We start from the raw sequence: 143,793 nt of genomic DNA on the forward strand, positions 1-143,793 counted from the left end.
CGCCAGTAAAGCCTGCTCCTGCAAAGCTACTTCAGAGCAATCCTGCAACTACCACAGGGCTAGAAAGGCTCAAAAGCATTTTTATCAATCAAGCTTCTTGTTTGTTAAGTAGCAAATGAAGTGGATCAGATTGCTTCAGTTCCAGCTCCAGAGGGTACAGATGCTATTTGAACTTGGCATGCTCCTCTCCAGCCACGCTGTGCGAAAGTGGTGACATTTTTATTTGTTTATTTGCAAAAGGCCTTGTGAACATATCCACTGCTCCATTTGGGGGTAATTTCATGGCGTTCAAATAACTCAGGTTTCAACCCTTCTCTCGCCGCGGTCTGTGAAGCTGCAGAAAGCTGTTTTCACTTGTGGCGTCTCAAGCAGGAGCAGCCCACATCTGGGTTTGGGTTCTGTTGATGAAATTCGAGGAATTCCTTTGCTCGTGGAGTTCTGCAGAAAAACGCATGGAGACAAAATCCCCATTACATAGTGCATCGATCTGGATGTCTCAAATGGGGGAAGCTAGGCAGAAATACTCTATTTTCTATCCGTGTCTCCTGCTACAGTGACTGCTATGGGCTTGCCTTACATGCCAGATTAATATCCCTTGAGCCCCACTGATTTTGGAACCAACAGGGGTGACACAAAACTCACAGTCCTAAAAACAACTTGAACCAATCTGGCCTCCAGCAGAAAATAAAGCAACCACAGGGAGACATAAATTGTACTGATCTACTCCAGCAATAGACCCTTACAAGAAAATCTCAAAGTTGCATTTAAAAGACTATTTATAAAGAGCATAATCTTTTCCAACGTGTGTAAGAACATCTCAATAATGTTCTGTGCATTAAATGGGATTAAAACAACTGATGGGCTACCCTACACAAACATGCTCTTGGATTTGTGGTTCATCCATTACAACACCAAAAAAATTATATGTGAAAATTCACTTTAAACATTTCATTAGCCTTCCTAACTCTGACCCAGCATGATGAAACATGCTGAGAAACTAACAATATACTTTACATAGCAAATGTATGTATCTGTCCCAGTTGGTTCTGAGCACAGAATAAATATACATGGATTTTCCAGCTGTACCAGACGAGGAAATTAAAGACCCTCCTCAGTAAAGCACTTATCATCTTGTTAATTTGAATAACTCCTAGGGAAAGCTTTAAGCAAAATAAATGACCCCTTCCCGTAACACGAAGTTAGGGGCAGCAAATAAGCAAATTTGCACATGGGAAATAGTATGCACCAACACTAAATGCTTCCTGTTCAAACAAGCAACAGAGAATCTAATTCTCTAGTGTTTTATTGAGGAGCTGGGAAGTTAATGGGAGAGGGAGGATTCTGCTCAGGTCCACCCCAGGAAAGAGGCTAAAGTCATCACTGATAATCCTCCTGAAGTACTCCCATGTCTTATATTAAATTGGGGACTGGAAAATCTGTCATACAAGGAGAGGCTGAGAGAGCTGGGCCTCTTTGGCTTGGAGAAGAGAAGACTGAGAGGAGGTCTTATCAATGTGTATAAATATCCGGAGGGGCAGTGTCAAGAGGATGGGGCCAGGCTCTTTTCACTGGTGTCCAGTGACAGGACAAGAGGTGATGGGCACAAAAAGAAACATAGCAGGCTCCAGATGGATATGAGGAAACACTTCTTTATGGTGTAACACTTCTTTAGGGTGATCAAGCATGGGCATAGGCTGCCCAGAGAGGCTGTGGAGTCTCCTTCTCTGGAGATCTTCAAAACCCACGTGGACATCATCCTGTGCAACCTGCTCTGGGTTCTGTGAAATGGGATCTTACAGGATTTTTTAAATCCACCTCTAAATAAGACAGATCTGAGGAGGGTAACTACAAAGGGAAATATTAATGTTGCCAAGATTTTCAAAACTCTCTATGATTTTGGTAATACCAATTTACTTTGTGACAACTGAGAAGGGCTCATTTTCATAGCAGAAGAGCACAGCTTTTCCCAGACCAGGCTTTCTGGTGTATTTTGAGGAGGTCACCTGGATTTTAAAGATGTTAGCACATTCAAATCATCAATATCTTTGGAAAATCTTAGTCACAAGGGAACCGGCTTCTTAATAATGTTCCAAGCTGTGCGAGATAACCAGATTGGCTTTACTTTTCTGGCTAGCTCATCTCACAGCCTCTTCTGAGAAAAGCAATGAAAACACAGTTTGCTTCAACTATCGCAAGTGTGGCTGAAGAGGGAAGCAGAAAAATCTTATATTCCCCTCACTGTGCAACAAAATCCAACCAATAATGTTCAGATCTCCTCTTTGAGTGACCTAAGAAAAGCTACCTCACCCTTTTGGCAGCCGTCCACATTGTGCATTTTCTGTCCAAAGCTGGGGGAAAAAAAGGCCATAGAGGCAAATGATTTTGCAGGAGGATTGACACAAAAAGCAGTTTGGAGTATTTTTAACAGAAGCAAATATTTCACATAGTTTAACTTTCAAAAGGCCTGGCTGTGGCTTTTGTTTAGTTTCTTTTGTACTTGGCGAGATCCCAGCGTACGGTTTGCGGAACACGAGCTGCCTTTCCTGTACCTACGGGGTTTTTGGTAGCTCAGGATTAACGTCAGTCAAAAGCTGCATCTTGGGGGCCTCAGCAAATGCAAGTGCATTTGCCAGCTTGGTATATTAACAAGATCAGTATCAGTGTGTGGGGTATAGGACCCTGGGAATAGCTCATCCTGGGCACCTCATTAGTCATTAGCATTAGTCAGTAGATAGGTTTCCAACAGTGACTGAAGGTGGATATTAAATGTAAGCAGCCCAAATTAAGTGATGTTAGGCTGGGGGCTTTTGTCTGAAGAGTTGTTTAAATGGCATAAGATTGGCCCATTACATATATGTAACTATTTCATATGGAGCACTGCACATATTAATAATACCGTAAGTAAACCTATAACAGTAAATTCTCTTTCAGCTACAAGGGTGCAGCAGTTTGTGTTGGCTGCCCTAGTCCCTAGCGGAGAGAGCTGGAGGAGGGAAGGACAAAGCTGAGAAAGGAGAGCAGAGATGAAGAAAATGTCTTCATGTCACCGCTGGCTTTTATTTGAGTATTGTCTTTACTGCCTGTTCTTCATCCCACAAAAACTTCACGTCACTGTGCCCTCACCAAGAGCTGCAATGAACCTAATATCGAACCTAAATCACACAGGGGCTGAGAACTCCCCAAAGTCTTGTGACGGTTCCTACTGGACGCAGAACACTAGACAAAATCTTTAGGTCACTCTTTGTTGCTTTGTCCAGTGCAAGAGTATGAGGCCATCAGGTGAAACTAACAGAGGCCAAGTGGGGTACAAGCAGGGAGACATGGTTCTTCTTGCCCCTTTTGTCTGTTTTAGGGATAGGGATTAGCCCGTCTCTGAAACAACTTGAAAGCCCTCCCTAAGAAATGAAAGAGGGAGAAGGAAAGAGAGGGGGGAGAAAAGGAGAAAAATCCTGGGGAGAGTGAATGGACAAAAGGCAAACAGAAGGCAATATAAGGTTAAAAATGTAAAAGTAAGGACCTGGAGCAGGGGAAAAAGCAAAAGACAGCACTCATAACTCTCCTAAGCTGCTGAAACAGGCCTGCTACTCTGTCCAGAAGGAGAATGGCAGAAAGAAGAACAGAAACAAACCCCATGGCCTTGGGGGTCTATCAAGTTTATTCCTCCAGTTAACCCAGCCAAGGCCAGAAGGAGGTAGATGAGGGGGGCCCACAATGTGGTGGGGTCTTAGTTGGGATGAGTGAAAATAAAAAGGTGAGGGGAAAAGTGCAGCCATAGGAAGAGATCCCGGAGGAGCTGAAAGAGGGAATGCAGCCTGGAAAACTTGACATACATTTGTGCTAGGCCTCATCTTGCAACAAAAAAAAAAAAAAAAAAAAAAAAAGGGATATGTCAAGAAACATGTAAAACTCTTCTATGAACATAGCTGTGTACACTGCTTGTGGCTTAATTTTCCACTTTGTGTCCACAGTGGTGACGGGAATTAGATCAGAATGTATGATCCTGAGGAGAAGAAGAAATCTCAGTCTGAGGAGTAACATCTTGGCTGATGATTCCCCTGGATACAGGAATTAAAGGCCCTGGGACACAAGAATGATGATGGATGCTCTTTATTTGACTTTTCAGCACAGCTTAGCACTGCTATCATTACAGTTTTGGTAGCGTGAGTAGTCAGAGATCATGACCATAGGACTGTCAGTGCTGTATAGACCAGCAGGCCTTAGCCCTTGTGTTCACAGTGAACACAGGAAAGAAAAAGAGACAATAAAAAAGACAGGGAGACTTTGAGAGAAAATGGTAGGCTAAGGAGGGAACACCTATCTGTCTTATCGGTGACATTTAGAAGACATCAATCACCTTGTTTTCTAAACTCTAAGCAAATTACAGAATGTCCTCGAGTTCAGAAGAACCACATATTTCTCTCTGCTCCTCTGGAATGACAGTGGTGGGTGAACCGAGTCTTAAACGGATGATGGATAGAGGCATCTTCCTCCTTTTCCGGAAACTGGAGTCATTACCGAGACAAAGCTGGCTGGAGAAAGGCTGGTTTGTGGCATAAATTTAAGTACAAGAACACATTTTTTTTTGCTAGGTACCAGCTGTTTTGGAGACTCGGTCAGATGATTTTAAGTATAGGAGTTTTTTATCTAGCATAGGATTCATAATTCTCTAGGGGCAGCCTATTCAGCTCCCCCGAGGAATGCCACGTCCTAGGGGTAAGAAGCAGATAGCTATCTATCACGGTGACATTCGCCTGCTAGGGTATATTCTTTCTATTAAGTTAGAGGCCCTGTTTTGGCCTCCTGTACTTAGATTACACATCTTGTTCACCGGGAGTCCGTCTTCACAAATGCATTCCAAATTCTGCTTGATTTAATCAGCATCATTTTCTCTTTCTTAATGGATTGGCTTTTCCCTCTGGGAGCCAGGAACACTCCAACTGCAGCAAGAGCCAGGAGGGCTCACTGGTGTCACAACAGAGCTTCCCCAGTCCTGCTCTTCAAGGTGTTTGCTCCCCACTCCTTGGCTGGGGCTCCTCATCTCAAGGTCCACTTCAACTCACTGAAGCTTGCAGGAGGCCACGTCACTTCTTACAGCCACTTCACTGCTTCTGTAAATACAGAATATTCTGCCTTATAAACCCGGTGTCATTTACTGCCTGCTTCCCATCCCCGCAGTGACCAGCTGCAACCTTCTTGTAGCAATGTTATTGTCTCAGACTGATGGAAAATTCATACCATCACGAATCCCTCTTGCCTCTTTTCATCCTCCCCAGGACCTCACAGAGACCTGCAAAGGCTGTAGCAGAGCTGTTTTCAACACTTTCCAGCTATGGTAGGGTTTATCCCAGACCTGCCCCCACATGCTGATGTTCCTTCCTCAATTTAATAAATCTGGCTCTTTTCCAAGCATGGAAACAAAGGAGAGAATACCACTTTCAGTCTCCGTGTCTTGGGTCCCCCACCAATAAAGGAGGGATGAACACACATTTGCACACCTCTGAGGGGTGCTGTGGGGGATTAATTAGTTAACAAAGCATTCTGTAATGGCTCTGAATGTTATAACGAAAAGTGTGAGCAGCACAGGGAAAAGGGATCACAGAGGCAAAGTGATGCTGAGCCTTATGGTAAGAGCCATTTTAAGAGAAGCAGCACTGTGTTTGGAGCTCAGTCTTATCACTGATAAAAACGTTACGTTGAGGAAAGCAGGGGAAAGCCATCAGCTGCGGGAAGTGCCATGCACGCTGGCCTAGAGCTTTTTCTTTGCTCAGGAGGGAAATAGCTGGCTGCGGAGATGCAAGCAGAGCCCAGCTGACATGACTTCTGAGAGGCAGGCAGGTAGCAGGAAACCTGCTGCGCTGCTATTACACAGCACAAACGCTGTGCCTGGGCTGCCACCGGCTGCGCATGAGTCTGTGGGACTATGCAAAGGACATTAAAAAAGGCACTATCAGCGGCCCAGATCTTAAAACATCATGACTCAGGTTTCATTACCATGAAATTTGCTTAGAAGTCTCTACATTTCCTACAGGCAGCAATTGCGGCGAGGGGTTCCCCCTGCCTTCTGACTTCCGAGGCCTGGCTTTGTAAGTCCTTTCTTTGCAAACCTGAATGCCTTCCAAAGAAATAAACAAAAGCTGGATTTCTCCCACAACCACCCAAGGGCAGAAGCTTTAATGTAAAGTGCGGAGAATTATAAATGCCAACAGCAGAGCTAGCAGCTCGGTGAGGTACCCTCTGCTCCTGGCAAAGGTTTCCTCCAGGTGGCAGGTTTGGGCTCGGGTCCGTCCCCTTCTGATGGAGGGAAGGACACCTGCCACAGCACGACCCCACACGCACGAAATCACCTCTATGCAGCAAGGACTGCTGCTCAGGTCTAAAGCCAGCAGAGATCCGTATCGATTTGCTGAGCTGGTGGCTTCAGAAATAGGTATGGCTTCTATCTGTCCGCACGTTTTTGAGTCAACGCTGTGGCTCGGTTGCTTTCCTGCTAGCTGAACAGCAATATCTACAGTGCCCAGAAATAGACTGAGGAGGAGAGGCACCCAATCAGCCTGAGAGCCAGAGAGCTTAGTCTGTTCCATAATTATGTTTTAAAATACTTGCAGTCACATCTGGGAAGCAAGGCAGGGCGTGTGTTTTCCTCTCCCCTCCTCCTCCTTCCCTTGTGAAAGGTATGGCTCTGCGATGCGCCGACCCAGGGCTAAGGTCATGTTTGCTTCGATCTGATAACAAATTGTATAATGAGAGCTGATCGGCATTCAAGAGAACAGTTGCTTGTTTTAACTTGCGGTTCATCATCCGAGGTGGAAACAAGGATTGCTTCTCTTCACGGACATGACAAATGAAGGACAATCTGAAGGAGCCAAACTCCAGAGAACTGGTCCACACTGCAGCAACAACAAACCCCAGCTTTGAACAAAGCTTCCAGCGGCCTCTTGTACAGGAGATTTTGAAGGTTGTGAGATGGAGGGGACTTGAAACCCAGCAAGTCCCAGGATCTGTTCTTGCTCCTGCTACAGGCTTGCTCTGCAACTCTTCATTAGTTTCTCGAGAGGAACTGCAGAGTTCAGTCTTACTTAAAACAAATTCCACGGCGTATCACCTTAGGTGAGCTTCTGTACAGCGATAATAGTGTTTACTCCTTAACTTTACAAGGGGATGTTATTACAGCTGCAGCACTTTGACCATGTAAACACTACATTGTCATCATTTTCTCTCCTTCGCTCCGCTATGCCCAACAGGGGACTTTGAGATTTACAGTTCTCAGAGCCATCCTTCTTTCCTGGGTGTCAATGACATCGGGAAATCAGGCTCACCTGTGCCAAAAGCTTGTGGGTCAATTTAAAAGACAGCTGAGGCTTTGACTCCCCTTTGGAGCATGTTACTACAACAGTAGAAGAAAGAGTAGCCTGGTGAGAAGACATAGCTCAAGGATGGATTGTCTCCATGGGTACCAAAGGTGCTCAAAGAACCATTTTGTTGGAAAAGCTGGCCCTCTGACATCACAGCTTCTTTATTTCAGGACCAATATTATCAACAAACCATTATTCCCTCCTTCAGGGACAGACTTCTACTGCAAATAAACATGCTTCAAGTTCTGTCATCTCCAGAACTGTAACTCACATTTTGCTGTTTGTCATAAAAATGCTGTTTTCAACTCTAACATCTTAGCTGCATTTACCCTGTGACTACAAACTCTCTGCTGCAAGTTCAGGACTCCTATGCAGCAGAAACTCTGATGTATAAAACATTCCCTCTGTTAAAAGGTTGCTTAAGAGTTCTGTGTTTTGTATTTTTTCATAATGTTCCAAATTTTTCTTGCTATTTGAAACCCTCAAGAGCTTCAAAAGAAAATTTCTGTCTTTCGTCCTTAGCAGAGGTCCCGTTGCCTTGCTTTGTCCATTTGAAGGGTTGAATTGTCACCATTTTAAAAAAAAAAAGGGGGGGGGGAGAGAAAAGCAGTGGGGCACTCTGCTTCCCATTTGTTAAATACATAAATGAGATGATTGGCCACAAGGGACTGGGAAGGGAGGAGGGTTGGAAGATAAATCACAGTGGAAATTCAGTAATAGTATTTCTCTTTTAAAATAGCCTCCCAATAGTTTCAAAAGGCATTATTTATAGAGCACCACATGTAATAAGAGTTTAACAAGCAAGGCAGACAGCAGGCTTCGGTCCCAAAGCATGGTTCAATATTCAGTGAGCAGACGGCTGAAGCCTTCTTGCATGGTTTTTGCATCCCTGAGCTCATCCTGCCTGCACCTTCCCACCCTCATCACCTTGCTCCATGCCAGCATGCTTTGGAGCCTCACAAATTGGATTAGAGAACTCTGATCCGACTGAAAAATGAACGCCGGGGGTATTTTTTGGCTAGATATGTTCCCAGGTCTGATTCAGAGGCACAAGATTTGTGCACACAAGGGCTGTGGTGGGAGGAAGGGGTGGCCATGGTGGAATGAGGAATGTCACAGTGTCTGCTTAACCCACCAGCAGCGCCGACAGGCCGATTATTCACCTCGTCCTCTGATGTCCTCACCCCAGTGATGTGAGGGCAAGCTTCCCTTTGGACATGGTGAGTCATTCCCTTCGCTAAATGGAACTATTCATGGCGAAGAAAGCCTAAGGTTGTCCCCCATCCTTGTGATGCTTGTGGGAATCATGTTACCCATGTGAGAACCTCAGCATCTGCTTGGAAAGGTCAACTTAGCTTGAAACCCTCCTGGTTGTAGAGGCAAGCATGAAAGTCAGAGACCAACAGCTCAAAAAGCTGAAAGCAAAGGGAATCTCACGCCCCTAGCAGCAAAAACGCAATGACTCCTTAGCCTCTTTGTTGAATTTTTTCCCAGATCTGGTTTCTCGCTGGAGGTTTGGGATGCACGGCATGCTACCACATACGTGACTAAGGACCCAGCCTCCTGGCTCTGCTCAAAATACAAAGAGCTCAGCATGAGCAGATTTCTGAGCACAGATATCACACCAGGGCTCTGACAGGGCTGCATGGGATGGAGACAGAAGGATGGGTAGGATTTGACAACTAGGTGACAGAAACGGGCTGTTCCATCCTTGCTATGCCAAATGTGTTGCTTTAATTTATTCTATCATTATTATTATTATTAGCTATAGCTGTTTGCAGTTTGTTAAGGGAAAAGCAGCTTTCAGTGGAAGTTACTTTAAGAAAGATGTCTCAAGAGGAGAGCAGCAGATTAGAGATCAGGATTAGGAGCACATGAAGACCAAGGAGCAAGAAATTTTGGTAGGAGGGTAAGCAGGGGAGAGGGGAGGAAGAGGAAGGCATGGGGAGGAAGAGAAAGGCTCAGGGAGTGAGGATGAGGTGGAAGAAATGTCAGGATGGAGACAGACGACCTAAGGGTGCATTTACACCAGACAGTTGCTGTAAACACCTCGAGTGCTCCAGCTCAGCAATGCATCCCATTACCCCACCTACCTGCTTAGCAGGCTGCTATGGTGTGCTCCGTAGGTGTAACCTGAATGGCATTGGCCTCGCAAAGGAAAACAAAGACCTACAACAAGGTGCAGGAGGAGAGGGGAGAGCAAAGAAAGCCACTTAAAGCTGGCGAGAAGAAAATAGCTGGCTGAGCAGATAAGAGAGAGGGATTTTATGGCTGGTTTACCTAGATTGTGGGGAAGAGGAGAGAGTTGGGGTGGCTCAGGAAAATTTGTTTTTACTAAATTTCTTCTGCATTGGCCACCCAGGGATTACAGCAAGAAACTCACACGTTCCACCCAATGGGACTTTTTAATTAAACAGAGGGTTGCTTCGGCATGATGCTGGGCAAGCTTCGGTTGCAGTCATCAAAGCTGCTTCTGTTCCTGTGCTACAGCAAATGCCCTTGCAGCCTCTTGGGGCCGGGAGAAGTGGCAGCGCGGTTCCAAGGCACAGCATGTGACTCCTGAGACTTGTGTCCTGCGTGAGATCAAAGTTGTGTCGAAAGCCCTGTGCTCATGGGAAATCCTTTTCATAATTAACATTTATATAACGACTCGTTTACTGGCCAAACACATGTTTACATTCCTCCACTGTGTTTTTTTTTTTAGGAGACGGGGCTGGCCAGAGGTTTTTGCGGCGTGCTGGAAATAGGTCTGTGTTTTCAGCTCTGCTCCTTATACCCACGAGATGTTTTGTAAGCCTCTAAGGGGACAAATGCTCCCACACATCCCTTTGCCTACCAAAGAACCTGGATGCATTTTGTTGAGCGTGTACATCAGGGAGGGGTGATCACCTTTGGGGTGATGAGCCATCCTACCACCTCTCACCAATGGGATATGGGATTGGGGTAGAAAAGCAGTCTGAGGACCTTCAATGAAGGGTACCTCACCAGTGTCTGTCAGCTAAGCAGCTCTGTAGACAGCGTTGCAAACTGAATCAATGGATCTGTCTTGAGGAAGGGTAGGATTTCTGCCTCACCCTCAGGCCTTCGGGGCCCCTCTTGTCTTTGTGCTTCCCATCTTGGTGTTCCTTGTCTGTAAAATAGGCTACAACAATCTTCACCCACTGAGACTATCAGATACATCTTCTAGTCTGTGTGACGTGTATAATCACCAAAGTCTTAAAAGGTGGAAGCTAATACATGAATTTGATGTGGTCCAGTTGGCTTCTGATTCCAGGTTCTCCCCAGTCTGGCTCACAGCCCCAGAGCTGCCTACATGAATTAATTTCAGCCACTATCACAACCCCACTCAGGACTGCTACAGCCTCATGGAGGATCAGAAAAGTGAATTTGGGAACTGTTGCCTAAGAGCGCTCATGTTCTACTGCAGTTTCTGAAGGCCAATTTTTAAGAAGCAAACCATCTGTACAGGGGAAAGTCAGTCCCGTGAAATGATGAGCTGTCCTTTCTAGGAAACGAAATACCGTGGATTAGAGAAGCACAGAAAAATATGTCTCCGTGATGCAATCTGTAAAAGTTCTTCAGGTAACTGTTTCTTCCAAAACTGTGAAATGTCACATCTGGGAATGAGGCAGTCTTCACCATTACATTCCTGAAAAAAAAATGGTAAGCATTTCTAAAGGCAGAAAAGTCCAGTAAATAGTACATTTCTTAGCTGGCTGTCTGCACATTGCCTTCTAGTATAGGGGCCAGAGTTGTTTCCATATTGAATTGGGCTCTCTGTGGAGAAGTGAATGATGAGAGTAGCTGCCACATGCACTAATTTATTGCGTATCCTTCATAACCTTCCTGGCAGGAATTTAAATTAAAAGTTTTAAAAAAGTAAACCTTCACAGAGGATAACAATGCCCCTTCTAAAGGGTAATTTCTTTGGATTCAGTCCTTACAGCTTCACGAAGAATTGGTTTTACCTTTCTGTAACAGGGCTTGTTTGAAGCCCACACCCAATTTCATCAAGGGTTTTCTTACTGAACTTTCAACATAAGAGCCCTTCATAGTTTTTCATGACTCTTGAGAGTATCTCCATTTAAGGACTTGGCTTTGAGAATGACAAAGTCGCAAAGGCTTTGCATCCCTTAGAAATCTGCCCTTAAATTTGCACAAGAAAGTAGCTGCTTAGTTAGACGCTGCAGTTCCATCATGCAAAGGCTGGGACTACATCTTAGGCCAGACATTGTAAACACTAATAAGTGTTTACTCCATTGATATTTGCTCCTGTTTAATAAACAACTTATCCCCTGTTAATATTATACAGCTAACCTCATGGAAACCTGTCTGAAGCAACTGGGCATGCAGAAATCAAAAGCAGTGGCTTTTAACATCCAAACATTTGAAATTGCTCATTCCAGTTGAAACACTCTGTGATTTCAATCTGCGATAAGAGACCCGATTCCCAAACCAACAGAACTGTTCCCAGTGGATGGTGTCCCTCTGTGTCAGTAAGAATGCCAGGATTTGGCAAAAGTCGCTTACTGATTTCAGTACATAAGTAGTTTTCCTCAAGTTTTTCATATCACTGCTAATCACTTTCTCTAGATTTTGTTTCTTTCAGTAGCCCACAAGCTTTGAAACTGTGCTCTTCTGTTCTGTGAAAATATGTGGCCTAATCTTTGGTAAACCAACATATTTGATTTAGTTGAATATGTTTTAAAAACATTTTGGGTTAGTGTAGTTAGTTCATCTGCCAAGTATTACATTTTTTTGTTCCCCACAAAATCAGGACAAACTGTACGGCTCCTGCTGTGTCCGAAGCCGATTTGGCCAACTTTCAGCTACGCTAATTAAAGAATACAGCTGTCCTATTTTTAACTAATTTTACAATACTACAGATACACTGCTGGCAACTTCACTTGTTTTGATGCAAAATTAGTTAATTGTGCAAAAAGTTCAGCAGTTTGTTTTCTGTCATTCACTTTAGCATCCCTGCACGGACCCACACATAAAGCTAGGAGGTGCCAAACAAGTACAAAGATCTATCAAATCCAGTTTCAGGATAAGACTTAAGGATATAGGTTTGCATAAATGTCAGTAAACAGAATGTGATGGAAGAGAGGAGAGAGTAAAATAAATAAATAAAAACAACACCAAGGTTTAAAAACCTTTTCTGGACAAAACTTACCATGGTATCCAAAAATTCTGTTTTGAAAAGAATGTTTCTGATGTTTACACTTTGTTTAACCATTTTTTAAATTACTCACTAAATAAAGTTTATTAGCATTCAGCACTCCAGTTGTCAGACTTTGAAATATTCCAGACCTTAAAATACGAGTGATATAATGTCCCGAGCGTGAAATGGTTTTCTTAATTTGAAAATAAAAGCATTAAGGTCAGGCAGGCACTAAATTTGCAGTACCCACTCCCTACTTCTCACCTACACGGTTTATTTTTACACCGCATTGGTATTGCTGACCATACTCTTAGCTTACAGGAACAAAACCTATTCTGTTTGAAGTCAGTGGGCATTTTGCCACAGATTCAATAGGAACAGAATCTGGCATCTGAAAGCATAACTGCATGTGATGAAATATGGACCTGCGAAGTATTTGATTTGTGGTTTTACCTGCCTACACTGCTCTGCTTTCCTTACAGCTGTTCTTAGTTAAATGTTCTTTTATGCATCTGATCTTTCAGATCAACAAAATGTTGCACAAAACAACTTATCTTCTCCCATTTCCTCCAAGTGGGTTACATAACCTGAATCGGTTTGATGCATCTGATACTCATTTTTGCCCTTTCTCTTTTGCTGTTTTTTGGGGGGTTGTGAGGGCTGAAAAACACAGGTACACGGAATGTTCAGCAGTATTGCTTTTGTAGTTCTTCCTAAATCTCGGTTGCTGCTGCAATGCATGAAATCTTTAGTAATGAACAGGCTCCTGGAGAATGTTAAAAGCGAACACTGATACATGGAGGGCTACTCTTGAACTTGAGAGTATCCCAGGGCAATTTGAGAGGCTATAATCCTTTCTTTTGGATCATTATTCCTTCTTTATTGCTACAGTAGCAAGCACTGCCAACATGTCTGGCTTTCCAAAGAAAAGGGACACTGTATGAAAAGACAAGGGAGGGCTTAATTGATAACCAAAAGCACAAAATGGTCCAAAGAGAGGAGCTGGATAGGTGGATGTGTTAATGAGATAGGGATCCTCCTTGCTCTTGTGTTCAGATAAAAATGATAAAAATGACCAGTAAAGATTCCTGTGATTTTGTGATCTGTGGGAACTGAATTTGCTGGCCTGCCACTGGCAGCCAGCCAGAGGTTCACATCACACAGCTTCCAACACAGTAGGCATCTTCTGATTTGAAGTCACAGAAGACTGCTGCCAGATTCACTCATGGCCTCAAACTGATACAGATTTACTGGTTGATTACCCAGGGAATTTTAGTTTTGCTGCTGCCCCGGTCCCACTTCTCGGTTGCAGTGTTGGCAACTCACTTGTTCCCAGCATAAGCCCTCATCTTCTCTCTGGTACCTCAAGCTGTGGGGAGCAGAAGGGAAGGCACAACTTGAGGCAGAACCAGGACTATGCATTCTTCTGAGTTTCTCCCTCCACCGCATCATTCTCCTGAGGCCTACAGAAAGGTGGCTGCCTGTCATGGGTTTGTGAAGGAATTGTGGGGTTTCCACCACTGGCCAAAGGCCAAGAAGGTCAATGCCATCCTGGCCTACATCAGAAGTGGTGTGGCCAGCAGCACAAGAAATGTGGTTGTCCCTTCACATGTGGCACCGGTGGGACTGCACCTTGAGCGCTGCTTTCAGTTTTGGGCCCCTCACCTCAAGAAGGACGTGAAGTTGATCAAGCGTGTGCAGGGAAGTTCAATGAAGTCGGTGAAGGGACTGAAAAATGAGAGTTATGAGGAGCTGCTGAAGGAACTGGGGCTGTTCAGTCTGGAGAAAAGGATGATCAGGTAACTGTTCTCTACAGTTACCTGAGAGGAGGCTGCAGCAAGGAGGCTGTTGGTCTCTTTTCTCAGGCGCCAAGGGATTGAATGCAATGAAGGTTATGCCAGGGGAGTTTTAGATTGGATATTAGGAAGAATTTCTTCATGGAGAACATAGTCAAGCATTGGAGCAGGCTGCCTAGGGAAGTGGTGGAGTCCCCATCCTTGGATGTCTTATAAGAGCACTAGGAACATTATAATGCTTATAATGGCACTAGGAACATGGTTTAGTGATGTGATGCAGTAGGCCAGGTTGATGGTTGATCTTGAAGGTCTTTTCCAACCAAAACGACATGATGGTTGTTCTGTGTTTCTATGATTCGTTCACATCTGGCCTGCATCTGTCCCTGGCCTCGGTGGAGGAAACAAGCAGAACATATAATCCGATTACTTCTGGACAGGGGTCATGGCTGAAGCACATTATCAAGACAAGCTTGCACTGCTGCTGCTCAGGAAGTATTACTTTTTGGGCTTTGAGAAATAAAACTAGGAAACGCAGGATGACAGAGAAGGCAAGAACAGTCACCCCTGTATTAACTTGTAATTCTTTGCTTCTCAGATCATAAAAAACAAAGCAACTTAAACATCCAGTTCATTTCTTCCTTTATGCATTTCCTTCATTCCACTGAAAGGAAAGCACTCCCATTTATGTGCTTGTGTGTACTGGAATGAATTAGGACAAACCCTCTATCGATTTTACGATTCTGAATAGCTTATACCCCATCAGGATGTCGGGAGGCATTTAGTTCGTGTCCTTTTCAGTACAGCACTTTGATTTAATCAGCGTGAAGCCTGCCCATGTGGAAATGCAGCCACTGACTCCAGAAGCATAGAGCCAAATGCTGATAGCCTGCCTCACCCCAGTAGGCAAGATGCAGATCTCACACAAAGACCAGGTGGTGGGACCTACCTAGACAAGACTCAAAACCAACTCGTTGGCATAAATGGGCTTATTCATTTGAGGAAGACAACCAGGATTTACTTTTGCTGTGCAGGCCTGGACCTGAGAATACTTTCACACATAGGTTTTCTTCTGGGTGAGAAGCCCCATTCAAGTCGGCATTGGCAGGGCTGGACCCAGCTATTTACTCTGCAGCGTTGGCATTGCCAGCATCAACATTTTTGTTTCAGCTCTGCATCAAAATTCATGTGGGTGTAAAGCTTTCCCAGACATAGAGCACGAGCACATGAGCCTCAAAATTAATGAGGGAATCTATTAAGCGCTGCTGCACGTATGTGTGTGCAAGAGTGTGACCATAAGTACTAATTATAGCTTGGCAGCAGGTTGAAGTGGCTGTTCCATTCATACCCTGCATTTTCATTTCCTTATAACTCTCCTTAAAACTATTCCTTTGGGGCTGAAGAGTCTTATGCTTGCTTTTGGCTCAGAGGTGACTGAAGAAAATGATAGGAGCCGCTTCCGAGTTACATGAGCCTGAAAGGAATGCGGCTCCTCCTGCACTCGCCCTGCTGGCTTGGGGCTTGTGAACTGGCAGGGGAGTGAAATGAATGACAGTGCCCTCTCAGAAGTGCCCAGGGAAGGATTCTTATCAAATGCTATCTCCTGCCAAGTCGCATGAACACTGCCAGCCTGGAATGATGATGAGAAGAGTATTTGGCAGCATGGCCTCAGCTTTTCAACACGAAATTACAGGGAAGGGATGGAGACAATGTCGCTAGCTGGGACCAGGCCACTTGTTTTTCCTGTATGAAAGAAGTCCCCATAAATTTAGGGAAGTTTATCAGTGCACCTATCACTCTGGTAAGGCTGTGTTGCAAGGCTTGTTTTCCCCTTGGAGCATCCAAGTAAGTTGCTGTGAGATGCCCACCGCCCAGAAGGGATGTGTGAAACAAAAAAAAGACTTCAGGAAGGAGCAGCAGGAGTGCATTAGGAATGCTTGCTGCTGGGCAGCGCATTGCAGACACAGAGGACAGCACACCTCTCAGTATTCAGAGGTGTCAGTGTTTGACACTTCCACTGGAGAGTGCGAACAAAATGTAGGACAGCTTGTTTCCTCTCTATCTCACACTCTGAAAGGCATTTGTTACATGCATTTGTCTTGCAGGTAGCCTTCCTGGTTTTGAAGGCATTTGCTTAGAGTGTTAATGACACGATTGGTTTTGCAATGTGTTAAGGCTGATGCCATGGCAAGGAGAGAAGGGTGTTGTAACACACAACAGAGTTCAGAAGCATCGTATTTGTTTTTCAGCTCTAGATTTGCACATTACATGGGAGCTCTGGCTCAGATATCCTGCTCCTAAGTGAACAAGGTAAAATTAGTTCTGATCATTCCCCTCCTGTGATCCAATACTGACTTGCTTTTCTCCCTTTCTACCTGTTTTTCCCATGTCAAAGTTATGTTAGCTCTTGGGCAGCTGCTTTCTTCCTTAACAAAATCTTCCTTTTGGGGAATAGAATAGCAAATGACATTGATGACTAGTTAGCTGGAGCTGCACAAGGAGGTGGCACCAGCTCCAGAGCTCCAAAAAGCATGTATGAGGAAGGATGTTGGCTCTTGGTCTTACACAGAGAGGCACAAAAGAGGAAATGTGAGAGCAATGAAAGAAATATCAAAGCTGGCACCATTTCCAGAAGGACGGAAGAGAAGCAAAAAAGAGTTGTCAGATTCAACACGGACTTGACGAAGTTGGCTTTGTCTGCAAGGACAAGAGGTTTGAACTAGATGTGAGGTGCTGTGAGAGGAATGCAGAGTAATGGGTAATTTCAGCAGGAACATTTTGGATAGGCTCAAGGGTGGTATTGAGATAGCAGAGAATGATGTATTTGAAGCAGGAATGAATGGAGCATGGAATAACAATCACTAGGACTGAAAGGAAGGAGCTGAGTACTTAAAATCTGAGGGATCAGAAACACAATTTCATATGAACTGGATATAAGAGAAACAAAAATAAAAGCTGGTGGGCCGTCACGTTACGTGTGGACAACAGAAATGTTGTGGGTGTAAACCGTCACATTTGGAGCAGTGGAAAGAGTATAAATTTCACACTATTCGAGCAGTCCTCAATGGCCATGCCTCCTCCTCTCCCTGAATGTAATCTGGCCACTTTGCATACCTCTGCTGGCTGCCTGATCATGTTGGCAGCACGAACGAGTAACGAGAACCACATGCCTGGGCTACTCCATTTCATTTTGCCATTAAGAAGTGTCACTTTGACCATAACCTTTCTACATCACAGTTTCTCAGAAATATGTTTATCTTCCTCTGAGAGGTGTTACAAATGTGAGTTAATTATTGTCCATAAAACTCTTCGATGAAGTTGCTATGGTGACACAAATTATATTGAATTTTTATTATAGTCAAGACGGAGTGTTACTCTAGATGTCTTTCACAGAAAAGCAACATTGGGAAATCTTTGCCAAACTCTTTGAAAATGGTTTCGAGATTATTATGCTGTAGTTAAATGAGCAGCACTCTGCTAGGTCAGGCAAAATCAGGCTGTTTGAAAGTGCATCAATAACCTTAGGCTGTATTAATAAACCACCTTCATTAGGGAAGGCCGTATAAAGTCAGTGAGTTGTCTGGTTCTAGATGATCAGCTGCTCTGGAGTTTCCCAGAGGTGCACTAGAAATGAACCATGATAGGCATATGTCACACCCAGCTACATTTGACAAGCCAAAGAGCTGGTATTTTCCATTTTCTACAGTCTGTTCTTTCCTACTATCTTCTACCTCTAACTCAAACATGCTAAATTACTGGGCTGGCATCTCCCTTTCCTTAAAAGTTGGGGAAAATAACAGCAGATGAATCTATTGTGACCCTTGAAATGGGTCATAGGAAATGTTTAGATTGTAGCATGTTTCCAAATAATTTATAAAACACTGAAACAGCATTTCCTGATCATATTTAGGTGGCTTCGCTGCCTCTGTTTTTCCTCCCCATTGCTTCCTCAACTCTTCACTGTCACTCTTAACCTTCCCCCTCAGCCGTTCCAACCCGGCTCCATTGAACCAGCCCCATTTCAGTTTTTTTTTTGCCTCTGCAAGTTTTATTCATCAGCCCCTTTCACTTCCCAGATTATGGTTGTTGATTTTTGTTGTTGCTGATGATGATATGCCCTCAAAGTCTTAGCACGAACCTGCTACAGTTTATAAGTACATGCACAGCTCTGTGCCTTACAAGGTTTGTGCCCATGAAGGGCTGATTTCTAAAAGATCTGAAATTCAGCCAAAACACCTCTTTTAAATCTGAAGCTACACCCAATTAATAATGCCCCTCAAACCACAGCTTTCCTAATAGCTTGCCGAGCATTTGCAAGAGTATGAAGTGTGGAGGAAAGCGTGGATGCCAGCAGCTCTGTGAGCATTAAAGCACGCAGTTGGACTGCAGACATTACAGCGTGGCAGGCACCACACAGAGCAGAAACGACACTGTTGCAAGAAAGTGATATACATAATAAATTACAGAGGTCACACTGAGGCAAGAGTTTCAGCACTGCACAGTACACACTGGGAGAAACAGCCCTGTCAGCTTGCCCGTCCTTTCAGGGTAGCTGGATGCCAGTGAATTACTGACACTTTGGGGAGCTTGTGAATGCAAGATGCAGCATTTTCGCAGGAGCTGGATGCAGACGCTGGAAGACCTCTTCACAAGAGAAAAGAATGTTGTTTAGGTTTGCCACTTCACTAAATATAGGACTCATATCTTTGGATTAGTTTCTCTTCAAATGTGTACTCCTTTCTTCTTTAATTCTCAAGCACACCCAGACACACAAACAAAAACAAATGAGTTATAAACTAATCAAACTTGTTTTCTTCAGGTTGGAAAGGAAAAGAGATTAGTATTTTGATTTCAATTTCCAAATCTTTGGGAGGTGCTCAGATATTATCTAACACAGTGCTTCAAGCTCCTCGCTATAATGGTATCAAGTGCCTCCCAAGCAAATAAAAAGCAACAAACAAATTAAAAAAAAAGTCCTCCCAACACTTCTGTGTCTTGTTTCTTCTTAAGAACAACAACAACAACAACAAAAAAGAGTAGAATTTTTAACTGAGTGGGGTTAAACTGTGAGATTTCAGTGCAAATGAAGAGCTGCTGTAAGTCAGGCTAAATTTATTTTTGGTTTTGGACCTTTAAGACCGAGGTCACTTTTTGTCCCCTTAGGAATGAGATATTTTGTCCAAATCTGGTCTCAGTAACTCCCACAGTCACAAGCATCCTCTGTTTGGATAGTTTCACTGTTCCTGGAGAAAGCAACGGGCATAATCAGACAAGAATTGATGGAGCCCAAATTTCTTAGGCCAATTCCGTGGAACTCTCCCAAGTAGCAAGCAGAGCTCTTGAAGGGGGGGTGTTGAAATCCTGGTCCTAGCTGAAGTTAGCATGAAAAATATAAACAGCGTCAACATTATTGTAATCTCTGATTTACGATATAATTTGAAAACAATACAAAAAGATGATGTGTTCACAGCGATATGTGCTGCTGTATCAATAGCCCATAGCACTCTTAGTATTTTCATTGTGTGAAGCTTTGTTACAGCAGTCTTATCTCAGAGTCTGCTGTCATATACACATCAGTGATTTTTTTTCCCCAGCATGGGTATTTGGGACGCCAGAAACAGTTCAGAAGGAGCCAAAAAGTGCAGACATGACAATATCTTCAAATGCAAACATGACAGTATCTTCAAAGAGCCTGGCACTACCAAGGAAGAAAGTCCTATGCATGCAAGCACGCTTTCCACATAGACAGCAATGGCATTATTTGGGTCCAGCTTTCACCAGATGTCCTTCATCTGACACTGATTTTCATTACGCATTATAAAGAGATAATCCTACTTATATGCCCTGTCAGGCAGACGGAGCTGAGCATCGTTTGTATACTGCTTCTGTTTAAGTTGCCTCATAAATACTTCAGTGGCTTCACGGAGCAGTGACAGTTCCAAGAAGGCTCATCGGGAGGCACTTGTAGGAGAGGAAGAACATTTGCCTGCCGGAATCCTGTGGTTTTGCTGTGTTATTCGCTGCAGGATGCTTGGGAAGGAGAGGAGCACCCTGTCGGGACACGTAATGAATGCTGCAGACACTTGGGTGGCTGTGATGGCAATTTGGCAACGCACAGGGTAACGACTGGAGTAGCTGCTGGACATGGTGCTTAGGGACATGGCTTAGTGGGTGGCGTTGGTAGTAGGGGCATGCTTGGACCAGATGACCTTGGAGGTCTTTTCCAACCCTAATGATTCTGTGATCGTCCACCCGTCTATAAGGGTCACATAGGTTCCAGGCCTACAGGAGGCACCTTAAGGGACAGGTAGCAAACTTTATGAAGGAAATCACCACACAGCTTTGCACAAAACCCCAACAAGCCACCGAGTAAATCCAAGAGCCCCGAGAAACATGAGCTGAGTAGTAAACCAGGAGGAGGTTGCTCACGAAAGATCTGAAAACCACATTATTTAATTATTAAAATGGTGTGCGTTTGAGAATTCTATTTATTTATTTATTTATTTATTAACATTTGCTGTGGTGTACATCTGAGAACTTTTTGGCAGGCTTTCAGGTAGCTCCGAGGAGAGAGGTGAAGGCAGCTCCCAACTCCTCGCAGCTGCTGAAAGGTTGTTTTTTTTTTTCTTTTCTTGAATTTTTCATTGCCCAAGGTGACACCGAAGGACTTTCTACCGAGCTGAGGGAGGCGAAAACTTTATTTTGGGCAACTCGCCTCACATTTTAAACTGCCCTAAAAGAGGTGGGGTGGGGGAGGTCTAATGGGGAAAGGGAGCCCAAAAGCGAGCCCACCCGTCTGATGGGAATGGGAAGGGGGGCACAGACGTCCCTATAGAGTTTTGGGGGGGGGATTGTGCCCCAGAAATGGGGGGTCTTTGGCCGTCCCTGTGGGCTGAGGGGGGGAATTGGGGAGGGGGGGGGCTGAGGGGGTCCCCTCAGAGGAGGGGGGGGAGTTGTACCACGTGACCCCGCCCCCTCCCCGTTACCGCGCTTGGAAGCGGGCGGGCGGGAGGTGAGGGGAGAGGAGGGGGACGCTGAGGGGAGGGGGGGGGGGCGTGTCACGTGGGCGGGGCGCCGCGTCACGTGCCGGGGGCGGCTCCCGTCTTGAGGCCCTGAGGAGGAGCCGCCGCCATTTTGCTGCGGCGCCCGGCCCGCATCCCCCCCTTGTCCTGGCCCCGGGCACGGCGGAAGGCGGCAGGGGGAGGGGGGCGGGAGGAGGAGGAGGAAGAGGAGGGAGGAGGAGGGCTCCGTGCTCGGGTGACAGGCCCGTCCCTGAGGGCGGAGCGGCGGGGTGAGGGCTCCCCGGCGCAGCTCCGTTCTCCCCCCCCCTCCCCCCCGGCCCGGCCCCTGTGAGGGGAGGCAGCGGAGCCGCCGCTCGGTCCCAGCGCCGCCAGCTCCCCCCCCCCACCCCGTTCCCTCCACCATGTCCGGCCAAAGCCTCACCGACCGCATCACGGCGGCTCAGCACAGCGTGACCGGCTCGGCCGTCTCGAAAACCGTCTGCAAGGCCACGACCCACGAGGTGATGGGGCCCAAGAAGAAGCACCTGGACTGTGAGTATCCGTTGGGGGGGGGGGGGGGGCTGAGGGGCTGCCCGGCCTCCTCGGGCACGGGGAGACCGCTGTGGGGCTGTCTCCCTCCTTCCCCCGGCCTCACGGGGACGGGCAGCCTCGCTGGGTGGAGGAGCCCGGTGTATTTCGCTATAGGACGTGCCCCGGGGGGGTTAGGAGCGAGGACGTGGCGATGGAGTGCCGGAGAGAGGCTGCTCAGGGTGTGTGTACTCTGATCGAGGGGCCCTGTTGGCTTTTTTTCGTACACAGGACCCCGGGCAGTGCGAGCTTTGCCCCGGACCCCTTGGAGAACCGACCGGGGAATGGGCTGTGGTTTCCCTGCTAATTGGTCTCATTCGTCTTCTGCTTCCCCTGTTCTGTGGAGGAGATGCGGGAGTTTCAAGAAGGAATAGCTGATCTTAATTCTTTCCAAAATAGTCTGCTAGTGGAAAAAAAAAAAAAAAAACTGCTTTTCTGCCGTTCTTACAACCATTCCCTGTATTCTTTGACGTGAAATGAGTGCTTGAGGGACTAATCTGTCTCTGTAAGGCAGTTCTTCTTAGTCTTATCCTTTCTAGCCCATCTCCTTCTCAGGGGAAGATGGGCCTAAGAGGACTTTAGACCTTCAGTACCTGAGCTGAACATCCCATACAGGGATAGGCTGTTTTACAGCTTCTAGTAAAATGCTTCCAGAGTGGGAAGGCTTAAAAGGTATCCTCTCAATTCTGTGCCATTCAGGTGATTGGGAAGAGAATGATGAGAACTGAAGTTCATATTAGTGAGTCTTCCACTGAGGTGGAAGTCATCTGTAGTCATAGGACTATGGTTTGAATATACTTCACTGCATTGCATCTATTTATTCTAGGCCCTTTAAGGACTCTCCCTCACCCCCCACCTATAAAGGAGGATACTGGAGAGGGTCCTGTGGATATACATGTCCTTTGTATGAATGCTCTGCCCTTCCTTACCACCCATGTGTATAAGGAAAAGGCTGAGTCTCCGTGTGTCTTGAATTTGTGCCTTCTGAGTCCCTGTTCTGTCCAAATGACAAGACCAGATGGGACACTGGGACACTGTAGTTAATTCTTTTTTTTCCACCAGAACATGACTGACTTGAAGGGTAAAGGAACTCTTGATGTGAGTACCTGAGAGGAACGTGATCCATTTTGTAGGATATCAGTGGAACAGCTACAGCACTTTATTGCTGGGATTCCCTCTTCTATTTCATCTCTTGCCTTGAGACTGATTGTTAACTGAGTGGCTTTTTTTTTTTTTTTTTGCCAGTTCAGGGGAGCAGAAGGCTGAGGAGATCCTTGGCCTCTGTGTAACAGTCTGAGATAGAGGAAGCACCTTGTCATATGGCTGATGTATGAAGTCACAGCGTTGCTAGATTCTGCACAGCAGAAGCGAGGCTTTCTGGAGAAACCTTTGTCAGCTTTAGCTTGGAATGGTACAAAAAGCACATATTCATGACAGGGCACTGAGCAGCTGAACGACTGCACCATGTAAACCTTTTAAAAAGGAGCATCAGCCTGACCAGTTGACTCCGTGGTGTTCAGAACATGGTTGCTGGGGGACATCCTAATCAAGACATTTAGGATGCTGTCGTGGAAGGGTGCTTGACATGCTTTGAGCTTCCTTGGAAAGCCATCTGGTAGCTGCTGGGTGAGATGCCCATTTCTGTATTTCCCCTGTCTGCTCTTGACTGGGAAAAGTCCCCGTTCAGCCTCTTTCTCAGATAACTCTTTTATCAGAGTAATGTGAACTTGTTTTTCATTAGTTTTGCTGCTGTCGCTTTTTTTCCAAACAATAAAAATAGCTCCTGGATAGGTCAGGTTTTGCATGCAGCCCTTAATAAGTTCGTCAGGAGTCTCTGGTCCTGGCTTCAGGAAATGACACAATTCCATATTTTGAAAATTTTCTTTGTTCATACTGTTTATGGTTATATGCTTAAAAAGGAATGCTTTTTTCAGAAGCTGTGACTCAAGCCCCACCTCTCTGTTATTTGCACATATTTTCCTTTTATAAACAGTTTAATTCCTTACCACTAAATAAACCCAAAATACTGACCTCTCATTGTGAGTAACAATTAATATACTAGCTTTCCATAGGCAGCATGCTGCTTAAGTCTTTTTTTCTAATTAATGCTTATTGCAGTAATGGCAGTTAAAGCTTAACTTCGTTAAAGGCTGTCTCCTAAACAAGTTGATGAGCTGAGTTTTTGAAGACTCCTGGAATTATGTCTTAGTTTTTTATGTCTTAGCATTTTCTGAGGTCACGGCATGTTTTTCTTCATGTGGTGTAATGCATTGCTTAAACAGATTATAAAGTCTCTGACTGGTCTGTTTCTGAAACTTCATTTATTAAGCTTTGAGCCATCGTGAGCACGTTTAAGAAGCTCAGCCTTGCACTACTAACTCATGTGACTGGGGGAAATACTAAATAAGTACCTGTACTCAGGACCATTCCTATTTTTATTTATATCGACTCCTGTGGAGTTCCAAAACTAAATGGCTCCCATTCTGTATTTGTTTATTGCCTCTGTGTTTCCCTCAGTGATCACTGCCACAATAATTGAACAGTTTAAAAAAAATAAAAATAAAAATCTTGGCCCATAATGATAAAAAAGACAAGCTATTCCAAAGAACATTCCTCCTGTCCAATTACAGATTTAGTTGCTTGTTTGATTTGAGGGAGGAAGAATCAAATCTGAATTTACAAGTGGATTTAGGCTATGGTATGGTACCACTGATCATCTTATGGCCATATATGCTGTGGATATCCTCCTGGTTTGGTCCAGTCTTCTAACTGGGGTAAGGATTCTCCGTTTTGTAATCTAGGTGCTGCTTTGGTAACCATGGACTACTTGTTTTATAGCAATCAGGTTTCATAGTCTTGAAACCTCTCAAAGCTTAGTCCCTGAAATTAGTTTAACAGCAAACCTAGTTTCACTAGCGCTTTGTCCCAGTTTTTGCACCTCTCTGAGCAATGATAGCTCAAAACTAGTTTGTGAGTTTAATGTGGAGATCTACACAGCCACTTCTTTCATACCTAGCTGTCTGTTGTCTTCAGTGCTGAACAGTGATGCCAAGAACAAGTGCTGTAAATTTTCTGTATGTAAATGGTGCTGGAAAAATTGTTCCCAGATTTCTTATGATCCTACTGTCAAGTTGGTGGGGCAGTTGTGTCCATACATGCAGTGTGTAATTATTAGGAAAGCCACAGGATAACACATTTGGTACAAACTAGGAGGTTTCACTGGGTCAATTTAGTAAAAACCTGTAGGGCTGTGATACCGCGGTAGCACAGAGGTGTTTGTGTAGTTGCAGCAGCTTTGATGTGAAACCTGGTTAGGGCTGGGTTTTTGAGCGAGCCCGGTGTTGTAGCCCTGTCTGCTTGTGGCTACTGGAGTAGCGCTCCTTAAAGGAGAATGTGGCTGGATGGCTTGGAAGGAAGTTGCAGTGCTGTAATTATCCATTCTTAACAGGAAATCTCTCTATAGTCATGCCAGAGTGCTGCTTCCTTGACTTCTTAGTGGGAAGCAAATCAGTATTTTTAAGGAAGGCAGTAAAGGAGTGCCCTGCTCTGTGTTGTGCAGGTGTTTGTGAGAAGCTTTGTGAGTGAAAGTAACTTAATTGAGCTTGTTTGGAACTTATTTCCCAAGGCCCTCATGTCAGCTGGTTGAATTTTTCTTAGAGGTTGCTACAAGAACAAAAAAATAACAAGTCCATCTAAAGTTTTGCATTATACCTGTGTTGGGGACAGCTTCTGCTCTTGAATGAGGGTAAGCAGAGGGGATCTTGTAGAGTGAAATCACTGCTTTTTCCTCTATCTCACAGATTTGTGGTAAAGCTGGGAAAATCACTGTTTTAAGTGCTCATCTGCCTTTGAATAGTGAAACTTAACTGGGCTATTTCAGTGGTGCCCTGACTTAACTCCTGGGGGTCTCCAAATACTGCTGCATTTTCTAGTGGAGATAGGTATCCATGTTCCCTTTATGGCATTGTATAAGTTTACCAAATCCATTTTATTTATTTATTTTTGCCAGGATTACCTGAAGTTTCTCATGGCTTTACCTCCCATTTTCTGACTTAAATTTCTGGAGGCAGTCCATGGTTATTTTTGCTTAGAACTGCTCTGTGTAACCGTAATTATGTCAAATGCAGATAATTACATTATTACAACTTTCTTTTGAAGTATTTGTTTTTCTCTAAGTTCCTCTATGATCCCTTTAGCATTACTTCCCTGGCCAACTTTTCCGAACTTTTTACTAGAATTCCTTTGCAATATTTATGCCTTTTAGTAGTGTACGAGAGCTATCATACTCCTCTAGACTGCCAGAGGGCCGATTTTCTACCACAGCTGCTCATTTGCAGAAAGAATAGCCATTTAGTTCTGCAGCTGTTGTTTTATTTTACTTAGCCCGAAGCGGTATTCTACTTCAGATGAAGTAAGAGGCAGGGACTAAGAAGGAGAAGCTGTAGGACACCTGCAATCAGCTTACAGGGAATCTTCATGCTGCCACTGCTCTGCGTTGGCAGCGGTTATTCAGGTGTCACCTAACTCTGGCTATAGCTCTGGCTACGATTTTTGATGGTGCGGTTGTCTCTTGCATCTTCTAAAAGCGATGTGCTCAAGAAAGACATTCTTCTGCCGTTCAGACTGTGATCTAATGATCTATTTCAGTCTTTCGTTTGTAATTTGAAGATCAGCTTTCAGTCTCTGGATGTGGAAGTCTGAAGCTGTTCTTGGTGACAAAAAGTTGACAAAGTAACACTCTTTTTGCATGATAATACAAAAGAGATGACTTATCCAACCCGGGACTTAAAGCTTTCTTTATTTAAATCTTTGTGTACACTGTTTTATGTGAAATATAGGAATACTAAACTACAGTAGCAGATGATGCTGATAGAATGCTGGGAAAATTCACTTTTAAAATGTTCCTGACATCTTGCCCTCCCTGACAAACTCACCTATTTTCTGAAGTAGAGAGATGGTTTGTATTTGAATGCTCAGTATTTTTTAACGGCCCTCTTAGGTTTAAGCTTCTCGGTATCTTTAAAGTCTTTTCACTCTTTAATACTCAAACATCAATTACTTTTTCAAACATAGCCCAGTTACTGCTGATCAGATATGCGCGCCCTTAAACCTCGGTAAACCTTGCAGTTCCTAAAGCATTTTAGAAGAAATCAAGTGAGTATTGTAAATGACTCCTTCATACAGGCTTGAAGCCCTGTAGTGGGATGTGATTAAAGATTTTCAAGTAGTTCATAATACAAGTTTAAAGCAATAATCTGAAGTAAGTGATTTTGCTTCTGAGTATCTTAGCAAACTCTTATGCTGCAGCAGTGGCAACTTTACAGAAGTTCTTTGATAAAACCTCGTTTTGTCAAAACCCTGCTCTTACATCCATCAGTATGTGAGCTTAACCTTTCAGGTTTCCTGCTGGGTGAAGTCTTAACCTTAAAAGTAAGTGTAATTTGGAGCTGAATGTTATCCTGTAAAGGTTTAGGTAAGAGAGAGATCGTGTTGCTGATTAGGTCTGTGCTGGAGTAGAAATGAACAAGAAACAACCAAGCAGAAAGGGAAGAAATTGATGTTGATTTAAAAAATGTTGCTTTAATATTTTTTTTGCCCTTCCAGAAGTTATGTCCATTATGAAATATGCTTCTGATCAGGCACAACAACATAGACTTTTAATAACTGATGTAGTCTTAAACTCAGTAAATTTAGCTTCACATAGAGCTTTAATAATTGGCTGGCAGTTTGTAAACCTCAAAATAATGCTAGTAAATTCAGTGTTAACTTGAGCTACTCTCGCAGCTATGAGTGGCAAATCCAAGTTATGAGTAATATGTGACAAATCGGGTATTGAGATTTGAGAAATCGGGGAACTAAGCTGTATTTAAGTGTCTGAAAAGAACTTCATTAAGTTAAGCGTTTCATAAGGACTTTACAAATGTGCTGGATTTTCAGGTTGACTAAACATCCCTATGCTATTTTTCTAAAGGAGCTTTATTAAAGTAATGCTTATCTGGATCATTTGCAATGTTATACATGAGTAAATTAGTGGTGTTTTTTTGTTTGTTTTTAGTTCTACCCCAAAACAGAAGGTGTAAAACAATGAGATCTACACCAAAAAATGAACGTGGAGCCTCAGCTCTTAGCATGAGGCACAAGTAAACATACTGGAGGGAATAGTAGTGGCACCAGGAGGGATCCTCTGGTTTTATTTTAATTCGTGTCATGCAATATGTTTGTATATGCTGTGTATAAATAGACAAAGGTGAGTTTTATTCTAATTCTGAGCCCTTCTCTGCGATTTCTTTGACATCTGTATTAGTTTCCTGAGGAAGAGCTCTCCACATCAAGCTCTTATTTTTTTCTTTCCACTCATGTTCCTGAAAACACACTTTTGAAATCCTCAGTTAATATTCTTTATTACTTCCCCCAAGCAAGCAGTCCTTCAGGTCCCAAGGCTGCATGCTGTAGCAGCGGTGTCATTCTAGAAGCAGCAATTCCTTTGCTTATGTAGGAAGTGATAAGTTTGTACTGGTTGAAACTGTGCTCTGCTATTGTGCATATTTACTCTAAATATGGTACTTGCAGTGGCACGTAGCTCAGCTGTTTTAGTTGCCAACTTGGTACTATGACATCAAAACCCATTCCTATTGTTTGCAACCTTTGAGTATAATAGCTAATACATTTAAACCATGAACTGTGAATTCCGTTAACGGTTTCCTAGTAAACATGTAACATATTTTTTTCCATGTTAATATCTTCCAAAACTGTATTTTACCCATTTGAAATGGGTGGTAATGACATTCATATCATTCCTCAATTAGTTTCGATCAAAAACCCAAACCAAAAGAATGCCGTGCACCAGAATACCAGCAAGTTAGATGTGTAACTTCCCACAGTTACAGTAGTTAACTGGTTTTCAGGACCCCATATGGACAAAATACCAAGTTTTAAGCTAAACTTGGGTTACCAGTGGAAGCAAACATGTTTTTAAAGATTTGTTAGAATCATAGACTGTCCCAAGCTGTAAGGGACCTACAGAGATCACTGAGTCCAACTCCTGGCTCTGCACAGGACCACCCAAAAATCAGACCCTGTGTCTGAGAGCATTGTCCAGAGGCTCCTTGAACTCCAGCAGCTCAGTGCTGTGACCACTGCCCTGGGCAGCCTGTCCCAGTGCCCGACCACCTCTGGGTGCAGAACCTTTCCCTAACCCCCAGCCTGACCCTCCCCATCCCAGCTCCATGCCGTTCCCTTGGGTCCTGTTGCTGTCCCCAGAGAGCAGAGCTCAGTGCCTGTCCCTCCGCTCCCCTCATGCAGGCCACTGGGGTGAGGCCATACAAATGCAAAGTGCTATAGATTGTCTGTACCTTTAATCTGGCAGCAAATCCTCTCATAGATATCCATAATTTAATGGTTTTGGTAGCAGCTGCCATATCAGGAGGTGGAGTAGCATTGTAGCCATACAGGAGGAAAAGGTGCTTTCATGCTATTTGGCTTTCTTAAGGGCTGCTTGTGACTTGCTTTGCTTTTGGCTGTATTTGGGTTCTTCTGGTATGGATAATGAACAGCTGGAAGGGGATATGAGAGTTTCTGTACCCATCTCTTGCTTTGCAGTTGCATATTTTGGGTTTAGTTTTATTTTATAGAGTGCTTCCCTTCCCATAATGCTTATGTTCAGAAATCTCCTCAGCATTTCACCTAAATTTGCCTGCAGTTGGACGTGGCTTATTTGGCTGGTATCTCCTCTCCTGATGACAAATGGGTTGATGTTTCATTGGAAATTGGGTCACACTTGAGTTGAATTCGATTTTTTTTTTTAAATCCCCATCCCCTCCTCCCCCTACTGTACTGCTGTAATAATTGCAGCCATCACTGCAACCTATTTCAAACTTTATGAATTTCTCTGATCCACAACTCTCTGTATTCCTGACCTGACCTCATTTTTGATGTAAAATGTTAAAAGTTGTTTAAACTATTGTGGTGGGTAAGCCACCATACTGAGAATAGATCTGTAGATCTCTAAGCAATTCTTTTCTTTACATAGAGAAATTCAACCTAATTCAGTCTAGCTTCCTCATGAAATGCCTTGCCCTTTTCTTCTGTCTTACAAGGAATATTTACATTTAATATTCACATAATAGTGATGATGTCAGTTTGCATGCTTTGGGCTATTTTACCTGCAGTTAATGTTTACTCATGAACTAGAAGTAGCACTGCTCAAATCATAATAGTTGCAGTCAGGAAAAAATGCCTTTCTGAACAGTATCTTTGTGTTCTCTTTTTCTCTTGACAAGGAAAGTTTATTTACTGTTTAGACATGTTCTGGAATCCATAGGTATGTTTTTAATTTTGAATTACTTCTTAGGGTAACACTCCGTGTTGCCTTGCTTTCATTGACACAGATATGTTCTACTTAGCTGTTTTTATTCAAATTACTGTATCTGAATTTATTAACCTTCAATAAAATTGTGTCTACTATATCACTAGTCTCTGTTAAACTCACTAGGAGCTATTTCTCCCCAGAGTGCTTGCATTTCAGCCAGGAGCGTCACTGTACAACATTGCAGAATGAAATCTAGAGCATCAAAAGTATGTGAGGAGGATTTTAATCATAGGAATGAAAGAAAAGTCGATGGAAACCAAATATGAGCACTTTTGCATGACTGGGCTGTAGTTGTTTCTAACGAGGCTATGAAACGCGTCGTAAGCTGCTGCTTTTGATTAGCTGTCTGATGGAAAAGCTCAAGATGCACAACTGCCAGCTGTAAGCTGTTGGAAGCACAGGACTAGCACACTGTGTTGGGCTTTGTGGAAAAATGATGGCTGAACACAGGCTTTTTTTTCAAGTTCTGGATGGTTAATAGGGAACTAGCTGAAACTTCCTTCCAGATCCGATCAGTCAAAATGCTTTGCCACAAACAGCACCGTCATTAAGCCTATCAAACGTAATTAAAGCTAACGCAGTTTCCTAGCAGATTACTTTGCATTAAAAATATGGAATATGTGCAGTTTGTTTCAGTGCTTAATTTGGCATGTAAGCAGATGGAAATCCAGAGAAGCCTTTGTGTTTGTGCTCAGATGCCAGGGAACAGCGTGGTTAATTGAACTTGGGATGCTGGGAATGGCATTGTTATGAACTTGAAGCTTACATTTCTTAGGGGTTGATTCTTCTGTTTTGTTGCTTTTTTTACTTTTTGTTTACACTCTGCTATTTTACAAGGAGACTTTCTTCAGATGTCATTATCTGTAAGTAAAAAGGAATGCGTTTGAGGAGGTGCTTTTGTCCTTTTTATAAAAAAAACAACTGTTAATGAGGAGCCTTTGTAGATAGGAATGTGTTCAGCCTCTTGGTATGTAGCAGGGCACACACAAGGCACTATAACACCTAGTTTCACTATGGCCCCATGTCCTTTTAGTCCTCTGAGGTTCTAACCAAAGTGTGACTCTTACTTTGAAGCAGATGAAATAACTAACCAGCTATTTCGTTATTAGAGCTTTTCTTCAGAAAACAGCTCTGTTTTAAAGATAGGACGTCTGAAGTCATCTTTCCTTTACTGAGGACCAAAAGGCAGATGGTATTTACTTCTACTCTTGGCTTTAGTTTATCTTAGAGGCTGTTTGTGACCCGGACTCGTCTCTGTGCATGGTAAATACAGAAATTCCCGTCTGGAAGCTGTGGGATCCAGAGGAATTCTTTCACTTTACAACTTCCGTTACTGCTCTGGTTTCAAGCTTAGAGGGTTTGGAGCTCCAGGTTTGCTCTGAAACTCTGTGAAACTCGATAACCACACGATCATTAATAAAGTGCTCGTGAAAGATCTCTGAAATTCGGGGATAAAGGCAGAACTGGTCTGGTTTTATGGAGCCCAAATATAACACTGCTATTGTAACAGGGCTCCCCTTTGTATGGACCCTTGCTTTATCTATTGAAATCAGTACAGCTTAGTGTACACTGCTAGAAAAACACAATTTCACTTTTATTCTGTGGTCTCAATTGAAACTATTTTTGCTCCACCCTGACCTATATCACAAAATATATTGTGATTTTACTCTGAAGAGCTTCGGCATGGGCTTTAAAGGATGGTTTTGATCTTTTAGCTGTTGCATCCTTGTAGAATGGTGCTATTTAAATGTGCATTGAAGCTGTGCTGGGATGAGCCAAAATGAGTTTTGTTTGCTCAGGGAGCTCCACATACCTCGTGGGAGATGTTAGTCTAAATTGAAGGAAGTAAAAGCTAAATTAGGCAGGCATTTCCAACATTTCTATTAAAAGACTGAAGGATTTTATCTGCTCCTTTGCTTGACTGCCTCTCTTCAGAGGAGAGATGGGCACTTAGAGTACATGAGTTTCATTTGAAACAGTTTTATGAAGATACATGTGCGTTGATGGGGAGAGAGGTGACTCTTTTCTTTTAAACTGCCGTACTCCATTCAGTTTAACAATTCATGTCAAAAACTGATCATGCACTGCCCAAGAATAAAGGTATGAAAGTGGCTGTCAATGGTAAATCTCATTTAATGAGTTCACCTCCTTTATGTGCAAAGTGTGAAACATGCTGTAGAATTGCTGGAGCTTGTGTTAAAATGGCTGCAAGAACTCCTCTGGATCTGAACGTCTTGAATATTAGCTGCTTAAAAAAGAAATGGGTAATTTGGATAGTAGAGACTTCTTTTAACCAATATTGCTAGAATGTAGCACAAGTCACCAAATACCTTGACGTGCAAGGAGCAGCTTCATGTTTTAAGTATTTTTATCCTATTCCTGATGGCAATACTGAAGATTAGTCCCTCTTAGGAGTGTAGACAGAAGGCATACATACAGGGCTGGTATGTAGATGGCCTTTCACATGAAGAAATCACTTGTGAGGCTGAGGGGAAAGAACAAGGAATAGAAGGAAGGTAAACTATTCCTTAATTTCATGTCTAGAAGTCATTTCAGGCTTCATGCTATCCTCTTGGTCCCCATGCTTTGTTACAAAGCCAACTAGTTTTCTTCACTATTTTTCTTCTCTGTCCACCTGGTCCAGCTCCTGCTCAAGTAGGGACACCCAGAGCAGGCTGCCCAGCACTGCATCCAGATGGGTTTTGGAGGTCCTGAGGATCCTCTCTTCAAGGAGGAGACCCCACAGCCTCTCTGTGCCACCTCACAGTCATGCTCCATCACCCACCTAGCACAGAAGTGCTTCCTGAGGTCCAGACAGAACCTCCCGTGGCCTTTTTGGCAGCAAGGGCCCATTGCTGGCTCACGTTCAGCCCAGTGCCCACCAGGGCCCTTTTCTGAGAGCTGCTGCCCAGCTGGGTGGCCCCCAGCATGTCCTGAGGGCCTGGGGCTGTTCCTCCCCAGGGGCAAGACCCTGCACTTCCTGATGAACCTCACAAGGTTCCTGCCAACCCGATGAGGTTCCTCTGGATCAGCGTGTGCCTCTGGTAGGTCAGCCACTCCCCCCAGCTTTGTCATCAGCAAATTGAAGCTCGGTGTTTGGTTTTCATTGAAGGACAAATATTTGAAGTTTGATTATTAGCAGCTTTGCATGTTCACATGAAATCAGCTGTCAGAACTTTTCCTTTAGGAAAAAAGATTGTGATTGGCAAATAATTTAAATTGCTTTCCTCCTCAGTCATCAACTGAGTTCTGTTAATCAAATATCCATTAGAAAAATAGAGTGCATTTGAGGAGATGCTTCTGTCCTTTTTTTTTTTTTTTTTTTTTTTTTTACAAACTATTAATGAGGAGCCACTGCGGGGTGCTTAACTTGGAGCAGTGTGTATTTCATCGAGACCCCTTAAGGTCTGTTTCAACAGCTAAGCCAGTGAGCTGGGCACCATGGAGGCATGCCGTAGGTACTTTGTGAGAGCGACAGAAAAGTAGGATATACAGACTTCGCACCTAAAATAGGAAAAGGAGCATATCTGGAGGGTGGCACGACGTGTGTGAAGTTTATTCATAGCGAGAGTCTGGGCTGAAGCCGAACATCTCAGCAGTTCTGCTCCAAGAGTCGTGCTATTTATAAGGAAAAACGTGTAGCACGGTCTTGTAATAAGCAGGACTAATAAGAATATTTCTAAATAGCTTTGACTTGTTTTTGTTTCTTACAGAAAATGCAACCACTTCGGTAAGTTTGTGGTGGCTCAGTAAGTTTTCAGCTGCTGGTGCTTCCAATGTTCAAATGAACCCAAATTACCAAAAACCATTTTGGCATTTCTACAGCAGAGAGCGTGTTCAACTGTGAGGTTGGTACATAAAGAGTATTGCTCTTCGTGTATAGAACGCTTCTGTGTGTTCTTCATAACGCTTGTCACGTTGAACAGCACTGCTGCAGTGTCTTTCCTCGGTAGGTTTTCAGAAGTGTGTGGTCTTCATTGATGCAATCCTTGATAAAGTTCCTTAAAGACATGGAAAAATTGCTCCTGAGCTCTGGAGCTTGATTTGGTAGCACATACAGACCACTGGTATGGATTATGTTCATTTGTCTCTTGTTGTTTCAGTAATAGTGGTTAAGAGCATCATTTAACTGATATTCTGCAGGGAAAAAAGGCCCTAAATACATGTAGATGGTGCTGCACCATCGGAGTCTCCTGGCAGTCCAGCTTATTTAGTGCAACAAACTAGTATGAACTCTTGACAGCAGCAGACGTGTTTGCACAAAATCGTGTCTGAGGTTTGCTTTGTTGCTTTTTCCCCCTAGTAATTAACTGGACAACCCTTTCTTTACTGTTGGGGACTCTGTAGAGGATGACAGCTGCCAAGAAAGACATCCTATCGTGCACTGAAATATTTGTACAATTACAATGCACAGCTTTAATTACACTGAATTTACTTGGCTGTGTAATTACCGCTTTGCTGAGGACATCAGTATGCTACTACTTGGTGTTCTGCAGGCATCACCCGGTCTGGGAGGATGTGCTGTGGATGAGTGCTTCCCAGAAACAGGGAAATTTTGATGTAGAGAAAGGTCACGGTGAGGCTGAACCTTTCTGCTATCGGGAGGTGGATCTGTGCATCTCAATCTGCAGCTTCAGCACTGATGGAGGCAGGCCAACGCAGGGCATGGCTCCTTTCACTCAGATGTGTGTTTCTTTTTGTCTCAAAGGCATGTAGGTGAAATGGGATATTCTGAATTAGATTCCGTTTAGAAGGAAATCCAATTTCCAAAGTCTGTTTTAAGAATGGGAGGAGAATGAGAGAGATCCCAAACGACTCTGCTGGAGCGAATCAGGCTTTCGAGGCCGTGAAATGAGACAAGTATTGAAGTAGGAAAACCTCAGATCAGATGGCTTTGATTATTTCTCATCTTTGGTTTTGTCTATTAAATTAATTAAAAGATGCAACACTGTTCAAAACGAAGAAAAACAAGTTAATTGCATGTGAATGATTGGTTCTGAAATAAAGGGAGAATTTTGTGGCTTGAAAATCTGTTCAATGAGATGTGGTAGGAAATCAGGCTGGCATTCGGTGGTGGTTTAAGTTACACTTTGCTAGAAAATGATGGTGTATCGTCACTACAGAACTGTTTCCTGGTGCATCCTTTAGAACAAAACGATGCAGAAGGTAGCCAGACACCTAAATTGCAGCAAAACCCACCAAAACTGCAATTGTGTGAATACTTTGTATATATAAAAAAACCCTTAAAGCTTAGAAACACTGCTGGAGGAGGTGTTTACTGACAAAATGTATCTGGGCTCAAAGTCAGGTGAGTTCTGTATGCTTTCCTCTAATGTAGGATTACGGGAGTCATAAATATCAGAGGAAACAATAGGTATATTTAAATCCTACCTTCTTGCTGCAGAAGCACTGCATGGTGAGGATTTTTTTTTTCCCCTGCTGTGTGTCTTCTGTGTACAAAATGGTTTCTCTGGCCCAGTAGGCTGGACTCCAGTGGTGTACCGCTCATAGCACGCTACCAGGAAAGGGCATGCTGTTAATGTAATGTCCTGCCCTCTCTGAGCACCTTACGGTAGACTACAGGATGAACTTGGGTGTATAAAGTCTGCTGGCTTGGAATAGCTCCCTGTTACCAGTAGGAGATGGAAGTAGTTAAAGCTATACAGTGCTCAAAGTAATTGGTCATCAGGAAGATAGGAATGTTCCAGCTCCAATCCACTTCCCACCAACCACCGTATAACTGTCCACACTGTAAATTTTGTACTGTACACTTAATATTTCAATATTGAGGTGGATGGCTGTTACTCAAAATCAAAGCCTGCCCATCCAAAAGAACTCCTCTGATGGCAGACCTAATGTATCCTCAAACAGTAGGACACTAGAAAGCAGGTGGCTACCTTATGGGAGCCTAAAGAAGTGGGCGCATCCTCAACTGCAGTTCAGCCCTCTGAAAATACCACCTCAGCATTGAACAAATAACTTCATAATTTTATTCTTCATTAAAACTGGGCATGTGATCACTGCGCAAGAATATATTTTTTTTTCTTCCTTGGTTTAAAGATGACCTTGGGTTAAATGCTGGGTTTGAACGTTCTGCTTATGCGGCAGTTGTCATGTGAGCTGGCAGATGCAGACAGTTTTCATCTTGTAATCAAGAATCACCTTTAAAATATGTTCTGCAAGCTCATTATTACACATTTTTGTAAAGATAGGATCAAGGCTCTAAGTTTAGGGATGCTTTCAGTGGGAATAATGTGTTGGTGTTTGGCAGGGGAAACCAATAGTTATTTAGGACTAATTTTGTGATAAAATGCTTTTAAGAGGTACTGTTGTAATTGAACATGGAACAAAAGTGTTCAGTTGTTTTAGCAGATCTGGGATGTTTATTTGGAGGGCTGGAGCACCTCTCCTCTGAAGGAAGGCTGAGAGCTGGGTCTGTGCAGGCTGGAGAAGAGAAGGCTCTGGGGTGAGCTCATTGCAGCTTTTCAGTACTTAAAGGGGGCTTATAGAAAGGATGGAGAGTGTCTTTGTACATGGGCAGACAGTGACAGGACAAGGAGGAATGGTTTTAAACTAAAAGAGGGGAGATTTAGATCAGATGTTAGGAGGCCCTGGCACAGGCTGCCCAGAGAAGTTACGGATGCCCCATCCCTGGAAGTACCCAAGACCATGTTGGACACCACCAAAAATCCCTCACAGAGATGTAGTTTATGCCATCAGAACAGTTTTTGTGGAAAAATGTCTTATCACTAATGGTTCTTCATCTGAAGTAACGTTTTGTCAGTACGCACATCCACTCCAGCGATCCCTACCCACAGCCATGTTAAGGAATACTTAAGCTAGTTGGATTCAAATTGGCAGGACCTGGTAAACATCCCCTGAAACAAACTTCTTGATTCCAGCTCAAGTAATCTCGGAAATCTTTGGCAGCTTTCTCTATGCAACTTTGAGTACCTGCAAACAGCAGACAAAAAGGGATTGTAGGGACAGGACCTGGAAAACTGATTACAGGAAGGTGACCGTTACCTTTTACATAATTTAGTGATTTTTCCTATAGACTTAGTTCTTTCCTGTTAGAAAAATTGTTCTCGATGGGTACATGTAATAAGAACAAGAGTGGTTTTTGATGTTGTTTTTTCTGCGTGTCTGAGGAACCACAGTGTAGTTTGCCATCAAGTTGGAAGACATTTAAAGAGGAGAATATGTCCTTACGTGTTTCTTTTGTGCTAGATGATACTTCTAAGTGGTATGTTGGCATACAGTATGCGGTGGCGTTGTTGCAGCCGCTCTTCAGGACAAGATTAGAAGGCAAAGTTATGCTGAGGAATCGTAGCAGTACTCCACAAATGCTTGCAAGTACAGAGTCCCAAATGGGTGAAGAAGAAGTCAAGGTTGAGTATAAAATAAGGGTTATCTGACAGTGCTGGAGAGAGGCTTTGGCTCTTTTCACTTTCATTGTAAAGCACCAGTGTTAGGCTGCAGTAAAAGCGAGTGACCCTAGAGGGGTGTAGTAGGGGGCAAGAAGCTTTCCTTTCTGTTTGGTGTTGTGAAGCTTCAGCTGGGGAGCTGTACACTGTTTGGGGCACTATATTTTGGAGGGGAAAAGTGAAATTGGAGAGGATTAAGAGTTCAGCTGGTTAGGTTGGATAGTTAGGAAGAAGATAACTGGAAAGTTAGGAAGCACTGGAAGGAAAATACTTGCTATTTTTTGTCGTCCATTTTCTTAACATTGCTTTGCCTGGCTTGCAGGTACAGACAGGAATGGGACCACTGTTCCAGGTCAGAGAGCTGTCCCATGAAATATCCTGTGGATAACTGTCCCTTGGGTGAATAGGGGAAATCGTGTGTTAACTGAGGTCCTTTCCAGCCCTTGTTGGTGTCATAGGCTAGGTTACAAGGGGCTTTGTAAATAAAGAAGCTAGTGTGTGAAGTGATGTAAAGGGTAGTGAGGTAAGGGAGTCAGAAGCAAAATGTACTTTAAATCTCACCCCTGCTTCCCTGTTGGTTTTTCTATTGTGTGTAACTTATCCTAACCTGTTGCTATGAAATTGTCTTGTGTTCCCCCACAAAAAAACCCTTTAACTTACATGAGGTGTTAATCTTGGATCGAGATCTAGGTAAATCAAGCTGTGGCTTGTGCTTCACTTGCAGGGTAGTGATGCAGGGGGAGCGGAGGAGTGAGTTGCCTTGCAGCAGCAGCCACCTCAGCTGGATCTATTAATTTGAAGACTGCTTAGGATGAGCTTGATTGCCTTTTCCTTGTGTAAAAAAAAAAAAAAAAAAAGAGGGGTGGAGTCATAAAACTGGTCAAAATGGACCTGCTTTTTTGGGGGGGAGGGGTTGGTGTGGATGACCTCTGGAGGTGCTGCCCAACTTGGGTTACTTTTCAACTCTCTGAGCCTAATGATGTGTAACTTGTTTCCTTTATTGTGCTCTAATGCTCTGGCGATTCAGGTAGTTCTCCTGGTTGAACTTGAAAGAATACCAGCAGCATCTCTCGTCCAAAAGTGTAATGTGATGATGCTTGCGGGATAAATGGAACAGCTTAAAATCGATGTTGTTTTTTCTAGGAGAAATGTATCCGGTTAGATGAGCAGGGAAGAATCATGGTGTTGGTATATTCAGTTTCTAAATTGCTCTAGCTTGTTTATGTGCCATCATGGTACAGTTAATCATGTGTAATTGTGCCTGTAACTGCTTCTCAATTAATGAGACAAAAACACCTGAAGCTAGACAATTGTATTTACATGTGTGGCTGAAGCAGTGTTATGGTGTGAGCCTTAATAATGTGATGGGATGTTCAGTAAGTCTAAAGGTAAGAATTGATAGAGGAAGCAGTATTCTGGTAGGTCTTCAGTTGGGCTTGCCATTTCCAGTGTTTGTAACTGTGGGGAACTTTGCAAAAACATAAATATCAGATCAAAATGATAATTTGCAACCTCCCTATACATGGGAATTAAATGGGAAAAGTTTCCCTGTTTTTTTTAGTGTGACTTACCTACTGTTTTTAAAGCTGTTTCCTTTATTTTATCTATTGATGCTTGTTTGCTGGTAGAAGCTCCTGATCTTGCTCAGAAATCCTGGTGGAAGCAGTTACCCAGCTGAACCTGCTCCTACTCTAGTCCACTTTCACACAAAGTATCTTGGACAGCTTTTACAGTGCTCAAACACAAGAAGTAAAGGTTAGTCAAGAAGCTGCCAGAGGAGTAAATCCGGACTGTTAAAGATACTGAGGCAGTAATGCTGAGTTCGCAGGCTTCCTGATAGAAACACAAACAGTTTCCAAGAATTGCAGATGAAAATTACAGTTTTAGCTAGAGAGGGAATAGTTTAGTTCTATTTGAACTGGAAAGAGGGGAAAAAAAAAAAAAAGGCAAGATACAACTTGATGAAATGAAAATAGAAATTGTTGGCTGTAGAACAAGTTATTCTACATTATATTAAACTTGCCTTCTGCCTTTTTTATTCTGCTTATCTAATATGAATAAGATTAATCACGCTCCTTGTAAGTGTGGAAAGCCCAGAAGAGTCATTCTTCTCAGATTTCTTTAACTTTTCCACAGATTGTTTCCTGAGTCAGCATATCTAGCTCTTAGAAACACATGATGTGCAAAAGAAGAGTCATCAGCTGGAATTTTTGTTAGGAGAAATGTATCATCTAGATTTCCTTGACCAGCTCTTGAGGGAACTTGGATGAAGGCACTGGGAGGTCTGCTGTAGAAAACACCATCTAGTAAAGAAGTTTGGTACAAGTATATTAATTCAGAATAGCGGGAAAAGAAAAACCACAACTAAGTTGAGGAAAAAATGCAGTTTATGGAATATTTTGTTTTCAACTGCAAATGCAGATATTTTCCGGTAATTGCGAAAATGAGGAATTCACTCAGTTATTAAAGACACCAGGTTATAGAATATCCTTCTGGCAGATAACAATCTCTCTCACTGGCTCATTCTTCCTCTCTTGACCACTTAAGTGAGTCATTTGGGGTTTCCTTGTTTTGGCACAGGCTTCATTTGCGTTTACCAAATGTATCTCGTTGAGGAAGAAATCAATTTCAAAGAATTGTCAGAATGGCATGCTTGAATTAATTCTCATTCAGAAGAGCTACTTTGATTATTGCTTTTAGACAGACTGGTTATCTGATGAGAATTATTTATTTACATCCAGCAACTTTCTAACCCTGTTTCCTGTAACTAAGTAAGGGCATCAGCTATGGAAGAGTTGGGAAATGAGTTAGAAATTTACCATATGTATACATTAAATTGTCTGGGTTTAAGACAGATTGGAATGTGCAGGGTTTGCTGTCAGCACAACTGTTAGCCTGTCAAAGGAGATCTTAATGATCAGCCGACCTCCATATTTTGTTCTTTCTTTAGTATTTCTAGTTTCCAGTGTTTTATAAGTGTCCAGAATCCTTTTATGGCACAGTTAAATCCTCTAGTGTTTAAATACTGAAGAATAGTATGTGCTAAATGCTCTGGTTTTGCAGGGTTCTGCTGGGATTCATGATCTGTTCAGGCAAACTGATATGTATTTGTGAAGCCTTTTCAAGTTTGTTTATTCATTTTATCTTAATTTTGGGGAAATAATTTTTTGTACCTGCATAAAATCGGAATGAACTTTAAGAACTATGGAAGTGCTTGCTTACCTTCATAATCAGCTTGTCAAGATGAGCTTAAAAAACACCTCAATGATCCAAAGCAGTTATTATCAGCAGCAGCCCCTGATGACAGTGACTCTTGTTGATACTTCGGACTGGACGTTTGAAATCGAGGGGCCATCTTGACTCACCTTCTGTTCAAAGTAGCATGATGATCTGTTGTGGAAACTTGAAGAAAACAAAGCAACTAGAAAAAATACAGGAGGTGAAGAAATTGAAGTCTTACGCTAAATGTTCCACAAAGTGTGAAAACTTTGATTAAAAGGAAAGTTTTAGATCAGGAAGTGACAAAATAAAAACTGACTTATGGAAAATATTGATGCTGTGTGGCTAAATTCGGTTTCTACTTCATTTGAAATTTGCTGCAAAATGCTACCTTAATGTACCTGCAGTCTGCATTTGTGTTTTTTTTCCCCTCAATTTTCTCTACTGCATAATGTCCTTCTGGAAAGGAAAGATCTGGCAGGCTTGTGCACCCTGCCAGAGCCTGTGATGGGGATATTTAAAATATGCTTTAGCTGTATTCTTAACACAAAGGAAATAATTTTTTTTTGTCTAGTGGCAAACCTAGTAACATCATAAATCCGATCATTCCCGATTAGAGACCATTTTAAGGCAAGCTTGCTGACTTCTGATTTCTTTCACCAAATTCCTAGAAAGCTGACACCGTTAGCTGCTGCGATGCTGTGCATGGTCAGAAGGGAGGGAGTCACATCTCTGCTGAGATTCTTGTCCAGCCCTCCTTAATTCCCTAGCTGTGAAACCATTTCATAGCTGCTCATATTCAGCATTTGCATCACATTTAAGATTGATGACCAACTGATGGAACGTTTCACATTTCTTACTCTTTTCCAGTGATCAAATATTTGCCTAGAGTGAAAAATATTAACATAAGAAAATGAGAGCTCAGCACAGCAGCAAGGGTTATAACCTGGGAGCTGTAAAAATGGAAATCTAGACAGCTAGAGAAGGGAATTGAACTGAAGTCCTATAAAACTATAGTTTGTGCTCTGCTGTTTCAACTGTTGGGCTAAGTACAGACACCAAAATTTTCCCCATTGTATATGATTTTAAAAACTAATAAAATGCGAATGGTTTAGCTTTGGATGTTTGGTTTCGGGAGAAACTGCTCCCATGGTGGTGATCTTTAATCAATAGCTGTTCAAACCTTTAGTTCAAGAGTTTAACTAAAATCCACTGGTACAGCTGGAGGTGAAAAGGAAGATTGATCTTAAGCAAACGAGTGCTCTTGGGTAGGATTATTTCAAGCAGAGACATTGTCCCAATCTCTGCCTTTAATGATTAGCCACGAGCATTACCTCATGCAAGTGGAATGTCAGTCACCCGTGCGTTATCTCTTCAGTTTGAAGTCTAATCCATATGCTAAATGGATCGTGTTCTGTTCAGTTCCTCAATGTTGACATAATTTCAAAGGAATAATCACTAAATCCATTCAAGGAATGTTTTTTATTTCCTTTTATATCTAAAAAATGAATATATGCCTTCACTATGTGTTTTGGCTGTAGCTGTAAGTTTGAGTTAGATAAACTTGATCTGATGCATAGTTGGCTTGTGCTTAAATTTCCTATATGGAGGTGGATCCAAATAGTATCTTTTGGCTCTCCTGCCCTTAAAGATGAAGTGCGAAGGCAAAGGAGAGAACTTCCTGACAACTTGATGGAGTTGGTTGGATAATTTCACTTTTTCTACCCCAGGGTGCTACAACTTTGTGGTGGTTTGTGCTTTAGAATAAGAGATCCTCGCTATTTTGGAAGAGCAGGGCGTTCAGAATTCTTAGTGAAAGTTTGAATGCGTGGGAGATGATAGGTGTATCCCTCCTGGCACTGTACTTTCCTTGTCTGGTCACTGAGTTACCTGAATGAAAGAAGCATGTGCTATCTGGAAAGCGTGCAATCTCTTCAAAACGACCTTTAAACTTTGGCAATGACTTGTGGTAGAGTACAGGTATGACACGTACATCTGTCTCAGAAGAATGATACCAAGAAGTGAGCTATTTGATCACCAGGGTGGTGCTTCAATAATTTCAAAACTACTTAAAATTATTGGACTTTTAATTAAGAATCAGAAAACTAATCATCTGTAGCACTTGTTATTGGGCACATCTGAATTAAGTGTGTGCTTGTGGAAGATCACAGAACAAATGGGAGGAGATTGGAACCTCCTATGGGACCCAAAGCTGTGTGTGTATCCTGGATGTGTAAGCTCAGGTGTTAGCAGGCCCTGTGCTTGACTGGTCCTCACTGGTGCTTTTTGTGTGCTGCTTTTCTGGTGGATAGGCAGAAATCAAATGGTTTAAAAAGTTTATGGTTTAATCAAATGGTTTTCAATGTTAAAATGTGCAGCAGGATGTTTTTTTCCCCCCTTTTATTGTTCAGACGGCCATTTCTGTACTAAATCTCATACATAGCTGCGATGCTGTGCTGGTGACACCAATTTCTGTGCCAGCGGGCAGCGTCAAACGCAAGCTTGACTCCCGTGAGAAGCTGTGCAGGGGGACACGGAGACTTCACGGTGCTACCACCTAGGGAGCAAGAGGAAATCCTCCAGCCAGGCGATGCCCCTCGCATACTGGATGGCTTCAGGAGGAAACTTGGATCCTTTAAACAGGAGCAACAGGCAACTGACCTGCTCATCTTCTGAAACCCACTTTTGGAGCTTTGTTTTCTCACGGGCTTTCAAAAAATAAAGAAGTTGGCCAATTCTTTCAGTGCAAACTACCTGAATTTCTAGCTGGGCTTGCAACTTGCTTTTTTTTTTTTCCCAGTAGCAGCTGGTTTGACTGTTGTGGGTGAGCAGCTCTCCAGGGCTGAGGCACCTAGTTCCTGGTTGTTTCCCAGTCAGCTTCATAAAACTGCAATATACACATATACATCAATGAAGAGCAAAGCATTCTTATTCAGAAAAAAAAATATGATCCTGTTTTAAGCCAAATTTAGCCAATCTTTTTTTTTTTTTTTTTAAAAAAAAAGCGTGTATTGCCATATTTTCACTTCTCTCATTAACACTGGGATAATGAGGTCCTTCATCACAACTGTTACTGGAAGTATTGCTCCATAAATCACTCGTTCTGATGTAGCTTCCCAAGTTATCTCCACATGATTTAAAAAAAATAAGTGTTAAAAATGGTATTTTGTAGGAGCTTGTTGTAAGCAAGCTCAGTTGATGAATTCTTTCACCAGAGTAGTCATGGGGCTTTCAGTCAATCATGATTTCAGATTCAATCAGCTATAGATGTAGAAACTGAGCAAGTAATTGTTGATCAAAATAATTCAGCATGTTCAAGCGTATTTGCATTTGGTGTTTAACTCTAGATAGCATCTTTCATTATACCAAAGATGAAAAAGCAGAAGATATCAAAATAAGCTTTTGTCACAGTTCCTTGAGCTATTTTGGAGTACCTGGAAGTGTAGGGCGTGCTTTTTGGCCTGGCAGGGCCGATTCTTGGAAATATTTTCATGTTAATACCTAGAAACATTAAAAATGAGAGGTGCAGTGAAACCTCTGGAAATACCTCAAGTACATGCAGTGGCTGATGATGTAATTTTGGCTTGCCTCGAGTCGTCTCGTTCAGGTTACTGCAGCTGATGGTCGGAGCTAGTGAAGTCTGTTTTCAAGCCAAATGTTGTTAATCTCACTGAGCTAATATGAGCTAAATTCTACGAAGATATTCATAAAAACTTGCCTAGGTAACCTGGGGCTGCTTTATGTGGGGAAGCAAAGTAGTTGTTCATGGCTCTGTCTTCTGAGGATGCTTCGTGCAAGATGAGGTCATAGGAATGTAGAATCATTAAGGTAGGAAAAGCCCTCCAAGATCATCTGGTTCAACCATCCCCCTGCCACCAATGTCACTCACTGAACCACGTCCCCAAGCACCACGTTCAGCCTCTCCTTGAACACCCCCAGGGACAGTGACTCCATCACCTCCCTGGGCAACCCGTCCCAGTGCCTGACTGCTCTTTCTGAGTGGAAATGTCTCCTCATTTCCAACCTGAACCTCCCCTGACACAACTTGAGGCCATTCCCTGTGGTCCTATCACTAGTTATCTGTGAGAAGAGGCTGCCCCAGCTCCCCACTATTTCCTTTCAGGTAGTTGCAGAGAGCAATAAGGTCTCCCCTGAGCCTCTTCTCCAGGCCAACCACCCCCAATTCCCTCAGCTGCTCTTCTAGCTCTAGTTGGGTCAGAGGCACATCTTGACAGCCCACGTGCTCTCTAGGATAATTTGTGGCACCGCCTTTGATGCTTAACTGTGTATCCTGGCTGCCCCGTTGGGTCCGTGCCATCTCTTGCCATGTGTTGGCTAATCCTCAGCTGCACGCCTGGTGTGCTGGAGACACTGCAGCAAAGCAGCCTTGTGCACAGACAGCTGCTTGCTCCTTGGGTGTGAGTCCTCAGTCTTGCTGTGCCTCTCACCTTTGTACTGCTGTGCACAAGCAGCTATCGGTGTGTAATGCTTTAGTAAAAACAATGAATCATTGGGTTCTGGCCTGTAAGGAAGGCCAAGCAGCTGTAAAGATTATGGATATCTGGGTTGGGAGAGCAAATACGTCCTTTTTCCCACCCAAGGTACTCTACAATACTATGCTGCACAGGCTGTGCCAGCTGACCTCAGCAGCTTTAAGTAATAGAATTGCTTTGGTGTGGGTGCAATTGCACATCCTCAGTGTCGCTAGAAAGTCTGCAGGCCAGAGCTTTGTCATGATTCCCTGGAAAGGTCTTGCTCTGCTGAAAAAGGAAAAACAAAAATGACATCGTCTTTGCTGCTAAATGACTTCATCTGATGTAATAAAAATGATTTGGTATTTTCTAGTTAAAAAAACCTCTTCTAAGAAAATTGTGTAATTTTGAAAGCTTTGCTGAAGTTTGGTGTGTGATTGAATGTAGGTAGGTGAAACAATTCTGCAAACCCTCTTATTACGTAGAGGTTTAAGGCTTTGAAACCTTTATTTGAAATACATGCACGTTGGACTACTCTTCCAGACTTCACCTCACTTTGTACATCACTCCTCTGTTTGTGTGTGCCCATTTTCTCATTCTCTTTACATTGACTGGGCAAAAAATCACAAAGTCTTCAGAAGGTCCACAAACCATCCCACTATTTGACCACAGTAAGCTTAAAAACATGGTTTCTTACAGGTTCTGGTACCCGACTGCTTCCACTGCATGGATTTTCTCCTTTTTGTGCTGTGGATTCCATTTGCTGCGACATCTGCTGCCTCCAGGGACCTGCTGTGAACCAAAGACAGCTTTCATGTTCTCTCCCTGTGCTCCCACCCCTTTAACCTTATGTCGTGCAGATGAACAAGCCACCTCCTTCAACCCTGGCCATCCCCATGGCCTGTCTGTCCCCAGCTACATCCGTGGCCGTGCATTAATTGTAGCCTGAGCCTCCTGTGTACGCCCGTCCCAGCCAGCGACAAGCTGAACTTGAAGTTCTTGTTGCTGAGCGCTGTTTTCCTTGCAGCGACGATCCCTGCTGGTTATTTCACATTTCCGTGCTGTCTGTCATGCACTGTGGAAGTTGGAGATGCTTTTGGAGCTGGAAAGGTGGGGGTAAGGAATCAGCCCTCCTTGTCCTCCCCTTGCACAACGAGATCACAGCCAAAACATCACCCTGAAAGTCACCTCTCTTTCACCAAGGGTTGTTTTGTATTTTTTTGGCCTTTGCTGAGGTGAAATCTCTTCCTTTCAGTGCCTTGCCCGTGGGGTTGGGTACTGGGGCCCGAGATCCGCTGCTCTGGGCACTTGGGTTTCCAAACACGCAGCTGGTGTTTTGATGGGTGGGGGTGAGACACCTTGTGTGAGGCGTAGGACAGTGAAACTAATTATACATTTGTTCCCTCCCTTAATGAGGGCTCTCTGTGGGGTAGGATAAATAACACCGCGTGTGACGCTCGTCCTGGTGAGCCAGCAGGATGCGGGGTGCCGTGTCCCTCCTGCTACCTCGCTGCTTGCTTCTCCTGCCCTGCCTAGCACACAAATCGCTAGTGTGTTTCTTTACCTGATGAGCATTCCTCATGCAAACACTTCCAAAGAAGCTTTTGGGTAGATTTAACTTTTCTAGAATATGTCTGACGTGGGCACTTTAGTGTAGAAGGACCTACCAGGCTATTAAGCATCTGTGCTGATGAAAATGTCTTCTCTTGAACACACTTGTGCATCTGTTCAACCTGCATTTTATATAGGAAGAAGCTTCTTATCTTGCTAAACTTATTTTGTGGTAACTTATTTCGCAGTCACTCTTCCCCGTTTGCATTTGCAAATGCATTTCCTTCCATTCAAGGCCAGACTTGCCTGTTTACTTCTCTTCTTGCCCGTTTTCTCCCAGTTGGCTGATGTTTCTCCTTCCCTAACGTGCCTGCCCTGTCTTCCCCCACCCCCAAGTTCATTCATATGCTTTTCACACAAACACTCATCAGTTCTGTGAGGGATGATCTGCTGCTGCTGTCACAGAGCCTGTTTTCTCTTACACACAGCAGCAGATCCCAAAGCCTGATCCCAAAGTCTTTTTTTAAGCACATCTTTCAGCAGAAGATCCCATCCAGAAGGGATGGGATTTCTCTGGTAACTTTAGGTAGTGGATTTTCAAGTGACACCTCTTTGGGATTATTGATTAGTTTGCAAATGTTGAATTTAATCATAGAAATTCTTACTTTCTCATCTGTTGCACCTCTTAGAGCAAAATGTGCCATCCCGCGATGCCTGCCTGCGTGTTTGATATGTGGTGCTGCCAGGTAGCCTCGCACAGAACAGCTCGGGTTGTTCCTTAGGTGGCAGGGCCTGGAGACAAGGCTGCAGGGCTTGGTTTTAATGATCCGGTTCAGAGCACTTCTCTTGCTGAGTAATATCCTCACATTGTCTTAACACCAAAAGTCATCACCCAGTAATAGATAACCGTGACTTCAAGATGAGGTCATGAGTGCCTGGAGTCATCCCGGTTTGACTTGTAGATAAAGGAAGGGCTAATCTCGCCATCTCAAAATGTTTTGGATGGGGAAGTCATTTCCTGCGTGCTTCCTTTACTAATTACACTTGTAAATGGCAGCTCTTCCAGTCCTGACAGCATCAGTTCCGAGTTTATGGTGGCTGTGCTGTCTGCTTCATGTGTCTGAAGAAAGCTTCCCATCTGTCTCCTGTCCTTTGCAATGACAGCTTGATTATGGCAGGACAGAGCTTTGCCTTCAAGGGTGAATGGAACCTTTCAGGTGAAAGTCTCCAGTTCAATTTCCAGTAGACCACACACAGGCACGGGGCTTGATTTCTGATCCTTATTGAGTGATGCTCACTGGTAAGGCTGTCTGAGTGCCAGTGACTGATTTTGGGGCTGATAATAATAGTAAAATGTCATTGATGACTGTGGAGAGCAAAGTTAAAGCTTCATATTCAGCACTAGCAAGCCGTGTTATGTCACCCTTGGATCTTAACAGTTGCTTCTGTGTGTGTTACTGTAACATCATGCTCTTAAATCACCTCTTCATTCATCAGCGTTTGAAACTAAGTGACTGGACTGCTACTTATTATTTCAGTGGTTTTTCAACCTCGTCTTCTCCTGGTGACAGTCCTGACCCTAGCAAAGCTAGAAGGAAGGTAGGCAGGGTAACATATTTAAACACTCGTTTGAAGATTCACTAGGTCTTGTCTATCCAGGCAGAATAAAAATTGGATAACCCTCTTTCAGCTAGCCAAACGTGGCCTCTGGTGTGCTCCTAACCGTGATTTGTTAAGAAGAACCAACCATGTTTTAACTAAGTTAACCTGTCAGCTTCTGGCATTATAGCTAGAGGTGTGTTCTTTCATTTGACACTTCCTCTGTTACACTTTTGAAGGTGTTGATTGCATTGTATCAAGACTTAAGCAATTTGAATTTCATATTGCTCACACTGTACCAATGGCTAGAAGAGTTTACCAGTCCATTTAGAAGCCAAAAATCTGAGGTTTCATACTTAAAATTAATTCTAGTCTTCCAGCAAAGCTTCAGTAAGTAGTAGCAAGTAAGAATTCTTTTGGTCATTAAAGTGTTGGATATTTGAAGCTGGGAGTTGTTAGAGGTAGTGTAAATTACTTTGGTGCTTCTGTTCCAGGACTTTCTAAGGCAACTGCAAAAAAAAAAAAAACCAAAAAAAAAAAAACAAAGGAGGACCAGGAATCTTGGCAGTGAGGAAAGTGGAGCTTGTATTATGAGGTTCTGGTGGACCAAAGACACCGTGCTTTTCAAGAAATTATTCATTTCCCTGGAAAGCCCCACCATTTTCGTTGGAAATACTCATTTATAAAATTAGCATACTGATTTTTTTTGTATGTTATTGATCTTCTGTCACAGAAGATGCAATAATAATTAAAAATGTCTGTTTTGCAGATTTAATCCAGTGCACAAATGAGATGAATGTCAACATCCCACAGCTGGCGGACAGTTTGTTTGAAAGAACGACCAACAGTAGCTGGGTAGTGGTCTTCAAATCTCTCATCACAACCCATCATCTAATGGTGTATGGAAATGAGGTAATACAGCAAACAATATCTTTCTGAGAACGGTTACAAGACTTCATTCCTATAAATTTCAGCTAAATTCTTCCACTAATCTTTGAAAGAAAATCTTTATTTCAGCCTGTTTTATGTTCAACTTTGCAGGAACATAAGATTTATTGTATTTGCCTACTTAGTTTCTTTCTGCTTCGAAGTTTGTAGTGCTTGTCCCGAATGCAGATTTGAATGCTGGAGGTACCTTTTCCTGTGGTGTTATTTTAGTTATTTAAAAGTCAACTCCCAAATGATTTCTACCATTGTCTCCGAGCCTTTTCCAGCGAAAGGAGCTGCATGTCTGGGAGCTGGTTTTGAGTGTGAACATCACAGTAACACCAAATCCTGTTGAACAATTAAACAAATGAATAAAACCCCAATTTAAACAAAAAGCAGTAAGCTTGTTTTGCTCCACAACATGAATCCCTATGGGGCTTTATTTTCCAAGCATAGCAGCTGCTTGGATTTTCTATGTTTAAAAAACAGCAAAGCTTTTCTATACTTTTCAGGTTTTATTAGAAAGTATTTGTAAACATTGCTTGTTACTGCAAGCAGTACAATATAAGCTATGTGAATTTTGGAGTTGAGGGATAGCTTTAGAAAATTACAAGTAGAATTCTGTAGAGAGGACCAAAACTTTTAATTTGTTTGCAATCAGCGTTCTTGTATTTCCTGCGGCTGGGTTGTGAGGTTTAAATTAAAGATAAATAAAAAATGCATGCCTGCATACATACGTGCAAAAAATACAAGCATTTACACACATGCACAGGTTTCTCTTGCGGGTTAGCTGCAGAGAGAGCATTTTTGGTCTTGATGAAATACACTGGATCTATCTTTTGAAGCTAAGTAAGCCACAAGAGGGCAAACTTTTCATGTTGACACTAAGCATCATTGTTGGGCTAATTGATACTTTCCAAAATCGCCTCTACGCTTTTGCTGTGCTTGCACTTTTTAGTACAAATTTTAAACTGATACTGATACACTTTACAGTAATTAAAGATATTCACAGAACCATTGTCTGAAGTTCTTAAAATTTTAAGAATAAAGCTGCCAAACAAATTTTACTTGACAAGTGTGTTACAGGAATTATGAGCATGAGTGCTTCTCGAGATTAAACTTTTCACAGCTAGAAATATTACTTGAGCAATTAACAAGGAAGTCATTGAGTGCTGATGAAAATGTCTGGAAGGTGATAAAGAATCTGTAAATCCCTCTGTAAAAGTTGAGAAGCGTTTGGTCCTTCAGCTTTCACTTAATTCATTTATGGCTGAGTACTGAGTGCATTACCCTCCTCTAGTCTATTATCTATTTATGCTAATGAAAATAATTTAGTACGTGTTACACTAATCAGAACTGTTTTTCCTCAGTGAAAATGTTATTACAAGTGAATGATTGTCTGGATTATATTTGTAGCCACTCTCTAGAGAGTGTTTCATAAAATTATTTTTCCTGCTAACTGAAGATGTGCTGCCAGTGATCTGAAGTCTCTTTAAAAGATGAAAATCACATAATTTATTTTGTGAAACAGTTTGGAATTATGTGCAACTAACCTGAGATGTACTAAGCATGGTACTGTAATGTTTTATATGGGTTATTATGTTTAGTTAATGCTTAATTTATAAGCAAATAAACCTCTGTTACCTTATTTACATACTTAAGCTAAGTACTTATTAAAATTATGTGCTGAGTAAAGATGGCAGACTGGTAAAATTAAATTCACCGTTTTAAAACTGAAGTTAGTGAAACAACTTTGAGCATACAGAATGAGGATTTGTTTGTTTTTTAGAAGCTTCCTGTACGGTATTCTGGCTTAAAATAAACAGTCTTTCAGTCAGTCCTTCATGCAGTATCTGTGACTTTAATTTACTCACAGATTTTTACTATTTTTACTGAAATAAATAACTTCATATGAAAATTCAGCTGAGTTTTTGTAATAGTTTCCAGATTTGAAATCAATTCTAAAGCCTAAAAGCTAAATTTTATATAACCTGGGTAACAAGAGTTTCTACTACTGTTACCTCAGTTCCAGCTCACTGGTAATATAGTAAAATAATTTATTTTTTTCCCTTTCATCTAGCGTTTTATCCAGTATCTGGCGTCCAGAAACACATTGTTTAATTTGAGCAATTTCCTAGACAAAAGTGGATTACAAGGTAAGATATCTCTTTCATTAAAAATTAGTAGTGTGCTGGCAGGCAGTAAGTGCAACTCAGTAATTTTGATGGACCCTTGTCATTGAAGAAGTAATTTTTCTGTGTATTTTACCCCAGAGTGCATTTCTTAATTTAGAGTGCTGTTGTGGCATGGCAGAAGTTACATGCTGGTGGAATTTGGTGCATCTTTTCAAAATAATTCCTATAAAAGTTTCTTACGTCTTTAGTTACATAGATCTGAATTAGTATTCTTGCTATTTCTCAGAAGACTTCTCCATTTGGAGAGGTGTATTTTGATTAGTAAGTTAAATTTCAAAATGCATCATACGTGCATTGGATTCAGTATCGGAGTGAGACACAAACTGCTGTGTTAAAACAAAAACAATAAAACAAAAACCCAACCTAATGTATTTCAGAATTGCTTAAAGACTATTTCATCCATTTTTGAGATGAATGAAATAACCTTTGAATTCTTTAAATTCTGTGGGTAAATGAGTTCTTACTTGGTTCAGATTTATTAACTGGGATATTCTTCCAAACTGCTACTCTACAGTTCAATGCAGTTCTGATCATGCATGTAGCTTCATTTTTTTTTTCCATGAGGTGTTTTTTGCTTTCTGCATTGCTGGTTGTAATTTTTGCTAGGAGTGCACTGACCCTGCTATGTTGGGTGATTGCCTAGGGACAGCTGCCTTCTCAGGCATAGCCAAGGGTCTACCAAATTGCCTCATTTTATTGAGTCTCAATTTCCATGCTCCCAGCATAAATTATGAACAGATTTTTTTTGGCCTGCATCCTTTTGAAATATTTTGATAACTGTTAATCTGTCAACACTGTCTTAATTTTAGTAAAATTTCTATCACGTGCTAATGTTTCCTTCAATGCCTTCTTTTGTTTTCTTCAATCCACTTCTTTTGTGGAGCTGATGCAAACATCTTCATAAGTGCATCATATAGGGTCTTTTTATAGCAATTTCACTCCTAATTTTAGGAAATTTGCATAAAAATACTGTTTTGCTTTTGAAAGTTATTTTCTTAGGAAGTGAAGTGTAAACTTGTACATAGTTTAGTTCTTCTACCTATTTGCAGTATTACCTGTTGGATTTACTTGCTGAATACAAGGAAGTACACAATTCTTGGTAGCACAAACTAACCTCGCAAAACCAGGCAAAAATTTAATGAATACCAGGCAAAAATATAATGAAGCTGTCTTGTGTTAGTATCTTGAACTTTTAGAGTAAGGTTTTTGTTCATTAATTGACTGGGCAAGTAATAAGCTTCTGAAACTTCTTTTTTCAGGGTATGACATGTCAACATTTATCAGGCGGTATAGCAGGTATCTGAATGAAAAGGCAGTTTCCTATAGACAGGTGGCTTTTGACTTCACAAAAGTAAAAAGAGGGTAAGAACTGCTGTTTGGTTTGATTGTCTTGAGGTTTTGTCTTACATCTGTAAGTAAAGCAATTAAAGCTGAAATATGTTGGTTATAGCTTAGTGCTGTGTGCATAAAAATATTTGTGAAATTACACAGTAATGTCTGTTTTCCTCGCTTAGATATGCCCCATCACACACTATCAACTTTCTAGTAATATATATTGCCAGAATATTTGACTTCAATTATTGTAATTGTACTTCTTGTAAACTTTGAGTTTAATATATAGAAATGAAAAACGGTATGCATCAAAGAATATTAAGAAAAACTGATAAATTTGGGGGCAAGTTGATTGCCTTTGTAAAGGTAGGGCAGCTCACACTTTTGAGAGGACATTGTGGCAGTTGCTTTTTGTCTACCTGAATTAAAAACTTCCCTTGAAAGTGAGCTCCTTCAAGAGAAATTGGTTATTTGAGACTAGGTACCTGTTTTGCATGCAAAATAACAATGTAAAGCACCAGTAATTGGATAACCATCATGTTACTTATCAGGAGATCACCTTCGTGAGAGGCCAGAGAAAGTGTACTAATCATGGCTAAAAGTCTTTCCTTCTTTGTACGTTATCTCTGTAAGCAGTGCTTTTTAAAGTTCAAAAAACATAGTTTTACATGAACATCCATAAACAGGATAATTTAGTGTTGCAAAAAATCTTAATTCGCTTACAAAATTTAACTTAAAATTAAGTGGGGGTTGACCATAGCATTACACCATCTGCTACTGCCTTGCAGCAGTGGAAGTGGCCTGAGAACACTGTCCAAATCCCTTAGGTATCATTGCTAATACTGTAGAGCCCATTTTGTTTTAAACTCTAATAGTAAAGTAAAAGGGGAATTCCTGGATTCCTTTTACTCTTTCTGCCTTCAGAGATGATTGGAGTCCCAACAGCACCAACTCTTAGCCTCATAGCAAGTGTGGGAGGGGGTCAGGTGGCTGCAGATCCGCTAGAGATGCACACTTTTTTCATAGTCGGGATGTTTAAGACATAAAGAGGTGAATTATTTAGGCCTAAAGAGCATAATTATTCAGCCCCTAGCTTGTGCCTGGAGGTACTTCTGTGAGCTAGGAAAAATGCCTGTTCTGGGGACAACAATCTGTTGGTTCCACACCTCATTTTTTTCCATGGCACTGCACCCGTGCCCTTTCACACTGGGCTTGTTGCAGTTGCTGTTGGCTGTTAGGAGGGAATAAACTGCTCAAGCAGAAAGCTGACCACAGCCAGCTGCCTGTTGCCTTCCAGGTTGGAGAACAGCCACAGCCTTTTCTGTGCAGATGCACAGGCTTGCACTTCCAGGAACCCTTTGGTTTGCTGCGTGCATGCAGATGGGCTGTAAGGCTGGCTGCTTTGTCTTACAGGCAGCAGTTGTTTCTTGTCACTGAGGTGATTTGACCTCTTCCTTGGCTGTTGCTTGTCTTGGATATTTAGGAGTAACTTCATGCATTTTTTTTCAAACAGACAGCAAAATAACACTTAGTCTATTCTGAGCAATTAAACAACCAGACATTGGTAGTTCACCATTAAAAGGAATTGTCATGTAATCTCTATAATCTTTCTGGAAAAGCTTGAAAAGCATACTACCAAGCTTGTTTTTTCATTCTTACTGCTTTCAGTTGGAAAGAAAATAATCTAGAGTGACATGAAACAATCAAGGTACTGGGAAAAGCATAGGTAAAAATATGCTTTATGAAAAAAAAACCTTGTGAGTGTTTTTTTGGTTACCTGATGCGTCATAACTGCTATATTTCTAAGCAATATCAGTTTCATTCCCTCAGAATAAATATTCATTTTGGAGTCATGTTTTGGCCAAATAAAAATTGGTGCTTTTGTGCACTGCAGTCATTACAGCTGTATTGGCGAGACAGCGTTTTTAAACATCAAAATGCCTGCTTTGTATGGCTGTATGAATTTAAATGTTTTCACTGACCTGTTTTATTTTCTACGTTTCGTTTCTCGCTAACAGTTGCTTTCAAAATTCACTCAAAGGATTTTCTTTTGTTTTGTACAAACAGGGCTGATGGAGTGATGAGAACAATGAGCACAGAAAAACTCCTAAAAACTGTACCAATTATACAGAATCAAATGGATGCACTTCTTGATTTCAATGTAAGTTTAGCAGTGTGTACACATCAAACACTATTGACTGTTGTACAACCTCTACAGGCTTGTAAAATAGGTTAAGATTAAAGGTCTTGAACCTGATTCCATGTTCTTCCTTTTTGTTCATCTTATCCACAGAGTTTGAAAAGCAAAATGCATTTTGTTCACTGATATACCCCAAGAAACCAGAAAAAAAAATGTGATGCTAACTGGAGAGAATGCTTCATACTAAATCAGTGCTAATTGTGCACATTGTATAATAATTTTATTCATGTAAAAGTTGATTACTTCTGTGCTCTCTTCAGTTCTGTTAATTAATGTTAACATTAGTTAACACAGATGTTTATCAAAATGATTGAATTTATTCCCTGCTGAGAGATGTTGATTTACTGCTTACCTTCCAGTAACAGCCAATGATATGATCAGAAAGCATGCATTGGGACAGACTACTGAAGTTCAGCTCTAAGTTTCCCAATAAGGGATCAATTCAGTTAAATTAACTTTTTTCTGATCTTCCTAGGTCAATAGCAATGAACTTACAAATGGTGTAATTAACGCTGCCTTCATGCTTCTCTTCAAAGATGCCATTAGACTGTTTGCTGCGTATAACGAAGGGATTATTAACCTCTTGGGTAAATATAACTGCTTTCTGCAATGCTACGTTTTGGGGAGGGAGCCCAGTAAACAATTGCAAACATCTGCTCTTTTTTTTTTTTTTTTTTTTTTTGAGAAATAGAAATGGTAATATTACTGGTTTTACAGCAATACTTTTTTCCCAAGTCAGATTTATTTCCACGGATTTTCTGTCTGGTTCCATTTTTCACTGCATGTATATAGGGATCAGTACGTTTTTGAAAGCAAAGCCAATTCAAGATTTTCTTTTTTCTTGTAGTGTTCTGCTTGTCTCGTTAAACTGCTTGGTAAATATGAGCCATAATACTGATAATTTTTTTTGAAGAGCGAAGAAAACAATCACATTTTGTTTATTGTTAAATGGAGTAGGTTGCTGTCAGTTACCAGTTTGCAGCCACAGTATCAGTGATTGATTGAGTGGCTTTTGAAGCTTTAATGTTGGCTGTTTAGAGTAATTGGTTAGTTATGTTTCTAAAGCATATCTTACATTTTAAGGGAAATTATAATTCCCCACTTCAGGTCCTTTCACTCACACGCTGCAGATAAAAGGGAAACAAAGTCTAGAAATAACTAAGTTTAAAGTAGCCTGATGATGTGCCTCTTTGAGTTGTATTCTATGATTGGATCAAGCTATCTGATTGCTGCTATTACTAGTGCTGGCAAAATGGAAAGTAAACTCTAGAATTAGTCAATGAAGGACAGATATATTTAGAGTCGCTGTCAAGTTGTTTTCCCTCAGTGATAAGAACTCGGATAAAGTTGCTTTGATTGATGTTTTGAATGAAGCCCAGTATAGAAACAAGCCTGAAAGCACTATTTCAAGAAGGTGGGGTAGAACCTCCCACTTTCAGCACCAGTGTTTTGCAATCTGTTGCATCTCGTTGTAGGCCACCCTATAAAAAGAGACATCAGTCTTGCAGAAAATACCACAATCTTGCCTGATAGGTGGCTTCTGGATTACTGTAAACTTGTGACTGTCAGTTCATAAACTTTTTTTTTAATGAGGATGAATTTATATTTCTTTGGATAACCTATTCTTAGGGCTGACAATCCTCTTCAGGGTGCTTCTGTTTGAGAGATCCTTGAGTAACTGCAAAGTAAAGTGTAACTGCATCCAGGTGATCATTAGCTCGTGTTCAGTGGAGCTTTTGTCATTTAGTGCGACTTAGGCATAGCGACTTCAGCAGTTAATTTGGCAAAACAAATCTGCAGGCATTTTCTGTTTGCCTTGTTTTATTTGCTTTTACTTTTGAAATGCACACAGGAACATTGCAGGATGCTTGATTTTATTTAATGCAACTATTCTTGCTGTTTATAGAAAAATACTTTGATATGAAAAAGAACCAGTGCAAAGAAGGTCTTGACATATATAAGAAGTTTCTCACTAGAATGACACGGATTTCGGAGTTCCTCAAAGTTGCAGAGGTAAACCCCAGTGACTGAGTCCTCTAGTTGAAATAAAGTGCTTATTTTCTTGTAAAGCAGATACTGCTTCCTTTCAGCCTGTCTAGTTTCATTTCCATCAACTGTCATCGTGTCAGTCTCTTTCCTTGTGATCAGTTCATTTGAGGACTGTGTTGAAAAACCTGACGACAAAATGCTTTTATATTTATACATCCTCCTTAAGCGAAAGATAAACCAGTATTTTAAAACTTCCGTGGTTACGTAACATTGTTAGCAGTCCTTGAAAAGAGCCTTGCTGTAAGCAAGGTGATCTGCTACTTTCTATGTATTCTAGTTTGAAACCCAAAATTCTGTTGTGCTAAGTTTTAGATGAAATAACAGCTCAACAAATAAGAAATTGAAATTGAGATAAGTAGGTGAACCTGTGATTTTTTTTTTAAGATCTTTTGACTAACTCCTATGGGCATGCTCACTGAAGAAAAATCAGTTACCTTGCAAAATGTGTATTTAATGTATTTATTCTGTTGCACTTTGAAGCATTGCTGTATGTCCTAGTATTAAGAAATTTCTCAGTTGAGAATGCTGCTGTGCTTGCTTTACTTTTCTTTATTATTCATAACTTTTTTTTTTGCAAAAAAATCTAGGCAGTAAAGCTTGTTTTTGTTCTGTTTGTCCTTTCAGTTGATAGAGTACTAATCTTCCTACTGTGACAGTGTACATGCTGCTGCAGAATGTTTTGTTTGTGCATTTTATAAAACAGCAATAGTTAAGTAAAGCTTCTTTAAAAAGCTTTGAAGGTGCTTTATTTTAGCACTTACATCTCTGTATCAGTAGGTCTCAACTTGGTCCATAAGTTGTGGGATAGGCAAAACTCGCCAGCCTTACAATTTTGAAACACTTGATTCTCATTCTGTTTTGTTTATAAGGTCACATCTGTTTAAAATCTCTGTAATGTGTGTGAATTTAGCAAAAGAATTTACTATAACCAACCATTATAGAGTTCAGATTGTCAATATTTACAATGTATCTGGACAGATTTATGCTTTTTACGTGATTCCATCTTAACATTGTTTGCTTTTTGAGCATCTCTGCCTGTCACAAATGCAAACAGATTCTAAAGCTCGTTTGTTTTATTACAGCAAGTTGGAATTGACAGAGGAGACATACCAGATCTTTCACAGGTAGATAAAGCTATTATGCATTTGTCAGTACATGTCTGTTTTGGGGTTGCATAATCAGAAGAATTTGGCATTATAACATTCACTTATGCTTTCTTGCATATGTTGTCACCGAGTTATTTCAAAGTTTGTGATTAAATCCAAATGCTGTCGGAGCCTGGCTTTCATATGCAGTGATCCTATTTTAAAATGTTATAGGCTGTTTATTTCACACTCTAATTGAGTTTTGAGACAATGTAATTTTCATCATGCTTGATAACACAATTTGTCTCTGCATTCACGTAATGAAGTTCTTACATGATGTTACGAGGCTACAATTTTTAGCAAGCTTGTTTTTGGCAACGTGCCCGTTGAAATACTTTGTGAAGGTTTGCAGAGCATGCACATAGAAATGACTTTAGGAACAATTTCCCTCTTAAAGTCTCCCAGAAATACAGGCTGCTTCTGATTCTGTTTACTGTTTCCTAGCTGTTAATTTTTACATCTCTTGACATATTTCAGTACCTTACGGGTGAGTCATTATGACACAGAATAATGTAGTGAAGAGACTAAATCACCTGATGTTTAAAGTAATTAAATATCAACTGGATGCCAAGATGTGATATAAGTATTTTGAGTTCTTACGAGCTGCCTTAGAGTTGTACTTTCTCAAAGTCTTTTAACTACTGACTTGCTTTGTCTTTAGGTTTTTCCTATCTCTTACCTGTCGTGTCTCTTTCCAGGCACCAAGTAGCCTTCTTGATGCTTTGGAGCAGCATTTAGCTTCTCTAGAAGGAAAGAAAATCAAAGACTCCACAGCTGCAAGCAGGTGCTTATGCCCTTGTCCTTTAAAAAAACATAATAAATAAATAAATCAAATGTTAGGCACATTATTTTGGGACTCCATTATGAACTAAAGTTCGTATAGGTTCTGCTGAAGTGAAGATTGTGTTGTATTAGTTATCATGGCATAGCAGGTTATCAGATGTCTTGCTCTTCAGACAGTTTCTTCCAGGTCAACAGAAATAGAATCTAAGGAGCTGAAAAAACTTGCTGTAGAATCGCATGTGTAGTAGTTAAATTTCTAACATCTCATCTTGAGCTATTGAAGAAACTTTAAAAAAAAAAAAATTACTGTCAGTAATCCTCATTTTGTTAACATCTAAGACTTCTATAAATTACGGAGCATTTATTTATGAATGTGATTAAGATTCGAGATGAGAGAGAATCTTCTTTTTTTTTTTTTTTTTTTTTTTTGTCAGAAGCGAGAAAATGCTTCCAGAAGTTCTTAAATTAAAAATGGATGCTCAAAGTAATTGGGGATTACAGTATTCATTGGTTTTTGAATGCTTGCTAAAAGACATAGTCACCTAGAGGATTTCTCTAGATTGTACTAACTTGATTAAATAAAATCCTTAATACTGGAGGATGGGGGAAAAGACTTGCAAAATTAAATAGCATTTAGTTTTTCGTGTTCAAAGAATAAGGCACATTTTGCTGCTTCTTGTTTATGGTGGTAACAATTTTAGGACTTCAGCACTGTCTTACTAGCTTTTGTAGAGTTACTTTAGTCTGTTTTAGAAGTTTAGTATTTAACTTGAATCTTTTTGCACACAGTTAAGCATGGTAAATTGCAGACTTTTCATCTGGGTTTTACTAGTTGCACTGATAGTTTCTTAACTAAATCTGTTAAATTAGCAACAGTTTGAATTGCAGCCTAGTTCATCAGAGATTTCTGTGTATCTACACGTAATGCTGTCTTAAGTCAATAGGGAAAGAGCAAAAGCTTCAAATAAAGCTTTCTCTGACGGAGTTAGGAGGGGAAACATTTAAGGGAGCTAAACCCATGATCCAACATGTGAGAATAGATTGATTTCTATTTTTATTTTTATTTTGCAAGTTCATACAGTGTATCTTATTGAAACTTACCACGTTGTGTTGTATAGTGATATAACCAGTGTTTTTAAAGAGTTCGAAGGGAGACTGAGCAGGAGGGTGGATACAGGCAAAGTGTTCTTCAGATGTTTCTATCACGTGTCACCTATTAACAGCCAGCTTTTCTCTGGTCCAATTACTTCAGGGCTACCACCCTTTCCAATGCAGTTTCTTCCCTTGCAAGCACCGGCCTGTCTCTGACAAAAGTTGATGAAAGGGAAAAACAAGCTGCATTAGAGGAGGAACAGGCTCGCTTGAAAGCTTTAAAGGTAAGCATACAGATCTTTTAACTGAAAAGACTTCTGTGCTCTATTTGATAGCTTAAAATTCTTGAGGGAGCAGAGTGAAAAGCCAGCGTTGTTGATACTGGATGGGTGCTGGTGGCAAAGCACTGGAAGTAGATTCTTACATATGCTGTACAACTTGTGAAGGGTTTGTTAAAGCAGTTTCTGAAGGATTTGGGGCACTGCTGACTCTTGTAACTATCTTAAGTAACTGATGCGCTACTGTGTGGAATAATTAAAAAAACAATCTATAGATTTTGTTCTGCTTGCCTCTAAATTCATATACACAAATGTTGTTTCTGGATTTCTTATGCCAGCTCACTTTCCCAACAGGAGCAACGTCTAAAAGAACTTGCAAAGAAACCTCATACCTCTTTAACAACTGCAGCTTCTCCCGTGTCGACTGCAGCAGGAAGCATAATGACTACACCAGCCATTGATATTTTTTCTACCCCTAGCTCTTCAAACAGGTATGCTTCAATGATGTTGCTTCACTGTGAGATGACGTGCAGCCAGGGTTTCCTCTAAACTTTAGAGGAGCATACGTTGGAGAAGGTTGTTTGGGTGTAGAGCGTGTTGGTGACTGAAATGTTTTGTGTAAAGTTGATGGGAAAATGACCTGTCACTAAAAATAACAATGTAGAAATGTTTTTCATCCTCTGTTTGCAGAATAATTTTTGATAAGAACCAACTGCTGACAGCTCTTGTATCTGTTGTCAGGCAAGCAAGACAGTTGAAACTGTAAAATGCACGTGCCCTGCCCTCAGAGAACCTTACAGGTTATTTTGGGAAAAATCAAATAAAAGTTCAGTATGGGAGGTCTTAAAGATAACACAGGATTTATATGTTGCATTTCTAAGTCTTCAGAACTTGAATTGTAACAAATGTTCTGGGTAGATTTTCACAAAAAGGACAGCCTGAAACAGGGTTTGAAAAAAGAGAAGCTGGTTTTTACAGTCTTGAGTTGTCTCTGGAACATCTGTCTGCAAGGACTTGCAAAGATAGTGTAGGAGTACTCAGTGCCTGCTAATCCTGCTCTTTGGCTAGCAGGAACTGCTGGTATGAGTAAGCTTGTGAGCTTTATTCTGTAAAATACTTGTCAAATCGAATAATATCAGAAGGTGCAGTGCTGCTATGAGTACGGAAGAAGGAAATAACTCTCCTAAGGCATATTTTTGCTTTGGATTTGAACCTAAACCTGAAGAAGAATTGCTTAGTTTCATTAGAACTCATGCAAGAATCTACTTGCCCCCTTTTGCTCTTTGCAGTTCTTTAGGAGTCAGCACTTCTACAGCCTTCTGTCCCACTAGAAAGCTATTGTAGGAAGTTACTTGACACCACATATGTAGCAAATAGCTGAGTCATGTATAAGGAGCTTGAGAATCTGTCAGTGTTCGTAACTGAAAGGTTTCCTTGATTTATTTTTTTTTAAATTACTTTTTAGAGGCCAAACTATTTGAAATGGCAGCATGCTTTGAAATAGGAACTTTGAGTGCCTGATTTTCCTTCTTACAAGGTCTGAAATACAGAAATATCTGGCTAGACATGCTTCATATTTCTAAATTCAGTTGCTGGCAGTATGACTGATGAGCAAAGAACAGATTTTACAACAGAAGCTGCCATGAAGTGGGTTTGTTGGATTGTAAGTTCAGTTGCTTGCTATTAGATGGAATGTTTCCATTGAATTGATGACCTGAACGAGCTTTACTTGAAAACGACTGACTCTCGTGCTCACTTAACAGTGCTGTGCCAGCCCATGCTACTTTTTAATAGAGGCAGTGGTGGCAAAATGTGACTTTGATCACTGTTGAAGTGAAATAGTAAGAACTGAATGATGCAAGGAATTGGGTCAGCAGGAAGAGATAAAGGTCTAGGATGCCCCTTCTAGCCTTTAAACTCTGCTAAACTCTGCCCATCTCATTTCAAAAGAACCTTGAATGCCACAGTTACTCTGCTGATGTCCATAGCCAAGTGTGCAGATGTTGGTTCATCTCACATGCTGAAAAGTTCCAGGTGAACACCAGAGCTCCATTTTTTTTTAGGAGGAATTTGATTTTGAAATTAACTCTTTGCTGGAAGATGCCTTTTATTGTGCCTGTTTACTCTTGAAGTCATTGCAACGGTTGTATTTTAGACTTCACTTTTCATTTCTGTAGGATGTTCTTGGATCTCAGTTTGGTTTAGATCTGAGTAGATAGATCTGATAGATTGTGGAGTTTCAGGTGTAACGTTTTGATGGTGTAACCCATTAAAGTAAGTTCCATCAGCCTGATCTCACACTGTGGGGTTTTCATGAGGTTATTTTGCTGAAGATTACTGAATTTAAGAGTTTTAGCCATGGTGTTAGACTGCAAGGAAGATGGGAAGGCTGTTTATTTTTGTCTTGGCTTTGGCAAAAGTCATTTGATATAACAGAACTTGCTTACTATATTAACACTTTTCTGCAAAACTGAAAACATGAAATTCAGCAGGCTTTATGATTATGGCTTTGTTGCATCCGTTTTGTAACAGCCAATTTGTAACAAAGCTTCCTTTACTGTTGGCAATTATTAGTGTTTGCCTTGTATTGAAAACCATGGTGTGCAGTTCAAACAGTTGTATTAATTTGTCGTTGTAGCACTTCAAAACTGCCAAATGATCTGCTTGATTTGCAGCCAACGTTTCATCCATCTGTACATCCAATATCTGCTGCTCCACAAGTAGGAAGTACCTGGGGAGGTAAGAATCCTGACTCAGATTAAGGTTCTAATTGCTGTGGCAAGATTCCTGTGAAATGTTTCCCTAGTCTGTGGGCTGTTTCTTCAGGAAAAACTTGTGAAGAGAACTTGCAAAGACAAGCTAGAAATGGATTAAAGGAGCAGGGGAAAAGTCAGATCCAGGTACAGATTAAAGTAATATAGGAGCATGTGGTGATCACAAGCAGTCTTGACATAAGAGTTGTTAATAAAAATGTTCCTTTAGTTCCAGCTGAGTCAGCCTTATAACTGCTGTCTTCAAGGGTCACATAGCAAGCTACAGAAGCTTAGCTGTGAGAAGTCATTTCTGTGAAGATGCGTGCCAGATACTGAACCGTATCATGTACTGAACTCGAATATGCAAGTTTTCAAATAAGTTTTAAATGGTGTGAAGTTAAAAATCAGTTTTGCAAGTGATAACAGAAGAATTTAGATGAGGCAATTGTGAGACAAATGTGTCTAAAGAGCAAGACAATCCAAAGCTAGTTTTTGAAAACAAAACAAAGCACCTCTTTGAAATGCAGCAGAAAACTTGTATTTAACTATAAAAGCAAATTAACTGTGGCTAAATCAAAGAAAGAGATCCAGCCGAAGCTTTTTTTTTTTTTTAACTGAAGATCTAAATTGTGAAAGGGAATCTCTTCAATTTATTTCAGAATATGCACATTTTTATTCTGCCCCATTACTATGATGGACTGAATGGGAAGTTAGATGATATTACTGATCTAGGCATGCCCTTAAACCAGGGAGGCAGGGCAGGAGTGTTCCAGTACATCATGAGTGGTGCTTCAAGATCAGTTAATCTTAAAGGTTATGGTCAAAGCTGTTGCCGTTCTTCTCTTTTCTGCTTTGCAGTGTTACAGAATACTTCTTGTGTAGGTAACACATGCTGGTGGCTTGTGTTGTTGGTTATACTGGTGGAGGATTAAAAACCTCTTACAGAATGTTTCTTTTTACCTTTCTATATAAATGACACTTAGTTCCATAGCTTACTATTTTATTCTGTGGCTATCTCCAGATAAGCATTTTAACAAGCATCTGATTTGTAACAAATTTCTTTTATGGTGTGGAAAAAAAAAAGTAGGAGGTGCTACGTCAAAAAGCTTTATAGGCATTGGAAAATACTATTCTGAAACTTTACATCACGATTTCTATTTGAGCTATAGCTTTTCCGAAACATCTTTCCAGTTAACTAACTTATTTTTGTAATAAACAGCATATGTATTCTACTTTCCTGTTTACTTTTGTTGTGTGCTTTGTGTCTTGTATCTTTTTGTATTCATCTGTAGGGAAATAACACATGGTTTTGGGTGATGGAAGCACTAGTAATATATGTGCTAGCTTAAAAAAAAACTCACAGCTTACTTGTCCTTCAGTTTGGCTGAGCAGAGCATATTTGAGAAAGATGCAGTGGGGAGCATATCAAGCTATGCCTACAAATTTCAATGCTTATTAGGCTTAAAGTTTAGAAATGGAGAGAAATGTTTTGGCTCATCTTGTTTGCTTTTGGTAGTACCTTCTGTTTCAGCTTGTCCTAATTATCTCAGGGGTGGGAATTAGACAAGGAAGTTACCTTCCTCATGAATGTCATTCACAATCTAGGGTTTTTTATTATCTTTATTATTTTTGGTATTAATAACCTGAAATTGAGCCTGGAAGTCTGTTTGTTTAATGTTGTGCCTTACTCCTGGTAAGGTCTTCAGTAATAGTCATTGATAATCTGCTTACTAACGGCACATTTCTAAATACTTAGAAGATTAAATTACAGATGTTCTGCTGAAGTTTTAGGTCAAAGCTCTGAGATCACCAGGGTTTTTTTTGTTAGATTCATTTTCTTTTAATGAAAGCTATGTGGCTTTACAGACATGAACACTCACTTCACATAGGCAAGGTAGATAAGAAGTGCTTTCCACATTTTACAGATGGGGAAATCTGAGCAATTAACTGACTTGCCTGAAGTCATACGGCCAGTCAGTGGCAGAGCCAAGAATGGGACCTGAGCTATTTCCAGTCCTGTGCTCTAACCACTGCACAGCATCCCTCCCTTAGGTAATTTTCTGACATGATGATGTTTGTATTTGGTGTATGTGGTGACTTTGAGAAGAGTATGGAACCAGGTGCAGATGGACAAGAGACAGGTAAAGATTGTGACTTCCATGCAGCAACTCTTAGATATGTAATAAAAGGATAAACTGTTACAGAGGCATTATATTTGGGTTGCTGCCTTTCATTGTCGTCCTGAAAAAATGTTAAAGCTAATAACGAGGTTAAAAACTCCCAAAGAATAGGTTCTGAATCGCATGTTTTCAGTTTATTTTTTTCAAATTGTGAGAGATACCCCTGGAAAACCTTTGTCATTCTTAATGTCAGGTAAGATACTTCTTGACGGATAACTTAAAGACAGAAGTTGGCCAAATTTAGATTACTTTTTTTTTTTTTTTTAAATGCACTTGAATCACTAATGCCTTCAGATAGCCTGAAGGTGCAGAGCGGTTCCCTTGACACAAGCAGATGCCATGTGTATTCAAGGATGAAATTAGGCTCTAGAAATGTTTAGGTGTTGCTGTCAGGAGAGACAGCAATTTTTTTTTTAATTTGAATATGCTGGGATGTGAATTACCCCAACCTAATTAATTTTCAATTACCTTTGTCACCTGTGTCACAGCATTGGCAGGTTTTGAGACTTGAACACGCCAGCTAGAGCTAGAATGAGACAGACCAGCAGAGAGTCTAAAACCAGGTTACATTTCTGACAAAATCCTGATAATATAAAATTGCATTGCGTGGTCTTCCTAGCCAAAACATGAATTTTTATGCAGTCTTGGTATTTGGGAACAGAAGGTGGTATTTAACAGTTGCCCTATTTAGTATATGTTTAATTTCAGTGGATAGTAGATACAAACAAATATTGTAAACCAATATTAAAAAAAAAAAAAAAAAACTAAAAAGAGTAAAGGAAGTTTTTATCAAAGATGTTTATTGGGATTGTTCAGAGACCACTCCAGCAGTATTTGTTCTGGTATACTTGCCAGTTACCAATTTGTACCTAAATTTAAGAAGCGCAACAAATGTATCAGTATGGAAATAATCAGTTTGCTCTATCTGATGGGAATTTTTCCAGTTGCAAGGAGAAACAATAGAATCAGAACAATGTGAAGCAGCAACAGAACAAGCAAGCAGGCATTGATTACAGAATAATCTCATCTGTTTTATTGTCAGATCTGTTTGTTCTGCACATTCCGAAATAGCATTCGTAACAGACAGCAGTTATAAGTACCTGCAAGCAAGGATGCAGTTTCAGGTGACTGGCACATCCACAAGTACGTTAGGTGGTAATATGGTTGTCTAAAACAGGTGTAAGACATTTGAAGGCTTTGTATTGTTGGTGTATATAACAAATACAATACTAGTTTATGGTGCTTATCCTTTACTCACTGTTGGGCACTGTAATTTTGATAACAATGATTTATAAAAAGGCCTTTGAAGGTGCTTGTTCTTGTGATGTAGCCAGGCACTCCAGGAGAGAAGTCAAGTCTTACTAAGTTGTCAAGCTTACAGAAAATGAAAGTGTGTATTAAGCCTGCAAAAAATAATTCAATGATTCAAAGACTTCATTTTCTTTAGCACTTACATGACTGAAAGCTACATGATACCAGGCTATTTAGGATTTATAGTTAAGAATCGTGAAGGTCAGATTTGGGCAGAGAAAATAGTTTGAAGCTGCTGCCTACATCACTGCAGTATTTGTAAGAGTTGTGGGTAAGCTGTAGTCTAACTAGGTTTAAAAGAAAAATGTGCCAAAACAGTGAATCACTCAAGAAATCTCTTACAACTATTACTCCAACATTTCTGTATGTGATTTTTTCTAGAAGAGCAAGCTGCAGTTCTAGGTAATGTGATAAAACAGTCATACACAGGGCTAGATGCAGTTCTTGCTGATCTCATCAGGGAGTTCTTGAGTTTTCCACCAAGGATTCATGTACTTTGAAGCCAGACAGCTAAGCCTCACTTCTTTTTGCCAGTAAGTTATTTCATTCTAGCTGTGTTCCCTTTTCTTTTTATATGCTGGATCCTGGAATGCTGTATACATCCTGAAGAAACCTCAAAACTCTTCTGTGTCTAGGAAGTCACTCACACAGATCTATATTTCCCTTATTCCCACTGCTGTCTGTTGGTTTTTAGTCAGGCACTGTCTCTTTGACACTGCTCCTGGCTGTTGTCCCTTTAAGCAGAGCAGGTTTTTGGTTGCTCGCAGATAATGGCTGTTGGCAGTAAGAAACAGGCTTCTGCCCCGTGTGCCTACCTCAGTGCAGGTAAAGCTCTCAAGAATTACATGATGCCCAGTAAGTAGAAATCCATAAACAAAGTTTAAAGATCAGGAGATGGGAAAGTGCAGGTTAACAGCTCCAGTGTTGGGGTTTGGGAGATGTTCTTTATTTATTTTGTTAAATCCAGCCCTAGAGTTGACTACTTTCTTCCCATCTGGACTCTGTTGTGGTAGGAGGCAGTCACTGCTCTGGAGAATTTTTTGGAAGCATCAGAGGAGCATGTCTGAGGCAGGCAAAAGCTGGTTGTGTTTAAAGAGAAGTAACGTACTAGTTCTCCATATAAAACTATGGAAGAAGCACACGATATAAGACCAAGATGGTATTCATTCATTTTAAAATTACATGAAAATTACATGAATGGCTAATACCTGTAGTCTTTCTCTCGAGCAGGGAGTGGATAGCTCTGGACAACTTGAAAATTAGGTAATATTAGTTAGGTCATCCCAAAGTTAGAGATGTCCAGGAGAAGACTATACTTCCTGGACTACTCTGAATTCTTACTCTCCTATCCCTAGGAAGTAACATATAACTAAATCCATCTCCCTTTTCTTCTTTCTCTTGCTCTCTGGAATTGGACAGATCCTTTTTCTGCTACTGTTGATAATGTTGATGATGCCATTCCAAACCTAAATCCTTTCCTTACAAAAACTAACGATGCTGCTCATCTGTCTGTGTCTTCTGATGTTTCTACTTTCACCAGTAGGACACCCACACATGAAATGTTTGTTGGTAAAGTACCGTTTTAAACTAATTACCTGTTTCCTAAAATTTTAATAGTATTCTGGTTTCTAAAGTATATTTGTGGGGCTTTAGAGGAACTGGAAGCTGGTCATTTGGGGCTTTTGTGCTATGTTAGAACTTGATTTTATAGCCATGCCATGAAAATAGCGTTAGTATCCTTGCTTAACTGCCTAAGTGGTTTTCTTTTTGATGTAAAGAAACTTACTTACAGTTAAAGCAGTTGCATTTCAGTACCTTTCAACCCAGTTTTTTATGTTTGGGAATTTTAAGGTAAAATTATATTTCTAAGAATTGAAAGGAAATGCTACTTTCTGTTCCTCATGTTGAAATATTCTTTATAAATATCCCTGAAAAAAAAAGTAAGCTCCTGTGTTTTTTCCCCAGTTGTGTTGGCATTAACAAAACTGATAAAGCCGTGGGCATTTTGGTACGTACTATGCTCAAACTCTACCTACCAGGCGATTGACTAAGAGCTCACCTTTTAAAAGCTATGAATAACTTAGTTCAGAGGTGATTCAATGTGCTGTCATACTAGAAATCCCTGTGCCATTTCTGTTGGTGCAAGTACTTACTAATTGATTACGTTTTGAATTTTAGCTTTCTTAGTAAAAATCAGTTAATTATACGTTAGTTCTGTTCCTAAGCAAACTTTGGTTTAAAGACAGCCTTGCCGAACCAACGGGGCTTTCTTTTTGCAGATTGAACCCCACTAGAATAGATCTCAGAAGAATCCAGACTGCCTTATAAGAGAGATTTGGTAGCTCTGACATTTGTTAACAGGGATAAACCAAAGATCGTTTCAGAGATAGGCATACCACCTATATTTTGACTAGTTTTCTGTCTTGTCTTTTCTTGGTGGGGGGAGAGGAAGAGAAGCAAGTCTCCAGAGCAGAACTTGTGCTGTGAAACTCCTGTCCAGAATTCCCAGGGCAGATTAGCTGGCTAAGGCAGGAGCTTACAAATACTTCAAGCTGTTACTCCTGCATAATAACCTGGTCTTTCTCTAATCTCTCTTTCCCATGCTTCCAAGACAATGTGTATGGCTGCAGGCGGATGGAGAATGACTGTTTGCAATACACCTTTTTCACTAGGGATGTTATTCCACCACATCCTGTGCATTTGTTCTGCAGCCATACAAAAAGCTGTGTCAGTGCAGGGCTGTCAGCGAGCAGCGGGGTGGGCCTTGGGGATGGTTTGGTGTCACATTCGTCACACTCCAGCCCTGAAATCACCGGAGATGGATGGCCTTGTGACCCTGCTTTCCCTTCCAGCATCTCGTTCTGTAAAGTCGTGTCTCAATCCAAAGTGTGACTTCCTGGCAGATTGCTCAGTGAAATGTAGATGCAGCTTTAGTGGTAGCACAGGCAAGGTGCTACGTTAATGTGAACGTGGATTTAAAATAATTCTTTCTGATTCTTTAGATCATTACAATCCATTTACTGAACTAAATCCCTTTGTGGCAACCAAATATGAATCCACTGTTGGGCTGTATCATTATACGTCAGGTATATTAAAAAAAAAATGCCTTGAAGCTTTTACACTTGTTTTTTTTTTTTTCCAAGGGTGTAAAACATGGCATTTGCTTGAAAAGAAAAGAAAAATATGTTTATCCTAACATAGCTGTGGTGTTGAAACAGTTCTTCTTCCCTTTAGTATTATAGACAATGAAAACTTGTTTCTCGTATGTCTTGTGTGTATTAATTTCATTGTGTTATTTCTATGTTATTAGATTATATGTGGGTTTATAGGCTAACCTGAAATTAAATTTCTGAATAGCAAATTGAGTATATCTTGGTTCTCTTTCTGTAACTCTCCTTCTTCTCCTTTCCTGGCTTTCTCTCTTCTGTGTGCCATGCCTTATCAGACTCTTTTTGTGGTCCTCAAGCTTACCCTAATGCTTCTCATTTCCGCAATGAGCCTTCTTCTGTAGCTGGTCTATTTGGAGGTAGGTAATGGGATTCAGCCTTACCACGAGCACGGAAATGTGAATGTGTTGTGTGCCTAGACCTAGTAGGTATATCATTGGCTACAGAAGTGTGTTATTACTTTGCCTCCAACTTTGATTCATGTAGTAGTGCTTATGCTAGATGTGTTGTCACAAGTGATTTATCTATTTTCAGCTCGTGCTAAGTATTTAGTATGAGAAATGAGTATCTCCCCATTTCAGGATTTCCTGTAGTTCCCATGGTGCCGCACACCACATGAAAGGCTTCCACATTTTAAATACCTTCTCATCTAACTCAGCCTCACTGTTTTGAAGACAAAGAGACTGGGATGTTGCTGCTTCTGCCACTTCAGTTGATATCCTGCTCTTAAGCAGTGCACTAAACTAGAACAAAGGTTTGCAACAAAACATGCAAAAGGTCTTTGCTGCATTAAATTACCGTCTAATCACTTGTGCAGCTGTGTAGTGTCAGCATAGTGACTTGGCACTGATGCTATTTCAGGAATACCTCGCTGACAGTTGTTAACCAGGCTGTGGACTCTGACAGATAATCCATCTAAACCAGGCAGAAAGAGTGTTAACATTGCTGCAATGCCAGGTTTAGGAATACCTTCAGTGAATGTTTTGTGGGAGAGTTAACTCTTAAGCACATAAAGTTACATTTTGTTTTACTGTCTTTAAATAGAAACCAACTGGATTCATTTAATGAAAGGTTAAATCCTCCATGTCACTGTTTCCTTTGTTCCATATCCAAAAAATAGAATAATTAGTTCCTGTCAAGTCTTGTTTTACTCTCTTAAAGGAGCTCTGTCTGGCCTTTGCACCTTTCCCAACGTGTAGGTTAGACAACGTGCCCTGGACTGATGGTTCCTACCAAGAGTAGGATTAGATCTTCTCAGAGCCTGACTCAAAGGAGTCCCATGTAACATTTTGTCTTCTCGCTTAGCTTTACGTAGCTTGAAACATCCTAAAATGTGAGAGCAGGAGGTTTAGCTCGTACCAGTTAAGCCCATTTTCTTAAAGAAAAATCAGAGCTATTTTAAGTCACATTTTTTATTGGTACAGGCACGATTTTAAGAGTTGCAGGACATCCCATCAAAGGAATTCCTATCTGCAGTTCAGAGTCTCTGAAATGGCTTGTTACAACCTGACGGTATACTTGTCACAAAGATACTCATTTTGGTTTGTTGTTTATTTACCCTCTATCCTCTCCCACATTACTGCTGCCCTTGTGTTGCTGTATGCTGGTCAAAATTTTCCTTTGGTTTGTTTTTAATATAAGCTGTATAATTTCTTAGCAGTGGATGCCTTTGACTTGTATGTTCCTTTAAAACAAATAAGAAGAAAAGGTGATGCAAATCAGTCTATTCTGTGAAGTTTCTGTACAAGGATAGCACCACATAGTTACTAATTGTTAGGTGAAAGCTCACTTATTTCAGGAGAACAGTAAGATTGAAATGAGCTGTCACAGCAAACAACATGAAATCTGACACATCGGTTCATGGAGATGTTTTATTACTAAATTATTTGTCACCCTTTCCTTTTATTTCTCTGTATCATCAAATTTTCTGTTCTCTAACAGAAAAGTTGGTTTTCATGCTGGCATTGCATCCCTTGGTGCTTCTCACACAAAAGGAATAACTACTTCTGTAACTGCCTGAATGTCGAGATGTAGAGGCACACATGTATGCACAGGCTTGCATGTGTGCTATATGTAACATCAGAAATGTGAGTTTAGAAACAGCTCAGCACTCACTTTCATATTATTGACCCATCGACTTTATTTTATACTGCCCCAAAATCTTAATACTTTGTGCCGCGATAAACTTTAAGCATTGAAAAAAGTGTATGTATTTGGAGAACACTTAACAAGCAGACTGTATCTGCTCTACAGGTGCACGAGAGGAGACAAATGAAGTAATTAATGTGTTCTTAAATATAACAAAGCAAGCGTTATAAAAATGTTAGTATTAGGAGCCTCTAACTGAGGGGTTACAAGTCAGGCATCTTGGGATAGTATGGATTTTGCTCTGGTTGTATCTGAGAGGAGCTCAACTAACACAAAAGATGAAGAGAGCATTCTGCAGGCAGCTGATTTTGAAACAGATTCTGTATCCAGCCACTTGCATTGCCTGCAAAAACACAATGATTATTTCTTAATACATCTATTGTAAGTAGTTTGTAAAAGAAGATGTTATAAATAGTGCAGAGATTTAGCAATGGGCGAGGGTCTGCCATGGCCCATCTGCCCTGTATTTTGAGAGAAGCTTTTTTTTTATGAATATTTTTAAACTGCTTTTAGCTCTTTCCCTATACGCTTCTTGATGTCAGGGTATAATCTGGGTATTTGAGGTATTCCTAATCTTTTTGCAGTATTTAAATAATCTATGTGTTTGTTTGGCTTATCTTGCATAAGAAGGTAAATTTATGGGAAATATACTTCACAAAAGCATTAAACTTCCTTCTTTTTCCCCACAGGGTTCACTCCGTCCCCTGTTGCTCAACCACAGCCATCAGCTGGCCTTAATGTTGACTTTGAGTCTGTGTTTGGAAACAAATCTTCTAATGTTGTCCTAGATTCTGGTGGTAAGACGTGTACTAAAATAGATGACATATGTCCTTTAACATTTTATTTATTGTTGAAGTATAAATCACTTAATCTGTTTTTATTCATACTGCTGTGACAGTGTTCCAGCTGAAAAAAAGAAAGTGGGCTTTAAAAGGTCAATAACAGCATTCTTCATCCAGCTCTTTCTTGGATGATCAAAAAACTTGTTCCTTACATGCTATTTCTGCATGCATTCTGATGAAATGTTTACATTTATTTCCTGCACTTAAAGCTTTTGTGCATTAAAACTTCACACAGTGAACAGCCTTTTTCATTTGTGTTGTCAACGTAAGATTGCACTTGGAGACCACAGGCATAAGAAGTAGAGTTAATGTTGCTTCTTTACGTGCAACACATTTTTTTAACACTTATTTACTGATGTATTATATTTGGACGTGGAGATGATTTATCTTATATGATCATTTCCTGAAAATAATCAAAACAGTTAATTTGGATTGTAATCATATGTTCTTTTGAGCATCTGGAAAGTAAATACTTTCTGGTCTTTTGACATTGGATTCTTTTGGTATTGGATTAGTTTTGGCCAAACCAGTGATCTGCTTAAAAACAAAAATACATATTTTGATAAGATTGTAATCTTTTAGATATTCTTAATTTTGTTTTACATTTCCATTGCTTTAGTCATTGTGAATCCATTTCATGTAAAATAGATGTCACATAAGTTAAACCAGTAGAGTAAAATCTCCTTCCTGTACTAAATATCTCCTTTATCCATAGGCATAGTAGTCTTCTACTTCTTATACTTTGTCATATCACTAGGTTAAAGTTTGTATTTTAGCTTTTGTGTTGAACTTGCTGTCTACTTAACTGAACATTCACAGGAGGCCCGTGACTCAAATTGCTTATTTTGCTTATCATTCACAGGCTTTGATGAATTAGGTGGTCTCCTAAAACCAACAGTGGCCTCCCAAAACCAGAGTCTTCCAGTTGCCAAAGTACCACCGAACAAGTTAGTGTCAGATGATCTGGATTCATCTTTAGCCAACCTTGTAGGCAGTAAGTACTGAATGACTTGCATATAAATGCTTATTTGATTCTTCTAAGTGAATGGAATTTCAATAGTGTTTTTTTCCTACTTTGTGACAGATTTGGGCATTGGAAATGGAACTGCTAAAAAGTGAGTATGCCTAATCAAAAGTTGAGCATTTTAATTATCTTGGTAGTGAGATGTTATGAAAGCACAGGTTCAAACCTTTCCATAACAATATTGCGTTAACCTTCAGAGCATGCTTGGGATAGGGCTTCATTTCTCATATGAGGTGCAATGAATTGTTGAAAGCTGAAGGTGATTGTAGGTGGAGTAGTAATGGCAGTGATACCAGGCAAGGTGTCATCCTTTCTATGATTCCTTTTGGATTTTCTGCATATTCAGGAAATGAGTTGATCCAAATGTTGTAGTAGTTGTAGCAGACCTTATAGAGACTTCTGTGTAATTCAAAGGTGTGTAGAGCTGTATTAATGATTGTGAAACCACTACCCCAGGCTTATTGGGGCATTCTGTGCTGATTGTGAAATCATTTGAGTTATCTAGTATGAAGTTGTTCTTAACTAACCTATTTTGACCCAAGAAAAGTCAGCTGGACTAACTTACCTGTACTGGGGAACTTGACTGAGCTTAGATAAAGCTGAGGTGGCTCAAGCTAGACACTTTGCTTTTCTTACAAAAACAAGTTGTCGTGAGACCTTTCTTCAACTCCTTTGCTGAATGAAAGTCACATTTCAAAGAGGAAATGGTACTTGCCTGAGGGAATTCTGTAAGCAAATCCATTGTTTTCTAACCATTTACAAATTTATTTGAAGTGATGTAAACTGGACTCAGCCAGGTGAAAAGAAACTAACAGGCGGTTCCAACTGGCAACCCAAGATTGCACCTACAACTGCGTGGAACGCTCCGACATTGGTAAGCAAATGCTCATTTTAAAATAGAGTTCTGTGTAATTAGATATGTGTACTGATAAATAACTGAAATTTGGAAGTGACCTGTAGTTGCAGTAGAAAATTGAAGAAGTCAGTTTGAGATGTGTGTTTTGGATTTTGTTTTTGTCAGCTGTGCAGCTCTAGTAAATGAGTTGCAGTGTGACATGCAAGTTCATCATTAATTAGTATTTGACCAGTCTCTCTCATGGCTTCGTGTTTCACTAAACTGACATAAAGCTGTGAATTGAGATGATGTGGGAGGGCACTTCACAGTCTGGATAAGTAGAAGTGTGGAAAGTGTGTTCTTAGGTGCATCCATATGTCAAGCATGTCTAATGTTACAACATGTAGCGTGCTCTGGGAGTGAGAACAGGCTGGAAGATTAATCCTGGGGTACTTGCACAGGTGTCTGTGCAGCAACGCAGGCTATAGCTTTCTCAATGTGTGTAACTACTGCTTTCCTGCCCTGATGTGTGCAATCGTTTTTAATGCATGTCAGTTTTGGTGATGTCTATTTTAGCATGTAGTGTTGGCAAGGAGGTTGGATAGCGTGTAGGGCAAGGTTTCTTGACTAATGTGTCCAAAACCAAGTTTATATGGGTAGTTTTCACAATGCTAATGAACACTTTTGTATGTGAATCCTACTCACTCTTCACCAATGACCTGGAGAACTGACAGAACAGGTAGCAAAAAGTCCCTGAGGATTTATTGCAGCTGTAATTGACTGGGGGAGGTTGAAGCCACAGGATAATAATAAAACATTGTGGATTAGGAAAGAGTCTCTCTCTGGATCCACCAGATCTTCCCTAGTGGGTGCCCATTTCCAGCTCAGTCACGTAGACAGAAATATTTGTGGGCCTTACTGGAGGATATGTAGGGATTGAAGAAACTGGGACTCCTCACCTGCTTTAACGACTGGTGGTTTAGGTTTACGTGTGTGCTTGGATCTGTTGAATAACTTGTGTCCTGTGTGTACATCTTCTTGTGATAAGTCATTAAACTTAACGGCTTTTATTCCTTAGAGACACTTTTGAGACACTTTTCCTGTGAAACTGTTCTGTTAACATTTAAAAAAAAAAAAAAAAAAAAGGAGGAAACTAGAAATAATCTAGAAGAAAGTTTGTCTTCCTGTGCTGGTCTATTTATTGTGGAGTTGCTGCTGCTTGCTAAATAAATATGCTTTTGAAAATAAGGCTTTCTTGCCTTCAGAAAAAAGGCATATATCAAATAAATGGACTATGCAAACTAGTGACAAACCTAGTGGTGACAGTATCACAGATGTACGTTGTCTCATTAAATGACTTGAATTACAAGAATGTGTTGGGGTAGACATTTAATGTATTTGTGAACTAAAATGCTATCTGTGTATATTCCGTTGTGTAAGTATTTGCTTCTAATCCAGTGTTATTGCATTATGTAATTGTTCTCCCTGGGAAATACAGAATGGCATGCATTTTCCACAATACGTAAGTGAAACAACCCACAGCCTTTTTGCAATCAACTGGCATGCTGATATTAACCACTGCTGTTGCAGAATCTCATAACCTTCTTGCTATTTACACATTTCTCATTTTAAAATCCTTGGTGTGCCAAAAATTGAGCTTCTCCTAGCATACACAAACTTCATAGGTGTTCTGCAGGCTCTTGACTCGAATGATGGCATGGGAAATACCGAGATTTTTTTCCTTGCTTTAAACTGTACCATTTGCTGCCAGAGAGCTGGGGTGTGTGTCTGTGCTGCCTTTAATGCACTTGGTGACTTTTGAATGAAGATAAGGTGTTTGTGTTTGAATAACTGCATGAAATCTCACGGGCTTCTGTTATACTTGGCACTTTATCCACGTTTATGGTAGATCTTGAATTTTTTTTTAGTGGGGAGAGACCAATATGCCATCAATGCTCCTATAAAAAAGAACATCCACACTGACAGTTTACAGTGGGCAAGCAGTAACCTGTGCTTGCTGTCTGAGGAATGCAGTTTCTTTTCCTTTCAGAGGTTTTTTAATGTAAATATTGGTCTTTCCCTGTATCCTGTTTTCATTGCAGGGTAACTAATAAAAGGTGGTAGGTCTATACTTGAGCACTCACAAAACAAATTTAGTCAGCGTGTTTGTAAGTGCGTAAGCAAAAAAAAAAAAAAAAAAAAAAAGGAAGCAATAAAACAAACAAACAAACAAAACAGGCAAACAAAACCCCTCAGGGCAGCCTTTCCTGCTGTGTGGAGTACCTGGGTAGTAGGCAGTGTAGATGATTCTTGATTGGGGAAATCTGTCCTGGTGACAACTGAAATGTCAGTGACACCAGCCACTGTACACGAACAGGCAGCTGATAGATACTTCAGAATTGACTCCAGAAGCAGCATTGCTGATGCTTTATTTGTTAGTTTACCACTTGTCTGCTGTAATTAATGCAGCATTATGGATATTTTGCTGATTCCCTTTTTTCTGTATTAACAATCTCCTGTGCAGTGAGATGTGTATGGTCTTTGTCTCATCGTGAACAGTACTCCCCACAGCACAGGACACAGAAATTAAACTTTTTCTTAAGAGAAGCTGACAGGAGGTGGAGAGGTTAGACAGCAAGCTATCTGAATACTTATAAGCACAATTCGTAGTCCAGAAAAACAACTAAACCTTTTTTGTCCTTGTAAGAGTTTATAGTAATTTCAAAAGTGGCCCATGAAACTGAAAAAACAAAGTGGTTCTGATACGAAGAGCTGTCTTTAAAATATTTTTCTACTTTCTAAGAGTTGTCAGCTGTTTTTACATACATGTTGCCAAGTTGTTTATAAACAGTAGCTTCATCCCAGTTTTTTCCCGTTGACAGCATTCTTGTAACTTCACAAAAGTTACGAGTGGGTTACGGGTAATATAAGCACATCTATAAAGTATTAAGGGGATTTTTAACCTATTCAAATCGAGTGCACTAAGTGGGTGAGTGAGAGGGAATGTAAGGTACAGATTCACATTTTCTATGTAGATGTAAATCAAATTCTTTTTGGACTTCTGTCTGCTTAAGTGAATGATTCCACTGTAGTTTTAGAATTAATCATCCTGTCACCTAGATTTACTTTGAGACTGAGCAAGAGACAAGAAAAGCCAGTTAAGTTACTATCCCAATCCTTAGATGTTAAAGTTGAATTTATACTGGAACATGGTAGGAAAATCCCTTGGCTAAAAAGAAGAGAATTCCTGTAATGTCCGCAAAAGCAATGGGAATTTGGCCTTTTGATCCTTAAAATTCTCTCTTAAGGTCCTTTGTGCACCGTTACTTCTGATTTTGAAATATAAACATTTACTTCATGGGATTCAAAAATAAATTTCTGAATTTTCCCTCTAAAATTTCTGTTTATCATACTTTGTTCTTTAAAGAAAAAGCGAAGAAAGCCAGCAGAATGGTAGCTTGCAGTTTAGTCAGCCAGAATTCAAACAGTTCAAAAGCAAATATTTAATTATAAAATTATCAAGGTCATCTAGAAGCTTTAGCTTAGATACTCTGTCTCCAATAGTTTGGGTACATTTTAACGCAAGACTGCAACTTCTAATAAGTGCACAATTGCTCTTTGCTATATTCATGACATGCCAAGCGCTGCAGCGTGCAGCTGGGCTCCACCTCTCATTTCACCCCTGTTTGTCCCTTCAGGCACCACCCGTCATGGCATACCCTGCCACAACACCGACAGGAATGATGGGCTATGGGATGGTAAGTACAGCTGCTGTAATCCCAACAGAAGTCAGACACTCTGTTAGGATTTCATTGCTTATTGCAATTTAAATGCTTATTGCAGTAGCGGTGATTTTTTTTTGTGAACTACTTCCCTGAAGACTGAATTTCAGCCCCTTACTCTTCACCAGATCATTAAAAACCTGGTTTTCTGCATGAGCATAGTGTCTTTTTACATGAAATTCAGGCTTTTCTTACTTTACTTGGTTGTTTTTTGCTTAACTTAAGACACTGTGTTCTTGTTGGGCTGCATTTGTGTAGGAATAGATATATCATGTAAGTATAGCCACACTCACAACAGGAGTGTTTTATTACTGAACTGAAACCATCCCCAGGTCCGTGCTCCCAACCTAAGCAAAAGGTGTCTGTATGGATGATGCTATAAACCTGTGAGGTTGTGGCACTGTGTCGTGGTATCACTTGAGAATTGCAGCTCTTGCTGTCACACCAGCACCACAAGTCTTTTGATACAGACCTGATTTCTCTGCTTGTTGCTCTGCAAGGTTGTTAAGTGTTATTTTCAAATTGGAACTAAGAAAACTTCTGAAATGATGTGCTTTAACTCTTCTTTATTAGTGTGCTTGTACTGATATAGCACAGTTCTGAGGGAGTTTTCCTGGAACAATTATTTTGCTCAGTGGCTCCCTGATTTGTACAATAGAAAAAGCTGTAATGCTTCATCATATAATCAAATTTGATTCACGATTTATAATTCCTATGCCTTCAGTAAGTAAACAGCCAATGTGACAAATGGTGTTCTGGAGGGTCTTGTGTTCTCCATTACCCATCCCCTTCAAACTTGGTCAACACAAGTTGGCACTGCAGGTACAAAAAGCATTTTCTTGGTGATTCTGATTGAGCAGCTGGGGAAAGTAACATCTTTAGAAAGTAATCTTGCATAAAGCAGCTTTAAATGCCAGTAGGAAATGGCAACTAGAATTAATAGTAGTTGTAGCTCTGTTGTTCTGAGTTGCTGTTACTTATTCAAAAACATGCAACATCTGAGCAGATGGATGAGATGGGCTGTTACAGAATGACTGATTGGCCTTAGGACACATCCCAAAAGTCACTCGGGCTCATTCATGCTTGACTCAAGACATTTACTGTGAGAAATCTCGTAACTGTTGACCTGTTTTACAAGCTAGTCTTTAGCTTTTCCTAAGAGCAGTAATACACTCCTAAAACCATTATTATATGTTAAATTCTTAATTTGGCAGAATCTCAGAACACTTCAGACTTGGATTGCAAAATGACTTACTGTTAACTTTATGTGTAGTTCTCAGTTTTGATTTTTTCCTGAACTCCACCAGCTCTGCATTGATCCCTGTAAAATGGCTCTTCTACTTTTGGAGGCATGAACAGGGAAGTGTTGTCAGACTTCAGCTTTAGGGGCAAGATGAGCAGCACAAATGCTGTGTTTAAACAAGTATTTCAGTGTTTCAGATCTGTGCAGCAAGAGATTAAATGGGCTTTGTTGTTACTGTGAATATTCCTTAACAATGCTGTTTCTTACTAGTAACCTGTATTTGTGGAATAATGTAGAAATGTTTTGTATGACTGCACATATCTAATATGACCAAGGCTTTTCATGCACTTACCATCTTCCTTTCTCTTCTTAATTAGTTGAAATATGTTAACGCTACATATGACTTAATATTGTCCTGATTTTTTTCAGCCATCACAGATGGGAGGTATTCCAGTAATGACACAGCCAACTTTAATATACAGTCAGCCCGTCATGAGACCACCAAACCCTTTCGGCCCTGTACCAGGAGCACAGGTGTGTATATTCAAAATTCCAAACTCAAAAGGAACAAATTATAGCTGGGTCAGTTTCTTTAAAGGTATTTCAGTATCTCGTGTTGGACAAATGCATTGCACAAGCATGTTAGTTCATGTAAGGATTGAGTCTTCTGTCCAGGGTGATGGCATCAAGTTTGTTTTACAAAAACAAAGCAGGTGATGTCTTACGCCATTGTTCTTCTGGAAGTATGATTGAGGTTTTCCTTTGTTTACAGTATAGTAAAGATATTCAATAGCTGCAAACCACTCTGGTATTTCCCTATAAGTGAGGTGCTACGTGTTCCTGTTTTTTTAGGTTCTCATGTAATGTTCTGTATAGATCCATTACCTAACAAACAGCAATAAATGATGTGATGAAGGGATACTCTGAACACTGACAGTAGCAGACTATCCATGCTGCTCCTGAATTCTTCCCTTTTCTTCCTTGTTTTGCAAACTTCTGTCACTGGGAAGATTGACTGGACTCGGACCAAGAAATAGGGGAAGAGGGAAGAACGTGGAGGGGAACAAATGTTGAATAATTCCATGCTATTTTCAGAAAATAGTGAGATCATTGAGAATTTATTGAGATACTTGTATTTACTAAGTGTAGTAAGGTGGAGCCAAGTTTAGTTGGAAGATTGGAACAACGGCATTAATGCTGCATGTTTTTACTTGCCAGTCACATGCTTCTTAAAGTTCATGCTGTACTTCGTGATTCTATTTTTAAAAAATATGTAATATATTGAGATTGTATTTTGATCTTACTATAAAGTAAGATCAAAGCTCTGTCTTCGTAGGTTCAGAAACATGCAGGTATTTCTTCATTTAGGTGAAGCACTCATACTTGTGGGTGTGTGTGTGTTTTGGGGCCTCTGGAGTGTGGAGGGAACAGACTTCAACAGTAAAAAAAAAAAAAAAAAAGCCTCAATTTTCTCCATTGCCTTGGTCCAATCCTTAACAGGAAAGCTGTTTTATGCTTCCAGTGGACAGTATCCAACCTCTTCTCATCTTAGAGTTATGTGGGTAGATGTATTTTTTTAAAGGCTTTCTGTGAAAGAGCCACTGTTAGGTTTCTTCACCTAGAAATGGTTTTTGCAATCCACTTTCTTTTGGACTTCTGAAAGCAGATTTGTACGTTCATTGTCACTTCAGGCAAGTGGTTCAGCAACTTTTGCTTGGGGTTTTATGTATTTCATGGAAAAAATGTTTGAACTGTCTAATTAGGCAGGCCTGTCTAATTCACTTATAAACAGGTAGGTGGGTCTAAATAGGTGGGTTGACCCTTCCTGCCTCATTTGACATTGCAGGGCTTGGTCTAGGTTGAATCCCAGCTGGCTGTCATAACAGGAAAGGAGGAATTAATCACAAGTGAGGTGTGTAGAGTTACGTTTATTGTGCTTATCTGACAGCATGCTTGGTTCCTGCAGAAATGAATTTGGTTGAAAACATGCCCTTTGACTCAGCACTTACTGAATGACCAGGAAGGATTTTAATTCAGACAGTCTGTGTTACTTGCAGGTGCTGAGTTTTCAGAAATTTGACTTCAGTAAAGCAGAAGGTGATGGAGGTGAGGCTTTGGGTCTGGTGCCGCACAGAGCCTTGCATTTCAAATGGCATGAACACAAGGCAGTAAGGAGGCGAAATCCAGCTCTAGACCTGTTAGTGCTAGAGGAACTGATAGCCAATGCTGTTGTTCTTAAATGCTTTTGCTAAAAAACTGCTGTGGTACATTCTGGTTTTAGTTATATTTATAAGCAGTACTCTAGATAGAGGTGATAGATGTAGGAAACTTTGTCTAACTATACTTTACACTGGTTTTAGGCTTCCTTTTTAATAATTAGAGTCTTGTTAAAATATGTACTTTATTCTAAGTTACTTTCTTGTCTGAATTTAGCTGGGCCATCTAGTAAGTTTTTGATGTGAACAGACTTCCTGAAATTTCACCTCTATTTCTGGTTGCATGCTGATGTTACACAAATGGCAGAGCTCTAAACCTACCAGTCTTCCACACTGCTTTCAAACTGGGCCATTTCTTTGGACATAATTTGGTAAATTTCCAATTAATACCAATTTAATGGAATTTTTATTATGCAGCTTCAAGTCATTTGATCACGAAGAGAAAGGATGTGACATGAAATGGAGTTGCAGTGGGCATCCCCTGATGGAGTTAGGACTCTGATAGACTTGTCATTGGTATCATTAGCCTGCTTCAAATCCTGGAGAGTGGTGTTGGGGTGGGAGCTGCAGCTTTCCAGAGGGAAGAACCAGGTTGGAAAGGAGAGCTTCTGACACCCTGAAACTGCTTCTCAAGCACTTCCCATCCTGTCTCATGGCTCTTCCATAACCTGTCTGTGGGGACTGGGTCAGGGTGCCACATTGGTAGCAGGGTTTCAGGAAAGAGGTAGGTTTCAGTCCTGGCAGAGAGTATCGATCCTAAAAGAACTCCTCCCTATATGGTTTCTGAAACGTTAATGTGAAAAATGTGATTTTGCAATGGCAATATTTATGCTCCAGGCACTGCTACAAGCAGTTCCCATAAGCGTGTTCCCTGTCACACGTAGGTGTGCAGACCCTCAGGGGCTCTGAAGGAAATACACCTCTGTACAGGGGGTTCTGCACTGGGTACAGAGTGTGGGTGTGTGCTGGTCACTTGTGACTCGGTTATGAGTAAAGTGGTGGAGTTGAAAGTAGAGAAGTCTGACTGTAAGCATAGTGTAAAAAAGCACCATTTTTAACTGGGAAAGTGCTAAGAAAGGGAAAAAGAGATTAAAAAAATCAAGAAAACAAATAGCAGATACTCCTGCCATTGCAGCTTGGGGATTATTGGCTCCTTCCAGCAGTGGCTGCTGAAAAGCCAGCATCCCTACCTGTCAATTCTACACTTTGTAAGGCTGAGTTGGTAGTGGGGTGCTTTAAATACGTGGCTGTCCAGTGGGATTTTTGTCAGGGCATGGACTTGTGGCCTCAGTCTTTGGTTCGCACTTAAACAGCAGCAGTTGAGAAACTCTCGCCTATTTCCCAAGAATATATCCCGCGTTCTCCTTTTAGGCCCCAAGTTAAGAATGATCTGTTAGGTGCTTTCCATCCTCTTTTTAGATGCCTCATACTTCAAGGGGAAAAGAAGCTGAGAGCTATTTTGTTGGGAGAGAGATACCCAGGTGGCTGCTGGGCACAGTTCAAGAGCTTTCCCTGGGAAGCAGGCAGGGCGCTGACATTCCCCAGGAGTGTCAGGTTTTGTATCTTATTTCATAGAAAACTGGGAAGGTGCAAGGTTATCTGCTTGTTTGGAAAATACCCCTTCAAGTTTCCTTTCTGGAGGGACACCTCTGGCTCGTTTCCGCATTACGCCAACCATGCTGAGGCTTTCTGTTTTCCATGTGACCAGAACCTTGGTTTAGTAGTTGGTTTCTGCCAGTTTTGCCTCTTAACCTCCCCTTGTCCTTTCATTACACGTTCAGCTTTCATATTCTGTCATTCTGAGACCTTTTTTTCTTTTTCTTTCCCTTTCTCTGTCGTCTTTCCTACTAGCTGTCTGCAGCATCCAGCCCTTCCAGTCAGAGTCCTCACAGAGCCTCAGGAAAGGACCCCTTTGCAGAGCTCTCTCTCCAGGATTTCTTGTAGAACAACTTAGGTATTGTCCATTATTCTGGGGAGATGCTGGTTTTGTGACGTAGAAATTAAAGCTCTAATCCATGCTTTACAGCTAGAAGTGGTTTAAGAAAACGCTAATAAAAACCAGTCGAGTTGGAAGCATTGTGGAAGTGACTGGGAATTTCACTATCCTTGGCAGTTCAAGGGCCCCATCAAGCGGAGCAGTGTTTTTTCGCTTCAGCCCATTGCAAACAGTTTGCTAGTTCCCTTCTGCACTACGGGAGCCAGGGCACGCAGCACTTGCTAGGGAGACCGGCCTGGTTCTGCCCCCTGTTCACAGGTACACAAACAGCAGGAAGATGTTGAGGGCTCAGGATTAGCAGCACGCACCTGACTGCTTCCAATGGTCTGCTCGTGCCCTTCGCCGACTGCTCGGCGAGGTGCTGGGCTCCAAGTGTACAGGGGCTGCGTTTCAGTAGGGATGTGCCATGGGATTCTTGTGTTCTTGTTGTTATTGGGGTGGGTGGGAGCAAGAATGAGTGAAACCTTAAAATAATGTAAGAACACATGGTGCAAAGAGTAGGCTGGTAGTGCACGGCGTGGTGTGTTCGTCCTTGGGCGCTTCCTCTGGAGCAAAGCGAACGTGGCCTTGAGCTCACTGTGCGGCCGCGCTGATCCGTGTCACCTTGCTGCTGGTAGCGAGGTCCCTTGGGTAAATCAGATGTGTTGGTGTTGGATGGAACAGCTCAATGCAAGCAGGTGTTCTGAAGGCTGGTATAGTCGGACAAATGTCCTCATCTGTTCTTATTTCTTGGTGAATTTCTGTTCTACAACTTCAGAACTGTGGCTATCTTGGGCATATGGGGAATGGAAACTTGAAGAAAGCACAAGCTTGTAGTAAAATCCCACTTCTGGTGATGCTGGATGTTAACGTGAATGTTTTTCATCTTTCCAGATTCAGTTTATGTAACTGGGTTAGATGGAAGAGAAAGAACGTTTCCAAAAAGATGTGCTCACCAGTAAGCCCCCACTCCAGGAAAAACTGAACTTCAGTCTGTCAAACCCTCCTCTTCCACTAAGTGATGCCGTGACACGATGAAGACCAATGAAGGAACCTGGGACAGCTCCATCGGGAAGCATCGACACACAACACAAAGCCAAGAATTGACATCAATAAAGACTGAGATCTGTTCTTTTGTCCTGGTGACTAACACGTCAATACTTTCAGCTTCTAATAATATCCATAATCGGTAACGTACAAAGAGAAGCCTTTATTCGGGAAATTGAGATTGGTGTTTGGAAATGCTGTCGGGAATGGAGATGTGTCCTTTACCGTAACTCGAAACAAGACTCCGGGGAGGGGAGGGTCAAATCCTAACTCTTAATTCTGCAGTTACCTTTTCTTCAGTCCTCACAAATGTAGGCACAGCAGTAATGGAAATTAACTTTTTTTAAAAAAAATTATATATTCAGTTTGCAGTAGACATTCCTTATGTATTATTGTTTGTATTTATTTATGATTATCAATTTAACATTAATATTGTATCAAAAAAAAAAACCTCCTTATGGAAATGAGTATGGATGTATACAGTATGTCTGATTTTTATCCACAAAGAATGAATCTGATTCAGAATGCTTTTCAGCTGACATACAGAGCACTAAATATTTTAAAGGTCTGAATCTAATGAATTCTCAGTATATATGGGAATTAGGGAAGAGCTGTAAAATGCATTAATCCTTATAGTCAATTCTGTGCCTAGGATTTTGCAAGGGAACAGTTAACTGACTAGAAGAAGCACTACATTTTTAATTCAGCATTAGTGCATTGGGAAGGAACTTTATTGCTTTGTGCTTGGCATGTCATTATTTTTACATTTGACATTATAAGGCCTTTCCAAAATGAATGTGAGGAATTGCTTTCACTTTAAGACTTTCCTTCTTTTCTGTACAAAATAAAATAAAAACTAAAAAATTGAGGTATCGTGAGGTGGGGGGGAAGCCTTTTCAGTTGGCGAGTGCCATGTTTCTGATCACGTACCTTTCAAGATTTAAAAGCGGGAGGTAGCTTCCTTACGTACGTCTAGTGGGAATTTAGATAATGAAGAATTAAAGCAGCACTGTTGATCGGTGCATTGTGTAAATACATCATTACTTCTGGGTGCAGAGGGGCCTTCAGAAGGATAGTCAGTGATATGAAAGCAATTCTGTACATGAATTAAAGCATACTTGCTGCATTGTCTCTGCAGATTCTATTTTTGTTTAAAATATTAAAATGTATGTTAGCAAAGATGGGTGGATTTTCAAATAAAATGCAGCTTCCACAGAATTTTGTTACGGTATGAACGTCTGAGGTGCTTTTCTTTTTTTGCTGCTTACAAATGTGCACTGATACTTGCATTGTTTACTTAATAAAATACCAAACGTATTTCACACGTGCAGCTTGTATTGCAGGCCGTGCACCATGCCGTGAATGCCACGATCTGTGCGACATCTTCCCGGTGGTGCCGTAGCAGAGGGCCTCGGTTCATCGTAAGGAGTTGTCGCAGCAACAACTGATTCCTTAAGATGATGTTTCCCCATCTTCTAGTCTTTCAAAATACTCATGGCAGTAAACTCGTGCTGTTTATAACCAGGCAAGAAACAGAAATACACCAAAAATTATTTAGGTATCTACTCCAAGATAGCTAATGCTGGAGAAGGTTCGAGCAGCTGCTCATGCCACCGTCTGCTTTAGATGCTGGTTTTCATCACGGGGTGCTGATAGAAGTGGAACTTCTTCTCAACTACCTGAAACTTGTCCTGAAGGTGTATAACTGTACGTCTTAAAATGATCAGTAATTTAGAATTTCTTTCTAAAAGCACAAATAAAACCATTGAAACCGTTTCAGAGTACGTAATGCACAAGCTTAGATCTGGTGAGTTTTGTACACAATTTACTTAAATCCTCACCTCCCTACAGTGAGGCTTTCAGTCTGGAAGCGTGCCACTCGAGAACAATTTCTTTTCAGTTTTTGCTTGCAGTTAGAACATCAGAAATGTGGATTATATCTGAGTTGAGGTTAGATGGAAAAGAAAAAAAGGTGGATGTTTGTGTCCTGACGGCTAACCAGGGAAAGAATCATTCAGAGGCATTATTCCTAACTCATAGAAAAGGTTAAGGTAGACTGTGTTGCTTCTCCATATCCCAGTGTGCAGGGTGTGATAAACACCAACCTTCTTTTTAGGACCGATGCTCTATGCAGTATTTTCAGTGTGTTTCATTGAATTTAGACCTCTTTGATTCCTTAGAGCCCCTTTGAGGGGCTGTGAGCCTGAGGTTGCAAACTCCTGGTCTCAAAAAAGGCTCATCTGTAGGGCTGACTGTTATCCTCTGCTGGTAACTCACAGCTGCTGCGTTATGGAGCACAGATGCTGTCCAGGCTAAACCTTGTTGGAGGCTTTGATGATAAACTTTTAGTTTTACTCTTCAGGGAAGAATAAAAAAAAGAAAAAAAAAAGCTTGAGAATTTTCTAAGGATTATTTTCCCATTTAAGTTGTTCCTAATAAGTATGTTTGCTTTCATTATTGCTGGAATAACACTGGGTTGTATCTTAATTGAAAAATCACAGCTCAGACATGTTTCTTTTTGAATTACTGCACATTTTCATTAACAGAGAAATGTGAAAACCTGATTCTCTTCAAAACTGAGTTCAAAGGTTGTATAATCTAGAAGAGCAAACTGAGAAAGCTTCCTGTGCTTAGCAAGCAGTGGAGGAAGCAGGGCTTGGTTTGAGGGCTGGAGCTCTTTTTAGAGCTTTGTGAAGAAAACTAGGATGAAAAATCAACATTTTTCATCAGAGATTTGTATAATTAGAACTGTTGGGCTTGTTTCCTGAGACTTTTATTGTTGCCACAACAAGAACCTGAACAGCTGTAACCTCGCCGCTTTTCTAAAAGTGCAGATGCAGCTTGTTCAGCTGGCAACCTCAATTCTGCTTCTGCTAAATGGAACCATTCAGTCGGAAGGACCTTGGGAGACATCGAGTCCAACCGCCCGACCCCTTCAGGGCTAACCAAAAGCTCAGGCACGCTCCTGAGGGCACTGTCCCAATGCCTCCGGAACGTGACAGCCCTTCAGCAAAAAAAGAGAGTATGGGGTGAAATCCTGCCTCTGGTAGATGAACAGAACGTGTTTGCAGAGCCTGGAGGAAGCCTGGGAGAGATGTAAGTGAATTGCAGCTTGAAGGCTGTGACATAATTGAGATTGTGGCAGAAAAGTGAGAATTGGGTGCCAAAGCACTGGGAAAGACGATAGAGAGATTGTAAATGCTGATGGGAGCTGGAGATTGATGAGGGAATGCGATGGGTAGTTTAGAAATGTGCTGAATATGGAAGAAAAAAAGTATGTTAATGAGAGCGTATGTAAATAAGAGCTTTCTCCTTGGTCTGTTGGCAGGCCTCTGGCTTGACCCTTTCAGCTCCTGCGTGCTGCAGCAAGGAGAGCACAAACAGCCTTGGCTTCCGTCACTGAACTTGCCCAACAAGACAAATCTGTGAGTTCCCGATGTTTTCTGTGTTAAAACAGGAGAACGAAAGGAAGGGGCTGGTCCTGTGTCCTGCCTCCCTCAGAGCGAGTGCCGGGAGACATCTCAAGGGGTTCCCCTGGCGCCGAGCAGGGTGGCAGCAGCGTTGCCCTTTTGTGTCCGAAGGCTGAGCAAACAACTCCTTCCATTTCACTTGGGGGAGATGCTTTGCCCGAGATAATAAATCACTCTATTAGCTGAGTAAAATGCACTTCTTGCTGCTTTTCTTGCTTCTCTGCTGAAGTTTCCTGAGGCGAAGATGGAAAAGCCTTGGAAAAGGCAACTTCCTGAGCTGTTCTGCTGATGGTGGCAGTGAAAATGGGGTGGGTGCAAACCCCTTGCTCCGTCTCCTGCAGCATACGAGCAGAGTGAGGTCTCCGGCTTATTTCCATAGTGCAGATCTCTGCTCCGCTCAGCGATAACTGCTGAACGGCCCCGTGCCAGCCCCAGCAATTCCCCAAGTATTGTTTTCCCAAGAAGCAATACTTGATACCATTTTAGCTTCTTGTTGCTCTTTTACCACTAAAGGTGGGGAAAAGACCAGCACATGTCAAATCCCAGTTATTTTATGGAGCTGTTCTGTGGGCTGAACATGGGAACAGCTGCTGGCATCTCGTTACCGTGCTGCGTCCTAAAACAACACATGGCGCAGTCTGCAGAGCATGAGCTCTGATGTGTGGGGGTACAAAGAAACATCTTTACCCCTACAGTAGCTCAAAAGCCAAGGGAAAGCCTTTTTCAGAGGAACAACCAGCTTTAAAACATCGGTGGCATTAGGTGCTAACGGCACTCGGTTCTCTGGTCCTGGTCTGTCACTACAGTGAAATTTTTCAGCCCATCAGTTTCTGCCCTTACTCTGCCAGGCTCCTTGCTGCCCGCAGAATCCTTTCTGTTGAATACCTTCTCTCTCGGAAAGCAGGCAAACGAGAACAAATGCTGCAGAACAAGTCTCCTGCCCTCGTTTCTCCAAACCTGCAGGTCTGCACCTGCGGAGGGATCGCCGCGTTATATAACCCGGCTGCATGGGAGGCTGCGAGCCTCTCCGAACACCCACGTTCCCCGCAGCTCAGGCTGCAAAGCACGGTGCTCCAGTTGCTTGCCCCGACAGGGAAATTGCTCAGAGAGGGTTCAAACCAGCCATACGCTGAGGTAAGCACCTGAAATCGCTTCCATGAGCACAGCTTAGCAGCACACACCACTCTACTTTGTGTTTTCAGCCATTTGGTGGATGATGTTTGGTGGTTCAAGCACACAGACTTCAGTTCTATCAGACCTGCTTTGATTTCCATGTGACTACCTGCAGCTGGGTGCTGCTCACAGCTCTTGAACTTGAATTTCAAAATTCAAATTCACTTGCAGAAATGTGTCCATCTGTCTCAACTCTTCCCAAGCACACAATGCTAAGAAAATCGCAGTTTTAACAAAAAAAAACTTACATTGCATAGTTCAACTGGTGTCCTATGCTTGTAACCACAGTAAAAGGAAAATATTTCAGCACGCAGGGAATTTCAGGATGGTCCTGTGTAAGTGTTGCACCAACTGGTACAGTGAACCCCATCTCCCGTTGTTTAAGCAGGAGATGGAGGTGGTAGCCGTGCTGCCAGTGTGCTGATCAGCTCCTCTGTTTTACAACACCTTGCTCATTTCTGAGGATTTTTGGCACTAACAAATTATCAAATCCAGATGCTGAAGACCTTGCTGTTCCCCCATAAAAGCCTCCTACTTGCCCTAATGCTAAGCCCGTAGAAGCCAAGGGGATTTGAGACACTTGACTAGGTTTTGCTACGGGCTGTTGCTTCTGGCCTGTGCAGGCTCCCCGTGGCTTGCACCCTAATTAACATGTTTCACATTTCTTTTTAACTCCCTCCCGCCCACGCAGGCACTTATGGTTAAAATCTAAATGGTGAATTTCAAGCTGCAAAGTCTTTTTTTTTCTGAGGTACGAGTTTATGTTGCCCTATGCTGCGGTGTGGATGACGGGCATAAGCACGGAGATGCCTGGAGAAGGCGTCTGTAAATGCCCTCGGGGGAGTGGTGGGAAGAAGGCGAGGCTTTTCTCGAACAGCAAAGCCATATTCTAATTCTGTGACTATACAAAAAGCCAGACTAACCCCTGAGCAGAACTAATCCCGCTTTCAAGCACGCCGTCTCATGCAGCTTGCACTCAAAGAGAGGCGGCGTTGCCACGGAGGGGCTGCTGCTGTGCTTAAAACGTTGGCACCTTGTGAGTCGGGATCCGCTTTGGACTCCTGAGTGTTAGGAGCCACCTCAGCCTGTGCTGTAACTCAGCTGGGTTACAGCAGCGACACGGCCAAACTCCTTTAAGTGCTCACTATGTGGCTCACCACATGCCCACCCAACGTGAGGTTGGGTTTGAGACGAAGGCTCCTCCGTTTTGTGTCTGCAAGGAGCTGCAGCCAGCTCCTCTCACCTCCAGCTCAGGGAGACACCTGCTGGGCAGGAATGGCTGAGCTCACCTGGAGAATGCAAAATGTTAGTGCTGAAGTGTGGGATAAACTGAGACACTGCACGGCTATAGGTTGGTCAGTTATTTATTCTAAAAAAGCTTTTTTCCAAGTACCTGATTAACCCCTCAAGAGTTTAAATTGAACTATTTAATGCCGGCACAAGTTTCCAAAGAGGTTTTTGACCTGTGCATTTCCTATTTGTGCCTTTGGGGAAGTAACTGCATTGTCTGCTCCAGACAGGGCGTCCACAATGTGTAATGAGAATGGGAAAAAAATCCCTGACTCAGTGTGCTGAGATACATGTCCGGAGAGACCAGCCACAGAACAAAAATAAAGGCTTACCCCACATACTTGGCCAATTCTGTAACAAATTGAAAGACTTCAATGATTTTTATGCTTTGAAATTATGCCTTTGAAATTTGAAAATTAACTTGTAGTAATTGCAATATGTTTCAGTGGAGTTTTTCACGCAGACAGATAAAATGCATTCAAACATTGAATTTCCAGCAATATTTGAATTGCGCTTGGGTAAACTGGGTTCTGATTTAGCAAAGAATTAAGTGTTTTGTAGCAGTTCTGTATTTTATGGCAGCCTGCGTTCAGTGTCAGCTTGAGCTGGAATTCCACATTTGACACACAGCGAGTAGGGATCACAAAAGCTCAGCTCATAATACCTCAGCTATAACTTCTCATAAGAACTTCTTAGCCACACGTGCAGCTGTTTGGACTGAGAAGCTCAAGATATGCCCCAGCGATACCTCCAAGTTGAAGGAAAACAGCCATTCAGTTCGCAATCTGGGCATGTCCCTAATTAAACTTCTATGTGGGGATGATTCAGACACTCAAAAATAGTAACCACAAAGTCCACACACTCTTTGAACGACAGAGCAAATATTTAATGAACTGAGAGTGTTACGTGTCTGTTAACAGCACGGCTTCTCTTTTTTTTTTTTAACCAACCTGTTCCTTAGTCAAGGCTTTGATCATCTCAGCTGTGATGTGCCTGTTGGATTTAGCCATAGAGCCACCTTCCGTGGGGCTCTTGCCTGGCATTTCTTCTGGCTCCTTGTGAATAGGCATGGCTCTTCCAATCACACACATTAGCTTTGACTCCAGAGGACCCAGTTTTAAGTATTCCTTAAGAAGAAAAAATACCGTTCTTCTGCAGTTGCAGAGAAAAGAGGCAGCTCTTCAACAACAAACTAAACAAACTGCATCTTTCCTCTTAAAAGCAACTCCACAAGTGTTGTCCTGGGGTTGCCATGTTCAGTAATTTCAGTGTTAGTGGGTTAATCTACAAGCCAGCTGATCCTAGGAGGATGCAGCCCTGCTGCTCTCTTTTCCTGCATGTTTTCACCAATAATGTTTTCTCTGCAGCCCAAATTCTGCTCCCAAGTTTAGTTCCGTGAGAAGGATTAAACTAATCCAACAGTTCAGTACTGCCAAAAGAGAGAGGTCCAAATCCAACTTGGTGCTTGCACCATGTTTGTGCTGGCTCTGGACTTCCCTAGGCCTCTGACTCAGTTCAGGTGAGTCAAACTAATTCAAGGGGAAGAAACAAAACAAACAAAGGCAGGCTTTGCTGCTGGGATGGTGAGTGAACCAGCTAGAGAAGAGGCCGATGCGCACTACAGTTCCCTAGAGGCAGCAGCAGGATCGTACAGTGAAGGCTAGGGAGAAGGAACCCTACAGCACAAGGTCTTGAATCAAGTTTAATAAATGCTTTCCTGCTAGTTGCAACACCACTGTTTGTAGTTATACCTTAATTTTTGTGAAATACAGGAATGCCAGCAGCACCTGTGTCCCTCAGTAGGGTGGGCTCTGCAGTGCTAACAGCAGGAGAGAAGAAGCAAAGCTAGTGTTCCTCTCCTGAGGCAACAGCTGCAAGGAAGCAAGCACCTGGACAGATTTTGTTTGTCTGTTTGTGAAATGTTCAGCTTTTCCATGCAATGACTCTTCAGGACAGAGCCGTTCCCTAAGGCAGTCTCTGATCAAAGCAACAGGATGACTTCTCTGAACACAAGCTGCAAGTTATTAAATTAATGCCAAATTTCTAGAAATAGTTGTTTGTTTAAAAAAAGCAAAAAGCATCATTATTGTGTTTGAATACAATATTCAAGGGAAAGGAAACATTATGGAGATTTATGTCTACACAGCAAGCCTTGCAGTCTGTACCACTTCCACATCACTTCTTGAATTTGCAGTAGAAATCCATGATGTGACGTGGAATAACAATAAATTTTCCAAAAGTAATTGGCTTATTTACAAATGTGTTCAAGTTCTCATAACTCAAGTGTGCGATATTGGATGGAAGCAGAAAGCAGCTTTTTGCAATCGAGGATCTCCTGGAGCAGGTACCATCACCTCTTTTGAGGACTAAACCCTGTCCAGGTTTTTTTTTTCTGTAACAACACCAGGAATAAAACCACTCCTGGCAGTTCACGCTCCATACTGAAATCCATTTGTGTCAGTGAAAGACCCGATTACTTGAACTCATACCTGGAAATCTTGTTCAACTTCATACAAGCTGTTAAGAAGTGGAGTCAATGATTTTTCCTGCAGCTCCTCATCGCTGTCTTGAGGCTTCCCATCCTCTGTTTCAGACTGAATCTTTGGAGAGGATTTTCTCTTTTGACAGGGCACTGCAGCACTTTTGAGGCTTTCCTCTCCATCTGTCTTTGCTTTTAAAAGAGAATAATAATGTGCATGTAACTGTTAAAACTTTATGAAGATCAGAATTAGTACTCAGTATGAGCAGTGCCTGCGATCTTTACTGTGGCTTGGCCAGTGCCATGTCATAAACAGCTTGGCAGGATTTTTAATTGGCAATCCAAGCCAAATGTTGTTTTTTCTCACTGAGTTTTCTATGTTTATTGCTCCTCACAACTTCTGATCAAGATCAGGGACTGAAATTGACTGGAATTAAGAAGTGATGGGCCTATGGGACAGGGGAAAAAATAGCTTTTATTAGTTCAGCTTATATCCTGCATAGCCATGAATAGCTAAAGACTAGGAAAACAGCAAAAACATTTATTTCTTTATCAGTGTATGTATCTCTATGCACATATATGCAAGTTTCTGAGCCACAGCTCGTCTACCTGTAACTCCCCTGCACAGCTTGCATTTGTATTTGACCAATTCTCGTGATGGTAGACAGTTCAGGACATGGGCTGTCACGTTTTATGTTGGTCTGGGACAGTGACTTGATCCCAGCTTACTGGAACAAGAGCTACTTGACTAGGTGAAGGTACAGCACAGGTAACAGCCGAACTGTTCAAACACGAATATAATTCCAAGCTCTTAGTCAACGTTTGCTGGTGCCTGGTGGTTCCCAAAGGCCCATACATGGCTGGAACCGATCAGAACTTCTCAGATTCACAGCTTCAACAGACTTTTTCACATACTCACAACCTTTTTCACATATTCACAACTTCAATTTCTGCAACTTACCTTTTCAATTTAATTTAGTCTTTTTTTCTCTCTTTCTTCTGCTCACAAAAAGATGCAAATGAAAATGTGATACTAAGGTATCCACATAAACCACTCTGAGTGGTAAACACACCGACGTGGCCCTTCTTTCCTACCAGGATATATTTTTCCTGGGCATGCCTATCGGGGTATATTCGGCCTGGAGTTCAGTACCGCTGACCAAGATTTTCAGTTCAGGCTGAGCTCCACACAGCTTCATCTGCTGTCGCTAGGGATTCATTTAAAATTAATTCTGGTGTGCCTCAATGTGCTGAATGACTGCGAGGTGTGTGCACATGTGAAGTAAAAGCCAGCGTGTCCTCTCTGGGACAAGATATGATAACGAAGTCATGATGACATGGATCAGGTAAGAACTGATTAAGATATGAAGCATCTTTGTAAAAGGTTGCTGATCCTACTGACCACACTCCTGGCTAGATGTATAAAAATAACTGCATTTAACAACCTCAACACTGATTTCAATTTTCAAACTATTACAGATGGTGTTGTCTCCTCCTAACCCAAACTCCAGTTTGTCATTATTGTAGTGGGAAATTAAGTGCTCACCATGTAAAACAGGCAGTTTGGAGAAACCTTCAACAATAAAAAGTTTTTCAACATTCAGTGACTGATCAGTTCTTACAAGCTGCTGCCATGTGCATTACCTGAGTACTCTCTGGGCTCTACTGCTTTAATTTCATCCTGGGAGAATTCACCTTGCAAGCCAGCCGCCTGAGTAAGACACAAATGCCTATAAAATTAAGAAAACAACAACACCAAAAGTGAAACTCACATTAGAGGGCTGACTTTTCTCTCTAAATCACCCTGTGCAATCTTTTGGGGTGGGGAGAGAGTGCCTTTTCTGAAAGCCATTTGCTGCTTAACCACAAAGGCAGGATGGTGCAATGGTTCAAAAATGCAACGGAGGCAGCCAGGTAGCTTAGTGGCTCTATGCTGCTCTTTTTTGTTCTCAGAGCTTTAGTTCAGCTATGTCCATGAGACTAAAAGAAAACAAATGTTATAGTCTCCAGTCAGGCCAAGATTCAAACCGCAGCTGGCAGCTCTTTCTTAAAAGCAGTCCAAAGTTTGGAGAGGAGAGAAAAATGTTCACTTCTGACTTAAGACACTGAACTTTTTTGTGCAATAGGGCTGAAATCACTGAGCTGGCACTAGGGAAAGAAGAGGAGGCATTCCCATTGTTACTCTGTGCTTTTGATATCATTGGTGATGACATTTAGCAGCTAAATTAATCATTCTCTGGGAAACAAGTTCAATTATTTCAATACAAAAGGAACTAATACTATAGACACCTCTACAAAGAGACACATCCCAAGGCCTCTTCCTTACTTCAGCTCAGTACTACATGCCATCTGTTTCACTGGAGGTTGCAAAACCCCATATATTTGCATATTAATCCTCACATCCTTTAAAAATTTGCTAACAATAAAGGAAAAATCTATTACTCAGCACTTGGTCTGAGACAATTATGACAGAAAGAAATTATTTCCAGGCCCCAGTTGTGTCTCCATCAGAAGAAAGAGAGTGTGGACGGGTTTTTGTAGGTTATTAAAAAAACTAGCTTCTTCCCTGAATTTTGGTATTTAGAAGGTTACAAAGTCACTGTCATCCTTCAAAGATACAAGTCCCCCATGTAGCCAAATTCTGCCTCCCCACAACTAGAAAATTACCTTGGTTTTGTTGTTGGAGAGCCCCAATAGCTTTAGAGGCAGGAGTCGGCATTGTTTTTAAAAGTCATAATCATTTCTGAGTCTGTAAAGGCATCATCTTACCTGGGTACTTTCAGATTCCGAAGTTTGCCATCAATCAGTTTTGTCACTAAATTTATATTTTCTTCTTCTAGAAGCTGAATAGAGGTTTTCAAATCTCTCACTTTCTTTCGGTACACTTTAACCTTTTGGCAATAAAAAAAAAAGTAATTTTAGTGGGACTATACACATATTGGAAAGCTTTCCTAGTAAAATAGTCAATAATGTATTCCTAGGAAAAAAGCCCTGACAGCAGACTCTTCTCGTGTGGCCAAACAGTTCTGGGAGAGAGAAACTCTGGATCTCGCTTTTTTTTCAGTTTCACACCAGACCTTTGAGAGAGAAAAACCTTTTCAGAGACAAATTCAGGCTCTTGCTGAGCAAGTGTTCCTTTTCTAATTCCATAAAACCTTCTTACCCAGAATTAGTGATGCTTTCAGTCCAGGTTAGCCACAACATTGTCTAAACCCTAGGTTTTACTTTCTTTTGGACTGGTAGTCACCCCGTATTGCAATAAAGTTATATTAACAACAGGATACCAACTACTCAGTTCCCACAGTTTCTTTTCATTTTCCTGAAGGACAAGCAAGTTCTTACCTCCTCCACTGGGAAGTGGAAAGCACTATGGGATGGAAACCTCCCCCAAAACCATAGCTTTAAACACATGTATGAAAACAGTACTCAGTGACCTGAATGCTTCTGTTGTCACCTAGGCCAAATTCACCCAGCTATAATCATCCAAATATGCAGTGAAAAGCTACTTCCTGTTTTTCCCAGGGGTTAAAAAAGGTGAAAATGGCAAGTCATTAACCAGTAAGGGAATGTGTCTTGGCATAATGAGGTGATGCAGCTTTGTATCCTGTTGGTGTGACACAGTAACCTTGGAAAATTGTGACTGTATTCTTCAAATTCATTCAAATGTTGAGGTAATTATTTTAGGTCTGTGTTGGTAACTCATTTTTCAGTTCAGTGTCGAAACTGGAAAAAAAAAAATTTGGACTGGGACAAAACTGAAATCTTTATCTCCCTAAAACAATATACTGGAAGAGTCTGTCAGCTCCATATAAACATCAGCCTGGAGGAAAACATTCCATCTGTGTAAGAAAAGCCAAGGAAATGAATGGATGAATTCAGAGGATTGGAGAAGTCAGTGATAATAGTTTTGTTTTCCACAATAATTCAGAGCACTAACTCATACCATAGGAAACTAATAACAAAAGAAGCTAATTCATAACACTGCAAACTTCTAGCTGAGAGGAAAAAAACCCACAGCCCTCAAGTCTGAGAAGAAGGCCTGTCAGCACAAAAGACTACTCCAGATTGGATCTCCTCTGTTGACACTGCCTAATAATGTGTAAAATTTGTGAGACAGAAGAAGGGAAGGGAGTCCTCCAGCTTTACATAAGCATTCCATGAAAGGATGTTTAAATTCAAGCTCCTGCATGTTCATATGCAGATTAAAACACTCGTTCCCTTCTGCTGACCACTACCTTATTGCCTCAAAAGCTGTGGTGCCGCAAACTAGTAGGTAAAAGGGAGAAACTGCCAGGTTTGTTGATCTGGCACTGAAAAACTGTAAATTCATTCATTAACTTCCCCCAAAATCCTGCTCAGTTCTAAACTGTGAGGTTGCAGTGATGGGGAAGGGCATTTCCTTCCTCCAGTCTCTTGTTTAGATTTGATTGCAACGAAGAATCTGCATTGACTGGAATAACACAATATCAAACTTTAACCATGGAAAAATCAATTTCATTAATTTGTCTCACAAAAAGGGTTTTCCTGGACACAAAAAGTTACACATATCCAATATTTAACTCTAAATTGCCAGTAAAGAACACTCTAAGAGCTATCAAGGAACCAATTACAACTTTCTGCAATTTTGATTTTCCTCTCTTCGATGTCCTAATCTCCAGGGTTTCTTTATTATCTCCCATTTAAAGCTGCCTGAAGCCCTCTTTCTCCAAAACTCTTTTCATCTCTCCCATTAAAGTCTTCAGAGTCTGGTCACTGGAGACAGCTATGATTTTAGGCCACTGCATTTCAAACCTGAACTGCCATGATAAACTGAGAGCAAGTGATCCTCTTACCTCTTCTTTCAGCCACTCATTCTCTTCAATTTCTCTGATGCTGCTTTTGTCTAAGTATCTTACAGCACTCTGGGAAAACACAATTTAAGACCATCTCGGAAAGCAGGACTTTGACAGTGCTGTATACTAAAAAGAACCTTCTGCTCTTTAGCAGGAAATAATTAAGAAACATCCACAAGACAGCCTGTAACATCCCCTGAGGGATTACGAGCAGATTTAGCCCACAGCGCCAGCTGTTTCTTCTCCATCACCCAGCCCAGTGTGCTTTATATATGACAAGCAATTTACCAGTATTTTATAGTTTCCTATATTTGAGTTAGCAAATTTTCTTTTTTGTCTATCATTTTCTGCTGAGTTCCCACCACTGTTCAAATCTTCCTGTTTGCAAGGTATCAAATCTTTTGCTATTAAAAAAAGACAAGACCAATCACAACCGAGGCAGCACTGATCTATGACAAGTGACAGAAACACGGAGAGCTCTGTGCTAATGAGCCATCACTGCTATTTAATTATTGATGTCAGTGAGAGGAAAGGAACAACTGGGAGGGAAGATACCAATGCAGATCACTGTAATCATGAAGTCCTTTAGATTAGGTTCTCACATGACATGTTTTTTTGATCTCTATGTAAACATAAAAATTAAAATGACAGCAAAGGTGACATGTTTTTGAACAAGTACTACCTGTGCCCCTGTTTCCCACAACCCCTCTTGTAAAATGCCCCATATCTACTCACTGATGGTCTGATACTAAAAAAAAAAGGTTATGTCATTAGTAATAAGCTAAGCCATATTCAGTAAGAGTACTACCAGATTATATTGCTCTCACTTTGTTAGAAAAGTTCCACGTCTTAATTCCAGTTAAGATTAATGCAGAGTACATAAATCATAGCTATGATGCAGTTGGTATTTTGAAAAAAGACAGAAGGGATACCTCTGGCGCCAGTTCCTTACTTTTCTTCACGTACAGCTCAACTAGTCTGTCATTTTCTTCTTTCACTGCTTTCAAAGCCTTTCTATAATATTCTTCAAAGAAAAAAAAAAAACAAAAAAACAAAAAAAAAACAGACATCATTATGTAACATCAATGTCTTCTGACACCAAATAGACACATGCCACGTTGTTCCTAAGGAGGAACTTGTCAGCCACCACCCCATGCACTGAATCCTGTCCCGTGGAGCATCTAACTTGTCCATAGAAAATGTCCTTCTAAACCCAAAGGACAGTAGAGTTAACTAAAAAACTAGAAATCTGAAGTATCTTGCAATTTTTTGCTGGCAACTACAACAGCTACTAAGCTGAGTAGTTCTCCACTAAGATATTTGTATCTTACCACTACATTTTGACTCTCTAAATAGCACTGCTCCCGGAGTTATGCAAGAGGTGTGCTTAGAAAGCTTAGGCTTTAGATATAGAAGCATATTAGATCATTTTATGGCAGCATTTTTTCAGTTATCATTATACTGGACCTAATAAATTTTCTGACTTATCTAAGCTTTCCAGGAGGGTTCCAATTTGACAACAGGACAAAACAGAGAATGTGGCAATTGCCTCAGTTATTTGCTTTCATTGTTACTTGTGGTCCTTATTTAGAAAGTATGTCTTGTATCTAACTGAATGGCTTTGACTTCAAGTTCTGTTCTTTTGCTGTTTAATTATTTCATCCTTCCCTTCAGTTGTTTTTGTGCTGTACTAAATAGCCCAGCGCTGCTTGGTATGTTCTCCTTGTGAAAGAATTAATGGGATTGTAGCAAACTTCTTTGAAGGAAGGCAATTCACACTTGTTCCAGAAGCTTGAAATTCTGCCTAGCTCTGCACTTGTGTTGCAGTCTGCTGCTGACCGGGCTGTAAATGAGTGTCTGGTCATGGACCCGCTGTGGAATCAAAGGCAGTCAAATAAGAAAGGTGCATTAGTTGTGCATTAGTTCCTAATTTAGCACGGTGGAACCTGGCCTACCTTAATCAATCCGCCATCTGGACTTGGCAGAATGAAGTGGGAAGTGCTTACATACTGTAATTAAATCACCCCTTCATTCTTTCAGATAGCAAAACAATCTGAGATGTATTGGGAGACTAAGCAAAGGAGGAACTGTTCAGACATGCTCGTTTTTTTTCTAGGGAGGCTATTTACCCTCAGTCTCACTGCGGCATTGTTTTCCGCAGACCTCATGTAAATGTTAGGCTTTCTTTTGCTGCCTCTACCCTCCAGTGATTTTGTTTAAAATGTCCACACCACAAAAGCTATGCCAGTGTCAGGTACATAAAAAAAACAGGAACCTCCCCACCTATGCTTACTCTCTAAGCCTGTTACAAGGGTGAGAGCTGAACAAGCCCAGTTTGCTGCAGTATCACACTGAGAATTTGTTGGATGTAAACTCTGTATAGACAGTACTCCCCAGCCACAAGTTTGATTTCAGGAAGCTGGGTAAAAAGTATGCTAACATCCCGTGCTGGCAGCATCATTTTGCAGGATGTTAATTAGGCAACTGCTGTAGGTACCTCTGTGACAGCCTCTCTACAAACACACTTCTGTTTAGTCACACATTTTTGGCTCTGTAGCCCCTGCTATGCAGGAGGTCAGACTGAATGTTGCTATTGGATAGTTCTGGCATTCTATATAAGAGCCTATTCTCTTTTTCTTTCCATATACCAGCAGCTGTATAGCAAAAGTTTTCAACCGACTGAGAACAGGGAAAGCACACAATGCAAAACACCGACCTCTCTTTGAACACAGATCTTGATCTCTGATGGGCTGGCTATCTGGCAATGCAGAAAGTGTAATGCAGATCTTAATCATGATAAAATATGTTTCACAAGACAAAAAAAGATAGCTGGCTGGCTCGTATCCGCAGTAGCTGGTGCCTGGTAATGGTTGGCACGGAATATAGGGAGACTGTCAGAGCAGTGTCACTGCCTGTTACTACCAGCTGCTTGGCTGGAGTCATGCATACTGAGAGGGTCGTAAAGGGAGAAAACCAGGACATCCTTCTCCTGTTAGCGGCACGGGTTACATACCAGCAAAACATTTACATGATTTTAAAATAGTGCAGTAGTAAAGAGATCTAATGGGTTCGTAAAGCACTCGGCACCAGAATACATGAGCTCTTAAATTAATTCCCCTGTTGTGTCAGTGTTGAAACAGTTCCCAGGGTCTGTGTATGTCTGCGCTGGCAGTTTTGCAGGGCCTCACGCATGAGACTATGCAACCAGGAGGCCAAGTTCAAACCACTGGCTGTACAGCTCCCTCTAGTCCTGAATTTAAACCAGCGTGCTCGATTCAAAGGATGGTGTTCCAAGAATGAGCTCATACCATGAGCCTGTCAAAGAAGTTTTCAACATGCAAAGTGCTTCAAGCGTGACAAGAAGCAACGAGAGCAGAGTCAACATTTTCAAATAGGAGTGCTAAGGGAGCCATGTGTGTAGGAGATCTAAACACGCATAAACCTATTAAAAAAAAAAACAAACTGCTGGCCGTCACAGCAACATTTTTAAAAAATGGGTTGCCTGTGTTTTACAAGAAAATAGTCAGAAGAGAAGGTTATCAGTTTCTTTAAATGCTCATAATTTCTTTATTAATTTATTAATAAAATTTTTTATGATTAATACACTTTTTATGATTAAAAAACTTTTTTATGATTTATTAATCATAACTTTATTAATTTTGTTAACAAAGTGACATTCATGGAGATAGAGTTCTGTCTTACAGGAGGATTACGCAGCCCTGCTTAGGCACACAGTTTTGAAAAGCTGTCAGAAATGACTATAACTTGGACTCAAACTAAGTTTATAATTTAATTAATTAATGCAAGTAATGTGCATTACACTAGCTGTAAACTGACCTGTAGCCCTGTGAAGGTCATCTTTGACTTCCTTGATGTCGTTTTCCAGATTCTTAATCTTGTTGGCATGTGTTTTACTTCCCACATTTTTGTACTCCAACCAGTAATCCCTCTCACTCTGCTTTGCTGAAAGTTGTTGGTCAGTTTCTTCCATTCGGGAGCGCAGGTCTAATGAAATGAGGGCATCAGAAGACAAGTTTGTTACCAATTTCTTAAGCTGATAGTTCATAATTCTTATGAGTTCCTCAACTTCTTTAAAAAAGGCACTTTCTGTGGGATTAGGGAAAGAGAGGGGACTCTTCTGCATTACAGCACACTACAACATGATGACACAGTATCAAGGGCCACCATCGTTGCTGAAAACAGCCAGATCTTATTCTGCCAAGGAGACAACAGTGCTCACTGGCATGTTGCAAGTAAAGACATGTGATTTCACTCTGATTGAGAATCACAGGGATGGCAGCCACAGCTTTCTACAACCAAACCCAGTCATTTTTGCTGCCATCATTTCTATTTTTTTTTTTTATCTTCCAGTGGAGCCAGTGTATAAAGCTTCCATTAATTTCAATAGAATGGAAAATATGAAGCTTCTGTACTTGCACAGTAATACATGTCACGTGGAAAGAATAAAACAGTCTAATATACCAGGTCTATTTCTATAAAAGACCCACTTCTTTTGAATTTTAATTTGACTTAAATAACAGATTTACTTATAGGTTCTCCACAATTAAATTCAGGGAGGAAAAGCTGTATGCTTTTTATGTAACAAAGACACTGAATCTCTATTTAAATTGCAAAGAAGTATTTAATTCCAAGCGTGTAAATTACAAACCATGCTTCTGCAACTCACAAGGTACCTTTCAGAAGCTGTTCTTTCTCCTTAGTGTACTGCCATGTGGCTTGCAGTGACTCTTCCACGTCATCCCTAGTTACAACCTCCTTTTCATCTTGCTCTTTCTCCTTTTCTTCTATTTTTCTGAGTATACGCCTGATGTGTGCCTGCTGTTCTTCCTTCAGACGGTTGTTCTATGAGAGTTGGAAGGGCTTATATTGAGATATTTTCAAATTGGTTCTCAAAGTTACAAATTTAAGCAACGAAGAAAAGTTGGATCTGTACCCGTGCCAGGACACACTGCAAAACCACTCAGCTATTCTTCATGTTTTGAAAAGGACGGAGGGGAGAGGAGATTTGCAAGTCTCAGAAGTTTCTCAATAACTTCAAGTCCATTACCACAAGGAAATGAGAAACAAATGACTGCCCTACTCGGTGCAGCACATGAATAGTCCTCCATTGCCTGGAAAGAAAGCTCCTGGTGGGGAAATAACATTGTTCCCATTCACAAGTCATTTAGTTCTTCACTTCAACATTCTTCATGACAATTTACCACCTTCATGTGGAAATGTCATCAATCAAGTCACTTGCCTATAACCACAGCAGATAGAGTTGCCAAAGCTGGAATTAGTTATACCTACCAATTCCACAACTGTGATTGTGTCCCCTTGCCATCAGCCTTGTAAGTGACACTCAAATGAAATTACTGACTGTGTATGTTTGCTCCCAAAGGACACCAAGGAGGAGCAAACAACCACACCAACCAAACTGCAACAATAATAATGCAGTAGAGAGTCTCAAACATTCCTCACTTTCAAAAAGATTAACTGTAAACTGCTTGGAAACATTAAGCAGGAAACAAAGAAGGGAGCCCAAAGAGCTGCAGCCCAAAGAGAAGGGACCCCAAATAGCACTACGAGAATGCCCTGAAGTACTTTGTACAGTCTAAAGTATGAAGAAGTCCTTGAGGGACCATGAACTAGGCTTCAAGTCTGAAATGAACACCAAACAGATGGGTATTTTTTAAAGCAAAGGAACAACCAGGCATGGGAAGGACATAGAGAGGTTGGTTGTTTAATGTTTAACTGCTCTGGGAAGTGCAAGAGGCAGCATTGTTTGATCACCTGATCCAGTTTAAGAATTTGTGAGAGATTTTAATTCCTTTCATTAGATGATTGTACATATATCCACTTTCAAAGCCCACTAGTCTCATTTCTCAGGTGCCATACTTAGACTGTTATGTATACGTGTAACTCAGGTGTGATTATAACCTCGATCACAACAAGGTTACTTAACTTCGTTTTTAAAAAAAATCCTAGTAACACAACTATTAACCAACAAGAAAGGGTCTCTTCATCAAGCAGTGCCAAAAATTAAAGCTAGACAACGGTGTGATGCTTTTTTTTTGTTGTTGTTGTTCATTTTTGATTATAAGTAAATTTGAAAGAATAATTAAACTCTCACAATTTGTGACAATTTGAAACTGTGCAATTTCCTTACCTCGGAAATGAACCAGAGAAGGTCAGCAAACCTCTATACGTAGGCAGATCTGCTAATACTACCAACAAAAATCAGATAATGCTGTTTCTTCTTCTTTATGCTGAAGCTGTATTCTTTACCTCCTTGAGGAATATTTGCAGGATTGTTTGAGAAAGCAAATCTGAACATACTACAGTAAAGTTACCTAGTGAAAGGTGGGCAGAGTAATAGTAAATACTTAGGTGGTTACTGAGTACTTCATATAGATTGGAAATCACCTTCACTGAACTCACTTTAACTAAACTCCTGTGCCCAAATCTGCATTTCTATTCCTGCAGCTCATTTTTTTTTTTTTTTGTATGGTTGTATTTAGAACACCTACGTTTTATAACACCTTTTAACTTCTCACCTTATGAAGTGATTCACTAACTCTAGTTTAACTGACTCCAAGAGACTCACTGCTATGATTAGTTATAGTAAATATAGTACTTGGATTAAAAAAAAAAAACAAAAAAACAAAAAACAAAATTGAATCTGTGAGTTAAAATACCATGTATAAAATGTGGTGGGAGGAAGAAATATGGTGGGAGAAGGATGTACAGTCACTTACTCTTTCATGATATTCTTTGTTCTTCTCTTCCACTTGTTTCAGATTACACAAAACCTGATCAATTGCTGCTTCTTTGGTTTCAATTCTGTGGGGAAAGAATAAAGAAAGAGAAATCCTTTCAAAAGCAAGAAAAAGGAATCTTTAAGCTAGATGAGACATGAACGTGACTTGGATGTATTTTTTGTATGATATTGATTCATTAATTTGGGGCTACTCACTACACAGAAAGAAATGCCTTCCCACATAGATCTGGACCTTCGTGTCAGTTTGGATCTCATGCTGATAGTGAGAAGCAGACTCCCTGCTTACTCCATCCCTTTGGCTACCAGAGTAGCCAGTAGTAGCTACGAGAGAGGAAGAAGCAGGTTCTTTCCTTTCTGGCTGTGGCTCAGAAAACCTATTGTCCACATCTCTTTTAAGATAAGATAATTTGTGCTCTATAAATAATTATTACTCATCACTCATATACTCATATAGGAAGCCTAGACAGCTCACTAAGAGATAGGCCAGGTGAATCCCAAACTGGAGCCTTAAATGGCATCCAATTCTTCCAAAATTTTGATTTGCTGAGCCTTCAACTGCTTTTTTCACCAAGAACTTAAGTTTACTGTAAGAACTTGTTAAATAACTCTAAGAAGTGCTAAGGGAATGGGGACTGCAGTAGTTCTGTAAGTAAATCTACGCATTTTTTTTCAGAGAACTAGCACACTGCTTTCACAATTTTCATAGACCACTTGTGATCCTCTTTGCCCCAGATGCTGAAGAAATGTTTTTTTCTAATGATCTCTCTTCTAGAATGAGAAATGTTGGACTGCAAATGGTGTCTTTTTGCAAAGTTCTCTGTAATCTTCCTACATCTTCCTGAAATTCATTCACCATGCAGCACAATAGACGTGGTACAATTATCACAGTATCTTTTACTGTTTCAACTGTTATTGTTTCTTTTTTGTTTGTTTGTTTAGTTTTGTTTTGTCTCTACCAAAATATATATATTTAAAAGAATGTCACATTTTCCTGGCTAAAATTGGATCACTCTGGGAGTGAGTCACGTAAGTTGGAGGTTACTAGATTTGTCTGCTCTGCTCTCAGTGTGCTCCAAGGTGTGCTTCAGGTTTCCCACTAAGTACAAGGATATTAGTTAGAGGGGCCACATGGAGGGACATGGAGGTGATGGCTATGGCAAAAATACATTACTTATCAGACAAAGGTGACAGCTTGAACAAGACCAAGAACAGCCACACACTGTGACCTCCTAAATCACCTGCCACATTAAACAATTTTCGTGTTTTGAATACTGATGCAGATCTTAATTTCTGCTACTTTAAGATTTTCCATGAAGTGGAATTATATATGTCACTTTGTTAATGTCAAAAATACATATGAGAAGAACAAATATATGCTATTTTGTCTACTACACGTTGGAACTTTCCTCTGAAGATTTTTTCCATGGTATTTGTCAGATTCAGGAAGCCACAGAACAGCTAGATTGATGATTCCTTTGGTACTATTTTTCTCAACTCTGCATGCTAGTTGAAATATTTCATCCTCTACCAAAAAAAAAGAAAACAAAGCCACAAAACCTCTCCTCCCTGGTATCATAATAGTTTTGTCAGTCATCTATAGGATGTTACTAGGGTAAGTAATTCACAGGTTTGCTGTTCCAATCCAATCCCAAACTAGAGAACAGTACTGAAAATGCAAAATAATAAACTCACTGTTAACAGCAACCATTCTTCAACATGCAAAATAAAATGTGGGAGTGGAAGTTAAACAAATATTATATGCTTGAAAATTCCTAAAGAAGAATGTGAAGGACGTTTGCTTGTATTATTAGGCTGCTTTGCACAATATAGCAGTACAGAGAAGTTATAGATGACAGAGACAAGGAAAGTATCAGAGAAAGAGAGGTAAGGAGAGAGCAAAGTAGGAGGGGGAGAGAGGGAAGGAGAAAGACAGAAAGAAAACTATTTTTTTTCCTTTTTTCTCTGTTATTGTTTCAGAAACTAAACATCATGTGTCAGTACAACACATTGCAGAGGAAGACTCTTCAGATAAATGAGTTGTTTGCTTGGATATCTGACTAAGCACAACAATAACTTTACCAGAAGCCAGTTTTTCTCCTCAGCCTAGTAATACAGTTTGCTTATTTCTAAGCAAAATATTTTTCTTGGCATTTTTTGGAAGATATTGTTTGTGATAGGATTCAGCTAAACTTGGTCTGTTTCACTGTGGAAGTTTGTATTCTCTTCTTCATAAACTGAAACAGAAAACCCCACATCCTGTAAACTCCTATAGGTGTCACCAGAACTGCACATGGTTACTCTTGCACTCGCTCAGCCTGCTTTTCATTCCTACACTGAGGTAGGGCTCCCTGCTCCTTAAAAACTGATTATAATTGTTGTATGCTGAGGTTTTTCCCTGTCAAATTCTTTCTCTGATAAAAATCATAGAGCTTAATTTTAGTCCTTTCAATCATCTTCCCAAGAGATTGGAGATCAAATCAACTGGACTATTACATAACTTACTGGAATATTCCCCTTAGCTCTTTCTGTTCTCTGCTTGATTTTAGAAAAGCTTTAAGGTTCTTCTCCATTATTTTCAAAGTCAAAAAGTTGGTCAAAATCAATTTTTCCTCCCTGTGTAAGCTGACAATGAGATTTTTCCTGTGATCCTCTATAAAACTGTGATTTTAAATACTGAGGTAAGAAGTTGAGGGTAGAGTTACTATTACATGAGTAAGGTTCCTGTTTTGGGTCCACAGTTTTATCACTTAGTTTGTGCAATGTATATGGAGTCTGTCCTGGCACCGAGCACCTACATCCTCCGTTAGAAGCTGAGGACAGTGCTTTGCTCAGCTGTGCTTCTGACAACTACTGTTTGGAAAATAATTTCTAGGTTGCTTGGCTGTGTGGGGACTCTGAGAACTAATAAGGTCCATGGTTTGTTTTGTTATAGTTTTATAGTTCTATCATGACTGATCCTGTTTCCTTTGGATCAACATAAGTAAAGAACAGAAAGCAGTGACTGTTTGTTCCTGATAAAAAGCTTGCTCCAAGATAATTTTAATAATGCTCTTCAATTTTGTTAAAAAACTCTTGCTTTAGGTAGAACACAATGAGAACATGACTTGGAAATATGTATTGGTGCAGCAGAGGTGCCTGCGTTTAGTGAAGGAAGACATTGCATCAGATACTGGTCGTAGCAGGGTTTTCTTTTCCTGCTATACAGGTAACTTACTGGCAAGAACTTTTCATACAAGATGTGGGACTGAAAAATGGTGATGGCTTTTCTTCGGACGATTCCCTACAGTGAGGGTCATTTTAGAGATTTTGGAACAGTCTGGAGCAGCTCAGAACCTCTGCATAAAGCCAGGATTTTATTCTGAAGGTCTACTGCACATAGCACTTTCCTTTGTGCTCCACTCTCAGCTGCATCAGAGGAACAAACCAGAGATCTTGAGGTTGCGGCTAGTGACTACATACCTCTGTGAACACCAGGGAATTCCAGAAAGTACAATCAAATGTGATCTTGCACTCTAAGAGCATGCAGATCAAACATCTGCTACTAACAGACAAAAACATTTTTAGCTTTTATTAAAACTCGTCCTAAGTTTTATCCTAATGACACAAAATTATTTCTGATCCACTTAAAAGATTTCTTACAGGAATAGTATAGCAGTTGAAAAAGTGCAGATTTCTAAAATAGCCTTGAAAACTCAAAATAAGAAAAAAAAGTACAGTGCAAAATTGCCATAGCCAATATGGTGATCAGTTCAGGTTCTGAATTGGATACTTCTCTTTGCTGTCTGCTTTCATATCATATATTCTATGTAAGTGAAAAGTTAAATATATTAAACCTACTGAAATTCCAGTAAGGCTTTCTGGAAAGTATATTCTTCTGAAAGTTGTTCTTCTGGTTTCTCCTCTTTCTTCTTCTTTTCCATGTTTTTTGCTGTATTTCTGCTGGAAGCTAGACCTAAAAGGATGACAGGGTAAGCAGAAAGGAAGAAACAAAATGAGAAAAAAACGATCCAGAAAATGTCTTATTTTACAAATGTCAAAGGCTGCTGAACAATTCTAACATAAACAAAAAAAGATGCTTTGTTGACAGCAACAATCCTGCCCGTGTCAGAACTCAGGTCCCTGTTCTGGGGACATCCTGAAGTGCTGTCCTGCACAGAGATGTTCGGGAACAGCGGCCTCTGTCACTAGTTACTTACTGCATCCCTCACTGTGGGTTGTTCTACATTCTTGCAAATCAAACAAGCAGTTGTTTCTTTTACAGTCCTTTGTCTCTGTTTCTTTGTCAGGCTTGTTTTATCAAGTTCACTTGTTAATATGCATCTCTTTCCCTCTCCTTCTGTTCTCCTAACACTATGAATATTTGCCATTCACTGCGACTCTGATATCAGTTTTCATTGTCAGAGCTGGAACAAAACCACTCTCTGAAGGGATATCTGTGTCAGCAGTATTCCCTGGGTATGTTGTCACAACTACCAGCCTCAGAATTCAACTGACAATGCATAGTTCTGTAATGGAACTGGTAGCACATATTATATAAAATAAAAAAGTTGTAAGAAAAGGGCACTTACAAAGATTTCTCACTTTTAGCAGTCACGTCATCAAATATTAAATTCAGTTTAGTTCATATAATGTAGGAAATTTTATACCAAATGACTAGAAACATAATACATAACCTGTTTTCATTTTAAACTGCTTTTCTGCTCAAGTTCTGAACTCTCTGTTATCACTCAGATAGACAAGACTGAAACAATTTTTTACGGGAAGTAAATATGCAGCCAGGTGGATACTCGTCCAGCTCATTACAACGAGCACAAGGAAACAGGAAAAAAAATAGTGGAAAGTAACACAGCAAGCCTGCCAAATCGATCGAAAATCAAGGGAATGAAGTTAAACCAACTATTGACACATGCACTCGAATCCATGCACCAGCACATGACTTCTCAATACATTCACCATACCCTGAAGCAAGGCAAGGTCAGCTTGCTGCATACAAAATTGCTTTCTAACCTAGATGAGTAGCTGATGCCTGCTGGTGAAACAAGTGAGCGTGCTGAGAACAGCCGCTCTGCTGCAGTGTATACAGCAGAAAGGCCTGTAATAGAAATGTTCACTGAGGGGCAGCTCTACAAGTGAAAGAAAGGGAAAACATATCTTGGGGTCTAGGTCAGTACGCAGCTCCCCAGACCATGGAATATCTTCTTCATAATGTTTTATCCAGAAGAATTTTATTCCTACTCTGTTGGAAATTTTGTGCAGATTCTGTCTGTTCTGCTGCTGAAGACAAATTCACACTCTTAGGGACAATTGTGTAAAGCAGTCCGTCACAGTCTCTGCAACACCTGATTATTTAAGTCACAAACAGAGCTAATTCCATTCGTAGAAACCTGGAAAAATCTTACTCCCACCAGCAATTTCTTGAATTTCCAGTGTCCCAGCTCAAAGTTTTAATGGTTGCTACATATGAGTAAAAGATTTCTATTGTTGAACTTCTTTACAATCATGCCTGCATCACAGTATCACCATAACTGGGGTAAAAACTATTAACATTTATTATCCAATAAAAAATTCTTTTGTATCTGAGCAGCCACTCAAGTCTGAAGCCATACAATTCCTCAACGTTCAAATGCAACTTTTACAGATATCAATTCATTTGGCTTCTGTTTATTCAATACAATATTTTTATGAAACCTTTAAAAATTGTTACAACATTCAAGTTAGAACATTCAGACTGAGATTTTCAAGAGACAAAGTGAACTAAGAAAAAATCTCACTCAGACAAGGAGTTAGGTGTTTAACTCCCCTGAAGGTCTTTAAAATTTCCAGATCAGATCCACAAGTGTAGGATATGTATTTACTTATAAAAAATAATCTAGCAGGCATCTCCAGTGCAGAATTAACTGGGTAGGATTGATTCTACTTTGAACATAAATTTTGTGGGTTTTCCTCAGAAATGGAAGATCACTGCAGAAATTCCCAACTTTATTTTTTAAAACAATCTCTGTCTCTTCGACTAAAGGAATAATCAAATCCATTGCTTAAAATTGGATACAAACTGAAAACAGTTTGAGCAGCAGTACTTTGGAAAGGTTTGGTTTCTGGAACTCAAGACACAGGTGAGCTCCAACAAAGTTTTTATGAACTTCTTCCTGTGCAGGGAGCAGCAAGCCCCCAAGTTGCAGAACAAGGTGAAGAACATATAATAATGACAGATTTGCTTTATTTTGCAAGCCACAGAAAATACACACAGATGAGAAGAAAACTTGTTTAGGGGGACAGAGAATGGACCGCAGACTTTAAACCAGCAGGAAGCCATTTAGAGAAGGCAAGATCTATTTTTCTTCTCCCAAGCAAATAAATCAGGGCTCTTGGTAGACCCAAACTGTTGTCAGCAGCGCGTTTTCAATCACTAATGCTGCCACTTCATTCTTTGAAGGAAGCAGGTCCCATACACTGCCACCCAAGTGCCATGGCTCCCAGATGCTCATTGCAGTGACCACCTACACAGCAGCTCACCATTGATGCAAACTCACTGTCATCAGCACAGCTCACAGCGGCATTTGTACTCACCGTATGTATATGAAAGAGGCTCAGGGCAGACCTTATTGCTCCCTACAACTACCTGAAAGGAAGGTGTGGGGAGCTTGGGGTCAGCCTGTTCTCCCAGGTAACTAGTGATAGGACCAGAGGGAATGGCCTCAACTTGTGCCAGGGGAGGTTCAGGTTGGAAATGAGGAGACATTTCTGCTCAGCAAGAGCAGTCAGGCATTGGGATGGGTTGCCCAGGGAGGTGGTGGGGTCACCACCCCTGGGGGTGTTCAAGGAAAGGTTGGACGTGGTGCCTGGGGACATGGTTTAGTGGGTGACATTGGTGGTAGGGGGTGGTGGGACCAGATGATCTGGGAGGGCTTTTCCAAACTTTATGACTCTAGGATTCTACCCCAAACAGCTGCATTCCCAGCAGACCCCACCACCAACTACCACAACCCCCTCCTCAGCCCCCCAAAACCATCCCAGCGCCCTCAGCCCCTTCCCTCACACCCCCCTCACCCCAAATCCCCCTTCACGGCCCGGGGCCGCCCCCCGGGGCTGTGCAAACCACCACCGCTCCCCCAGGCTCGGCACCCGCTCAGCACCAGGGGCTCGGCGGCACCCACACAAAGGCTCAGCCACCTTTTCGGACGGCTGCCGGTCCCCAAAGTCCCCTCCAAGCCCCACGGTGTCCCCAAACCCGGAGGCGGTCGGGCAGCGCCTACCCCGCGGCGCCACCGGCGGTCGCTGGGACAACGGGGGCCCCGCGCCACGAGGGAGTTCTGAGGAGCGGCGGCGTCCCCTGGCGGGGAGCGGGCACACGGGGAAAGAAAGCGGCCAAAATCCTGACAGGAGGAAAGCTCTCCTGGCTCGTCCCGGGGCAGGATGGCTTGTACGGGCTTCTTCAGGGCTTGAAAGTGGAGGGCAGCTGTTCTGCCCCTGCCCGGCCATCGGGGATGGTCCCCCTGGCCGTCCCCCCTGGAGCTGAGGAAGGGCGGTGGATGGGGGAGGCACGGCTAAGAAGCCAGCGTGGATGCTAGAAATAAGCACCAGGGCTGAAAACAGGGGAGTGAAAGTGTTGGGAGGGAAAAGAAGTTTGTCTTCAGTCCCTGAGGAAAGCCTCCTTCTCAGCTCCTAGAAATCAAGCAGCACACGAAGCGTCCCATCATCAGCTGGACTGGGCATTTCAGAGAGATGCTGCATCACAGCTCCAGTTCAAAGACGCTCTCGTTCATGGCAGCAAGCCTTGTGTTTGTTTCATCTCAGAGCAAAAGAACAGCAAAACTTTCAGGCCCTAGCTGTATGCACTTGATTGCTAAAGACATCTATTTTATGATCATGATTATCAAGCCAATCTCTTCCTTACCACAGAGAGCACCATATACAGTCAATTTACCCACACTACCCGTTTCCTTTCACAGTTTACACTTAGTGTGTACATTTTATTGTTACATTTTAAAGGATTTTTTAAAAGGTTTTTAAAAGGTTTTTGAAGACTTTGCTTTTAAAGATGTAAAGCAATGCCTTCTGTCAGTAAGATGACAGAGGTAAGATGATCTCAGAGATCTTTTCCAACCTTAATAATTCTTGGATTTTATGACCTGAGTTAGGTGTGATTTACATTAGTTCACTTTTTAACAGCTGAGTGTGCAAAGGAGACAGATTCTGTCTGGATAAAGCTGGAGGAAGGAAAGCTTTATCAGTTAGATGCTTTGCTTCACTGGATGTTATGGCTCTTCAACTAATACCTGCTGTTCTGTAACCACACCACAGCACTTCTTTATGTTTCATTCAGAGGAGATACCTTCCCTTCTGCTTTGGAAAATGGCTAGAGAAAAAGATTTGTTGAATTGAAGAGGGTAACAGAAGAACGATCCACTTTCTGAATCTGATAGGAACATCAAGGCACAAAAATATCCGCAGTTTTGTTGTTGTTTTTCCCTAAAGAGGTCATAACACTTTGTATTATATTGCAATCAAAAGCATGCTTTTATCTTTTCTTTGTGCTGAGAATAAGTCTGGCTAAGATTGAAAGGAGGGTTGGTAGGGCATGTCATTCCAGCACTGGTTTTCATCTTCTCACTGCCACCTTGAGAGTGCTCAGGCTCAATTCACACGAAACACAGCCACTCAACACTTATACAAAAAGCAGACTTTTCAGATCTACTACCCCAGGGCAGAAAAACTGTGGGGAAAGGCTGTGTACTGGTTGCAGGCTCTTATCATTTTAGGTTACTGAGAAACAGTCTGAGGGGCCTTGCATGTCATTCAGGTATTTTCAGTTTGCTCTTCATTGCACATATATAAATATGCAACTGATCTGAGCTGGGACACCCCTTGCATACATAATCCCATTGATTTTTGCTTTTCCATGAACCTTGTGTCAAAACCTTTTGATTAAAGGGGAGATTGCTTGGGATGCTGGGTGCACCAGACCCATCAGTTCCAGCTCCATCCGGCAGGGGCCAGGCGTACCCACAGCTGCAGGCTGAAACAAGCGTGTCTGCTCTGAAAAGGCTCAGACTCACCACTGCCTTCCTCTTTCCACTTTGGGACGGCGGTCAGAGGGGTAAAAAAAAAAAGATATTCAACAACAGAAAAATGCATTACACGTACCAAGAGTGTCAAAAGAGACCCCACTTCTAATTAATGTACCAAGCTGTGTTTCTCGGTGTGTACAGAGCTGGAGTTCAGCGTGGGTTTGAGTAAATGCAGCTTAGTACACTGCATTAATCTAAATAAACAGGGTGTGTGGATAAGAGACACTTGAATGGAGATTACTAGAGGGAGTAACTGAGTTTTAAGCTTTCACAAGGTCTCCAGTTCACTCTGATCCATGTGAACTGAAAGGAAGCCCCATTTAAAATCCAGAATATTATCAGATAATGCATAAAGCATGCTCTATTCCCTATTTTTTGTTGACAGAAAGCCCCACATAAAACAGCTGAAATTGAAAATACATGTAATTTACAGACTTGTGATAAAAATGCTTTTTTTTTTTTTTTTTTTTTTTCCCCTAATAAGCATTAAATTATTTCACCATACCTAAGTTAGAGTAGCAGGTGAAATTCAAGGCTTTCTGATGACTAGGAACACAGTGTTGATTACGGAGGATTTGGGGAGTGAATCGATGCAAACTGTGGCCGCAAGAGGGAAGAAGTGGGGTCCTGTGAGCATGGCCAGAGCACACCCTGAGCAACCTTGCAGGTTTGGCACTGCAGGCTCTACTTTCAGCACTCCAGGGACTGAAATTTTCCAGGTGTCCCCAAACAGGATTAAAAATATAAAACAAATGGCTTGGGAAGATCGTATGTAAGGCAAAAGCAGCACCACGAGGGCTGTCTGAAAGACGGGGAGTTGGTGCTGTCGGCCTGATCCCAGAGGGACTCCAGCTTCATCTTGGCACTTCGATAGCCAAACAAGGCTCAGTTCAGAGGAAAAGTCCTGCTGGATCATCCTACCAAATGGTGGCGTGTGTATTTTGTGCCACCGATTAAACAGAAAACCACTTACAGCGGCTTCCTGGACAAACAGATGACTGAAACCTTCATTATCGATGCATATATCTACTGCAAACAGGCGTATCTTAACGCCTCTCACCTTACCCACTACCAGATAAAGTGAAATGCAGATCATTTTCCCTCAAGGCAGCCAGTCGAGCCAAACTCGATGTGATTTGTGTGGACTCGATGAGAAATACCCTCTTTCCAGCTGCAGAGCCACAGCCCTCCCCCTCAGCAGTGCCCTCTCAAACCCACTCCCAAAACTCCTTCACACCTCCCGCACCCAGCTCAGTTCCCGCACCCAGGACACCCTCCCCACACCCCTGACGGTCTCCCCACAGCCCCGACACCTTCCCCGCTTCCTCCAGCGGCCCTTGCGGTGCCCACAGGTGCCCCAAAGCCGAGCCCAGCCCCGTGAGGGCGGGCCGGAGCCGGCGGAGCCGCCCTGCTCTGAGGGGACTCGGCGCCGCCATTGGCGCGGCGGCTGCCGGCCGGGGCCGCCTCGCCTCTCGCCGGCGCCTCCCTCTCCTCAGACAAGCGGGGAAAGCAGCTGCTGGCAGGGGTGAGAGAAACCGGGCAGCTCCTAACTGGAGAGCTTGGGGTAAACTACGGGAAAAAGGGGCTGGGGTGCCCCGTTGGGGCTGCCCGGAGGGGTTTTGTGGGCGCCCGGTGGGGTCCGGAGTCAGAGCTTCGCTCCCAGCCTGAGGGTGGCTGAGGGGAGGCGAGGCTTGTGGCTAGGGGCCGGTGTGGAGAAGGGAAACCTTGTCCCTGTGTGCTGAGACCTCCTTGTGGCCGTGGGCGGTGAGTAACTGTGCCAACTTCCCCGGACCTAGCTCTGTAGGAGCCCGCTTTCCTAAATAGAGGGCTTTCTTTGCTCAGAGAGGGCTCTCAGGTTCTCCTGGAGGGATGCTAGTGGCCTCTGTGGAAATAATAAACTCTTTCCCTTTGAAACAGTTCATTGCATCTTGTTCCTCTCTAGAGGGACTTGCAGGGATTGTCCTGGCCCTAAAATCTGAGGCACTTGCTTCTGTGAATAGAAGGATCTTGGATATGGATCTCTTTTATAGGATCATCACAGCAGAATGAAGGCTGCGTAAATTTGGGGGCAGTTTGTCAAATGCCTTTGTGATTATTTCTGAGCTTTCTCAGAGCTGTAAGGAGAGGAGATTTAAAACTGTGAAATGATGAATATCCAGCGCTCTGGAACTGTTGCCCTGTATTTAAAGCTGGTAATTACAGGTCTCGATGGTTTTAGTTGCTGAGGTCAATGTAAGGTGCTTGAGAGCTCTTTGACAGGAGGTGCTGGAATCAAAGTGAGAATTTTGTGATTTTCATTAATTACCATCTTTTTTGCTTAATGTCTTATGCACCTTGCTTCCTCCCTGGCAGAAAAGGGTGTCAGCTCATCTGCTTTTGACATAGTTTGTATTATTTTGGGAAGTAAGGCTTACCTTGATTTTGCTGGCATCTTATTCATTTTGCAGGCTTGTTCTGGTTCCATCAGACCTATCTCCTCTCTGTTCTGCAGGTCTGTTTTGCTCTCACCACACATCTTTCCTGCTTGCTCTACATCCTTTGCTCTTATCTTGCAAATTCTACTATCTGCACGTATTTTTCTGTGCGCTTCTTGGACAAATATATCCCAAATCCCTGTTCCTCTGTTTGCAGTTATGTGCTTTTGTATATTTATGCATACCTGTGTTATAAAATACTGCTAGTGGTGTTACAGTGTTACAAGGTGCATGTATGCTGTTACCCATTACCATGTTTTAATGTGCTTATGTTTGGGTTTAAAGCCAGGTAATGCGAAGGCATCTTGCTTAGTCTGCTTCTTCTTTATGGGTGCATCAGGCCTCTGCTTTGGCTACAAAGCATGTCTTGGAATTTTCCAAACCTGGCATTGGACCAGTCCCGTGTGGAGGAAACTTCCTTCCTCTTGCAGCCCAGAATCGGTTTCGCTGTCAAGCTTTTACAATTCAGTGAAACAGATCATCGTTATTTACCAACGCTGATGAAGACCAAAATAAATGACGCTCCTTTTCCCCCAAAAATGAATGACAGGAATGTGAATTTGTCTCTTTGCTGAAGTACTAGGTAGGGACCATGAACAGTTACATTCTCTGGAATAAGCTCTTGTCATTCTGCAGGCAGCGCTTGCTGGATTCCCAGGTGGAAGTACTGCTCCAGTTTAGTACTTGGAGGAACCCTCTGATGCTTTCACAGAAGGACAGGTACTAGCTGTTACATCTAGAAAGAAAGATTAACCAGGAAGCTAAACAGTGGGAGAAGTCCAAGGAGTTGCTTGTACTATCATTGTTCTTGTGCTCGTGACAAAAAGGAATCTGCTTTGCCAACGGTGATGAGAAACATCAGACAAAATCCTACCAATAAAACATAATTTGCAGGGAAACTGAAAAGTAAGTCTTAGTCACTCAGCAGGAAAAATGTTTAATTGTATTCTTCTTTAATTAAAGTAAGGGTTCTGCCGGCGGAAGTCAGTCTTTAGTTCATTCAGTAGTGACTTGTTTTGCACCATTGTAAAGAATTTTTCTCTGTACATTAAGTGCTCTTAATTCAATATGACTGACTTGAATTTAAAAAAAAAAAATGTTAAAAGGAGAAGGTAATTTTCTGGTGCTCCAAGTCCAGCAATTCTTATATTTAAGGTTAGATTTAGGTTGCTAAAAGTCAATTTAAGGAGGCTCCTTAAACTGTTTTGTCTCTCAGTGCTCAAACACTTATGCTTTCCTGTATGCAAGCCAATGCTGTGGCATTTGCTGTTTGAGCAGCCTCTAGTTCTTTAGCTTTTGGGGGCATGAAATGACTGACAGCTCGTTTTAACAGACTTATTCATGCTTCGTTCTTGTGGTTGGGAGTCATTCAAATTCACTTGGGTACAGCAACTGGCTGTGCTAGATTCTTACCTCATGGTGTAAAGCTGCTGGGCCACACGTAACCTGACTGCTTATTGCAGAGTGACAACGCGGAGAGAGTGGTGAGGGGGAAATGAAACTCCTTTTTCATCCCTTCTTATTTTATGTCTCTTTATCCGGGAAATGCCAGACTAATTTTGAATTAAATTCTGCTTGGTGTTCTGTGCATATATACCAAATGAACAGACAACTTTGGGGGGAGGAAGGCTTCCTTGCTGTATTCCTTTTTCTTTGTAGTGTAAGTCTTATAAAGTATATTTTTCTTTTTTTTTCTCTCCCCTAGTCAAGGAAATATTACATAAATGCACACAGACAAAGAAGTAGAAATGTATATAAATAAAAATAAAAGTAAGAACAAAGGAGATTTGCAGAGTAGCCAGCAGAACAATGCCCTAGACTTGCTACCAGGTGCTTTTGTTCTGTGAAAGGACCAAACTGAATATCGATAAACTCAACGTGGAATTGCACAGTGTTACTCACAGCCTGATTCTGATTGATAAGCTGTTGGTGACTTACTCCTGTGCAGGCTGGGGGAACTACAGTTAGACAATGTAATCTCAGCTGTGTAACTGGAGCTCCAGAAGCAGATCAGAATATTCAAAGGCTTTTGTGTTAGAAATGGCTGAAACAATCAGCTTTTTAAATCTTAAAAGTCCACACCCCCCCCCCCCCATGATTTTCTTATCTATTAAGTTTAAATGATTTATGTCCTTCAGAAATAGCATTAAAAATGGGACATCAGTTATGAAGAATTACGGGTGAGGTCCGGAAAGGTGTGTGATTGCACTTTGGGCTCCTTAAGCAAAAGGTGTGTGTTGAAGTCCTAGGCAGAAACCTAACAAACAATGTGAAGCAGTGAGCCCTTGGCCCTATATTGTGCTCCTGCCCACACAAATCCGCCACGGTCTTTGCTGAATTTGCAGGTTGCCTGTGCTCCACCTAGGAATACTCATCCCATTTTCTCTGCTGTGGGTTTTGCTGTGTGGGGTTTTGTTGGCTGGTTTTTTTTGGAAGCATGTAATAATTTGTCAGTGGAAATGTCATTATGTTTTTCTTGTTTCGTAGTGAGTAGAGGACTTCTCTGGAGACGGAGAGATCTGGATTAGAAACGAATCCCCCATTTGGGGCAGGGCTGTCAGCGTGAGGATGGCAGTCGGGGGGACAGCTCAGTCTGTGACGTGGTGGCCCGACTGCAGGGAAATAGACTTGGGTGCTTGTTCCTGCTTGCAAGGTTGCAACAGAACTTCAGTAATCACTCAGTTTAATCCTCAGTAGCGCAGCCCCAGGGAGGGTTAAAAGTGAAGTAAAGGAAACCGTAGACTGTCATATCTTCCTAAACAAGGGGATGTGAGTTTGAATCCTCTTGGATTTGGGTTTTGGGCTTCTTGGGAGTGTGCTGCAGGCATTGGGCAGGAGAAAATTCATGCCTCGCATTGCTTTCCTCTTCAAGAACGAGCCACTCCTGCAAAACTGAATGCTGTTGTTCAGGGACAGGCTTTATACTCACAAACTAAACCCTGGATTTTTCTAACTCTACCTGTGAAACAGTTTCCATCACAGCCTTTGTCTCCCTCCTTCCCATCCGTGTGCTGTTCAGCAGCCTTTCTGTGACAAATCCCATTCAGGCGGTGCAGTTTGACATTGTGCCCCATCCAGTGCAACAGCAGGCTGCTGCAGAAGCTCTTCCCTGCTCCTCACCTCCCACGTGCAGCAACTTGAGCAGTTCAGCTCCTGCTCTGCCCTTCCAGGCTTCTTGTATCGCAGTGCCAGCTGCCCAGAGCCATCCTCCTGAGTGCTCAGTTTGGGGCTGCCTGCAGGCACTCCGTGAAACTCGTACCAGCCCGGGAAAAGACAGGGTTTTGCACGTGATTGTTTGCACTGCCGGGCTGGGCTGTCTCATGAGTGAAGCTTTCATGGCTGATAGACTTCCTGTTATTCCGGCAATTTAATATCTCTATTAAGGAGGGCTGACAGTGCTGCTGGCTGGTTTCAAATCCTTAGCCAGAAGGATTGAGGGAGCAGGTGGAATATTTATGTTATGCTGATTTCCAGTGCAAGATGATGTTTTAGCTGGATGATGAGTGATTTTTTTTCTTCTTAACAGGGAGCTACAGCAAGCTTTTTTATGCATCTATTTAAAAACAAACAGCAAAACCCCACTAAGCTTCCACCCTAGTGGAAGGTATCTGTGCCTGTGACAGCGGGGTTGGAACTAGATGATCTTTAAGGTTTATTCCATCCAAACCATTCTGTGTTTCTATTAAAAACTTCATTGCAAAGCTTGAGTTATTTTTTGTGATTGGGGTGAGACCTGATTCTGGCTGTACGCAGTCTGTGGACTGTAGGCTAACTTTTCTTTAATCAATTACATTGCTAATTTATCTGAAAATGTCTCTAACGTGTTTCTTCTCTGCCACCTCTTTCCTTAGCTCACTTATTGATTCTATGGCTGCAGGACTCCTAAAGACCATTATTTTTCTGCTGGCACCTGATTTCTCCTGGTAACTGGATTCTGTGTAAAAGCCTGTTTTTAGGCACGTGTGTGTCTTCCAGCGAGGACTGGATTAACTGACGCAAGCTTTCTCAGTAGCCTTCAGATTACATCAGTTGTTAGGTAGGTAATTTTAAGCTTAGAAATGTGCCTGAGCAGTGTCCGAGGTTTGTGGTTAGTCCGCCAGCTCCTGAGAAAGGACAGCCAAAGGGCTTGGTTTGTTTGCTGGCTGTTCGCACACAGTAGTCATCAATTAAACCAAGCTGTAGTTACAGTAACAAGGCTGGTGCCTGAAAAGTAGAGGGGATAGAGTGACAAATGAAATGGGGAGTTTTGGGTGAGTAAGGGCTGACTTGGCCTCCTGCAGCTGCTTCTTTATATGGTTAATGGTGTCTGAGAGCACAGCATCTGTCGCGGTGTTCTGCCTGATCTCAGGCTTGTGCTGGGCTACTGGCAGAGCTGCGCTGGTGAAGCTGTGAGGTCAGTAGCCTGCCTTGGCGCAGGCAAAGATGGTATAAAAGTTGCCCTCATGATTTGGCAGCTTTGTGTTCCAGCTGTACCACAAGGCTCTATGGTGTGCCCTCCTGCAGAGGAGATGTGCTACACCACTGGTGACCTGAGCAGCTGAGAGCGCTTTAGAGCAATTCTGTGATGCGTAAAAGAGGCAGCCTGAAGTTCCTGGTTTTAGAAACGCAGTAGAGAAAAATCAGTGCATCAGTGATGGTCGCAGTCCTTGTGCAACTATGGACTTCCATGGCTGCTAAACTCAACTTAAATGAGGAGTGAGGGTAGGCAGAGAGCCCCTGCTCGCTGAGCTGCAACAGTTACTGACCCATGGGGTCCCATAATAAGATCATTCTGTTACTTGGTGAGGTTGCTCACCTCACAATCAGGGACACAGACAAAGCAGAGATGTTTAATCCCTTTTTCACCTCTCTTTAGCACCAGTGGTGGGCCCTGGGACCCCCAGAGTCCCGAGTTGGACAACTGACTGTGAGAATAAGCTTCCAGCTGACTCTGAACTTGTGCAGGATTTGCTGCTCCAGCTGGACACACACAAGTCTATGGAGCCCCATCAGATTCCTCCCAGGGTGCTCAGTGAGCTGGCTGATGCTGTCATGAGACCCCTCTCAATTATTTTTCAAGGTTTTTGGGAATCTGGAGAAATCCCAGTCAACTGGAAGCTGGCAAACCTTGTCCCAGTTCTCAGTAAGGGCAAGAAAGAAGATCCTGGGAGTTACAGGCCTGTCAGTCTCACATCAGTGCCTGGTAAAATTATGGAGATTATTTTGGGGGTTGTTGAAAAACACCTGAAAGACAATGCAGTCGTTAGTCACAACCGGCATGGGTTCTCAAGGGGAAAGTCCTGCTTAATGAACTTAATTATCTTTCATGACAGAATTACCCACCTAGCTGACTAAGAGAAGCCTGCTGATGTAATCCTTCTGGATTTCAGCAGAGCTTTTGGTACTGTTTCTCACAGCATTCTTCTGCACATAAAGCTAGATAAACACACAACGCAATGTCTTACGAAGGAATTATTAGTTCAAACAATATATTATGCCAGTGTCAATGGTATAACATGTAAGGAAATACAACCAGAATTGGAGAACCTCAATATATAATGAGAGGTACTGAGGTTGTTGATGCTAGCTTGCAGGAATACCTGTAATTCTGAAGCTGCTCAGTAAAGAACTCAAGTTCTTTGAGTAGTTTTATACTTTTGACAGTTTACAATGAATGGCTTGGCATCTCTGGTTAATCTGCTGAGCTATGGTCACAGGGAAAAGAACAATTTAGGTGTGGTTTAATTTATTAATGAATTATTTATTAATTTAATTTATTAATGAATTAATTTATGAACCTCCTGTTCCAGAGACCACATCTTTTTGAAACCACTGGCCTAATGACTGTATGCCGTGGTAGGTAGAGAGATTCTCTTTCCTAGGCACTGCTGCCAATATCCGAGCCCTATGAAAAGAAGTGGCAAGCTGCCATGCCTTAATAAAGGGATTAGGCCACAACCAAAACAAATTGTTCTTTCCTCTTCCAATTTTCAGTTGTTAGCTTTTTTTAATTCATGTTGTTAATTCTTTGCTCTTTTGTTCAGAGTTTATTTTACGTAAACCAGAACAATTGCCCGTGTAATATCAACGCGATGATGGCCTTGACTTCTTACCCCCTAAAAAAGTAAATCACGGGTAGAGCAGCACGGACCACCAACACAGGTATTACTGGAGAAAAGTGGAGCTTAAGTGCTTGCATTACTCCAGTTGCATTTGCTACAAACCCAGCAATTAGTAAAGCTAAATGTTCTGGAAAATTATATAACTATTATAAGGCCATCAATGAGAATACTTCAGGATTGCAGTGAGTTTGCAGGTTAAAACCAACCGGAGTCATCTTGATACTGGTGAGCAAGGGTAAGGTGTGAGCAAGGTTTGTGCTGTATCTTTTTTTGGCTTCCTATTGTGCTATTTTGAGTAGTTGCCTGGTACTATAACTGCAGATAAGTCCCTTAACTGTACAGTAATGAGTATCCTACAGGAGAGCATGTAGGTTTATTATTGGAGTAAAATAAATCATTTCTGTGTTTGTAAGGACAACTTTTTATTGCAGATACTCTCTATTTCTGCAAAGGGCCCCGTACCACCGCCACCACCTGCTTCACAACCAGCTAGATAAAAACCTCCCTGCCTCCCACTGACTAAACATACATGTTGGCAAACACAGCCCTTTAAGTTAATCTCTGGGCCTGCTGGAAATCTGATCTATGTTGTACATGTGGCTGTTATCATCTTAAACACTCCGATAACACCTCCTGAAAGAGCAGTTGGATTGGCTGCAGATATGCATATCTGACTGGGAGATCTCTTCCCTTCTGCCCCCTCAAGAATGAAAATGACAACAGGCCTCCTCCTGCATGCTGAAGTTCAGGCTTATTCCACTACAGCCAACCATGTTTTAAAGTCTTGAATGAAAACTTAAGTCCCTCTTGAAAGTTAAAAGGTTTTCTTTCTCCATTACCCAAAGGTAACTCCGTAGTGTTCTGACCTCCTGCACAAGTATCTTCATGACTGTCTTAAACTACTTGTGCTTGTGCCAGCGCTGGCATTTAGCTTAATGAGCTGTTCTCCTTCCAAGGGATTTGCATCATGTATTTAGAGAAATTATACTCCCTGAGCCCAGGATGGTGCTGCGTTACTTGTGACTATGTTGGATAAATGTTAGTGGAGAATAAAGTTGTTCAGGAAAGTGTGATTTTTTTTTTTTTTTTTCCTTAAAGTAAAAAACTCTTTCCCATTACTGCCTGATGTTACTGCCCAGGGTGATGGCAGCCGGTCCTGCAAAGCTCTCGTTTCTCCTACTGTTGTGGGTTTTCTCATTCCAAAAATAAAGGATGAATTATTTCCTGAGCATGTGTTGAGGACAAATATAGTCACCCCTTTTCTGAGAATAAGGAGTTTGTCTGCAGATGCAAATTGGGCTGCACGGTTCTGTTTATCTGTCTTCCTCAGCTTCCTGTTGCCTTGTGTCTGGACTTCCAGCTCCCCCAAGCTGCCAGCATTGGTGTGTTGGACTAGAATTAGTCAGGAAACCAAATCCACTTACAGTTAAGAGCCAGTAGGTTGCTTGAAACTGAATTCCTTACGGCGTGAAGATGATGAAGGTGAGAGTTGTTGGTCAGCCAGGCCTGCGGGGTAATTGTGCCTTCACCTGAAGGAGCTGGCACAAACCAGGGTGCAAAAAGCAGCTGAAAGCGTAGGGTTGGCTGTCACTGCCTTCCTCGTGTGAGAAGGTGCTGGATGCAAGACAGCTTCTCCCAAGCAAAGCGTTAGCAGCTTGAGGAGCCCTTGAAAAGCAACTTTGCAATGTAAATGTAAGATGTTATGAGGCTGCTGCACGCAAAAGGAAGTCTTGTTGATTTGGATGGAACGGCTGACTGGGGCTGTGCTGGTTGGTTTCTGATCCTGGCGATGACTTAATGTCAGTCGTGGCAAACTACTCCGGCCTCTTTCTTGCCTCTCCCTAATTTCATCCCATATGTATGCACGGAGTAAAAACTTAACAACAGGGCTATGATTGTGGTACCTCTTAATATGGTAGCTCATAAACACAGTATTTGAATTCAGATTCCCTTTTTTCTACTGGGGAGAAAGTAGGGGAAAAAATAAGGCTCGGTGCAGGGCAAATGAGGTAGTCGGTCTCTTATGACTTGTGTACTAGAAAAACGTAAAGCCTAACTTAAAGGCATCGAGACACAAAACCACTTGAGGAGGTTCTGGGAAACATTTAGAAGACAATTTCTGGATGGTTGCCAGGGCTAGAGTACTTGGAAGTTGTGAGCAACTTAAGAGTTGAGGGTGGGGAGAAAAACACTGCATCTCAGGCCTTTTTTTTTTTTAATTGCCAAAACAAAAGCTTTCATGCAGGAGTTACAGAAAACATGATTTCAGATTCCCGTTTATTACAGGGAGTAGAAAACTTTTATGAAAGGGAGCAGTTTGTGTGGTTTCACTTGGATTTGAGGGGAAAAAAAGCTAAATATATCAAGACTCATAAATGCTAGTCTACAACGTAAGATGACTGCTTTTCTCCAGAAATCAGTCACTGTGGTGTTTGTTGATTTCTATGATTTAGTCAGTCTGCTGTGGGATGTTTCAGTCGTATGTGGAACTTGAGTCTGAAAGCTTTCCAGCCAAAGGAAAACTTCCCATAACAGTGGCTCCGAAGAAAATGCTGAGACCTCTCAAATCTTTTCAGCACGTACAGGGGATTTAAGGAAAAGTTTGTGAAAAAGACGGGAAGAAGAAGGAAAAGGAAAGAAGAATTGAGCTCAGGGTGGTGGAGGGTGACTTGGAGTGGAGAGAGGCATTGAATTTGAAATTTGGCCTTTGACCTTTAACAGGTACTCCATTCAAAGCTAGCAGTTGTGTGCTTTTTTTGTTGTTTGTTTGTTTTGCTTTTTTACTGTCTGTGCTTGGAAGCCATGCTTACAGCCCTCTGCAGAAAGCCGTCTTGCTGTGTAAGCAGAGGTTCTCCCGAGGCTGCCCAGGTACGCCCCGCACAGAAAGAGGGTTTTGTCTTGTTTAAACTGAAATCCATCCTGCCTTCAGTTTGTGACTGGCCTGCTTCCAGTGACTAAAGACTTGTTATCATGGTGAAATGTGATACAGTTTGCGCTGTATGGATGATGCACATTAAAAGGGGGGAAAAAAATGTTTGTTTTTTTGTTTTTTTTTTTTTCACCAGCTGGTTATCTGGAGAGATTAGGGGCCAGTTTTTCAGGTACTCAGACATGCCTTAACTGAAGCATCATGTTGTTATCTTTGCAAAGGAACCTAAAGGATCTGGGCTGCAGTTTAAGACTTGGGAAGCTTTTTGTCCTAACCTAGGATAGGAGCAAAACCAACTCAGGTAATGCCATGCAAATCTACATACAGGATGAATGCAAGTGGGTATGTGCAATGGAATTCACACAGGGCTCTCCTCCAAGGAGCTGGGAGGAGAACGTGACCCAGTTAAGCCAGGCACGATGTGTTAAACCTAGCAAAACGTGGCACTGTGAAGCTCGTGTTTAGTCCAGGAGCTTTATCCCATTACCTCTACTGGGTGAGAGGTGAATTGGTTGAGGGACATCCCGAAAACGAAGTGGGAACGTGAAGTTAGTTGTGGAAACTGCTCTGCAGAATGATGGTATGTGGGAGGGTTCGTAGCAGTGGGCTTTGCTTTTAGCTCCCCCAGGCCTGGTTTTTAAAGGCTGCCCTGCTATTTCTTTTAGAGTTTTGGATTAAACTGATAGATGTAACTCTCCTCTGTCAGCCTTCTTTGAAGACAAAGGTGCTGTTCCTGTGGCAGCTTCCTTACAGGCTTCATGGACCTGCTGCAAGCAACTTGTCTGACTTACAAGGAAAAGAGATCCTTTGTGATTCCAAGTCAGAGCTGCCCAGGTTGTGTGGTACAATGTGGGTTTCTGGGCCTGTGATAGGTGTGCGTGTGCCAGCCAGGCAGCACCCAGGGTTTTTGTTAGCCCTGCAGATGCTGGGTGTTTTATCAGCCTCTGTGGAAAGCTTGCACGCGACAGTCAAGGCTGACAGCCATACCTGTTGTGGGTTCTGAACAAAGTCAGGGTTGTGTGTGTTTGTGGCTCTGTAGTGAGCACTTCTTTCTTCTGGCTAATTAGGGGTAAGTCATTATTTTCTGAATCTGCTTCAAAAAGGCCAGTTACTGATGGCAGGGTGTTTGAGATACTGTTACGTTGACTTCACGGAACAAAATCCCAATGAGAATCACGGGGAAGATTCATGTAGCAGCCAAACACAATCACGGGCAGAAAGCTGTGGGGCTTTTTCAGGGTGGAGGAGGGCATGACCATCAACCTGCTCACAGCTTCATTCTGCATCTGTACAAAATGCTGTTGCCTTTAGGGATGATGTTTCCCTTTGTGTGGTGCCAGTGCTGATACCTTGTTCTGACCTCTTGGCTGAACGTTCACAGACTCAGGAGCAGGCACAGTCAAAGCAGCATTTGAAATTCCTGCTCAAGGACATGGTTTGGTTTGGGCAAAGCAGTGAGGTTTGTGTTACTGCATGATTCCTGATTCCACATAGTCAAGACATTTATGTAGAAACTATTTTGGTTTTATTACAAATGTTCTGCAGCACGGTGGCCTTCATGGGATCACATTCCTAACAGAATTATACACTTTCAGTAGTAAGATGTTGTGAGTAAAAGTCAAATCTTGTAAATTCAGCTGTGTTGCAGCCTGTAGCATCCGTAGATACCCTGACTTTCCTTCCCAAGGCGGGGGCTGGTACAAGGGAAAGGGAAGTGATTCAAACCTCAATACACATCTTCTGGCAATGCATCCATTCCTCCTGAGCCTAAGGTGGCAGGTCAGGATGACAGCTGTTCTCCAGCAACTCACAACAGCTTCCAGAAGTTTTCAAGTGGTGCTGTAAGGATCCTGACTTTGTAAATGTGGTATCTGACCCTGCAGGAGGAGTGTTTGTTTTGAGGAAAGCGTATTTTGGTCAAAAATCTCTCGTAGAATTCCCATTTGGGAGGAATTTAAAGAATGAATCTCTTAAAATTGCTGCTTGTTGTTCTGAGTAGAAGTGAGAAACGTTTGTGATAAACACTTCTGTTACAGACAAGACAAAATCCCACAGAAAGAGGCGTTGCAGTCGCTGGAGAACACGCTCCCTGTCTTGAACTGGAGCACACAAATTCCTCTGATGCATTCCCAGCCTCCTCCCATCTCGCTGCTGCAACATGTTGTGTTTGGCAGCCTTCTGATGACTTCCTCAGGATTTTTCCTCCGGGGCTTGTGATGACTGCTGCCTTTCTGATCTCCTGGAAGGAGGAAGGAGTCTTTGAAGACTCAGAGTGGGAAGATAGGTGTGGAGGGCAAGGCGCGCACAGCGTGCTAGGAGTGGAGTAGGGTCCAAAAGTTCAATGGCTTGTCCTTATGGGATGGCTCTTCTGCTATCTTAGGTTGGTGACCTGCCAAAAATGGTGTCCTAGAAATGTGCTAACGATAAGGAAACCAGCGTGGCAAGCTCGGGAGTTTTAGCTCAAGTGTTAGGGTGTTGTTGGTTGTGTTGTTGTTGCTTTGTTGGTGGTTTTTGTTTACTTGGTTTCTGTTCCTGGAATTTGGGCAGTCTCTTTATAGAAACAAACCCTCAACTTCTAGCCCTCAGTGTTCTTTTTTTAAAGTTTTTTCTCCTTCCTTCTGAGTTGATCTGCTGACTTAAAGGACAGCTTAAAATGCACCTATTTGTAAATTTTGCCGTTTGGATGATGCTTGGCTCTGCATTTCAGCGTGAGTCAGTATATTGAAGAGGAATATATTGTTGTGACCACCTTGTTCAGGAGGCCTGTGAAACGAGTTTGACTTGAAGTGACCATTTGAACTTCACAAAGTGGTTTAATCACATTGAAAAACTCGTTTCTTTTAATTAAAAAAAACACACGTAAACAACTTCCCTGATGTTTACAGCTTGTTCTTCCTTGTCTCTTTTTTAGGGAATGATTAGGCTGCTCCTAAACACTGGATGTGCTGGATCAATGACCTCTTACTGCAGCAAGCAGAGCTGAGAAGACATCGTTGCAATGGCGAGCAGCAATGCAACACCTTCCCAAAAGTATCTCATCTAGGGAAGCATGTGCTCACTCCACAGCAACAAAGCCAAATCTGTGGCTTTTTAAATCACAGACTGTAACGGGGTCCAGTTGTCTCAGTGCCTGCTGAAAAAAAACTTTTCTATACCCTTAAAAGGGACTCCAAGACTAACCTCAGCAGGATTTAAGATCATTCTGGACGCTTAACCCTACCTACGCCTGCCAAGATGATTGACCTGAGCTTCCTAACAGAGGAGGAGCAAGAGGCAATAATGAAGGTGCTGCAACGGGACGCAGAGCTAAAAAAAGCTGAAGAGGAGAGAGTCAGGTAAGGGACTTGACACTCCAGGATGTCCTGGGAAGACCTACACGGTTGGTATGTACCTGAACAGAACTCCTGTGTTGGTTTCCTTGGAAAGAATTTAGTTTGCAAGTATCAAAACCTGCAACCTGAGCCAGTGTGTAACAAGTGGGGGTATTTGCCAAAAAAAAGAGCACCAGAGCCCCAAACAAAAGAAGTCAGGGTAGATGCAGTCAGCAAAATGCCTGAGTGAAGGAGTTACACTTCAAATACCTGGAGTGTTGGTGTAAGAGTCCAGAGGAGGTACTGACACTATGCTTCATTGCCAAAAGAAGTCCTTGCAGGCCATGGCTCATGTAGGAAATTGCTCCCTGTTTGTGTCGTGGTGTCACAGAAGGAGCAATGGATTGTTTGGGAAGCTGTACTGCGGAGTGTTTTGTGTGCTGGGAGGTTTTCCTGGAGCTACCGGCAGGGTAATTGCCATGAATAGAGATGCGTTCGTTGAAAGCAGCATTGCCTCGATGGCTGGACTTCGGGAAGGTCACCCACACTGGTACAAACAGCAGCTTAATGGTGGTTTCAGCTAACACAGGCAGCTAACTGCTCACAAATGAGGATTTTAGCAGTTAGTCTCTTTAATTTTCTTTTTTTTTCTCCAGTCAGATTCAGTACCCAAAATGCAAGAAGGCCCAACAACAAAGAAGGAACCTTACACACTGACAGGTCAAGGTGCTGTAACACAAACTGGTATTTACAGCTCTGTACTGAGGCTGGATTTTCTCTCATTGATTCAGGAATCTTCTCTAGGATTCTTTTGAATTGTCATGTTCTCGATGGAGAGATGTATTCCCTAATTAAATCTTTTGAAGTTACTCTTAACCATGATGCTGCTTGTCTGCAGAGAAATATTCTCTGACGATTGGCATCTGTGTAGGTATATCCCAAAAGGAAACGAAACAACAGTCTGCAACTTGCTCCAAAAGCAGTGTTTATTTTGCTAAGTACGCTTGTACAGTCTTGGTGGCTTTTGGTCGGCTGCACTCAGCAAGTTATTAGCTTATTTCTCCTACTGTTCTTCTCCTGAGAACATTAAAGGAGAAACAAGTAGCTTCTGGTTAGAAAGGCATCTTTGCTCAAGGCATGTGCTTCACTGGAGGCTGGAGGTCCAAGCCTTACTAGCAATGTTCCTATTTTCCCAATTTTTTTTAATGCAACTTGAGAGGGAGATGGTTTTGCCACATCGACTTGTCTCCCATTTCAAAAAGCAGAGAAGGGACTTAATTGTAGCAGAAGGGGTATTTTCGTTTCTTTACTCCAGGCAGGAAAATACCGGCTTTACTGTTGGATTGGCACCACGGTGCCAGGTCTGAAAGCGCTCAGAAGTAATTGCAGCCATGAGTTTGAAAATATCTAGGAAAAGGAATCCTCCTGGAGCAGCAAATCTAAAAGGACGCTCTTAATTGTGGTCTGTAAAAACGCTGTCAACGAGTATTTTTGTCTGTGGAACTTGGCTTGTGCCATTTGTTACTTGTAGCTTGAGAGGGTGTGGTGGAAAATGCAAAGGCCTGCAGGTTGCAGTAGCCTGTAATCATCATGTTTCTACAACTGAGTGTCTCCTCTGGTTTCTGAATATTATAACTTCTGGAAGCTTACATCTGAAACCGATTTTCCTGCGTAGATGTGGCACACGGAGCTTGTTTTTTATATATGGTATATGTTAAAACGCTCCGTCAGTTAGCTCTCCAGCCAAGGAGATGTAATATTTTGGTTTGAATTCTACAGCCTTGCACACCTGGAGGACTCTTTAAGAGCTGGGATCGAATGTCGTTATCCAAGTATCCCAGCCTGACAAAGTGCTGTTTGTATGTATGCATAATGGAAGCCTTTTCATGTGATCTTTTTCCCCTCTAGAAAGAAATTCTGAGGCTCGAAGGGTGTTGTAATAACCCGTTCCATCTATGGAGCCTGTGTGCTGTCTTTCTGGAGTGTTGACAAACCGGTAACATGACAAAATCCTCTTTGAGCACCACCTTAGTGGAATTTTACAAATCGCCTGATGAGCCCTTTCCCTGCTCACAGCTTCTGCTGCTGTGTGGCTGAAAGTCAAAGTTGCCCACGCAGCCTCTTCAGGCCGTCAGCTTTAATTCCTGGCTCGTTGTGTGCTGTAACGGATGCTCACCCCATCCTGCAGCTTCTTCTGTGGTGCTCAGAGTTACAGTGGTGGTTTGGGGAACAGCATCCCTGCTTCCCTTTTACCTCTGCCAAGGTCTCTCCTGAAGGAAAAGGGATATTGACGCTTCTCATGGGCAAAAGGCTGATGGAGAAATCTGACTACAAGAGGTGTGATGCAAAGAAATCAGTGGACTCTTCATCCTCTTTTTTGCCTAGGATGAGAAGAAGCCTCTCTTTGCTCCATTACCCCAGGAGGCGCTGCCAGCCTTGCACTTCTCCTTTCCCCCCTTCTTTCTTTCTTTCTTTCTCCTTTCCCCCAGAAGCTCCTGGAAACACCGTTGCGGGCTGTGGTTGGGGTTATTTTCTCCTTGTGTAAATGAGGAAGGCTCGTGATAGGGAAATGCTGATGAGGAGCTGTTTGTGAGGAGGGAGGTGACTGCAGAGTGCCCTGTAATGCATCGGGGGCTGTGGCACTGGCTTTCACTGAGAGAGAGCTCCAGATCTCTGGTTCTGTTGGGTGTTATGTGCCCTTGCTTTCTCCTACAGGTCAGTGAGAATGTGGAAACCCTTGTAGAAATTGGTTTTTGTTCCTGTTCAGCCTTAGCAGACCTCTTACTCAGTCGCTTTGCAAGGCAGCACTCCTTGTATTGCATGCTGTCAGAAGGAAGTGGATTTTCTCTGTATTTGTTTTGAAGGATGGGAGGTATGTAAGGTATTAGCACGAGCTGTTAGCCTTGGTGGAACCAGACTAACGTGAAAGTGACTTTCAGTGACTGTCACCAGAATGCATTCTTAAAAGCTTCAGAAGTGCTTTTCTGATCGGTATAATGAATTTTGAGGGTGTGCTTAACAGAGAATCACAGAATCATCTAGGTTGGAAGAGACCTCCAAGATCATCGAGTCCAACCTCTGACCTAACACTAACAAGTCCTCCACTAAACCATATCACTAAGCTCTACATCTAAATGTCTTTTAAAGACCTCCAGGCACAGTTCTCGGTGGAGATGGTTTTGAACATGAGGACCAGTTCAAGTTTAAAGGGCTGGTTAGAGACAAAAGAACCTGGAGATGATGTTTTTCAGGTGCTGTCAAAACTAATCATCTGTCTTCTGAAAAGAATTACCTGTTTTTGCTGCTCTGCCTTCAGGGTATGTTTTCCAAATGTTTTAAGAATAGCTAGGGTTTTTTTTTTTTTAAAGTTAAGTCTCTGCAAAAGATGTTCATCTCACTACCTTTTTTCTTATAAATCCCTTTCCATTATATTTGGACTACTTCATGATAAAAGCTTGGGTATCTGTAAATTATTGGAAAAATAACATTTGGAAAAGCCATGTGGCTCACAGGCGAGGCAAGAGCGCAGTGTGTTTGTACATGCTCTCCCTTCTGTCCTGATGAGTGGACAGGGTGACACCTTGTATGTTCGAGGTATCTTAGGCTGGCCATCATCCACACTAAGGTTTTTGGAAAGCTTTCTTGGGTTCTGGATCAATGCTGTCACCTGTACATGCCTTCAGTTTCTCTACATTTATATCTAAGGATATGTTAGGATCCTGCCAGAGGCATCCTATCTAGTAACGTGACTCTGGGGTTTCTCTCAGGGGACTGATGTCACCCTAGGCCTCAGTGGATTTTGATTCAAACTAATCTAGTAATAATAAGTGCAACTAATAAGAAAATAAAGCCTACAGTTCTTGTGGAGCTGATTTTAAAAACATACGAAACAAAACCAAACTTGCTTCGCAGTGAATTTAATTATTGCATTTCTTAGGACGTAATCTTGTGCCAACAAGGAGATTTTTTTATTATGTGAGTAATTCCAGTGTTAGTGATAAAAAAAAAAAAACAAAAAACAAAAAACAAACACCTCCATGTATTGATCTATTGTAAGATACTAATGGATAGGTTGCTTGAACTCTTTCTCTGAAAATACAGAGAGACAGAATTGTCAAACAGAATTTGCTCTCACATACTTCTCAGACATAGTACAGAAAAAATGGAAGATAATAATAGTTATTAATTGAAGTTCATGCTATTTTTCTAATTTGTACTCAAATCATATACCTGGATCTATTGGTTCTACTAGGGACTTCCAATTAATTTTAACAGCCTTACTTAGTAATCATGATTCTGAGACCTTTTGCTGTTATTAAAGCTCTCAAGCAGCACCCACAGTTGTTGCTTTCTTGAGTATGTAAGTACCTGAATAAAGTGACGTGAGCAAGTTCCTGTTGGAGCTGCAAAGTGCATCTGTCTGGGGAAAGAGTACAGGCTCCTCTCTTCTGGAATTATTTTGCCTTGTGGGCATTTTTTAGCACAAAATGTGACTTTCAGTATCAGATATTACCAAATGAGTGCCAAACCGAAACTTTTGTCTTTAGGTAGATTGGTCTTGATGCTGTATCTGGTCTGAAATCCTAAAATGTAATCCAGTCTAAAACATGACATCAATTCAAATAATGCAGGCTCATTTACAGTTGCTGTGTAAGTCCTGTCATCTGTCATTTGGCCAGGGTTGGTTTTTAGGCTTTATATGTCTATTTTTAACTGGTAACATTAGGAATGTTGTGTTTGGGCAGATCCTGTGTGAGAATGCAGGTACTTATAGCAACCTTGCCTTCTCAGATTCAGGTCGTCTTGTACTGCTGTCCCAGGCTGGCTCTTGTCACAGATATCTTGTCACAGGACAGCTGCTCCTTTCTTGAGAAGGGTTCAAGGTTTGTTTTCCCTGGCAGGTTTATTTGGGTTGTGTATGAAGAGGGAGGCGAGGCCACTGGGAGCTTCGATGCAAATCCTTGAAAGCAAACAGGCCGACCAAACAGTAGAAGGCTGTAAGAGAAATGAGGCAGGTGGAAGCTAACAGAAACCATGAGGGCTGCCAGACCTTAAACACCTGCCCTCTGCTCTGCAACCTCAACAGATGAGGTACCTGTTGCAGATGAGATATCCTGCTACAGATTTCCTGAATGGAATGAAGTCAGGCTTGTATAAAGTAAGGAATGCCCAAGAAAATTGTCTTTGTTTGTCTGCTTGGGCAGTATCTACATGATTTATCACGTAATACTAGTGTAATGAAGCTTATTTTGAGCTTAACAGTGCTAGTAATAGTAGGAGAATAAATGTGTTGACTATGTGGTAGGAAAGCATACAAGAATAAAGGACTTGGTTTTCAGTGCATAATGTATATATAGTTTAAACGAAATACAGGGACAAGATGTTAGTTTGGTGTCCCAGGTGTTAGCACATTTTTAGGAGGGAAATGCTGCGTAGCAGGGTTAATCTGGTCTGTAAGTTTCACAAAAAGGTGTTTAGCATAGAAGCTGGAATCACTGTTTCTGTTCCAAAAAACTTATTTCAGTGAGTCACTCCAGAGTTGCCAGCTTTCGCTCCTTTCTCTTCAAAACCAGGCTTATCTCACAAATGTATAGTTCAGCCATTCCGATGTTCCAGGTCTGAATTTCTTTTCCTCTCCTACTTCAGAATAAATGCCAGTTTGTCTCTTTAGCCATAAGGATCTGTTCTGACTACAGCCAATTTACTCCTCCAAGGACTCCACAGCAAGAAGGTGGCTGAGATTTTCATCAGGGTGTCAACAGTAGACTTCTGCCTATCCAGAAGTCTGGCTGCATTAAAACAGAAGAACGTGCACAACCACGAACAGAACTAGGCTGCCTTCTCCTCATGCCCCTGCCTACTTCAAATTACCCAGAACATTGCTACCCAGGGAAACCCCAAAAGCAAGATTTGAGGAGGTGTTGCTGATGAGGTATCATCACAGGGATGGGGAAAGGTGACCTAACCTCACTGGTTTCCTGTGTTTTCTTACTGCAGCCTTCAACCAGTTTAAAATTACATTGCATTATTTATACCAATCAAATAAGGATTGATTTTTTTTTTGAAAATTATACACATGTAGCTGCTATGCAAAAAGAAAAATCCCTATTCCCCACTCAGGCTTGGCCGTTATAAAAGTTCTGGGTGTAGTTCTCTACCAAATGCCAGAGTTCTCTATCTCTGTGCCTTATTGAGATATGGGCAGTGGCATGTTTGTGCAGATTGTGGTGTGTACAGTTACTCCTTTCGACTTGTAAGCCTTTTATGGCTGTTTAGCCTTCTCATAGAAGAAGGAAAAAAAAAAATCACCAGGCCTGACAGGGTGTCTTGTCTAATATTCTTTTACTCCTGTCGCTGCATGAGTGGTCCTGCAAAAAGCATAAAAATGGCTTGTTTGGATCAGCTTCCAAACACAGAACCTAAATCCCTTTTCTTTTTGTTGGTTTAGGGTTTTTGGTTATGATTGCAGCAAATAGAAAGTGAGGATAAATTCCTGAAAAGTCTCTCTCCTTCCTTCTTCTCTACTCATTTGGTATTTCGTTTGTAAGAGGAAGGCTTTTGAAGTGGATTTATAGACAAGTTGGTGGTGTCAGGCTTTAAAAGATGTTTGTTTTGCCACTGGGCACTGGGGTGCTTTTATCACAAGTTCAGAATAGGAGTGTGTGAGACACTAGTAATAAATAATATAACTAAATACTAATTAAATCTATTAGCAACCAAATCTGTTGCTTGGAGCCAAACACAGACCCTGATTTCTTCTGAGTTGTCACCTCTCGCAAATTCTCTGGTGGTTTGTAACCACCAAGTAAGAGGGAAAAGGGGAAAGAGCGAAGAGATGCTGAGGAGGTCTAGCTGAGCAGTATTAGATATGGTACGTAGATATCAGGTATGTATTGTTGGATATTGTTCTTTAAAAAAACAAAACAAACAAACAAAAAACAATAATGGCAAAAAGACAAACAAACAAACCCCCCGAGGTCATTATCGCTTTGCTTTACCAGGCAGTGAGCTCTCACACCAGCCTACAAAGCACAAGATAAATGGTGTGGATTTGCTGATAGCAGGGTTGACGCGGGCTGATTGTATCGGAGCAGATTTCCTGCCTTGCAGTGGTGGTACCATTGGTTTAGCCTGCTATCAGATGTTCCAGAGGTGGGGAGAGACAACCCGTTTTATACACGATGGGTAGGCTTTGCCTGCAGAGTGCCTGACAGTTGCTTTGCATGCAAAATCCAAGTAATTCTGCACACACTTCATGCCCAGGTGGGAAGAGGAGTTTGTTGTCTTGCCATCAAAAATGTTTTACCAAGACACAGTGGGAAAAGCCTGCTAAGTAATGGGTAAACTCAAGTCTTGTTTTAAAAGAGGGTTTTAGAGTGAATTCTTTTTGTCTTGCATATCTTCACTCTTGAGTTTAACCTCTCTGTAGTAGAGACAGGAGCTAGCTTTATAGTATCTTCAGGCTGTTTCACTTTGAAAACTGCAGCACAGGGTACCTGGCACATTGAGAGACCACCGAGGGGCTCCACAACAAATGCATACGTTATGTGAAGTCATTACTGCGTTTTTTCCTAACTGCAAACTCGGCAGACGGAGCCTGCAATCTGAATCCTAAACTGGGTTCCAGCTAGTCCTTTCCTCACCAGGAGGAAAACGAGGTAACGCCACGTTGGTCAGCCTTTCTCTTGACAGAGGAGCTGGCGCAGGATCAACCTTTGGCTTCTAGTTCCGTGGCTTCCAGTTACATAGCCGTGGAAAACCGTGGTTGCAGTCTGGCTTCTGCACAATTCCTTTAAAGGTAAACCACAACCTAAATCCTTTGCGCAGCAGTGAAACAGGCACACACAGTACGATCATTTTTTTTTAACTGCTGAGGCTTGCTCACAGCAGAGCTTGAGAACGCAAATTGTGTTGTAAAAATTGTCACTTGTAACCTCAGCATTTGTTTTTGAGTCTATGATGTGTTGGTGAACGTAGACTTCCCAAAGCTCTTTTTTTTTTTTTCTTGACAAGAGCTAAAACTAATTGCATTTCTCTTATTGGAAATCTGCCTCTTTATTTGTGGCTGTAAATGGCTGGGAATAACTAGTATTTGTTGCTTTAATTCCTCAGAAGGTGGGACTGAGAGACTATATGCTTTTCTTGATGAGAGGAGGGATAAGACAGTCTAACCAAGGTCAAAAGTGCTCAGACTATGCAGGTGAGAAGGAAGAAGAAATAAATTCCTAAGTCTGTTGTGGTCAGCTTCCATCACGTCTTAAAAATGCAAGCTCTGCCAGCCAGACACGTAACTTGTACAGAAAGTGCAGGGTAAATTGAGGCCACGCTTACCCCTGTGCTAGCACAGTTATCTCCCAAGGTCCGGGAGGCCGGCTGAGCTGGTGGAGTTCAGGCACGCTGACTTCTGTGGGCAGCAAGCAGGGGTGGGAGCACAGCATCCTCCATTCCCTGACAGCTGAAATGGTGCAAACCCTGCTTCTGTAGGGATCTACTGAGCTCGTAAAGGCCTCCTGCCACACCCTGGTTCCAGTGGTTGCACGCAGAGGTGAAAAGTGAGCAATGCCCAGGCTAGAAGGGCTGAATCAAGCAGAGGGAGGCCGTTGAATGCTTCTCCTGTGACTCAGACCCTTCCCACTCGAGAACCTCCCTTGGAACGTGTTCTCATCCAGCCCCGCAGCACCAGCTGGGGTCAGAGCTCTGCTGGCCTGCGGGCTGTGCAAATAGCTGAAAAGCCAGGCCCTAGCCTAAAGAAGCATCTGTTCTGAGAAGGTGAACAACACACTTGGGAAAGAAGGTGAAAGGGGGAAGTGATCATCTGTGTACAAGTTCTTCCATTCCTCCTGATGTTTGTGAACCCAGACAGGCTGAGCAGCGAGGAGTTGCCTCACAGCTGCGCAACGTCTGCCTGAGGACAGGGGGAAGCTACAGCTGGGCTCCTTTTCCGATGTGGAAGACCTGCAGTGGATGAGAAATGCATGTTCTGGCTTGGATGAAGCACAGTTATAGGCAAGAGGGAGGGTCAAGTTTTACATTGCCCAGTAATGCTGAATCCTGGCACTAAAAAAGCCAACGGTGACCTTGGCTGCTGGCAACCTCAGTGGGATGTAGGTGATTCAAGGCAGAGAAGCTGCTCTTACATCTGCGGAGGAGGGACTGACTGTTGACAGCTGCTTTCCAAGAGAAGTTCAAGTATTCAAATCCTGCTATAGCTGGATTTTCTTGCCCTAGTAGGCTGAAGGAGGGGGTGAGCAGCAGGTGAGAAGGGCCTCTTCGTGTCAGGGTTGGGACTGGCTCAGTGCCCTTTTTCTGTAAGGAATCCCTGTCTGTGCTTGGCAGTCTGGTCTGTGACATCCAGTAAAAGGCTTGTGATTGTAGCTGGGTGAGTGGACAGGAAGTTTCTTGACCTAAACACACCAGCACTACAAAGCTGGCAGTGACCTTGGCCATCAGACCTGCAAAGGATAACACCATCCTGTAGCAACGTGGCACGTGTTTAGTCTTAATGTTTCTGAGAACTTGCAGAATTGTTTTCTCTTCGGCTTTGTTTTTAGCTTATTTCCTGAAGCGTCACGAATGGAGAAAGCGTGTGAATCCCGATTTTATTTTATTTTTTTTATTTTTCCTCTCTTGAGAAAGTACCCTCTAAATCTGCATAGCAACTTTCCTGGTCTGTGGGTTGGTCTCCAGGCCACATATAAGACAAATGACTCACGTGTTATGTGCCTAACGAGGAAAGGAAACGATCTCTGAAACTGCAAATCCGTTAAAAGTATGACCTGAAAAAGCAGGGTGACCCTGCTGCCTTCCTCTGTAACTTCTTGCATTCACATAAAACTTATCAAAAACTGGAACCGTCTGTCCAGTACGCTTCTGGAGGGTGTGTATAGAGGTGGTAGTATCACATGAACAGCTTGAAAAAGCATCTGAGCCTCAAAACAGCCCTGAACTCACCTTTGGCACAGATTTCCTGTGCTGTCCTGATAGCTTATCTCAGCCTTAACCTTGGGACAACGGGCCTTCGGAGGCAAGAAGTCACAATCTGCAGTTACTGGAGGCTTATCCAGGGCTGGCTCAGCTTGTAAGTTGATCAGAGCAAAACATCTTCTCGAAGAGCTCCTTTAACGGATGCTCTGAGGGTAGCGGGGCTGAGGCTTTTCCCTCCCCAGCTCATTGTCATCTCTCATAATCATAACTCGTAATCAAACAAGGGAAGTAACTGGTTAGAAGAGGGAAATAGTATGCTGAGACAGCTTGAAAACAATCAAACAAGCAAAAGCAACAACAAACAATCTAAATCCATAAACAAAAAAAAACCCCACACCTAAGCACTTCCAGAGCACTGCACTGGAACAGATCCATCCAGGCTTCGATTATTTCAGCTCCTTGTCATCTCCTGATTTCTGCAAGAGGTGTTTTGAGTCTTACAAAGCAGAAAGACAAAGCAGCAGAAAATATTTTATTACTTAGTACTTTTTGCCACTTCCTTCCCCCACCTGTTATCTTGCATTCAGTACTGGTGAGGAACCTGTATACATGTATCTACATCATATTTCGTATTTCCCTTCTGTTCATACAGATACATAGTCTGTGCATGTCTCTGTCATTCTTCAATCTTTTTTTTTTCCCTCCAGGCATTTACCAGAGAAAATCAAAGACGATGTTCAGCTAAAGAACATGAGCGGACAGTGGTTTTATGAAGCCAAGTCAAAGAGGCACAGAGATAAGATCCATGGAGCAGATATTATCCGAGCTTCCATGCGAAGGAAGCCTGCCGCTGTTGGTAAGCATCTGGCTTATGTTTGGTTGTGGAAAGGCTGGTGTGGAGATGAATCTCTTAGTTAACTATCTTCTGACACTGTTGTATGTGAAATACAAGAAGAGTGTGTAAATGTTATGAACAGAAAATGATTCAAATGGGGGTTTTTGTATGTAATTTTACAGTGGTAGTTTTCCACTCAAGCAATGCTATGTACAAAGAGGGAATTCAGTGTGATCACAGAATGGTTGAGGTCGGAAGGCACCTCTGGGTCCACCTGGTCCAACCTCTGCTCAAGCAGGGACACCCGGAGCAGGCTGCCCAGGGCTGTGTCCAGGTGGCTTTTGAAGATCCTCTCTCCAAAGAGGAGACCCCACAGCCCCTCTGGGCAACCTGTGCCTGTGCTCCATCACCCACCTAGCACAGAAGTGCTTCCTGATGTTTAGACAGAACCTCCTGTGCTCCAGTTTGTGCCCACTGCCTATTGTCCTGGCACTGTGCACCACTGAGAAGAGCCTGGCTCTGTCTTTATACCTTCCCTTCAGGTATTTACAGACGTCAATAAGGTTCCCCTAAGCCATCTCTTCTCCAGGCTAGAAAGCCCCAGCTCTTCCAGTCTTTCCTGATAAAAAAAGATGTTCCAGTCCCTTAGTCATCTTGCTGGCACGTTGTTGGACTCTCCAGTAGGAAGCAGGATGTGATTACTGCTATCAGGAGGGACAGGCTTGTGTTTATGCATAGGACTAAAAGCCTCCTGCAGTCCTGGATTGCATTCTTGAGGCCCTGTGAGTTACCCTAGAACAGGTGAAGAATCAGACTGAGGGTGTTCCCACTTCAGTGTGGATTTTCCAGATTTTGGATGGTTTGTTTGAGACCTCAGAGATTTAATTTTGTACTTTTAAACCTTAAAAAAAAGAAATCAATCAAATTTGGGGATATAATGTATGTAACATCAAAAGTAAATGCAGTGTAGTGTTTCAGGAGAAACAAAACAAAGAGAACATAAGAGCTGCCCCACTGGACTAAGCCAAAAGCTTTTAATACCCGCATCCTTTCTCTGAGTGCCTGGCAGCATGTGTAGCCTCCAAGACCAGCCTGCAGCCACTTGCACCAAAGAAATTTTGAATCAAAGGAGGTATTTGTAGATTTTTTTTTTTTCTTATTAACTTGTCTAAGAAGTTCTTTAAAGTTGTGCCTCTTTAACACTCACCATGTCCTGTCTCAAGGCCTTCTGGAATGAAGGTTTCCCACATAAGCCGTAAACATTTACTTTTCAGGATTTGAGCTGATTGCCATTAATGTTATGCCTGGGAAAGAAAGCGAGTGGTCAACCTGTGTTCATAGAAGCATAGGTAAAATAGTATATGGGATTTTATAGTTGTCTTATAAATCTCTCCAGCACCTGGCTTTTTTTTAGCCTGAAGAGTACTCATCTCTTTTGTTGTTCTTTGTACAGGAAGCAATTTTATTTCTGAGGCCCATGTCCCCTCTTGCCCTCCTGTTGTTCTACCAAATCCTTTTGACTAAAAGGATTTTACGTACATACGTTCATTCAGATTGTACTGAAATGTGTAATTTTAAGCTCTATTAAGGGATTTGTGTGTGCTAATGAGGCAAGTATGATGCTTCTCAGTAATGGTGGAGGATTACAGTTTACTACTTTTTATAGTGTGTTTTTTTAACTAAAACTTAGCCAGATTAGACAAAAGAAAATAATTCTATGTTACACCTTCTCAATACCTATATTCCTGGAGATAAGTTTGGATAGCAGCAGTTTAGTCAGCTGTGATTACTGTCTGGCAGATTTGGGACTTTACCTTAACAAGGAAAGGCCTGAAACAGAAGGCACAAATTCACAGGAGGTCAGTGCAGAGTTTTCTGTGGTTTTGCCTAGTGTGGCCTTCCTGAAAGTTACAAAAATCAGCTGTAAAACTCCAGCTACAGTTTACAGTAACTCTTACATATAGCTTAAAGGAAAGCACTCAAAGATGTATTGTGAAGGAAAGTTAACTACTCCCAATCTTATTACTTGAACAAAGGCACAGTGTTACATTCAGAGCTATGTGCAATGCTTGGCTTCACTGACTCATTACATACCAAGATATTTTTGCTTGTAGATATGGATGATGAAAAATAAGAATGGAAATCTTGCTTATTTTTTCATACTGCAAAATAATAAATTCCTTCATAAAGGATTAGCTACCTGCTTACATGAAAATTATGACCAATTTCCAGTTTACTGCTGTAGAAAAGGAATAGTTGACTTGATTTACTGAACCTCAACTTTATTTTCAGTTTCCTGTGGCTTAGTTGGTTTTTGTTTCTTCAGCTTACAGAGGTTGAATTTTTAATGTTTATCTAGCTGCAAGAAGTACGGGGTCAGTCTTTACCAGGGTTGTTGTAGGAAACTTAAAATTGTAGAATGGTTTGGGTTGGAAGGGACCTTAAAGCCCACCGAGTTCCACCCCCCTGCTGTGGGCAGGGACACCTCCCACCAGCCCAGGTTGCCCAAAGCCCCATCCAGCCTGGCCTTGAACACCTCCAGGGATGGGGCATCCACAGCTTCTCTGGGCAGCCTGTGCCAGTGCCTCACTTGGTGCTCTGAGGGAAGAATTCCTTCCTTACATCAAATCTAAACCTACCCTCTTGTAGTTTAAACCATTCCGCCTTGTCCTATCACTGCAACTCCTGACAAAGAGTCCCTGCCCAGCTTTCCTGTAGGTCCCTTTAGGACACTGTGAGGTCTCCCTGGAGCCTTCTCTTCTCCAGGCTGAACATCTCCCGCTCCCTCAGCCTGTCTTCACAGGAGAGGTGCTCCAGCCCTCTGATCATCCTCGTGGCCTTCCTCTGGACTTGCTCTAACAGGTCCCTGTACTTCTTGTGCGGCCGGCCCCAGGGCTGAATGCAGGACTCCCAGTGGGGTGGTCTCAGCAGAGAATCACCTCTCTTAACCTGTTTTTGGTGTGGTCCAGGATGCAGTTGGCTTTCTGAGTGCATGTTGCTAGCTCATGACAAGCTTTCTGTCCACTAACCCCTTCAAGTCCTTCTCCTCATGGCTGCTTTTAATCCAGTCTCCACCCAGCCTGTATTCGTGCTTGGTACCTTGCACTTGGCCTTTTTGAACTTCATGAGGCTGGCATCTCCTCCCCCATAGTGCCAACTGCACTATGTGGAATTTATAGTAGTATTAAAATATATATCCTTGAGAAGGCACCAGATCTAATTCTGTACATAATTCAAGTGTAGTGGACTTCTGAGAGAGATGTAAGACCCAGTGTAACTACTTCTCTTTGCTTGTTGTGAAATCCTGTATAAACATGTGGGAAATAACAATCTTCTTCTTTCATGTTGTAGCTGAAGTGAGTCAGAGCAAATCAAACAAAGCAAAGAACAGCTGGGTGAGCAATGTGAATAAAGAAGTTTTTGTGCAACCAGAACTCCATGGCATCGTGGAACATCAGGAAGAAGAAGAACTGAAGTCTAGTTCAAGGTAAGCTGTCTGTTCAATCCCAGAATGTGTACATCAGGACTGGTGAAATGCCTGAGCTGTAAGTTCCTCCCAAAACATTGTCCTTCCCTCTTATTTCAGAGATCAACTATTTCCTTAGAGCTTCCAAGGAATCAATATGTATGGAAGGCTGACAAATTGTACTTGTCCACTGTTAGATGGTCTGTATCTGAATGCAGCTCTCTGTAGGTTACTTCTGCAAGGAGAAAGCTGCCAGTGCTGTGTGGAATGGTCCCACGCATGTTCCTCATGTCACAATTTTGTCTTGCTCCAGAAGTGAGACCAGGATTTTCAGGTTAGACTAGCAGCAGGCTGTGATCAGTCCTCTACAGTCCCCTTACTAATATGGGGACAGAAACCTCTGCATCTGTTCACCCAGGGAGACTAGACTATTGATTCAGCCTGAATTTTAAACTTGGACTATACAAAGAATCAGATTGAAAAATTGCTTTGGGATGGTATTTTCCATGGTGTATGTTTTAAGACCTCTTACACTTTTGTAAGGAGGCCAAATGTACTTCAGGTGGAAAGAATGAGAACTTTTGGATATTTGATAAATGTGA

The 143,793-nt window shown here is 41.7% G+C and overlaps 3 protein-coding genes across 9 annotated transcripts in view; 2 read left to right on the forward strand and 1 right to left on the reverse strand.

Moving 5' to 3' along the window:
• Positions 1-21,478: 21,478 nt before the first annotated feature.
• On the forward strand, positions 21,479-86,289 carry PICALM (phosphatidylinositol binding clathrin assembly protein). 6 transcript variants are annotated; one of them, XM_084306036.1, is made up of 23 exons: positions 21,479-21,862; positions 49,304-49,446; positions 51,542-51,617; positions 52,916-53,018; positions 55,056-55,149; positions 55,664-55,775; positions 57,095-57,201; positions 58,320-58,361; positions 59,081-59,166; positions 60,418-60,541; positions 60,890-61,026; positions 63,174-63,274; positions 68,199-68,348; positions 69,782-69,865; positions 70,225-70,305; positions 72,784-72,891; positions 73,799-73,930; positions 74,021-74,051; positions 74,735-74,834; positions 78,494-78,553; positions 80,250-80,354; positions 83,888-83,990; positions 84,906-86,289. In XM_084306036.1, exons 1-22 carry the CDS (start codon positions 21,733-21,735, stop codon positions 83,978-83,980), a joined length of 2,199 nt encoding a protein of 732 aa, XP_084162162.1. In that variant the 5' UTR covers positions 21,479-21,732; the 3' UTR covers positions 83,981-83,990; positions 84,906-86,289. The 6 variants fall into 6 exon arrangements, with proteins under 6 accessions (XP_084162162.1, XP_084162157.1, XP_084162159.1 ...); XM_084306031.1 differs by lacking the exons at positions 68,199-68,348; positions 69,782-69,865 and adding an exon at positions 76,294-76,317; XM_084306033.1 differs by lacking the exons at positions 68,199-68,348; positions 69,782-69,865; positions 83,888-83,990 and adding an exon at positions 76,294-76,317.
• A 5,643-nt stretch (positions 86,290-91,932) lies between these two features.
• On the reverse strand, positions 91,933-109,003 carry CCDC83 (coiled-coil domain containing 83; the record flags this gene model as incomplete). Its single annotated transcript, XM_084305860.1, has 10 exons — positions 91,933-92,118; positions 93,481-93,662; positions 95,115-95,200; positions 96,240-96,361; positions 98,303-98,371; positions 99,235-99,326; positions 102,140-102,307; positions 102,997-103,165; positions 105,061-105,145; positions 108,921-109,003. 10 exons carry the CDS (start codon positions 109,001-109,003, stop codon positions 91,933-91,935), a joined length of 1,242 nt encoding a protein of 413 aa, XP_084161986.1.
• A 19,808-nt stretch (positions 109,004-128,811) lies between these two features.
• SYTL2 (synaptotagmin like 2) overlaps positions 128,812-143,793 on the forward strand; it is a 41,275-nt gene continuing 26,293 nt past the window's right edge. For both annotated transcript variants that reach the window (XM_084284553.1, XM_084284554.1), the window contains exons 1-3: positions 128,812-128,990; positions 139,598-139,746; positions 143,077-143,212. In XM_084284553.1, the coding sequence (XP_084140679.1) occupies positions 128,890-128,990; positions 139,598-139,746; positions 143,077-143,212 (386 nt within the window). In that variant the 5' untranslated portion in view covers positions 128,812-128,889. The remainder of the gene's footprint in view (positions 128,991-139,597; positions 139,747-143,076; positions 143,213-143,793) is intronic.

This window comes from Netta rufina, assembly GCF_964035555.1.
Source record: "Netta rufina genome assembly, chromosome: 1".
Lineage (NCBI taxonomy): Eukaryota > Metazoa > Chordata > Aves > Anseriformes > Anatidae > Netta > Netta rufina.

What these genes read in the sequence shown, in the direction of transcription:
- PICALM (XM_084306036.1), top strand. Translation starts at nt 21,733, where the DNA reads ATGTCCGGCCAAAGCCTCACCGACCGCATCACGGCGGCTCAGCACAGC. An exon ending in TGTAGCTGGTCTATTTGGAG is followed by an intron (nt 70,306 to 72,783) that starts GTAGGTAATGGG and finishes TTTTCCCCACAG; the next exon opens with GGTTCACTCCGTCCCCTGTT. An exon ending in GCCCTGTACCAGGAGCACAG is followed by an intron (nt 80,355 to 83,887) that starts GTGTGTATATTC and finishes CTTTCCTACTAG; the next exon opens with CTGTCTGCAGCATCCAGCCC.